The sequence below is a fragment of the Nelumbo nucifera genome, chromosome 1 (assembly GCF_055504915.1).
Source record: "Nelumbo nucifera cultivar China Antique chromosome 1, China Antique-T2T, whole genome shotgun sequence".
Lineage (NCBI taxonomy): Eukaryota > Viridiplantae > Streptophyta > Magnoliopsida > Proteales > Nelumbonaceae > Nelumbo > Nelumbo nucifera.
Window position 1 is genome coordinate 213,580,830 of NC_142649.1, and position 144,179 is coordinate 213,725,008.

General features: G+C 39.5%; 6 protein-coding genes and 2 long non-coding RNA genes across 10 annotated transcripts; 3 read left to right on the forward strand and 5 right to left on the reverse strand.

Moving 5' to 3' along the window:
- Positions 1–28,865: 28,865 nt before the first annotated feature.
- LOC104604745 (protein KINESIN LIGHT CHAIN-RELATED 1-like) lies at positions 28,866–36,914 on the reverse strand. The gene is made up of 3 exons (XM_010269238.3): positions 36,066–36,914; positions 32,406–33,314; positions 28,866–29,326 (listed from the first exon to the last, which is right to left on the reverse strand). The coding sequence occupies exons 1-3, from the start codon at positions 36,725–36,727 to the stop codon at positions 29,092–29,094; spliced, it is 1,806 nt and encodes a 601-aa protein (XP_010267540.1). The 5' UTR covers positions 36,728–36,914; the 3' UTR covers positions 28,866–29,091.
- Positions 36,915–39,724: 2,810 nt separating this feature from the next.
- Positions 39,725–41,311, forward strand: LOC104604744 (uncharacterized). Its single transcript, XR_736451.3, has 5 exons — positions 39,725–40,362; positions 40,515–40,701; positions 40,833–40,898; positions 41,011–41,077; positions 41,172–41,311. It is a non-coding gene; the product is annotated as an uncharacterized LOC104604744 (long non-coding RNA).
- A 91-nt stretch (positions 41,312–41,402) lies between these two features.
- On the forward strand, positions 41,403–44,267 carry LOC148804485 (uncharacterized). Its single transcript, XR_016081040.1, has 3 exons — positions 41,403–41,564; positions 42,238–42,388; positions 43,979–44,267. It is a non-coding gene; the product is annotated as an uncharacterized LOC148804485 (long non-coding RNA).
- A 5,151-nt stretch (positions 44,268–49,418) lies between these two features.
- TAP38 (thylakoid-associated phosphatase 38) lies at positions 49,419–55,834 on the forward strand. The gene is made up of 11 exons (XM_010269236.3): positions 49,419–50,020; positions 50,346–50,474; positions 50,585–50,687; positions 50,831–50,941; positions 53,209–53,288; positions 53,431–53,484; positions 54,216–54,332; positions 54,455–54,509; positions 54,612–54,644; positions 54,794–54,840; positions 55,565–55,834. Exons 1-11 carry the CDS (start codon positions 49,722–49,724, stop codon positions 55,686–55,688), a joined length of 1,152 nt encoding a protein of 383 aa, XP_010267538.1. The 5' UTR covers positions 49,419–49,721; the 3' UTR covers positions 55,689–55,834.
- A 21,585-nt stretch (positions 55,835–77,419) lies between these two features.
- On the reverse strand, positions 77,420–79,996 carry LOC148804486 (uncharacterized). The gene has a single exon (XM_088901515.1). The coding sequence runs from the start codon at positions 79,994–79,996 to the stop codon at positions 77,420–77,422; it is 2,577 nt and encodes an 858-aa protein (XP_088757641.1).
- A 2,280-nt stretch (positions 79,997–82,276) lies between these two features.
- Positions 82,277–84,577, reverse strand: LOC104604742 (uncharacterized). The gene is made up of 3 exons (XM_010269235.3): positions 84,380–84,577; positions 84,241–84,296; positions 82,277–82,588 (listed from the first exon to the last, which is right to left on the reverse strand). Exons 1-3 carry the CDS (start codon positions 84,462–84,464, stop codon positions 82,448–82,450), a joined length of 282 nt encoding a protein of 93 aa, XP_010267537.1. The 5' UTR covers positions 84,465–84,577; the 3' UTR covers positions 82,277–82,447.
- A 32,010-nt stretch (positions 84,578–116,587) lies between these two features.
- On the reverse strand, positions 116,588–121,419 carry LOC104604740 (importin subunit beta-1-like). 3 transcript variants are annotated; one of them, XM_010269233.3, is made up of 4 exons: positions 121,286–121,416; positions 120,547–120,619; positions 117,934–120,360; positions 116,588–117,843 (listed from the first exon to the last, which is right to left on the reverse strand). In XM_010269233.3, the coding sequence occupies exons 3-4, from the start codon at positions 120,351–120,353 to the stop codon at positions 117,645–117,647; spliced, it is 2,619 nt and encodes an 872-aa protein (XP_010267535.1). In that variant the 5' UTR covers positions 120,354–120,360; positions 120,547–120,619; positions 121,286–121,416; the 3' UTR covers positions 116,588–117,644. The 3 variants fall into 3 exon arrangements, with proteins under 3 accessions (XP_010267535.1, XP_010267533.1, XP_010267534.1); XM_010269231.3 differs by having other exon boundaries at positions 120,527–120,619; XM_010269232.3 differs by lacking the exon at positions 120,547–120,619 and having other exon boundaries at positions 121,286–121,419.
- A 9,203-nt stretch (positions 121,420–130,622) lies between these two features.
- On the reverse strand, positions 130,623–132,687 carry LOC104604739 (Calcium-binding EF hand family protein). The gene is made up of 6 exons (XM_010269230.3): positions 132,059–132,687; positions 131,803–131,905; positions 131,646–131,711; positions 131,405–131,557; positions 131,168–131,264; positions 130,623–131,030 (listed from the first exon to the last, which is right to left on the reverse strand). The coding sequence occupies exons 1-6, from the start codon at positions 132,546–132,548 to the stop codon at positions 130,884–130,886; spliced, it is 1,056 nt and encodes a 351-aa protein (XP_010267532.1). The 5' UTR covers positions 132,549–132,687; the 3' UTR covers positions 130,623–130,883.
- Between the last annotated feature and the right edge of the window lie 11,492 nt (positions 132,688–144,179).

A 144,179-nucleotide genomic window follows, 5' to 3' on the forward strand; every position in this document is an offset into this window, starting at 1 on the left:
GTTTCTCAAAGTCATGGTTTTTGAATCGCCGTTGATCCAGACGGTCGGACCATTTGAACCGGAAATAATTTAGGCAACTGGTTCCGTTTTATCTCAAACTCGGTCTTTGACCAAAAACTGATGAAAAAGTCAACAACCTATTGACCCGAATGGTCGAACCATTGACCTGTTCAATGGTTTTTGGCCATTTATTTATTTATTTTTATTTTTTAAATTTTTTTGTCGGCAACATATATATGATAATCCACTTTATTATTATTGTTTTCTTATCCTTATTTTCTAATAAAGAAAGATTTTTTTACGAATACCAGAAGGATTCGTTGGAATCTGATGTAACCGTTTTTAGTCACGTACCATTTTTTGTGATGTATAAAATTTTTGGCTAAGTACCTCGTTGTTTGACTCGGTGGTGACGAGCTACTTGGTGGCGAACTCCCTGGGGGAGAACTACTTGGTGACGAACTGCTTGGTGGCGAACTACCCAGTGGCGAGCTCCCTGGTGGAGAGCTACTTGGTGACGAACTGCCGGGTGGCGAACTGCCTGGTGGTGCTCCCTGGTGGCGAACTGCCTAGTGGTGAACTCCCTGGTGGCGAACTGCCTGGTGGCGAACTGCCTGGTAGTGCTCCCTGGTGGCGAACTGCCTGGTGGCGAGCTACCTGATGGCGAACTGCCTGGTAGTGCTCCCTGGTGGCGAACTGCCTGGTGGCAAGCTACCTGGTGGTGAACTGCCTGGGGGCGAACTGCCTGGGGGCGAACTGCCTGATGGCGAACTGCCTGGTGGCGAACTGCCTGGTGGTGAACTCCCTGGTGGCGAACTGCCTGATGGCGAACTGCCTGATGGCGAACTCGTCACTTGACTTGCTCCTAGGCGGTCTGCAACTCAGGGGATGGTGGAGCTCCCTAGTGCAGCGCAACCCGACTACCCTCCGCGTGAGGTGATTTTCTCTCCTTTGTAGACGGCGGGAGCTGAGGGACCTGCGAGAACTGAATCAGAGGACCCAGGGGTATTTTCCCGGCGGGGACTCTCCGATGCCTAAGTTAGCATTCTGATTACAGAGGGCTTGGAGAGAAATGAGAGAGCTAGAGAGCGGGGGTTACCATCCTTTTTTCTCCCCTCTGGATTTGGGGGTCGGAGTCCTTATATAGTGGTGCCCTCGCGGGTTAGGTGGGTGAAAAGCCTTCAAATGGTAAGACGTCATATCCCGTCAGTACCGGGGTACGGTGACGAACTCCTCTAGGTTGTCAGGCTGGCGCTTGTGCCAGGTGGCCAGGTCGGCGCTTGTGCCAGGCGCCAGGTTGTCAGGTCGGTGCCTATGTCAGTCGGGGGGTCGGTGTCCGGGCCAGGTTGCCAGGCCGGCGCCTGTGTCTGTCGGCGGGTCGGTGTCCGGGCCAGGTTGCCAGGTCGGCGCCTGTGTCCGGGCCAGGTTGTCAGGTCGGCGCCTGTGTCAGTCGGCGGGTCAGTGTCCGGGCCAGGTTGCCAGGTTGGCGCCTGCGTCTGGGACAGGTTGTTAGGTCGGCGCCTGTGTCAGTCGGCAGGTCGGTGTCTGGGCCAGGTTGCCAGGTCGGCGCCTGTGTCCGGGCCAGGTGGTCAGGTCGGCGCCTGTGTCAGTCGGCGGGTCGGTGTCCGGGCCAAGTTGCCAGGCCGGCGCCTGTGTCCGGGTCAGGTTGTCAGGTCAGCGCCTGTGTCCGGGTCAGGTTGTCAGGTCGGCACCTGTGTCCGGGCCAGATTGCCAGGTCGGCGCCTATGTCCGGGCCAGGTTGCCAAGTCGGCGCTTGTGGCAGGCTGATCCGGCCAGGTCGCGCCAGGCCAGCCAGACCAGTGCCCGGGGGGGACACCAACTTGGTAAGTTGTTGCCTGGGTGCTTGCCTAGTTGTCACGAGGTGCCACGTGTCGCAATTTCACTGGAGGGCCAAATCTGCCCTCATCAATTGCCCCCCACTCTTGAGTTGAGAGTAACTCAGCAAAGGGAGTAGATTTCTTTTGGCCCGTAAGTTGACGAGCTAGTAAGTTTTGATCCAATTCCTTAGGCTTTGGGAGCTGCCTGTATGTGGCGAGCTGCCAGTAAGACGAGGGGGTCTCCGCCAGTTCAGTAGTGTAGCCCTTAGGCTCTGGTGTAACTTATAGTTCACTTTTGCTGATTTTGTTTCTGCTGAGAAAGCGACTGGATATTTAGCAATAGTGTGGCCCGCAGGGTTTGGGAGTGACTCGTAGTCTACTCTTTTTTGACTTTTGCTCATGCCGGAGAGGCGACCGGGCCTTAAGCAGTAATGTGGCCCGTAGGCTTTAGGAGTGACTCGTAGTCTACTCTTTTTTTACTTTCCCGTGCCGGAGAGGCGACCGGGTCTTAAGCAGTAATGTGGCCCGTAGGCTTTTTGGGAGTGACTTGTAGTCTACTCTTTTTTTACTTTTGCCCGTGTCGAAGAGGCGACCGGGTCTTAAGCAATAATGTGGCCCGTAGGCTTTTGGGAGTGACTCGTAGTCTACTCTTTTTTGACTTTTGCCCGTGTCGGAGAGGCGACCGGGTCTTAAGCAGTAATGTGGCCCGTAGGCTTTTGGGAGTGACTCGTAGTCTACTCTTTTTTGACTTTTGCCCGTGCCGGAGAGGCGACCAGGTCTTAAGCAGTAATGTGGCCCGTAGGCTTTTGGGAGTGACTCGTAGTCTACTCTTTTTTGACTTTTGCCCGTGTCGGAGAGGCGACCGGGTCTTAAGCAGTAATGTGGCCCATAGGCTTTTTGGGAGTGACTCGTAGTCTACTCTTTTTTGACTTTTGCCCGTGTCGGAGAGGCGACCGGGTCTTAAGTAGTAATGTGGCCCGTAGGCTTTTGGGAGTGACTCGTAGTCTACTCTTTTTTTACTTTTGCCCGTGTCGGAGAGGCGACCGGGTCTTAAGCAGTAATGTGGCCCGTAGGCTTTTGGGGGTGACTCGTAGTCTACTCTTTTTTGACTTTTGCCCGTGCCGGAGAGGCGACCGAGTCTTAAGCAGTAATGTGGCCCGTAGGCTTTTGGGAGTGACTCGTAGTCTACTCTTTTTTGACTTTTGCCTATGTCAGAGAGGCGACCGGGTCTTAAGCAGTAATGTGGCCCGTAGGCTTTTGGGAGTGACTCGTAGTCTACTCTTTTTTTGACTTTGCCTGTGCCGGAGAGGCGACCGGGTCTTAAGCAGTAATGTGGCCAGTAGGCTTTGCCTGTGAGGTGTCGAGCTATGATTGTGCTGCAACAGCTTCGTAATGCCGGTCACCCACTCCTACAAGAAGCTACTAGGAGCTCGACCTTTGGGGGCAGCACTACTAACTTTAGGTTGCCAGCTCACACGGGAGCCTTGGAAGGCTCGACCGGTAAGGGCGCCTATATAGTCTGTTGGCCGTCAACTCCCGCGGAAGCCACGAAGAGCTTATCTTTGTAGGGGGACCTTGCAGAGAGGACTGATGAGGCATTATCTGAATTGAAAGTAAGGTTGGTAGAGCTACTTGGTCTGTTAGCCCCCTGCATAGTTTTTGAGTTCATAAAAAATGTAAACTATAAAGTGATAGCTTCAAAAAAGTGAGGACTTAGCTTTGGTAAGATGAGAACTTAGCTTTTGTAGGATGAGAACTTAGCTTTTCGTAGCGTTTCCCACAGACGGCGCCAATTGATGTAACCGTTTTTGGTCACATACCATTTTTTGTGATGTATAATTTTTTTGGCTAAGTACCTCGCTGTTTGACTCGATGGTGACGTGCCTTGGTGACGAGCTACTTGGTGGCGAACTCCCTGGGGGAGAACTACTTGGTGACGAACTGCTTGGTGGCGAACTACCCAGTGGCGAGCTCCCTGGTGGAGAGCTACTTGGTGACGAACTGCCGAGTGGCGAACTGCCTGGTGGTGCTCCCTGGTGGCGAACTGCCAGGGGGCGAACTGCCTGGTGGCGAACTGCCTAGTGGTGAACTCCCCGGTGGCGAACTGCTTGGTAGTGCTCCCTGGTGGCGAACTGCCTGATGGCGAACTGCCTGGTGGCGAACTGCCTGATGGTGAACTGCCTGGTAGTGCTCCCTGGTGGCGAATTGCCTAGTGGCGAACTGCCTGGTGGCGAACTGCCTGGTGGCGAGCTACCTGATGGCGAACTGCCTGGTAGTGCTCCCTGGTGGAGAACTGCCTAGTGGCGAACTGCCTAGTGGCGAGCTACCTGGTGGCGAACTGCCTGGGGGCGAACTGCCTGATGGCGAACTACCTGATGGCGAACTGCCTGATGGCGAACTGCCTGGTGGCGAACTGCCTGGTGGTGAACTCCCTGGTGGCGAACTGCCTGATGGCGAACTCGTCACTTGACTTGCTCCTAGGCGGTCTGCAACTCAGAGGATGGTGGAGCTCTCTGGTGCAGCGCAACCCGACTATCCTCCGTGTGAGGTGATTTTCTCTCTTTTGTAGACGGTAGGAGCTGAGGGACCTGTGAGAACTGAATTAGAGGACCCGGGGGTATTTTCCCGGCGGGGACTCTCCGATGCCTAAGTTAGCATTCTGATTACAGAGGGCTTGGAGAGAAATGAGAAAGCTAGAGAACGGGGGTTACCATCCTTTTTTCTTCCCTCTGGATTTGGGGGTCGGAGTCCTTATATAGTGGTGCCCTCACGGGTTATGTGGGTGAAAAGCCTTCAAATGGTAAGACGTCATATCCCGTCAGAACCGGGGTACGGTGATGAACTCCTCGAGGTTGTCAGGCTGGCGCTTGTGCTAGGCGGCCAGGTTGTCAAGTCGGCGCCTATGTCAATCGGCGGGTCGATGTCCGGGCCAAGTTGCCAGGCCGGCTTCTATGTCTGTCGGCGGGTCGGTGTCCGGGCCAGGTTGCCAAGTCGGCGCCTGTGTCCGGGCCAGGTTGTCAGGTCGGCACCTGTGTCAGTCGGCGGGTCGGTGTCCAGGCCAGGTTGCCAGGTCGGCGCCTGTGTCCGGGCCAGGTTGTCAGGTCGGCGCCTGTGTCAGTCGGCGGGTCGGTGTCCGGGCCAGGTTGCCAGGTCGGCGCCTGTGTCCGGGCCAGGTTGTCAAGTTGGCGCCTGTGTCAGTCGGCGGGCCGGTGTCCGGGCCAAGTTGCCAGGCCGGCGCCTGTGTCCGGGTCAGGTTGTCAGGTCGGCGCCTGTGTCCGGGTCAGGTTGTCAGGTCGGCACCTGTGTCCGGGCCAGATTGCCAGGTCGACGCCTGTGTCCGGGCCGGGTTGCCAGGTCGACGCTTGTGGCAAGCTGATCCGGCCAGGTCGCGCAGGCCGCGCGCAGGTCGCGCCAGGTCGCGCGCAGGCCGCGCGGGCCACGCCAGGCCACATGCAGACCGCCCGTGGGCCGCGTGCAGGTCGCGCAAGACCAACCAGACCGGTGCCCGGGGGAGACACCAACTTGGTAAGTTGTTGCCTGGGTGCTTGCCTAGTTGTCACGAGGTGCCACGTGTCGCAATTTCACTAGAGGACCAAATCTGCCCTCATCAGAATCCAATCCGATAGGGATTCTTAGTAAAAATGAGGATTTTCAGCAGATATAAAAATATACAAGACTTCTATTGGATTATTCTATATCTATATTTGAATTAGAATTATAAGAATTATATATACAGATAAAGTACGTAAGATAAGATAAGAAGGGAGCATGAATTTTTTTTTATTTTCCTAATTTCATGGAACAATGGATCAGGAGAAAAAAAGTAATTCTTCGAAACTTTTGATTCTACCTACAATTGCATCTTACGTCACCAAAGAAAGCCCTTTTCTTTCTTCTTTTCTTATTTTTGTTTGGATTCCGATAAACTAAATACTTGTTCGCCACAAAAAAATAATTGAACTTAATGCTCTACTTGATTGAATTTTGATTCAAGGGGAAAAAATCGTGGAGATGAAATAACTCACTCATAACGTCTTTTAAGAGATTACGAGGTACGATTGGATCGAATAAGCCCTTATGGAATGAATACTCAGCCGCTTGTGAATTATTAGGTATTGTATTCTTTAGTGTTTGTTCAACTACTCTTTTACCCGAAAATGCAATGTAGGCATTGGGTTCGACAATAACGATATTTCTCAACATACCAAAACTAGCTGTCACGCCACCGGTTGTAGGAGATGTAAGGATTGATACATACAACAACTTTTTATTTGATTGATAATTATATGATATTTCTCAAACTTCCTTATTGCATGCACGCTCCTCCGGAAGCACACACTTATTTAGGTCATGTCAGCACTTAATTTTTGTTCGGTCCATTGCCTAAGCCTTCAATTCATCTCAAACATTCGATCAGATTCTTTCGACTTCTCTGAAACACCCAAAAACCCAAAAAATCCAAGTTCCACCCCAAGAGCCCTCAGATCCATCGTTAAACCTATCTAATGGCCTTGATCGGCCCTCACTTACACCTTAACCATTAGATCAAACACAACCAACAGATCTGGAACATCCCAGAACATCTACCCATGAAATTTGAACTCAAGATTCCTTCGTTCACCCATCTATCAAACAAAGATTCCATTTTGATAATTATTGTACCCACAACCCATACCCACTTGATCCAAATACATCTAAACCAATCAAACTTTTCCAATCACCCCAGAATACCAAAAAACCCCTATGTATGAAATTCCAGACCAAAACACCTCCATTTACCCTTAATCATATCAAGATTCCATTTCAAGGTTATAGATTGACTGGATTACAAATCTGTCAAATTCGGGCCCAATTAGCTCAATCTGATTTTACCAATCATCTCAGACTACCCAAAAACCATACCCTGAGAAATTTCACCCAAAATTTTCTTTATATTCCCCTTCATCACACAACGATTCCATTTCGAGCCCCTAGATTAACCAAATCGAACCATTTCCAGATCTGCCCATTCCGGGCCTAGTCGAGCCAATCTGACCCAATAAATCAATCCAGAGTGTCCAAAAGCCCTACCCCATGAAATTTCATTCAAAACTACTCCCATTTGCCTCTTCATAAAAAACGATTCCGTTTCGGCCAATCTCACTAGCCCTCACGCATCAAAACCCATCTCAACCATCAGAACCCTCAATTTTTGACCCAAAAATCCCCACCACTGAACCAAAAACCCAACCTAACCCTTTAGACCCGGTTTGATCTAGCTTTTCCAAAATTACAAAAATACCCTCAAATTACCATAATTACGAAAATACCCCTACCCCATATAAATTCAATTTGAACTTTCATTTGCCTGAATCGACTGTAGCTCATCCCCTTCATTCGAACCCAACCCAGAAGTGGCAGAATCCACTATTCACCGTCTCTCCCATTCGAATGCTGGACCAGAGCGGCGGAGCGGCAGCAACCCCCATCTCTGGCCTTCCTCTCTCTTCTTCTTCTTCTTCTTCTTCTTCTTCGTTTTTTTTTCTTCCCTGGATCGAAAGCTTCCCGCCACTGTTCATCGTCATCTCTATTGAACAGCGGCGACACTCTTTCCCTCTCCCAGAGACCCTCCTCCATTTTAATCTCCTCATCCTTTTCGTTTCATTTTTTTTCTATTATTTTCTTCATTCAGCGAAATTGCCCCTCCTTGCTCCGGCCGTCGTAGTCCACTCCTGGACTTTGCCCATAACGAAGAGGCGAATGGGTCTTAAGCAGTAGTGTGGCCCTTAGGCTTCGGGGAGCGACTCGTAGTCCACTCCTGGACTTTGCCCATGCCATAGAGGCGAATGGGTCTTAAGCAGTAGTGTGGCCCTTAGGCTTCGGGGAGCAACTCATAGTCCACTCCTGAACTTTGCCCATGCCGAAGAGGCGAACGGGTCTTAAGCAACAGTGTGGCCCTTAGGCTTCGGGGAGCGACTCGTAGTCCACTCCTAGACTTTGCCCATGCCGAAGAGACGAATGGGTCTTAAGCAGCAGTGTGGCCCTTAGGCTTTGGGAGTGACTCGTAGTCCACTCCTGGACTTTGCCCATGCCGAAGAGGCGAATGGGTCTTAAGCAGCAGTGTGACCCTTAGGCTTCGAGGAGCGACTCATAGTCCACTCCTGAACTTTGCCCATGCCAAAGAGGCGAATGGGTCTTAAGCAACAGTGTGGCCCTTAGGCTTCGGGGAACGATTCGTAGTTCACTCCTGGACTTTGTCCATGCCAAAGAGGCGAATGGATCTTATGCAGGTGTTGAGGTCAATTGTTAGCTTGGCCTTTGGTCTTCTGGGGGTGAGGAAGTCTTTTATCAGTTCATTAGTTCGCGCTTGGGCCAGACCGTTAGGTCGGCGCCCGCGCCAGGTCGCGCCAGGTCAGTGCATGTGCCAGGTTGCCAGGTCGCGCACAGGCCACCAGGCTGCCTGGACTTAGATATTGAAGGATGAGAAATTAGCTTTTTGTAGTGTGTTCCCACAGATGGCGCCAATTCATGTAATCGTTTCCGGTCACGTATCAATTTTTTGGCTAAGTACCTCGTCAGCTCGTCGGCTCCCAAGTGGCCTGTGACGCAGGGGTTGAAGTGGAGCTCCCTGGCATAGCGCAACCCAGCTGCTCCATGCAGAAGATGATCTGACTACCAGTAACGACGGGAGCTGAACTGGCTACTCTCTGCTGGTGATGATCTGTTCGTCTTTGTAGGCAGCGGGAGCTGAGGGACCTGCGAGAGCTGAGTTAGAGAACCCGGGGGTGTTTACCTGGCAAGGTCACTCCGATGGCTAAGTTAGCACTTAGTAGCGAGCTGAAAATGATATAAGAGAATGAGAGAGCTAGAGAGCAGGGGTTACCACCTCTTTTTGTTCGCACTTCTTTCTCCCTGGGGGGTGAGGTCTTTATATACTGGAGTCCTCGTGGGTTTGGTGGAGCAGTTCCTGGATTCCCGCTATGGTGGGACCTGCTTTTGTGTTAGGTGGGGATAAAGCCACCAACCGGTAAGGTTGCCCATTTCCGCCTGACTCGGGGAGTAGGTGAGCTAATATAGCCGTTACAAGTCACAATCCCGTAAAATGCGGGGTATGGTGGTGAGCTCCTCGGGGTTGTCAGGTTGGTGCGTGGGTCAGGCCGCCAGCTCACGCTAGGGCTAGGCTGCTAGCTCGTGCCAAGGCCAGGTCGCGTCAAGGCCAGCCACCAGGTCAGCACGTGTGCTAGGCTACTTCTAGTGGGACACCATCAACTTAGCAAAGGCAAGTTGTTGCCAAAGTGGTCCCGGGTGTCACCTAGTTGTTCTGAGGTGCCAGACTACATGAGGGTGAGCTGCTTGTGGCGAGCTGCCTAATGGTGAGCTGCTTGTGTAGTGCCGAGTTGTCTAAGTTGCCAGGCTGTAAGAGGGCGAACTGCCTATGGCGAGCTGCCTGAGGCGAGCTCGAGCTGTCTAGCTATCAAGAGGCTGCACTTAGTTGGCATGAGGTGCCAGGTGTCATAATGTCATTGGAGGGCCAAATCCGCCCTCATCACAACCCAATCCGATCTAAAATCTATTGCTTGCTCCATGTTTAATTAGATTCCATAATTGCTTCAGTGGAGTTTAACTGTTCTTTCTTCATAGTTCCTTATCCCTGAGAATAGATCTTTCTTATGCATGGTGATGTTCTAGTTATTCGTTTAGCTCAACGTTTCTCTTATTTTTATTTCATTTCCACCCATTAATATGTTAGGTTGTTCGATAATGATAATTCTGTCTTTAGAGATCAAGATATGATAAAAAGGGAATGCTGAAATTCATATCCTCTTTTGAAATTGTGATGATCACTGGTTTTATTCTGAGTAAATTCTCTTACTTTCGTAGTTAATGTATGGACTATAATGTTTGAATGGAAGCTTCGGCCATATAGGATGGATGCACTCAGGGCTAGAAACATGCTGGGCCTACTCTCACCAAGCCTGGGATGGGAGATAAAAACTAAAAAATTAAAAAAATAATAAGTAAAAATTTATAGAGTTTACTTTCGTATTGGTTTAACCTTGTTATCTATTTTCTCATTATCATGTTGAGTGACTAAGTGTATATTGTGTTTATGCTTTTTTGGACCCTATGTGGGCCCAATCTATTAGACCCGGGAGAGGGGTGCTTAATCCCTTTCCTCTCCCTAACTAAGATCACTTCCCAACCTCCTCCGGCGGAGCCACCCCCTCCAAAAATCACTTCCCATGCTCTTTCCCTCTTCCTGCCATCTTTGTAACCATCTCTACAACCGCTCCCGCCTCTGTGTCGATCTCGTTACCATCTCGTTACATATCTATCGCCAATCCTTCTAGCTCCGCCACTGTCTTCACCACCTCTACAACTGCTCCCGCCTCTACCGTCGATCCTTCTAGCTCTGCCACTGTCTCCACCACCTCTATAACCGCTCTTGCCTCTGCCGCCGATCCTTCTAGCTCCACCATTGTCTCCACCACCTCTACAACTACTCCCGCCTCTGATGCCGATCTTGTTACCTTCTTCGTTACCATCTCTGCCGCCAATCCTTCTAGCTCCGCCACTGTCTCCACCACCTCTAAACCGCTCCCGCCTCCACGACCACGTTGCCATTGCATTCTACCAGGCATAATTCTAGCAGAACTTTTGTTTTAGGCTTGGCACCTGCCGGATCTTTCAAAAATCCTACCACCCCACTCATTATCGACAGTAGGTAGGTGGGGTCTCGGCTTCCATCAACCGGCGGATTCGACACAAGAGAACGTTTAGGTGAAGAGCTGAAAGCCAAGCATTGTTAGAGCCGACACAAGAGAACGTTCAAGTAGAGAACCAAGGACTGTAGATCCGTCGAAGCTCTTCATCATCTCCATCTTTGAAAAACAAAACAAAGAAAGAAGAGATAAAGAGAAACCCAAGGAGGGAGGAAACTCTGGTTTGACGAGAAGGGTTTGCAAAGGTTTTAAAGAGGAAGGGATTACCTTATCTGCTACTTTTCCGTGAGAACCTACAGATTTCTTGAGTGGATTATGGAGTGCACCGCTATTCTGCCGCTAGGTGTCTTAAGGAAGAAGATGAATAGTGTTTAAGCTACGACAGTGCTATTTTAGTAAAAACAGATGCACATTAATCTGTAAAAGGGTAAAATAGGTATTTTCAAAAAAATGATCACCTCTTTAACATTTTTCATCTTGGTCATTGACAGAAGGGAGGTATTTGTTGATTTTTTCAAAAATAAAGGGGTGGTTTTTGCTAAAATGAGATTATAGGGGAGGTTTTTATGATTATCAGAAAATTCAGGGGAAGTTTTTGTATTTTACCTTAATAGTAAATAAAATTATTAAATCTTTCAAATTTTCCCATGCATCGCACGACTTTCCACTAGTATATATCTATATCAAGACAGTCCCCTCAGCATGCCTCTCCTTGCTCCATTACCCCACCCTACATTCTCCTTGATTCTCTCTCCTCTGCCCTTCCCACCACTCCCATTTAGCCAAGTCACCATTCCCAACTCAACTACCTAAAAATATTTCTAGAATCTCTCTCCTAAGGTATCTGCCCTAAAACATTAGAAACATATCATGTTATCACACTCTCCAATCAATTCCTAAAATCTCCCCCCCCCCAATCTATATCCACTCTCTCTCATTTAAAATATCCATATTAATCAATAAATAGATAAATATGGTTAATATTTAATCTAGCCCATATTCAATGAGTATTAAATAGCTATATTATCAAAAGTTAATAAATACAGTTAGTAAACTACAAAAAAGTAATAGATATTGTTTTTAATTACCTCATCATGACTTTTTAAAGTATTTTGGGTAAATACTGTTATATTCATGTTAATTAACAACATTTTATAGAAATTGAAAACTCTTTAACTAATATCTATAAAATTGAGATTTATATTTAAAAATTACCAAAATATATAAAATTTTAATTATTGATACTACTATAGTTAATAACCGAAGGAAGATAGGGTAATAAAATATTATAATGTTAGAAAATGAAATTATGAATTAATTTATATTGAAAAATAAAAGATAAATTAGTATAATTTTGTTAGTAAACTACCTAATAAAAATAAATATTTAATAACAATTTAAAATAATTTTCAATAAATCTCTATAATCACACATATATTTTTTTAATTTTTTCGTAAAATCACATTTGGGAATTAAAAGATATAAATTTTTGAAAGTTTATTTAAAATTATTGAAACATTTTCAAAATTTTGGAAATTTTAGAAATTTGTTACATTTGATACATTTCAGAAAATTATTGAAAAAATGTGTAATTTTTATTATAAATTATTGAAATTATTAAAGATAAATGAATGTGGGAAAGATAAAACTATAATTTGAACCAATAATTACTCAAATTATTAAGATAAATTAGTATAATATTGGAAAAAATAAGTTATTGATAAGTTTATATTAGAAAATATAAGCTAAATTAGTGTAGTTTTGTATGTAAACTATTTTAAAAGAAAATAAATCATTTAATAACAATTTAAAAATAAATTTGAATGTATCCTTTTGATCATTTTTGTCATCAAATTGAATATTGGGTTGATGGGAAGTGGGTGCCTTGTCTTGAACCCCCTGACACTGGGGATGGGGCGGGAAAAATTCGAGGATTCTCTATCATTGATGAGGAGTGGGTGCCTTGCCATAAACTCTCCCGACATTAAGGACGAGGTGGGGAAATTCGAGGATACCCTATCCCTAACGAGGAATGGGTGCCTTGCCCTAAAGCCACCTAACACTGGGGATGTCGTAGAGTGTCTTGACTATAGGGACAGGGATGGGGTGCCCCGCCTCGAACCCACCCCATTGCCATTTCTGTGTAATTATTAATTATTAGTGAAATTAATAAAAATGTTAGCTTTTGTAATTATTTAAAGCCAATCAAAATTTCATTTAAAGATAATGGAAATAATAACAGTTGTTAAAATTACTACAAATGATTAATAAAATTAAATTTGTTGAAAAATATTTGTTCATTTTAAATTAACTATAATTGTTTTTCATAAATCAACAATAAATGAAAATACAATTATTAAAATTTTAAATATTAACAATAACTTTAAAAACTTTTAGTTAATTAACAACAAATTTTGATTATTTATTTATCAATTAATTAATACTAAATAAAATTATTCAATCTTTTAGATTTTCCCATCGAATCCCTGTTAGTATATGTATAATTTTAGAATGGGTTCATTGACCAACTTGAGCCTAGCCCAGGCCTAAGTGCATCATATTACAGTGCAGCAGTCCAGGCTCGGGTTGGGAAAGTTGAGCTTGACCTCGGGCATTAAGCCCAAATTTTAGGGTTGAGCCCGGGTTGACCATAAACCTGGCCCAACTCACACGACTTGCACTCCTAATTAGCACCAAGGTTTTAAAAACTGACCTAGAACCAAAACCTCTAGCCACTACTGGTTTCTAGGTCAAGAGTTTGTTCGTCTGGTTTAAATGAATGACCTGTTTCAATTAAAAAATAAATAATTAAAATAAAAATGGCAAAAAACTATTGAACGGGTCGGCGGTTTGACTGCTCAAGTCAGCGGGTCATTGATCAATTCAATGGTTTTTTTTTTCCAAGGACTGGATTTAGTGTAAAATGGAACCCTTAGGCAATTCTTGAGCAGAACAGTCCGACCCTCTCGGTCAACGATAATTCAAAAACATTGATCAGCACAAATGCACAACTCCAACCGCATCATAAAAAATATAACTCTTATTTGATTGGAGGAAATGCATCCTCATTTTACAAAATTCAATACACACAAATGCAATTAATGAGACATTTGTTGAGAGAGTACCTATATGTTACCGTCAATAAACATTTACGCAACAAACATAAACGGAACCAGACATATACTTCATTAATTTATTCTGTTTTTTTTTATAAACACGTACTTTTTTTATAAACACGTCTAGCAAGATGCACGAGTGAAACTTGAATGGACAGAAAGTCTAAGACACTAAATGCCAAATAAAAATAAAAAATAGCATAATGATAAGAAATCATAGTAGACTTGAAGCATCTGGTTCATTTTGTCCAAAAATTTAATTAATTATAAGGGGGCAACAAGAATCGAACACGATCAAAATTATTAATTAAGCCTTAAAAATGATGATATCATATCCCTAAATGTGTTTTTATTCTATGACACAATTCGCCTTTGAATTAAAGATTATTCGAAATGTCTTAACTTCATTACTTTACCAGAAAGAAAAAAAATAATAAAAGGTATGTTCATCATGGGAACCTATTTCATCCTACACGATTATACTTTTTAGAAAGCAATTTTCTGAAAAGATAGAGACGATTATTCTTCTCTTATCAGTTTTAATTAATAGGACAAGTGTCAGAGGTATGTCAACATTCACCATCAACCTGCTGCTAATTTGAAATACCTTAACAACCTGTGGCCTTTTGCTTAGTGGAGAATCGACATCCTTGGTCTTTTCCCGCTAGCAACAGGGCAGAGGAGGTTCTTGGTCATACCAGTAGATTATTTTACGAAATGGGTGGAAGCCGAACCCTTGGTAACGATCACAACCCGCAACATACAGAATTTCTTCTGGAAAAACATAATATGTCACTTTGGACTACCTCGAGTGTTGATATCTGACAATGGGAAGCAGTTCGAAGATGTTAAGTTTCAAAACTGGTGTGCCGAAATGGGGATTCAACAAAATTTTACCTCGGTGGCACACCCCTAAGCGAACGAGCAAGCAGAAGTAACTAATAGAGCGATACTTCGCGGATTGAAAACTCGCTTAGCTCGAGCCAAGGGATTGTGGGTGGACGAACTGCCTAGTGTCCTTTGGGCCTACCGAACTACTATTAAGACCACGATAGGAGAGACCCCTTTCAACCTCACATATGGTACAGAAGCGGTGATCCCGACGGAAATAGAGATGCCCACATTACGATTGGAGGCTTATGATGAGGAAACGAACAATGACGAGCTCCGTACCAACCTAGACCTGGTAGAAGAGGTACAAGACTTGGCTTACATTCGGACCACAACTTACCAACAAAGAGTACCTTGGTACTATAACGCCTAGGTAAGAAAATGACACTTCCGCGTCAGCGACCTGGTTCTTCGGAAGGTTATGGTACCTGAGCCCGGCGTTGGTAAGCTCGGACCGAATTGGGAAGGTCCATACCGAGTAAAGCGGGTATTCGGGGAAGACACATATGAGTTCAAGACTTTGGAAGGGAAGCAGATACCTCAAGCATGGAATATCGATAACCTAAGGAGGTATTATTTATGAATCCATGATTTCAGGGCAAATTTTCTCTAAGTCTATGTGAATACCGAACTGGTCGAAAAAGATGACCGACTGGAGAGAGGACTGCGAGTCACTCCCAGGAGCCTAAGGGCTATGGCGCTGAACTAACAAAAGACATCGGCATTAGGATAAGTCCTAGTCGCTTCTTCGGCATGGGTAGACAAGTCCTGGTCGCCTCTTTGGCATAGGCAGACAAGTCCTAGTCGCCTCTTCGGCATAAGCAGACAAGTCCTAGTCGCCTATGAGGCATGGACAGCCCGGTGCAAACCCTATGGTGTCTAATTCATCTCGGCGTACAACAACGTAAGGTTAATCCCACTTGGAGTCAAAATCATTAGCTCGACACTTAGGGATAACCGACACTTAGTTCACCATCTCGGGAGTAACCTATACTTAGAAAAAAGTTCACTCTATTTGGTTTAGTTTGCCAGATCGGGAGTAATCTACACTTAGGAAAAATTTGCACACAAAGATTGCAAAACACTTGTATTTCATTGATATAGAACTTCAAGTACAAAAAAAAAAATTACAATTGACCAAGCTCGGAGGATTGCAACATTGAGCATTACAAAAGAGGGGGGTCCAAGAAAAGAGGCTTCAATCACTTCGGGGCTCTTCATCCTTACTGGAGACTTCGGCAAGAGGATTTGTCTCCATACGGTCCTCACCAGCACCGGTCTCTTCTCCCTCATCAAGCAAGTCGTCATCACACTCCGCTTCGGAGTCCGGATCTTTGGCAGCTTCAATGGCCATCTCCTTGGTGATCTTCGATGTGGTTATGGCGCTAAGGTCGAGGTGGGGAAATTCATGTCTGGTCAACCAACTACTGAGTTTGAATTCCTTGTGGTAACCCGCTGTCCCTGCCTCGACCAACCTTTCCCGAAGCTCCACTGAGGACTTGTACTCCTCAACAGCCTTAACCTTGGCCTCCTCCATCGCCTGAAGTAGTAGCTCGGTTTGTTCCTTCATGTGGGCCTCGAGGTTCTCGACCTCCATCTTCAATGCCATTTCACGCTCCTCGAGCTCCTTCTTCTCTGACATCAGCAAAGCAGCTCCTTCTTAGCTCGTGCGCAGTTCTTCAGTTGGTTGATTTCGTTGTGAGCTATGTTTAGTTCGGTGTGGGCATTTTGGGAAGACTCCTCAGCTTTGAAAGCCCGGTTTAGGTTCACCTCGGACTAATAAACCAAGGCATGGAAGGAGGATTTCACCTGCCAAGAGAAGAAAACGAGTATCAGTATACAAAAAATCTAAGTACGAGACAATTTGAAAGACAAGTTCAAGAATGTACCACCATACAGTGCATAGCCGCACGGGCCCCGAGCTGAGCAACTGGAAAGTCGGCCCAACGAGTGACCTCCTCAGTGAACACCACATCCTTGCTCTTGAGAAGGCCGGAATTTGGAGTCAAAATGCTCCGAACTGGAGCTTCGCTGCCCAAAGAAGTGGTGGCCATTGGGATTCGGGTATGCAGGGTGGGGTGGGCTTGCCCGAGTCCTCCTCGACCAGATCGATCACGGGAGGCTGCTCGGGCTCAGGAACGGCATCCTCAATTCTTCTTCTTCCCCTTCTTCATGCTCCCGAAGAGCTCATCGACAGGGATGTCATCCATGGCAGTTGCGATGAAAACGATCTAAGTCAGATATAGTACTAAAGTAAAACAAATAGAAAAAGTACAGCAAACAGTGACCTACCAGGAGGACTCAGGCCGGCCTGCACGAGCTTCTCCTCGGTCACGAAGTCTTCAAACTTCAGGCCGAGCTCCGCCCAAGATTGGACCTCCTCCCTTGTTTTCAGGTCCAGTTTAACATCGGGGTCTTGAATGGCTGCCCTCTAATGAGTCGGGAAGGGCCACCCCTCGGTGTTGCAGACCACGAAGTAACGCCTCTTCCAGGCTGGGACCTTATTAGGGAGCTCGTGCAACAGTTTGTATCCAGGACGAGGTGACAAGTAATAAGTTCGCCTGTGCTCGGGCAGAACACAGGACGGATTTTTCTTAATGGAAAGAATTGAAGAAAAGACGTCGAGGTCAAGGGGGCGGTTGTAATCGTGGAAAAGAGAAATGGTCCCTACCATGTTATGGATAGAGTTCGGGTGTAGCTAATCTATGGTAATGTTAACAAATCTAACGATCTCGATTATAAGGGGGTGAAGTGGAAGACGCAGACCAGCTACGAGCTGCTCCTCGAAGATCACGATCTTGTTGTGATCATGATCCCATGGAAAGTTGCCTAAGGGGATGTTGTATACGAGGTCGTTAGGGAGTCTGCATCGGGCTAATAAGGCTAGGAGCCTGTCCGCCGTCATTATTGACGGGCCGAAGTTGTTTGGCAGCTGACCTCGATGTGAGGTGGAAGCCGAGTTACCAGAGGCCTCTCGCTCTCGCCGAGGTGAGTCAACCTTGAGCGGACTGAGGACCGCATCCTGTCCCGAAGTGACCACCTCGGTAGGACAGGGATCCACGGTTTGAGCTGAGGTACCCACATCGGCCCCAACGAACTCACCGCGCTCCCATCTAAAAGACTATCTGAGCTAAGGCTAGACATACTCAAGGAAAAGACAACGGAATCAAAATGAAAAAGCAAAGGAAGGGGGACTTACCAAAAGGAAGACCGAAGAAAAGAAGGCGACCTCGGACCCAAAAAAGGCTGATACCAAACTGGAAGACTTGAGTGTGACCTCAAAGATTGCGGACTTGTGGCGAGGAAAATGAGCCCTTTGGCCCCTATTTATAGCCAGTTTATCCAAGAATCAACGGTCAAGATCAACACGATCCGACGGCTCCTAAGAAAACCGGTTGCACACCCCCCGAGGTTGAAATCGATTTAGCGCGTGTTTTGACGTCCGCGGAGTCTATAAATAGTGTGACGTCCGCACGTGGCTGAGACGCGACCTGGGTCATTTCGTGGTTGAGCCAAGTGGTTGAATAGGCCCAACCAACGGTTCACCCTTCAAGTCGTCTAGACTTTGTGCCAAATCCACCTGGACTCGTCTTGAACTCCCCGCACCAGGTTGAGACCCCTGGCACGAGGAGTGGGGGGCAATTGATGAAGGTGATTTGGCACGACCTAGCAAGAAGGGGACACGTGGGTGCGATCTGATCGAGGGGAGACAACTCAACCAAGCGAACCCAGTTCGCAACATTCGGAACTCGGGTATTCAGCCACCTCGGCCCAAAACCCACCTCGATGTAAAGGCACCTCGACACCCAATCCAGTGTGGGACTAAAGAATCGAAGTTCCAGCTCAGAGCTAATGAGCCGAAACGCTACATAACCGACTCCAAAGGCCCTCCCAATAGATCCCGAATTTCTTGAGATCACGATGGGCCAACAGATCCCAAATTTCCCGAGATCACGATGAGAAATCGTCCCAGCTCTGCCTGAATCAGAGGTAAACGATGAGAAATGGAACAAACCTTATCTCCACAACCCGGAGATCCCGGAGCTCTTTCGTAAGGCCCACAACTACTCTGGTATATAAAGACATGAAACCTCAAGGCAAAAGTACATGTGCTTATTCTACTCACTAGCATTCAAACTCTCAAGCATACAGCTCGCATTTGCAGCATAAGTACTAACTTAAGCATCGGAGCGACCTTGCTGGGTTAGCTACCCCGGGTTCTCTGATTCACTATTTTGCAGACCGGTCTATCTCACTGCCCAGTTGGAGTTCGGATCGCCTTCTAGCTAGGAATAGCCAGATCGCGCACCATCAACTATACCTTTTAGAAAGCAATTCTCTGAAAAGACTGAGACGATTATCCTTCTCTTGTCAGCTTTAATTAATAGGACAATTAACGTCTTTTATAAATAAGGTTTTTAAAATTGAATCGGACAACGAATGGGTCAAGATTCCAGTTCTTGGGTTGAACGGTCTGATTCGAATTGAATAGATTATCTATTTTGATAAAAAAATAAAAAACGGTTAAAATTGTTAAGACGGTTCGAATGATTCAAACGATTTGATTGCTCGAATCAACGGTTTATTGACCAAACCAATGATTTTTAACAAAATAACGATTTTTAGGTAAATGAACTGGTTCCCAATTTTTTCGGGGAGAATGACCAATTAGCCCATATCAGAATTTTATAGCCCCTTAGTACAGGGGGAATTCATCCTGACCGTGAATTGATGCCAAATTCACGGGCAGGATGTGGTTTATAGGGGGGAGATGGCTAGTAGTAGGGGGGCTGGAATTCAGAATTCTGAATCGTGTGTATCCGTACTTCTCCGATTTTTTCGATCCGACCATCTGGTACAATTTTGAAAACCATATTTATAAGTTATAATTAACAAGTTCTGGTCCAATCTCTCGCGTTGAACACCAAAGGAGTAATCAAGACCATACCATTAAACAATATACATGGATCTATTCTAATTTTATGCCTTACCTTCGATTTGACACAACTAATTACGAGTGGGAATCAGAAATCAATGTGCATCTGTAAGATTTCTCAGACGTGCTTAGAAGAGATGGAAGTTGCTACATGGACCTTTATGTAATGTATGAACTTTAGAAAACGTTTATGTGGCAGCACCGATTTCAAATAAACAATAAGCACCATTTTTTCATATGTCCAGCACTGTTTTTGTGAGAAAACGGTGCACAGCACCAATGTTAAATACCTACAAAATTTGTAGTGCTGCAGATGGGTCTTCTATTCAAGTGACCAAGTCATTTTAGTGGGTGTTTGGCATCGATGCCATTTTCTGAGAAAATTATGCTACATCAGAAAAAGCGGTGCTTCAGAAAATAGCCCGTTGTTGCCAGCGGTGCAATGATGTCGCATAATCATCTTGGTTGTTTGGAAATGATTCTACAGCACTAGTACCAAGTGAAACCAGTGTTATTTTCTGAGAAAACAACCTATGTGGCAGCATAGCTTCCAAACAAAAAATACACACCGTTTTCTATGAAAGCGATGCTTACAACTCACAGATGCCCATCACTATTTTTATGAGAAAACGTTATGGTGTTCCCAGCACCGATGCCAAACACCTATAATTAACCTATTGTCTCTCATAAATTTTCCTATTACCTATTGAAACTATTGCTAGGTTCCTCTGGATGATTTTATTAATTTCTAACTGTCTGTATTTTTTTCTACTTATTCCTCATCCACCAGGGAATACACATTTCTATTGCACTTGTTTTTTCTTCTTGGTTGCCTACTCTATAGAGCATTTACTAACTATGCAACTGTTTCGTAGAATTTTCTTTTTAATTCAAGTGATATTTGCCTTGTATCATAATTTGTAGTGAATACATACATATATACCATGAAAAATAACTTGACAAGCTGAACCCAGGTTACTAAATGGTGAAATTCTAACAAAAAAATCCAGTTATTTTAGATTCGGATAATCTATTTATATAATAAGATTGGATGTGGAACAAACACTATCCAAGTCTAATTAAATTTTATATGACATATATTTATTCAATATGTACATAAACCGCTTTGTACTATGGATCAATGACAAATACCCCTGGGCTTTTATTTGTGACAAAGACTCCTACCCGTCAAGTCTGATTATGAAAGGTACTAAATTACCAAAATTACATGGGGTGTGAAACAAAATTTTAAAATAACAAAAATGGACAAAGTCATTCTCATTCCCCCTTTTGCTTGTTTCTCGCCTATTTTCTAATTTTCTCTTAAACCATAACGTACACATACCGTCGGAAAACCATTTGATGAGAACTCTACGTTGCTCGTCACAAGTTGTTGAATGGTTGTCCAGTACGTCGTTGCCAGATATAGAAGAAAAATGCATTTTTATTGCCATCATGGGAGAAGAAAAACCTATATTTAACCATACGAAAAATCAATATGTTCAGAAATTATTGGATTAAAGTATAAGTGAAAGGTAAAATCGTTTGAGCAAATAATAAAAAGGCAATTCAGTAAGATATAGAAGAATCTTACTGAATGTTAAGGAGGGGTTCTTTATTGCAAGATAAAATTTTAGGGGTCAATGAAAGGGGGGTATTTGGCACTAAGCCCATAGTATAGAGGATTTTTGTAATTTACCCTTAAAAATTGCTCTATACAAGTCTAATTAAACTTTATATAACATATGTTTATTCAATATGTATAAATAAAAAATGATTTTTTTTGTGTGTTTAGTTTTTTTTTTTCTTAACTAAAATACAACGAAACGAACGTAGATTCAATCCAAATGCAATTATAGACCACTATATCTAATTGAATTTGGATTTGGATAATTGGACTAGATTGGGATGAAACTGGATCTAATATGAATTGAGCCCGATTACAGACATAGTTGAGCCTAATCAGCAATACGAGTGCAATTTGGGCGGGCCCAACCTGAGTCTAAACTGGTCCATCTCAAAATTTTACACAGGATGGGTTTGGATTTATGGTCCTCGAGCAGGGCTCGAGTTCAAGAAGTCAAGCTTTTTTATTTTTTGGGTCAGGCCTAGGCCTATACCTTAGGTAGCCCGAGTCCGGCCCAGTTATACACATTTATACAAACATATATATAAATATGTAAATTTTGCATATATAGATAGATAAATATGTAAATTTTGCATACAAACATATATGTATGAACACTATATTATAAAGCGATTAGGTCAGCCATCTCCTTCTCTCTTCTCCCCTTAAACCTCTCTCCTTTCTCCCTTACCCCTTTCTAGCTCTCTCATTCACTCTCTCTCTCTCTTTCCTCTTCATCCCTACCTAGCCCACTCATTAAGCCATGTCGCAAGTGGCAACACTATCCCCCACCTTTCCCTGAATTATCTCTAAATCCTATTTATCCTCTCCCATTTATATCTATCTAAAGAAAGTTTGAATTAAAAAAATTTAAGAATTATTTAAATATTATAATAAAATTATATAATAATTTTAAAATATTTATTATAAATACAAAAATAATATTTTTATGGATTATTCAATTTAATAAATAAATAATATTTTTAAATTTTAAATGACAAAATTATTTAAATTTTATTCACATAATAACAAATTTAAACTAAAAAAATATTTAAATATATCAATAACTAAATATTTTAATATTTAAATGATCAAATTATTTAAATGTTATTCACATAATGAAAATTCAAAACTAAAAAATAATATTTAAAAATTTTAAATATTTACATATTATTTAAATATTTAAATAACTAAATGTTTTAAATAACAAAATACTTAACATCACTAAATTTTAAATAGTTAAAATAACGAAATTATGTAACAAATTTAAAAAATTTTTAACAAGTAGAAAAGTAATTATAATAGATTTCATAATATTTGAATTAATAATATTACGAAGTTATATAATAATAGTATAAATTATAATTTTATAAATTATTTATTGCTTTTGTGATAAATATATTTTTAACAATTATGTATAAATCTATTTTTGTTTTGTTATTTAACAGAAAATTTTCAATAATTATTGGAGATTAAAATATTATTATTTAACTTTTAAATTTAATTTTTTGTATTTATTAGACTTATTGTATTTTTGTTATAACTTATTGATTAATATTTATTAGAGATTAAACTATTATTGTATATTTCACTATTTATTAACTAATTTAATATATATAATATTTATTGTATTTTCACTATAAATTTATTTTCAATAGTTGTGTATTTTCGCTATAAATTCTTGATAATTATTGGAGATTAAACTATTATTATTTATTTAGAGATTATACTATTAATTTATCTAAAATTAGGAGTATTTATGAGTAATTTCAGTTTGGTTGAAGGCTATTTGGTGAACTAAACCAATTTAGTTGGATTGGGGAGTTGGTCACCCGAAACTAGATGTTCATGGGTTGGGTAGACCAACGGGTTGGCTTGGCTTGGCCCATTCAAAATTGAGCTTGGACAACCTTTTATGCCCATGGGCTTAGGCTCGGGCTTTAAACATTGGGCCAGGCTCGAGCTTTCCCAAATAAGCTTGTCCCTAGCCTGACCCAATAATATTATATATAGTAAAAAATATAATATAAATTAATAATACATAAAATATATATTATATAATAATAAAATTAGTAATGAAAAAGGTATTACACATTATAATATATAGATAGAATATTATAAAATATAATGTATAATGAATATGATATAAAATATTTGTCTAGATCAGTCTTCAAGCTTGGGCTCAAGATCTAGGCCTAATGGTCGGGCCAGGCTTGGTTTCAGACTTGGTCATTTTTTGTTTATAAAGAGGAGAAGCTCGGCTTGGGCCTACCTGTGTACAAGTCTACCAAAAACCAACTGACCATTAGTAAAATTGACTTAATTCAAGTGAAGTTAGGTCGGGTTGGTCAGTATCACCGGTTTGATTAGTTTGATGAACCATCCTAGATAAATTAATTATTGTTATTTTTTGTATTTCCAAAAAATTATTAAAAGTATTATAAAAAATATAAATAATTATTAACTATTTAAAAATTAAAATATAAAACAATTGTATACTCTTATGTATTTGTATTGTTTAGCTTTCGCTTAACAAAGCCCGTGCATCACACGGGTCCCCGCTAGTGTGTGTGTGTGTACTAGTAGACACCTGAACTTGCTCCTCTGTTTGCAGGGTGAGAAACGGTTTGCTATTGTCTGTAGGCCTTCGATTCCACCAAGGTCTTATAGTCTCTAAGAAAGGGCCTAACTAAAGAAGAATGTTGCTCTTTCTAAGAGTAGGCGTGAAGAGCTTTTTGCAAGGAAACTTGCAAGTTTCCCCGGCCCGTTTGCAGTTTGGGTCGACGCCCACCTCCCCCAAACTTAGAAAGAGCACTATTATTCTTTAGTTAGGCCCTTTCTAAGAGATTGAAAGACCCTAGTGGAATCAAAGGCCTACAAACAACATGGGACCGTTTCTCACCTTGCAAATGGAGGAGCAATCTAGCGGGCACCTGAACTTGCTCCTCCATTTGCAGGGTGAGGAACAGCCCCCTATTGTTTGTATGCCTTAAATTCCATCAGGGTCTTATGGTCTTTGAGAAAGGGCGTAACTAAAGAAGAATAGTGTGGGGAAACTTGCAAGCATAGTTAGGGCGGGGGGCGAGTGTCGAACCAACCTTATGAGTATACAGTTCCAATGAACAATCACTCACTTTTGACATTGGTCTATCCATGTCAGCATGTCACTCCTTTGAGAGAAGTTATTTATTTATTTTCTCCATTTTTTGCATTTGTTCTTATTTTCTTTTGTTTTAAAAATATAAAACAGTAATCATTGCTTATCTTGATTAGATTAATAAAGTTGCACACTATTAGAGAGACCTTTGGTTTTTTCAAAGCCTCTTATTTTAATGCATGTTATTATTACATTTAAAAAAGACATTTAAGAGGGAGAGAGAGAGAGAGAGTAATAATAAAAATAGGTTGAGGTTAAATAATAAAAAAAATATTAATTTAAAAATCCACTAAAAATAAATATTAACAAAACTTAGTAAATATTAAAAATGTGTTTCAATTCCATTTAAAAATAAAACTTAATAAACACTAATAAAAATAAAAAAACTTAAATATAAAAATATTAATTGATAGTTTTAATAATATTATCAGATAATTTATGAGTTAAGACCTTTATTGTGCATAATGAACTCATTAAAAATGATAATAATTAATCAAAATTTAAAATACAGAACCCATTTTATTAGCAGTATTTTATTGCAAAAATTACTGAATATAAATGAAAAAATACTAACAATTAATTAAAAATAAGAAATTTAAATATAAAATATTAATTGATAGTTTTAATAATATTATTAGATAACTTTGTGTTAATAAATTTTTAATTAATTAATAATATTTATTAGTTGAGACCTTTATTGTGCATAATGAACTCATTAAAAATAATAAAAATCAATGAAATTTTAAAATGCAGAGCCTATTTTATTAACAGTATTTTATTACAAAAATTACTGAATAATAATGAAAAAATACCAATAATTAATTAAAATTTGAGAAATTTTTGAAAAACCAAAACATAATTAAAATACTAAAATTAATTAACAAATATTGAAAATTAACTATCTTTTATATTAATAAGGGTGTTTCTTGAAAATAATTAAAAAGTACAATTAATAGTATTTTATTATTAAAAAATACCCAAGCCAGAAATTATTGAAAATTACCTATATTTTTTTTATTAACTATGATATTTATTTAATTTATTTTTATTGAAAGCAAATGCAAATTAATTTTGTAATGACTAATATGCAAAAATAAATGCTGAAAATACTGAAAAATACTCATATACAAAAATTATTGAATTAAATTTTGGGAATTAAAAGATATAAAATTTTTGAAAGTTTATTTCAAATTGTTGAAATATTTTCGAAATTTTGGAATATTTTGGAAATTTTAGGAAAATTTGTTACATTTGATAGACTTCAAAAAAATTATTGAAAAAAGATGTAATTTTTATTGTAAATTATTGAAAATTATTAAATATAAATGAGTGTGGGAAAGAGAAAACTATAATTTGAATATATAATTACTCAAATTATTAAGATAAATTAGTATAATATTGGAAAATGGAAATTATTGATTAGTTTATATTAGAAAATATAAGCTAAATTAGTGTAATTTTGTAAGTTAACTATTCAAAACGAAAACAAATCATTTAATAACAATTTAAAAATAAATTTGAATATATCTGTTTGATCATTTTTGTCATCAAATTGAATATTGGGTTGATGGGAAGTGGGTGCCTTGTCTTGAACCCCTTGACACTGGGGACGGGGTGGGGAAAATTCGAGGATTCCGCATCCTTGATGAGGAGTGGGTGCCTTGCCCTGAACTCTCCCGACATTGAGGACGAGGTGGGGAAATTCAAGGATTCCTTGTCCCTAACGTGGAGTGGGTGCCTTGGCCTGAACCCACCTAACACTAGGGATGGGGTAGGGTATCTTGACTATGGGGCGGGAGCCGCGGGACAGGGATAGGGTGCCCTGCCTCGAATTCGCCCCATTGCTATTTCTATATAATTATTAATTATTAGTAAAATTAATAAAAATGTTAGCTTTTGTAATTATTTAAAGCCAATGAAAATTTCATTTAAAAATAATGGAAATAATAACAGTTATTAAAATTACTACAAATGATTAATAAAACTAAATTTATTAAAAAATATATGTTCATATTAAATTAACAATAATTTTTTTTTGTAAATCGACATTAAATGAAAATACAATTATTAAAATTTTAAATATTAACAATAACTTTAAAGACTTTTAGTTAATTAATAACAATTTTTGATTATTAATTTATCAATTAATTAATACTAAATAAAATTATTCAATCTTTCAGATTTTCCCATCAGATCCCCACTAGTATATGTATAATTTGAGTGGGTTCATTGACCAACCTGAGCCTAGCCTAGGCCTAAGTGCATCATATTACAGTTCGGTACAGGCTCGGGTTGGGAAAATCGAGCTTGACTTCGGGCCTTAAGCCCAAATTTTAGGGTTGAGCCCGGGTTGACCATAAACCCGGCTCAACCCACCCGACTTGCACCCCTAATCAGCACCAAGGTTTTAAAAACTGACCCGAAACCAAAACCTCTTGCCACTGGTTTCTAGGTCAATAATTCGATCGTCTGGTTTAAACGAATGACCCATTTCAACTTAAAAAATAAATAATTAAAATAAAAAGGCCAAAACTATTGAACGGATCGACGGTTTGACTGCCCGGTTCAGCAGGTCACTGACCAATTCAACGGTTTTTTGCCATTGACCAGATTTAGGATAAAATGAAACCCTTAGGTGATTCCTGAACAAAACAGTCTGACCCTCCGGATCAACGACAATTCAAAAACACCGATCAGCACAAGTGCACAACCCCTGCCGCATCATAGAAAATATTTGACTCCTATTTGATTGGAGGAAATGCATCGTAATAAATACATTTTACATGTAGAATTTAGGGATTTAGTGTAGTGTTTAGTGTTAGGGTTTAGGATGTAGGCTTTAGGGTTTAAATGTGAAAATCGAGTAGTCGTCCAACACTTTCGACTGTGGGGAAAACGCCAGCTTAGCATGTCCTGGCAAAAGAAGCAATAGTAGCCCAAGTTTTTTTGGAAACTTACAAAGAGCCCGTGACTATGGGTCAATGACAAATACCCCCTGTACTTTGATTTGCAACAAAAAAAGCCCCTGAAATTTTATATTGCAACAAAAACATCCTACCTTAGCATTCCGTCAATTAACATAAAAAATATTCTCATTTAACTGTTTAAGGCTTTTTAAATCTAAAAATTTCCCTTGTATTATTGTTCAAACAATTTTACTCCCTTATAAGGCTGTTCATAACAAGACCCAAATCGATCAAACCGACCAACCCGGTCCGATCCAACCCGAGTTGGCCAGCTTTTCTTCAACATTGGTCGGTTTCGGGTTATAAAAAAACATAATCCAATGGTTCGGTTTTCATGTGTGAAAACCGAAACCGAACCGACCCGAACCAACTTAGATATATATAATATATTTCAGATATTATATATATATATATGATATATTTCAGTTTTAATATATATATATTTCAGCTTTATTTCAGAAATATACATATTATATATAAAATTTCTGATATATAAAATATCAGTTTTAATCCATCAAATCATTTTTAATTTCCAGGCATCCAGCCTTTGATTTCTTAGACTTGAATCCTTTACCGTTCACACTGAGAGAATCATTCACAAAACCGACCCAAATTGATTCAAACCGAGCAGGTCGGTTTTACTTAGTACTGAATCGGTTTCGGTTTCATTTCTAGGTAAACCGACCAGGTCGGGTTGGTTGAAAAAATGCCAATAAACTAACCCAACCCGACCTGTAAACAGCCCTACTCCCTCACTTGCACTTTAATAGCCCAAAATTCCTGGTCCTCTTGGCTGGTGTAGCATACGTGTAGATAGGTTATTCTCCCATGATGGCAATAAAAATACCTTTTTGACAATGACATAAAAGATGAGATTGATTCTTTTTGGTATTACCAGACCTTTCTATATTCAATGACAACAATACCAGATAGCTCTTCATCGGTGAGATGGTCACAAGAACTTTCAACGAAGAACAATGTAGGGTACTCATCAAATGGTTCTCCGGTGGTACATTTGTGTAAGTTTGGGTTTAGACGAAAATTAGAAAATGGACAAAGAATAGACAAAAGAGGAAATTTCTTTGCCCATTCTCATTATTTTTGAAAATTTAATTTCATGCCCCTTGAATTATGAAGAAGGTATTTTGGTAATTTAGCACCTTCTGTTAACTGACTTAACAATCGGCCAGGGGGACTTTATTATTCAGGGAACTTCTATTGCAAATTGAAGTACAGGGGGTATTTGTCACTAAGCCCACATAGTATAAGGGTATTTTTAATAACAGGAATGAACCATGGCGAAAGTATTAATCCTCTTTCCTCTGCATTGTTTTGAAAAATAAAAGAAAGAAAAATACTAGTACTAATTGAAGAGAACTCGCCCCACAAATTCTAGCCTTCGCCTAATAAACATGGATACCATCCCCTTTATTTACAATTCAAAACACAGGATGATTTGAAATATATAGAATACAGTTTTGGAAGGAGTATCTGACTCGCTTGTACAAAATGAACAGAGAAAAGTCTGACCCTCTTTCGATCTGAAATTACAGGGGTAAGTGCATCGTGATTCATGAGAGTACCGGAAATCAGCCAATTGCAATTCAACTTTCTATAGAAGATTCCAAACTCTATCAAAAATCAATCGTAAATATTTTATTCATTCCACAGCTTAGCTTCTTTCTAGAAAACATCTTAAAGACTAAACAAATATCGAGGAACCAAGGAAGAAAAATAAACAAATGTGGATTAGAATCTCAAGAAAAACCCGCTGATTGGAAACCGGACTCTTTTCAAATTGATCTTCTATGTTACAGAGAGTGAGTACGTATAAGGAGAATGAATGACAAATTCTTTGTCAAGTTCTGAAACCCAAGCTGGGCCACCTCTTTGTTACCTCCTTCTTCATCCTCTGAGAGTTAGAATCAAGGAGGTTTTCAAGTGATTTTGCCTTTCTATTTCGGGCCCTGCCTGCTTCTTTCAAGAGCTCAGCTAGCCTTTTCTTCTCATCATCAACATCGGGGTTTGCTGTCCCAAGCTTCTCTTCCCTCGCCTTAAGAATATATTCCAAGATCTCAATTGCGTCTTCTACCCTGTAATACGCAACCATGAAACGTTTAACAAAGTAGATCAAATAGGTGCACTGTAAGCTTTTGGTTTCAGAAATATTGAGTTCCCAGACCTCCTTTTGTGTGTGTGTGTGTAAGAAATTGGGTTTTCAAACACTAAAATATAAGAACATGTTCCATTGACAAGCCCTGATCATCACAAGTACCAACAACCAAAGTGATAATCTGAAAGGAATGTATGCCCAACTATGATGTCCACATGATTAGGTCAAAAGTAATTTGTAAATTGTTAGCTAGCATTCTATAAGGTGTTTCAAGGTGTGACTTAATAATAAGGTTGGATTTAATCAAAATACTTTGACATGAAAAAATGTGGCATCTGGTTACAATTGAAGATCACAATCCATTTTGAAAGAATTACAGATTTGAAGTGTGAGGTCCAACATGATTAAAGTCAAATAAAAGTAATGCGTACATTGTTAGCCAACTCTCCATTAGGTTTTCCAAGGCATGATTTGAACAAGGATGGTTTTAACATAAATACTCAACATGCAAAAAATGTGGCATCTGCTTACAATTGAAATCTTTATGAACAGGTCTAACCAGCTATAAGGTTCTTGTTTACCAATCATAGTTGTTTATGCATTGCAGTTGATGGAATCTTGTCTCAAGTTACTTATTTTTTATTTTTTGCTTTTTGATTGATAACTTGGGATGTTGTAAATATGTCAAAAAGAATGATTTACAGTAGAATAAAAATACAGAGAAGTACGGACAGGCCCAATGCAGATTTCTGAATTCCACTGCAGATCTATAAACATTCAAAATGTCAAAAACCTCCACTCTATACACCAACGCCCGCCCATGAATTGGCATCAATTCCGAGCTGGCACCTACCTCAACTGTACTTTGGGCCTAAAAATTCTGACCTTGGGCTGAACTGTCATTCTCCCATAAAAATATGCTTCACACCACTTTAAATGATAGGGCAGTCCTAGTCACATCTTGAACCATGGGGAATGATTCAATTTATACATTCATGAACCATGGGGAATGATTCTCCAATACAGATTTCTTCTAGTCACATCTTGCTTAGCAAAGGCAACAACTAGGTTGTTGGATGTTGCTTTTAGTTCCCTTTCCAGCCATAATGCTTCTCTTACGGTGTACCTATACATCCAAGACTCCAATTAGTTGTCTTGAAACCAACCTACAACTGTCCTGGAGTCCCCTTGGAAATCTCTAAACTCAAGCATTTTGGCTGGTCTTAACCCTTCTAAAATAGCCAATAGTTCAGCCCTTGTAGAGTTCCATTAGCTTATGGGACCAAAAAAGATCGCCATGTTGTTTGTTAAATCATCCTCTTCTGTCCATCCATATGGTGCCAATAGTTCAGCCCTTGTAGAGTTCCATTAGCTTATGGAACCAAAAAAGATCGCCATGTTGTTTGTTAAATCATCCTCTTCCATCCATCCATATGGTTCTCATTTTCTGTCTGTACTTGTTTACAAGTTATACACAACACTGAAACCTTTTTTTAACCTTATCATTCTCTTTCTTTCTTATTTTTCTTTTAAGCTTGTAAGCTTAACAAAGGAACAGAATATATAAACTGCAGTGAATGAAATACAGAGATCAAACAATGCCATAATCTAAATTTCGCAAATCATTCAATATCAAGAGATGGCAGGGATATTCAATGGGAGTGGAAGCCAAAGATGACACTAGCAGCAACAAGAAAAAGGCTCAGTTACACTGTATGGTTTCACCGGATGACCAATCAAAGCAGCAGGATACTATAAAAAAGTCTTGGACTTGGGAAAAAGGAACCTGCTTCTAAACCAGCAAAATTTGAAGCAATAATTTTTCTTTGAAATTTGTCCATTTTACTAGTGTGGTAAAACAGGATTCATGTAGATATGGCATTAAACAGAACGAAATGGCAAAACAGGATTCATGTAGTCAACCCTGTATGCCTATAGTTGGGATAAGGCTTACATGATGATGACTAAATGTGGTAAAAGAATGAAAATGTAATGCCATGTATCCAAAAAAGATTTTAGGCTAGTATTTGCTACCTAACCCCAAAACAGAAAGATTAAACGTGAATACAGCCAAGTTTCCTGATTTATAATCCACCAAAACAGTATTTTAGGCTAGTATGTTTATATCCATACTGTCCACTTAGTTGGTCACCTAGAACCTATGTTGCTTGGACAAAGCAAGGACAAGGATTAGGCAAGATGTCCAAATCCCACACAAAATTTAGACAAAAAGTTGGGAGTGTCTAACACAGATTTAGCGCACCCATCTTGAAGTGTCCATGCAACAAAGTCCAGAACGCCTAGGGAACACTTTGGCTACATAGCGCTTGAATCACAGATAGGGGTGCAACTTGGGCAGGCCCAGCCCGAGCCCGAACCGGCCCAACCCGGAATTTTACACGGGCTGGGCTTGGATTTTCGGTCATCAGGCTGGGCTCAGGCCCAAGAAGTCGGGTTTTTTTATTTTTCGGGCCGTGCTTGGGCCTAGCCCTTAGGTAGCCCAAACCCGGCCCGAGCCCGGCCCAATTATATACTCATATATATGTGTATATATGTAAATGTTGCATACATATTTACATATATATACATACATATTTGTATATATAACATTTGTATAGATATTTTGCATGCATATTTACATACATACATAAATATATGTATATATATTTGCATAAATACATTTATATATGTATAATTTTAGAGTGGGTTCATTGACCAACACGAGCCCAGCCCAACCCAAGTGCATCAAATTACAGGGCGGACTGGGCTCGGGTTGGAAAAATTGGGCTAGACCTTGGGCTCGGGCCTTAAGCCCAAATTTTAGGGCCGGGCCTGGGTTGACCATAAACCTGGCCCAGCCCGCCCGACTTGCACCCCTAATCACAGATGACAAAAAGCAATGTCATGGCAATTGTCCTCATATAATGCAATTTGGAACAAATAAAGATTCCCTCATCTTTTCACTTCCTTCTCTTTTTCTTCTTTCTCTCTTTAACAAATAAACTAAATAACTTTGAGGAAAACATAGTGCAGAAAAGCTTGGAATGAAATACACTTACCTTCCCATGGCATCATATGTTGCTGCAAGATTGCTATATACACCAAGAGTATCTGGATGATATGGACCACACTCCTGCTCTAGTATCCTCCTTGCCTCTTGAAATAATTCGGCAGCCTCATCTATCTTGTATAGTTGTACACAAGCCAGTCCCATCTGGTTCAACACAATCCCCAAAACTGCTGATTTTCTCTCTCCACTGGCTCTAAGCTTGGCAATAGCACTCTCAAAGGAGTGCCGAGCCTCTCCATATCTTCTAACCATGTAAAACATCACACCCATCTGTGCTTCTATCCCAGCAATTGTGCTTCGCTGCCCTGGTGTATCCTCTAACAATTTCATTGCCTTCTGCAAGAGCTTCAGTGCCTCATCAGGTTCATTAACAGCTTCATAGATTGCAGAAATTTCTGTCAGCCCACTAGAAATTTCCTCTGCTGTGGTTCCAGGCACCGGTTTTGTGTATATCCTAAGTGCACTCTCACAGTATGATTTAGACTCCCGGAACTTGCCTGTCTTATAGTAGAGGTCAGCAAGGCGGATAAAAACAGATGCAACTGAAGGGTGGTTATCACCCTTAGTGGATTTGAATACTGTAAGTGCCTTCTGGTAGGAAAAGACAGCTTCATCAAAGCGGCTTAAGGACAGGTAAACATCACCAATGCTAACATCAATAGAAGCAACCACATTGTCTTGCCCATTGGCAATCATGGCCATGCTGGCAAGAACAAGGTGCTCAAGTGCAGATTCATAATCTCCCTTTGCCTCACAGATGAGGGCCATCAACCTGCGGTCAGCTGCTTCTTCAAGTGATGCTGGGGCACTATGCTCATGGTGGATCTCTAGTGTTTTCTTGCACAGACTTTCCGCCTCATCAAATTGCATTGCTTGAACATGAGCTTCAGCTAAGTACCTGCAAGTTTCAAAATTAATTCCCTGGTAATGAATTTATGGAACAAAATTATCAGCACCACACTTCAAAAATAATGGCCTTCTCATCAGAAATGCATCAAATAGGATAACACTTTTGTAAAGCCAAAGGACAAATTCAATTTGATAAGCCTTAATTATGGATTTAAATTGCATTATTTTTTTATGCCAAATTGCCTTGTCTTCAAGTGTAGTGTTTACATTCTACATGCTGATGCTGTTAACAATTACTTTTCTACTGATGGTCAGTTGGTACAGCATATCAATAGAAAAGTAACTCATTTGTAGCAAATTGTCACTAGTCAGTAGATTTATGTTAAGTTACTTACAAATAAGAAACTTTATATCATCAATTATAAGTTAATTAATTTTACATAGCATGACTTCCGTCAGCTAAATTGTCGAAGCTATTTAATATATGGGAAACCTAACCTTATTACTTTTGTACCTATGGTCATTAGGTATCAGTAGAAAAATTGTATGTAGAGAATCAAATTCCCCGTTATAAGACAAATTATGATTGCCATTGTTGCTGTTGTTCTTAATGAGCGATGGTATTGTTCTTGTTATTGCAATTCCTATTGCTGTAAAACCAAGTCCAGTCTTTTTTTTTTTTTTTTGATGAATAACCAAGTCCAATCTTTCGTCTGCTCACAACGGTCATAATGAAATATACCAAACGACCAGTACTACTTAAATCTTTTATCCCGTCTATGTGAACAAAAGATTTCAAACGTATGCTCTTGGCAAGAGGTCCACAAGTATAATATAGGCTAGGCCAGTCATTGGCTTGTTGGCTCCCGTGAACAAAATAGTTGCTTTTCTGTTCCAGGAACACAAAAAACGTTCCATTAAATAAAGCCATTTAATCACCTGTAGTCTGACGTGGCTAACTTTTTGGCCACGTGATATATCAAAACTGCTTACATTGAAGCTTGTTCTCTAAACAGTTCAAAAGATACAGCAATTGTTGTGATCGGTGTTTCTTTTTTAGTTTTTTTTCAAACCTGTTCAGGGGGTCGGTTTAAGGCCTGTCTCCCCCAAACCCTGAAACGTATCCAAAAGGAGTTCCGCTTCAGTCAGGGCAAAGCCCACTCAGGCAGCTTTTACTGCCTTGCATTGAGAATATCTCTGCACTTGTGTGCTTTATTTCACGGGGAGATATTCCCAATACAAGGTTGCAAAAGGCTGTTAGAATGGTGTAGGCACAGATTTGCCCTGATAGAAGCCAATAGACCTATTTTCAGTCGGAGAATGCCAACATCCGGATTGGATGGTTTTTGACCATGTCAACGTTTTTTTACCAAACAATGGGTTTCATGCAAACAGGACCCAGAATTTTGACCGATGACGGTTTGAATGGTTCAATTGACTGGATCAATATCGGGTTGAAAACACCAAAGATCGAAATTTTGCCCGTATGAGTGGCCCATCAATATGGAGTTCGGCTTCAGTCAGGGCAAAGCCCATTCGGGCAGCTTTTACTTAGGGGTGGCAACGAGCCGAGCTTTTCACGAGTTGCTCGAGCTTGGCTCGGTTTCAGCCGAGCTCGAGCCCAATTGTTAAACGAGCCGAGCTCAAGCCTAGTAGAGCTCGGCTCATGAGGCTCGCAAGCCGGCTATATATATAATTATAGAAAATAATATATATGTATAATAAAAATATTATAATTATTAATTATTATAATTCTTAAAATTTTAAATATAAAATAAAAAAATTATATATAATTTTTATTTTTATAAACTATTTTTTCTAAATATTTTTATTTTAAAATATTTATAAAATATAAAACAAGCCGAGCCAAGCTCGAACTTATGAACTCTTGACTCGAGCCGAGCTCGAGCTCAAGGTTCTGGCTCGAACCGAGCTTGAGCCTTATAGAATAGTCTCGAACCGAGCTCGAATCCACCCCTACTTTTACTGCCTTGCATTGAGAATATTTCCGCATTTGTTTGCTTTATTTCATGGGAGATATTCCCAATGCAAGGTTGGGAAAGGCGGTTAGAATGTTGTGGGCACAGATTTACCCTGATAGAAGCCGATCACTTAGTGCGGAGATATTCTCAATGCAAGGCAGTAAAAGCTGCCCCAATGGGCTTTGCCCTGTGTGAAGCCGAACTCCTGAAAATATATGAGCGAGATTCTAAATCACGAGGCAAAGAATCTGCCAACATGACATGAACAAACCGCGCCAGTGGGCCAGTGCTCACATCCAGCCAAAAATGCAATGCATCGCATCACGTTGTTCGGAAGGGGCGCACGTTAAATTTCAAGAGGGATCTTTACTAACATGCGCCCTAGCGTCGGCAGTGGCATCTCTAGCCGGTGAATGGGTAGATACTGCCACTGGGCACTGGAGAAGGCTACTCACCTCAAGTCGCAGGCCATCCCCCGCCGACGTTCGTCGTTTCCTCTTCCTCTAACATAACAAATACATACAATGCAACCAGAGCTCGAATTTATTCAAGGGCCAAGCTAATCTGCGCGATGTGTAGGCACTAGGAATAGAATACGAAAAAGGGTAAAGGTAGAACGGACTGCCTTGAAAATGGAAGGCTAATTCTTTTTCCCGCTAAACGATGAACAGCGTTGCTGATTGTTTTCTGTAAACATGGTACATGGATTATGCTATTCCTTACCCAAAAAAAAACATGGATTATGCTAAGCTAACGTGCACTATGCTAAGCTAACGTGCACCAAAAGCAAAAGAGGCATGGAGTGAACGGCACCTTACCTGCACGTCTCTGCAACTCTTGGATCTGTCTCTCCTAAAGCCTCCACCTGGATCTTCAACCCTGCAGAATAGCAGGTTATAGATCCGTCGAGTTGTCCGAGCATAGAATGTGTGTCACCAAGCTGCATATAACCCGAAAACGCCGCAAGCGCGTGATCTGGTCCTCTCGCGACATCCGGGACCCCAATCGCCCGCTCAAGCACTGGGATCGCATCATTGAACCTTCCTAAACTGCAGTAAATCGCCGCAACGACGTGCAAACTCATTGCTAGCTCCAAGCTCGATTCGCCCTCCCCTGCGCAGCGCTCGAAGGATTTCGAAGCTCGGACCGCAAAATCCAACGCCTTGTTTGGGCTGTCTCCGGATGCAATCGTATCTCGGGCGAGTTTCAGAAGGAAGGGCCCGAGATCGGAATTGTCGAGGGATGACTCGTCAATTTTCGGCTTCTCCGGTGTCTTCTTCTTGCCGGAGCTCCGGCCCGGCGAGGGTGTAGCTCGAGATGTGGATGGAGATGGGGTTCTCTTCGGAATTGGTGATCTAGTCTTAGGGTTTAGGTTTTCCAACTCCACTTCATGGCTTTGGAACTGATGATCGCCGTCGGGAACAAGAACTCGAAGCGGCGTAGCTTCTGGTGGCGTCTTTAGCGAAACAAGGCCAGGCATCCTTCGAAGTTGGCTATCAAAATCCTGTTGTTTTGCTGAAGACAAGGGAAGGGAAGGGAGGGAGAAAGTTGCAGAAACGCCCTTGATGTTGAAGGTGGAGGGAATGAAGAGTAAAAAGAGAGAAATTAGGGATTATTGTTTGCTACCGCTCTCAAAGACTCGAAGGTTGCTTGCAATAGACTTCTCATCACCGGACACAGACAGCCTGAATATTTAATTATTATTAATTAAGTTAAAAAACAAAAGAAAAGAAAATTAATAAATAATCATCATCTACTCTGGTTTATTAATTGTTTGCTTATTGTTTTTCACGAAAAAATAAAAGTTTACGTGAAATTTTACGGTTTAACCGTTTGCTCTTTGCCCTGGACCAAGGATAGAAGGGACCCGCACAGGGACCATGAGATAGGACCCACACGTGAGTTGAGGCCTAGGGACCCACAACGAGACCAATCAGGAAACAGTTAAGACTTAAGACCCACAGCCACATGTGATGTGAATCATCAATAAACGAACGAGGTCCACATATGGCCCAATTGATGGGCCAATTTCGGCTTTGGTGCCAATTACTGAAGAACAAAGGTGCAAATGTGCTTGTGTCAATAATCATAGTGCAAACTGATTAGTTACGTCCCAAAGATGAATCCGGATTTCTTAACCACAACACTGGCCACATTCACCGAATTAGGATTATAATTTATTATTGTTTTAAATATACGTATTATTACAGCAGAAATACTATCCAAATTAAATAAACAAAACGTCACTGTAACATTTATTTCTGTGTAAAACTCGACAGAAGATGAGAGACCCGAGAGAATTTGGACTCATTGGTTTGTATACATTCTATTTCTGTTTGTTACTGCTAGTTTTTATTTTTCATCTCATCTGTAAAAACAAAGAAAAGAGAATTTGAGTGGAGTCGCATGCCCTGCGGGTCATTCAAGACATTGTGACATTCCCCGGTTCCCGACCCGAGCAATATTCGAATGCGAAGCAAGTGCGGGTGCTCATGGATCGGTTGAACGGCAATCCGAATGAATGTTTAATTAGGCCCAACGGCAATCCGAATGAATGTTTAACTAGGCTGCGTTTGGAATTGGTGTAAAAGCATATGGACGATGTTTTACACTCAACTATGAAGAGTGATTATAGCATTTTTTAAAAACATGATATGATTGGTGTAAAGTTTTATATCCATTTTCTTATTATAGTACCGATCATCATTACACATTCCTTTTAAAATACCAATAAAATCGAATTGATATAAACTTTTACATCATTTTTTATTTACATCGATTCTAAACACAGTATTAGGCTCAATTTAGAAGGAGTACAAATACATACAAAATAATACAAAAATGTAAGGTTTTATATTCTACATCATGCTTTTTAAAACCGAACCGGTCAGGGGTTCGGTTACCGGTTCGAACAGTCAGCCCGTTCTGACAAAAAAATAAAAAAACTGAAAAACAGTCAAAACTGTTTGAACGGTTAACCAGTCAATTCAGCGGTTTGCTGACCAAAATAACAGTTTTGAGGAAAAAAGCGGTTTTGGGGATAAATGAATCCGGCCCCGATTTTTCTGGTCCGATCATCTAGTCCAGTCCAGTTTTAAAAATCATGCTCTACATATTTGTATTTATACTCCTTCCAAACTGAAATGAGATTCTTTTCAAAGCAAACCAAATAAATTTAATCTCTCTATCAATATACGTTTAAAAGAAAATTTGAGGAGCAGACTGGCTAAACCATTGATTTGTTTGACTCGGTCATTTGGTTAGGAGTTAGAGGATAATATTCTTTTTTTTTTAATTTTTAACCATCTTCATTATTTTTTACAGCCATCTCCATCATTAATAACAATAATTTTTATTTATTATACATTTTTTGTTTGATATATGATAAATATATAATATTAGAGATGCCTATTTTCTATTTTACTTGATTGTTTGAATTATTGATTTATCACTTCTGAAAGGAAATTTGATTCCAATTTTTTTATGTTATTTTTTATCATTGTTTTCAATTTGTGCTTGAATTAATCAGTTGACACCTCACCTAATCAGGATTTTGGGCCCATTTCGTCACCAAAATGCTTGCTCGCTATAAGCCATGGATTCGTTCAATCAATGATGGCCCAATTGATTGAACTATTTGATCGGTTGTGTTGAGCTCTCCAACCCCACAAGAATCAATGTTTACGATGTGCAGCTATGGTGCCCTTTGGGTAAGAGGTCTGGATTGGATTGCGATTGATTAGTAAGGTCACTTGTTAGATGTTGTTAGAGACATACACTTTTTTCTACAAAATTTATGTTATCTTATATTTTTATTTATTTTATTTTTATTTTAAATATGATAGCATATTTTAATTATGAGAAGAAAATTTTTTAAATATTAAAATTAATAAGAGAAAATGAGAACTAATACTTTAAACATAAGAATTAAGAGGTTGTTTGGCATTGAGGCATTGTATAAGCAATTCGTTTCTTGTAAAATCGGGAATGCTTTGAGAAATGCAAACAACTGATTCTACTAAAAACACAAAAAAAAAAAATGGAATGTAGGCTTACAAGGCGTTATAAGGGGTGTTATATAGCATAAATGAGAAGTCAGGAGTTATGTTTTCATCCCCACCACACCCCAGCAGTCTACACCGTGAACAAAGATGTATAAACTAAACCACACTACACCTTCATAAATGTTCTATAAGGTGTGGTGCATTTCAATCGAGAGTCTGCATTTTGATTTTTTACATCTTACCTATAACATTTGAGATGATCTATGTTGTTAATAACTAATAGAAAGATATTAATAAATTGCTAAGAATATTAATAACTAATAAAATTAATATTTTATAAATTATTATTAATAATAATTACTAATATTTATATCTATATATTAAATGGGTGGTTTCTCCTTTCTACAAAAACGGACGAGTAGATTAGGGGTTTCACATGCAAATATTTCATGCGTGTATCCATTGCATGATACACGCGTGTGCATGCTTCTCCCATTTCTTCGATATGCTTCTTCCCAAGTTCGAAGGGAGAGCCCCTCTTCGAGAGAGCTCCTTCGCGTTTCGATTTTCCCTGCCGTTCGAGATGCTTCTTCCCAAGTTCGAAGGGAGAGCTCCTTTGTGCCTTTCTCCTCTTTGCGTAGATCTGATCGATGGCTGTCCGAAGGAGAGCCTGTCAATGAAAATGCTAGCTGTTTCACCGGCACGCTTCAACATTACCGGCGAGACCAAGTGTTGTAGTAGCATCATCGGCTCTGATCTCTCCATCATCTTTCTTTTTTTTGTTTTTTTGCTCTCCCCACATCACCCCTCTCGCACTTTCTCTCTCTCCCCCTCTCTCCCTATTTCGGTTTTTTAGGTTTCCCCTTCTCTTGCTTCCGGCAGTAGCAGTAACAGTGGCAAACCTTGCCTTCTCTCTCACGATTTTCTCTCTCTCCCTCTCTCTCCCCCCCTCTCTCTCAATGGCGGTGATCGAAAGAGCTTTCCGCCTGCAAATGTGGTATATTTTTTAACATGCAAGAACGGCGAAACATCAGTGAGACCAAGTGTTGTAGTAGCATCACCGGCTCCGATCTCTCCGTCATCTTCCAATGCTTCTGCTCGGAAGATGATGGTTAGTTTCTAATTTTTTACTATTTATTTTGTTCGTATCTTTTGCTTTTTTTTTTTTTCAATCTCTCCTCTTTATTTTGTTCATATCTTTTGCTTTTTTTTTTTTCAATCTCTCTGGAGATTGTCCACTAAATGTTTCAGGTTTTGTGGCAGAAACCTATTGGAAATAAGGAGAGGGTTCTTGATCTGTAGCTTGATTTAGAGAAGGTTGATAGGGAAAGTTGTAGTATTGGTGGCACCAAACAGCAACAACCGCAGCAAGTTCAACAGCAGCAGCCACCTCCTCCGCCGCCAACTCTACCAAAATCTAGAAGAAATGATTTGAAGGCGGAGAAACCTGGTAAACTTACTTGAAGTTCCAATTTTTGCAATGCAGGGTGTCTGTTTTATTGACCCCACGTTATCGCATTGAGTGGCTTCCTTTTTTCTCCTTATCTTTGCTTTTTCTCATAACTTTCTTCTCTATTTTAGCTCAATTCACCTCTTTTCCGTTGCCGATGACTATAGCTGGCTGGCCAGGCGGGCTTACTTCTCTGGGTTCAAATCCGATTACCTCGTTATATTTCCCAACATGTTTTGGTTATTTATCATTGTAACCGTAACAATAAATATTTCATAGCTAAGAAATTACCCCCATCTTCATAAGCAGATACATGCCACCACTTCAAGCTGTTGTGTCCATGGATGGGAGTTCTGGATCTTCGACGCCTGGCCAGGTATGTGTCATTTTTTTTATGTAGTGTCCACTTGGGCGATGTACCAAAAGTTCTCTAATGATCTTGTGGTGATCTGGTGTTAAAAAAAATTTAGGTACCACATTTGTTTCTCTCTCAACAGCGACCAAAGAGGTGCGCAACTCATTACCACATTGCTCGGAGCATCTACTGTCATCAGTAGTTTACAAGGACGAATCCTTTCTGGCATGCAGTTGCTGGTTCTGCATCTTTTTATGGGGCCAAGCCATACAATCTCAATGTTGTGCCCCTGACAGAAATCACTATTCTTGGAAACCCATTGCAGGGAAGCTTACCAAGTAGGAATTTGAACTCGGTTTCAGACAAGGGCCAAGTTGCTAGCACATTTTCTGGTCATACTACGAAGGATAAGAACTCTGCAGCGGCTACACCCAACTTTGTGGATGCCTAGAGAAAGCAGCATGTGCTCCAGCAAGCTCCACAGTCTGCTTCTTCTGGAAATCTGCTGGTATGGCCCTCTCCTCTTCACTGAATAATTTACTGGTGATGGTTTAAGAAATTTATTAATTTTATTTGACCTATATGTTAGCATGGTCCTACTTTCATCTTCCCATTTACAGGTGTAAATGGGGCTGAGCTACCCGTCGCCCAGCATGATGGTCTGTGGGCCGTGCCAGGCCTGGGGTTTTAGGTCCACGGGCCGGGCCGCATGGCACGAGCGAGCAGGTCATGCTGCCTGCGGCCCGGCCCGATACGGTCCATATGTTATTTATATTATATATAATATATAATATATTATATAATTATATAATAATATATAGTATAATTGTTGTATATAAGCAATTGTATACATCAAAATTCATATAAAATTAAAATTTTAAGTTTTTTTTTCAATTTTTTTTTAAATAAATAGCTTTGGCCCGGTCCACAGCCTGACCTGGCCCAAGGCTTGGCCCACGGACCAGCCTAGCCCGTGGCACGACACTCCCTTTCTTCTTTTACTGAATGCTATTCAGTTTTCTTTTGGAACCCTATGCACAAATGCAATTACTTGTATAGATTTTTAATTCTTTGGTCATTATTCAGTTGAATGTAAAGTTTATTGCACATGAAGTATCTTGGTTAAGTTAATTACAGTTGCAACCAATTTATTTAAAATTTTCAATTTCTCTCTGTTGCAGCTTGTTTATTCTAAACTCAGTTGTCATCCCAACGCTACAATGGATTTCGCCTGATGAATGCCAAAACTTTGGTTCAAAAGATCTTTGCCCCCTTGGTGGGATTGTAAAACTATATTCTTTTTTACGTAATGGACTTATCCAACTATTCTATGTAAGTATGCATTGTTTTTCAAAAAGCTACTTGAGTCATTTTATGATTTATCTCATATTTCTTTTCACTATACATGGTATGTGCACATGGCAATGTGTGTTTGTAGGGCCTATTGGTTACAATCAGAACTTGTTTCAGAATTGCATTTCAACTAATCAGTCTACAGTTTAGTCAGATTTTTATAGCTCCTCAACTTTAACCAGCCAGTAGAAATTCTTGGCTGGTTCTGGATCATAAGATATCTGAATAGTCCATTTGTTGCCTCAATTTCTTATTATTTTAATATATGAATTTCTTGTGATTATACAATTCTATGATATAGATGAGATAGTGAACATTTCTATGTTAGAGAAAGAATACCATGTAATTGGTCCTAATAGCTCAAAATTAGCATTGCAGCTAATCAATGAAAAAAAAAAAACAAAACAGTTTCAAAAGTTTGCATCTGCATTAAAAGAAAATGGATATCAAAGATTTACCTAGCTTCATTACAGGGAGGCTAACCATCACAAGTCAAGGGTGTATTGCTTCATAGTTGTTAGATAAGCTTAAGAAAAGGAAGAATTGTCACATACATTGTATTAATTTAGAAAAAAAAATATAATAGTGTGTAGAGATTAATTTTATGGGTATTGGTTAAAAAGTTAGCTCTTTAGAAGATACATATCAATCTGCTAGGTATAAACAATGATAAGACTTAAGAGTAGGACCCAAGTAGAAATCCTCGAGTTAGTTAAGCTGAAAGCTGCACATTGGGTGAAAACTTTGGATGATTTCAAAGTCTTTTCACTAAATGATAATTTGAGAACCTGGAAAGAGGTGGCACTATCGGCTATAGACAAGGCAAGGGAAGTGATGGAATGGCGGGGGGTAGGGGTGGTGTCTTCAGAGATAAAGAAGGCAGAGTGGTGGCTCAATCTTCAAGACCCTTGGAGCATAGCGATGCATTGACAGTTGAAGTGGTTAGTCTACTGCAGGGGTTAATACCCAGATTCCTTGGGTATTTAGGTATAAATTCAGGGAGATTGTAAGCCTAACAAGAGAACTAAATAAGTGGGTAAGAAGAACAGCAAATGGAATGACAGATTCTCTGGCCAAACAACGGGCTGTGAGACGGCATATGTTTTTGGAAAATCTGTAATCTTTGCTGATTTGGAATGGAACTTACACCCCAGATCTTGTAATTCCTAATCTTTCATTAATAAAATTCCTTTTATTCTGATAAAAAAAAGGGATTGCATTTGCATCTACATCTCTCTATATATAGTATGGTGGGACTCATCATCATCATCATCTAAGCCCAACTATATGAGGTTGGCTGCATGAGTCCTGCTTCACCATTCCATAGTATATTGGGGTCAAATAAGATTATTTGTTTTTTACCACTAACTAATTCTTTTCACTACATTTAAATTGTTGTAGTGATGAATTTTCCATGTAAGGTAGGTAGTGATTTTTGTGGTATTTCTAAGGTGTCCTTTTTCTTTCTTTATTGTATTTGTTTAGTTATATTTTTGTATTTTTATTCTCTTCCAATCTATTTTGATTTTTTAGCATTCTGATTCTGTATGATTGGCCTTTCCCTTACAGATCTTTTGGTTTTACCCACTATACGTTTTCAGCTATGTGTTGAGCAGCATCTGGTATTGGTTGTTTCTTTTATCCACTGTTTCATGCCACGTAGCAATTTTTTTGCAATTAATGTTTCTGTAATATTATCATATCACTATTTTGGTATCAATCCTCACTTGTAAATATAATGCCTTTGTTCTTGATGTATTGTTTAATTGGAATATTGCTATGTTGTTGCAAGTTGTAACTCAGCTGATACATGAACCTCTTTCCAACTTGTAACCAAACTTTTAGCTACTCTTTCCAATTGGTTATGTGCATTGGCTTATTCTTAGTCAGTTTTTTTTTTTTTGGGCAATTAAATTCTCATAAAAAAGAAAAGTATATGCCCATCCATTTTTCTAATAGTCCAAGGTAAGTTGCATGCAATTATCAGAAACGAAGATGATATAGGTATGGAAGCAAGGAGAGAAACCATGGAAGAAGCAGGGTGATTAAAATTTTGGACTATTGGGATTTAACGAGCAGGGGCTTTATTGGGATTTAAGTAAGAACGCCTTGTCTGCTTTAGCCTGTGAGAACGCCATCAAGGGTATATTGACTAGTAATTAATACTAGGTATCTTTTTGTTATTACATTTTTTTTTCTTTTGTACATTTCTCTATTCTTTCTCTTTCTGTCTTGTTTCTATTTTTTTAAATGTATAATTAATTTTGGTTGCTTTTATTCAAATACTTTATTGGTAAATAAAAATTATTTAAAATAATTTTAACTACAAAAATAGTGATAAAAATGAGACTAGCTTCTAGTTAGTGCAAGAGTATTTGTTTTTATCATTTTATTAAATTACTTCCACAATTCCACTAGCCCCTGCAATGCAGGGGCCCCTCCGCTAGTATTAACTAATTTCTAGCATGGTTTTTGAAGATACCACCAGTCCCCAAAGCTCTGGGAATTGTTGCCACTATTCATTATATTCACAAAGCTTTGTAATTCTGTTAGATCATTTCGGATAGAAAACATTGATTCCTATGCTCATGTAGTGAAGAAGCTCATTGAAACTTCCCCAAAGTCCAAACTTCATTGGCCCCAAAGCATTCCTTCAACTTCAACACAACCACTCGCTTCCACATAGGTGATGGATTCGTTGGCGAATCTGTTTGTTTACTCCCTTGTCGTTGTTATTCTTTCCATATACTATAGTGAACCATTCAATGCTTCATTCTCATCATGATTTGTCTTGCTTAAGAAGTTAAGATGAAAGTGGCATTACAAATTCAATTTTCAACCTTAATTCATCGTTGAATAGAAAACAAAAATAGTCAAACATAGTCTGGTCACTGTTGATGATTAATTTTTGGGCAATAGTTTCTTGGCGGAAACAAGGCATTCTGGCATAGTGCCCAGAACTATGGTGGCAGAATTCTGGGATTATGGCCGGGGGTCAGAAATCAAAAAGTTTGGTTTCATGGATTGAGATTTGAAATTATAATCTTAGCAACAAACGAAATCCCACACCAACATTCGTTTCAATAAAAATCTATTGCAAAACAAGTTGGTATTTCAGAATACCTAAACATGTAGAACGAATATGAAACAGGGGTAGAACGAATATGAAACAGGGGTTTGAGTTTCACTTGAATAAACTTTTTCACAAGCACACCTGTATAACGAAAATGAAACATGGGTTCACCAGTTCGAATAACAGTAATGAAATAGAAAAAAAAGAATAAAATAAAAACAAATGTCTGAAACCCGTATCTGGCAATAATGGTTGTATCATTGGCGGTAGGACGTGAGCTTCCCATCAAAGACAGAATAGCAGCTACAAGTATCGATTGAAATAGAGATGTGGTATAAGTAAGATCAAACGGAGAAGGAATATTGATCGCTGACAATCCGATGCAGTGCTGGTCAGAGGAGTAGCTACGAGCAGCAAGTGGTGTGATATTACTAATAGCGGGAGAAGAAGAATAACAACGGTGACTAGTGAGACCTGGATGTTGCAACAGTAACGGTAGAACATCTCTTGCGAAGCATGAGATCACTCTTGAAACCATAAAATGGTGTAGCGCTAATCAGTCCACGATAAAACCCATGGACGATATATAGGCCTGTGGTGTGGAACAACCCATGACATAGTATGGATCAATCCACACCACAAACCAATCGAACGGCCAGTGCAAGTGTGGTGTTTTCAACTGCAATATATTGTGGTCAATCCACGGTTAATTAATTAAAATCAATAATTAATCCAAGTATTTTACCCATGTTAATTAAAACCAATTGAAGTTAACTATAATTAATAATACATTAATTATCATTGTGATTTAATAATCTATTTAGATAAGAATATAATTAATTATTTAAATTATTTTAATTGGGAGATACATAATTATGGTATAATGGGTATAACATAATTAGGGTCTTTATATAGCAATTGCAATAAAATAAGTAATTAATTAATTTATGTAATTTACTTAATAATCTAATTTTATTAAAGTAAAGTCGGACTTGGATCCTCTGTCCATCGATTATGTACCAATTCTGTCCTCACATTCCAGGAAGGACACTTGTCCATAGATCCTATTGTTTTTTCCGTCTAATGTAAAGTTATTGGAGTTGTTGCCTTTAAGGGTGCATTCCTTTTTTGAGATTTTGAGAGAGGGGAAGTTGGTCAATGGATTGTGAATCTCATTGACCAAGAAACCCATGTTCTTTGTTTTTTTTTTTTTTGATTTGTGTGGGGACCGTTGATACCCATCTTCTAGGTGGGTAAAGTAGCTTTCCCATCTTGGGAAAGTTTCCAACACTTGGATGAGACAAAAAGGCCCCTTTTGATCATAAAATTTTTATGGCTAGAATGGTCATTATTTTATTTACTTGAAAATAAAAGAACATAGATAAATGAACTTACCCGGGGTAAGTCCCAGATAAATAACTTACCAAAAAAGTAAACACGGCCTAAATAACTAAAACCAAAATAAGAAAAAGAAAAAAAACTCAAATAAATGACTCTTTAATTTTTTTCCTTAAATATCTATTTTGTTTTCTCCAAACAAAATCGGTTAAAATAACAAGTATCATTTCACTGACATAGAAAAACAAGTTTCTTAAATTCTTGTTTATGAATGCCTCTCTTCATCTTAAAATACAAAGATTATCCACACTATTTTTCAATAAAATCAAGAAAAACCATATGAAACCTTAAATTAATATCTATCAAAAAGAAACCTCTACCATTTTCATTTGAATATTAAATCCAGCCAGAAATCTACAAGGGTTTATTGGAGCAGCCGAGAGGATTTCAATATTATATTTAGAAATCTAACTGAATCACTGGTCATTTAAATAAATAAGAAAAGGGTAGTTTGGGGATTTAAAAAATTAAACTACTAAATGAGAATCTTTTTGAAATTAATTAACAAAACTCTTATAGAGGAAAGTATTTGTTGCAAAGTGAAAGTTTAGGGGGTCTTTATCACAAATGAAAGTTCATGGGGTAACCAACCCCATAGAAAAGGGGGTCTTTAACTTTTACCATAAGAAAGATCACCCCAGTTAGACATCAAACATAAAAGTTATGGCCCTGATAAATTTGCATACACATTTAATATGCAACCCGTGACTCGGCCACTGCATTGAATGGATCAATGGTCCAACCACTCAGGATGGATGATTTTTGACCAAACCAATTGTTTTTGAATTTTGACCAAAATCTAGGTTTTAGGAAAGCTATACCCATAAATTCCATAATCATTTGAGACCAGATCTGCTCCTCACACCGATCTCACATGCACATCCTACCATGTATTGGGAACATCTCTCGTATTTATTAGTTATTATTCATGGGAGATGTTCCCAATGCACGGTGGATGTGCCTATGAGGCACCCATTTGTGAGGAGCAGATCCCGTTCCTAATCATGTAGCCAACAACGGAACACGGTTCAAATGGCCGAAATGACAAACACCAATGGTTTAGATTGGGTTTAGATTGAGGTTGCTCCCATGCCAAACTCCAACCCATCATCAGAGCATTCGTAAAAATAATAGGGATGCAAATGGATCGGATCGAATTCGAATTAGGGTACATTCGAATCCGACCCAACAAACAAAATCCGAGATTTGATCCGATTCGAAGATCTGATCAAATCTCACAAATAGTAATTCAAATTTGAATCTATTAAGGGTGTCAGATATCCGAATCTTATCTAATCTAATTTGAATTATGAAAAAATTAATAAATTATTAAAATATACGTATATATTAATATATACATGTCTTTTTATAAGTATATATATGTCGGATTGGATAAAGGGTGATCTGAATCCGACACAAAAATCCTACAAAGATCCAATCCATTTGCACCCCCTAAAATAGGCTTGAGTATAGGTCAATCATTAGATGGGTTGGGGTTGAATTTGACATTCCAGTCTCATAGTCAGGGTTGGGTTTACGGGTCAGGTTGTGGTTAAAACAACTCCGACTCGTTGGCATTGCTTCCCACAAAACGAAAAGGATCCGAGCTCCTTGTTGTAGAAATGTAGGAGTGAGCATGAGCCTGTTTGGTTCGGTTCTAGGGTTTTGGAACCGAAACCTACCCCATGAAGGTTGGTTCTAGGGTCAACCCATGGAACTTGTACTTTCTTTACTCTCCCGATCTATCATTTCACAAAAAAAAAGATTTTTAATAAATATAATATATAATTTAAAACTTATACTATCGTTATTGATTAAATTGAATAACTTAATATGTAGATTATCACTATATGGTTAAAAATATAAATTAAATTTAAATTTTGTAAATATTACCTTTTACACTACTTATTGTACATATTCAAATATTAAAATGAAAACAAATGATTAAATCACTTAAGTAACTCAATGGTCAAGTGAGACTATGGCGTTTGTAAGCATGAATTCTTAGAGTTCAAATGTTCACATCCCATATATTCTGGGGTTTATTTTAAGAAAAATTCAGTTTCAAGGCAAGTTCCAAACTTCCAACAAGGTCGATTTCACCAAGGCCAGTTCATCGGATTGGTTCGTGTAGAATAAATCCGTAGACCCTGAAACCAACATGGGTGAGGGTCAAGGTACGAAATTTTGATATATATCAAACGGGTATGACTATGATATGAAAAAGATATGATATCTAAAAAACTTTCGATCAGTCAATTGAAATCATAAACATGATAGCCAATCATGTGTTATTTATCAAAATTCATGAGTGGATTTTGATTGATCAAAACTCTTCCTATACCATATCTTTTCCGCATCATAGTTTTTCCCATAACCAGACTGTCTCTACGGATACGTATCATATGAGGAGCCTCTCGATACGCTCCTACAAAGAGGTGTTTCGACTTTCGAGGCTTAACTCGATTCAGGGGTAAAAGGGCTTTAGACTTAACCAAGTTTACAAAGAAAAAAAAAAAAAGAATAATAAGGCAACTACGCTATAACAGATCGGATAGGATTGGTTCATGGGCCGATTTAAAGTCGGTTCCATTTGATTACGAGCATAACCTTCCCATTTGCTCACCCCTATTTACTACAGACAGTACAACTACAATACCACATAATTTCGGGGAAAAAGTGAAATTGGGACTTTCATGGCGGCGAATGAGGGAATCTGAAATCTATTAATCTAATCCGTTAAATATGTTAGAGGTCTAACTTCGTTCTCTTATCCTCTCAGCACTCCGCAGCCGGACACGTTTGGTTAGTGTGCACGATAGTAGATACCCGATTAACTCCATGGCTTTGCTGAGCCAGCAGTTGCAGAGGTTCCTACTGAACGGAATCATCTGCAGCTCCGGCTTGAAGGCTAGGAAGAAGAGCTTCAGGGAGAGAATCCGATCCTGTTCTGCGATTGCCATTGATGCCCCGTCATCACTGGCAGGAGCTGCGGGGATCAGATGGGGATGTAGTCGGTTACAGGGTCCTCGTGAAGAGATGGAAGACGACATCGTCATTCGATCAGATAACCTTGACGGATTTTCTTTTGCTGCAGTGTTCGATGGTCATGCAGGTTTTTCATCCGTCAAGTTCCTTAGGTGAGGACGCCTAGCTACCTGATAGGAGAGCCGATTATTTTCGATTTCTTGTACACAGGATGTTATCATTTTTTTATATAAATAACTGAATCGCAATTCTTGCTTCCTTGTCCTTGCTTATGTTTATATTACATTCTAGCGAAATCACTTTTTTTTTTCTTTTTTGCTTCGATCAAGCTGTACCTAGCGAAAAATCATTTTATCAGGATATAATTTCTGAACATTATTGAAAATTCGGAACCTGAACGTGAAATTTCTTGTTTGGACTGGACTCTTGTGTTCATATTTTTGGTTTGTACGAGCTGATTCGGCATGTGAAATTCAGGGAAGAGTTGTACAAAGAGTGTGTTGAGGCTTTACAAGGTGGTTTGCTGTTGACTGGGAAGGATTTCAATGCCATTAAAGAAGCACTGCAGAAGGCCTTCCTAAATGCTGATGCAAAATTGTTGAATTGGTAACCCACAAGTTTTCCAAACTAACGTTACTCATAATATTGTAAACTCAACTCAAACTCGTAAATTTTATGTGATTTTGAATTTGTGCTGCCTGTTTCAATTTTCGAAGGCTTGAAGTGACTGGGGAGGAAGTAGACTCTGGTTCAACAGCTACAGTCATGTTCGTTGGAAATGATGCACTTATCATTTCACATGTCGGGGACTCTTGTGCGGTATGTATCCATTTTTTTTATTTGTGGTTGACGGTGATTTCAATTTTTTGTATCCTAGAGAGTTTCACTTCTTTAATTACTTGGAATATGAGTTTTTGGGCTCAACAATTTTCCATTATGGCTTAACTAAACTGCTAATGCAGGTTCTATCACGTTCTGGAAAAGCAGAGGTATTGACCAGCTCTCATCGACCTTATGGGAGCAATAAGGTTTCTCTGCAAGAAATCAGGCGGATCAGAGAAGCAGGTGGATGGGTGTGTTTTTCTATTCTTGCTTCAATTGTATTTTCCACGCATTATTTGCATAAATTTATTACCATGTTGGTCAACATTTCCTTCCTTTAACTTCTGAGATATGCATCCACATCTCATGAGATTGATTACTTTCTGAGATCAGAATGCCGTCCAGCCCCCCCACCCACCCACAAAAAAAAAGAAAAATGTAGAATATTGATAAAAAAAGAAAAAGGTAGGATGAAACTGAAATTGTGTTCTCTAGTACCAACATAAAATGGAAATGGTGTACCAAAAATTTTGGTTTGTCTTCATTCCTGCATGAATTCTACCATTCTATTACATCTCTGTTATTGTGCTAGCATTGCATTATTAGTAAGAAGCCTGGAAGGAGGGAAGTCTAGATCAGGTTGGCAGCCCATGTACACCTTTTACCATGTCTTGTATGAATCCTGATAGAGATTATGCTACATCATTATTACCTGAAGAGAAGACGCTGTTTTTGAGGTATTAAATCTTGTAAAAAATTTTGGACCAAAAAAAAAAAAAACAAATTGGAGTGCATTGAAAAAGGGGTTGGGGGGCAAAGCCCCCCAGCCAAGTGTGTACGAGGGCAGAGCCTACAGCCCAATCTTCTTTCCCCTTCTCTTCCCTTCCTTTTTCCTTTCTCTTTTTTTCTTTTCCTTTCCTTTCCTTTCCTTTCTTATCTTTTTTTTTTTTTTTTTTTTGTATTAGGCATGTGTGAGGTGCATGAGGTGTATGCCTCTAGCACGCCTCATGCAAAAGGCGTACACCTCTTGCACTCAAGGCATATGCTCAGAAGTATCAACACCTCTGGCATACACCTCAGGGCATTTTGGGGGCACCCCACCTGGAGGCGTGTACACTTTCCACTGGGTTGAATGCCTAGGTGTTATTACTATGTTCCCAAATGATGCAGTATAATTAGACAACTATGACTTATGTTACATTTCATATGTTTTTACCTTGACATGGTCATCCACAAAGTGAAGAAGCTATTTTGTTTCGAGGGGTTTGAAGTTTCATCTAAAATTCACAAATATTGTGAAAATTAAAATCTGTATATGCCTTCCCCATTCTGCAAAGGGACATCTATTGGCTAGAATCATCGGCTTAAGTTCCTTTAAGGATTTTATAATTACAAATTTAGACACTGGCCCCTGACTAGATAATTTGAGTTGTTGGACACTCCACGACCCATCACCTCTTCAATGCTTTGAGATGTGTTAACTGTAAATATCTGGACTTTTTTCCTTGTTTTGCACATTCAAATGATTAACATGTAACTTTCCACTTTTGTTTTGGGGAAAACTACATTAAAGTTTCTTAGTTTTAATTTATTAATTCTTTAGCTTTCTATTAAAATTGTCTGTCCATAACAGGCATTAGCTTTTTAGGCCATTGAAAGGTCATCAATAATTTGTCGACATTGGAAAAAACTCTGCTATTGGTTTCAAACCTTTTTGTGTGCTTTGGGAGATCAATCATAGCCAGCTTCCTTTACTTTTGCAACGCTGGAGCAATCAATATAAAATTCTTCCCTTTTGTATTACAAAATCCATACATTTTATCCTTTAGTATGTTCACCTAATCTTCTTTGCTAAACTAACATTAGTATGTTCTAATTTTTTCTTGTAATGTTCTTAGAACTTGTGTGATCTCGGATCAACTGTTTTGATACCAAGTAATATAAGACTGTTATAATCTAAGGGTGGACGGGTAACTATTTATAAGGTTGTGTGGTTTGATTTTAAAGCTATTTTTGGGGCTGGCATTCCTGGAATGTGCAGAAGTTTTTGAAGAGAAAAAAAAATCTTGAGATTGGAATGGTATTTCTTCAAACTATTTTGGAGGATTTTAGTGTTGTGCACTAAAGAGGGGCATTGAGAAAATGGAGGGGGTTCTCAAATGTTCTTTGCATAAACGGCAAGAATTCCAAAAAGAGGAAAACTTTTAGGAAACTCAAGGTCCTTGTGGCTTTTCTCATGTGCTTGATGGCTGTTAGAGGCTGAGCTTTGAAATCACTCTAGGTCTTTCGAATTAGTCACAAAAAGTCATACATAACAGAGTAGGCTGTCTTAATGCATTGCATCTTACTAGCATATTTGATATTTGATTTGGCAAATTTCAGTGGACAAGATTGATGGTTTAAGTTAACATGCTTTATTGTTTCTATGTTGGTCTGTAACACTAGCTTGGGTACTGGAATTTAATTCTAAATTGGTAAAGTTCTCTGAGGAACTTCTGTAGAGTTTTAATGCGTGCAGATTATAAATGGAAGGATTTGTGGAGACATCTCTGTATCCCGTGCTTTTGGTGATCTGCGGTTCAAGACAAGGAAGAATGAGTTCGTCCCTTGTACTTTCCTTTTTCCTGTGCATCCTTAGGGCTTGTTATTCATCTTTATTGGTGAACTTTTAATCTTGCATGGTTATGGTATTAATTTTATTCATTTCCTGACATCCTCTGCCTGTTATCTATCTGAAAAGGATGCTGGAGAAAGGAGTTGAAGAGGGCAGATGGTCCAAAAAATTTGTCTCTCGGTATAGTCTTCTATTTATTCTTGTTTTTCTTTGTTAAAATTATGGTTATATCCAATGCATGTTGAAGTGGTATAATGTGCATCTTTTTTATCCTATCAATTCAATAAATCATACATTTATCAGCTATGTAGTTTCCTGGTTAGCCGATTCTGCGTTAGGGAGAGTCAAACTTGTATTATAGTTTTCGTGTAAAGTATGAATGGAGATGCAGTTTCATGATCAATTACATTTTCAATATTGCCTCTTTATCACCTGATTGTATGCAAAGCTGCATCAAAACTCATTAGTTCTATCAAACTTAAATGAATAGATAAATACCTAGCATGGCAATGGCAAGCGATAACATAAACTTGTGATAATACTATCGTTCCACTTGCACTTGGTATGCCAATGCTGATGTCATAAACCTTGTTATGGAGTTACTATTTCCTAACTTCAACCGGCTGGCGTAAGGTGCTATGGCATTACCACATCAGAGGAGCAATTTTTCTCCACCATTTCCATCAGTCAAATTTTTAACAATTAAGAAGAGGTCATATCCTTTGATTATATAATATGCATAGTAAAATGTCATGTCTCCTGGAGATGTAGCTTTAGATTTTGTAGTTAAGTGTAAAAAGTGTTGACTGTGTAGTGCAAACTAGAGAATCTTCCATTGCAATGCAACTCCTAACTGCACCTGCCTACAACTTCAAGATGGCTTTGATTTAATGCATTTATTCTTGTCTCAGAGTGCAATTCAATGGAGACTTGGTTATTTCTTGTCCAGATATTTATCAAGTAGCTCTTGGACAAGACACAGAATTTATATTATTAGCATCTGATGGTTTATGGGATTACATGAACAGGTTTGTTGGGCTATCTATTTAATATTGGTCTATTATATTTTGATTTAGAAGAAATTATTTATTTATGTCTGTTGATTGTTACCAAGAAAAGGATCACCAATTGCTTATGGCTATATTTTCAGCTCAGATGCAATAACATTTGTTAGGAATCAACTTCGGAAACATGGTGATGTTCAGGTCCAAATTATATCCAGAGACTAGTCTCAGCTTTTCCTGTTTTCTTCCAGATCCTTTTATTATCCATAACAAGGTCTAACTTTTTGTTCCTTTTATTTTCAGCTAGCTTGCGAGGCACTTGTGCAAGCAGCTCTGGTAATGGTTTCTCTTTTCAATGTTTCTTGATTCTATATTTGGTCTCCTTTTGATGATTTTATCCTTCCGTTTTCAGCTTGCTTGAGGGTGGTTCAATGGAAATTTAACTTAGATAGATAGACTGACCTACAATTTTATGCATTCTGCAGGATCGGCGCTCTCAAGATAATATTAGCATCGCCATAGCAGATTTGGGGTATGTACCTGCTTTATGATCACATTATGTGGAAATTTGTAATCTTGTTTCCAAAACCAAGAATTTGTCTCTGTATGTGTGCACATGCTCACATGTGCATGTATATAGAAGGCCCACTTCCAAGTAACAGAAGATTTTTCTTGCTAATCCTCTGGATTGGTCAATATTAGTGTTAGCATCATATTCCAATGGTGAAATGGCTCTTTTTCTTCTTAAGGCAGGGGCTTTTTAGAATGAAACTTGGCCCATGGGAATAGGGTAATGCGAAGATCATATTTGCATATTTTATCTCCAATGAGCTAATATCATGTAAAAGCAGGATTTATTCTATGCACTGATCTTTGCCTTTTGGGGTCTGGGGATTCCCATTTGTGACTAAACATCTCGGTGAGGGAGTCAGGTGGCAGTTGTGTAGGCAAGCCCCTAAATGCAGCTATGCGGTTATGCTAGTGACTAATTGATGGTTTCTGTTATTTCTCCAAGTCCATGCCAAGCAGGAGAGTATTGCTAATGGTTTCTTTTTGATGATAATGTTTTCCTTGTTAAAATAGATATACTTTATTTAATTCACTCTAGATCTCTATGCTCTTCTCTCGTCAAACATTATTTCATTGTCATTGTGCCCTTAAGTTGATTTCTTATTCATTTTGGTGACCAAAACTTTCAATGGTTTTGACTCGTATTTGTTCTTTCTGGAACCATGTGTGCTTCAACTTGTTGTTAGGCGGACGGATTGGCAAAGCGTACCTCTTCAGCAACAAAATTTTGTATATGAAATAGGCCAAGCTTTTGCAACTATTGGTATAGTGTCTCTGGCAATTTGGATGTCGTCATTTCTTTCTTTGTGAATTTGAATCCTTCCTGGCAATATACATAAAAGTGACATAGATTTCCATACATGTCTATATCTTGTAAATGTATACGTTTTACACCTCAGCACTGCTGCATAAAATAAACTTCATATATAAATTATTATGCACATTGTTCTCCATCATTTATTGGTTTTCCTGTGCAGATGATACTCTCATTTGTTAATTATTTCAATTAGTGTGCAGAGCTTAACTATTTTGTTTTCAGTAGATTTATTTGGATACTTATTCAGTTCGTCCTATGTTATAAAGTATCACCTGTTTTATGTTATTGCTATTTTTTTTTTCTTTGGCAAGATAAATAATACACCCATGACAATCCGGATCAGGTAGGCAGAGAATGTAAGCACGTTCAATGAGTTGAAATTTTTTGATACCTTTCCGTTAACATACCCCAAGATTAAAAACGATTTTTGAGTTTTGACAGATGCTTACTATGTTGTGCCTACCATATCCGGTCCCTGAATCAACACACTTGGTTCGTAAAGCTCTAGAAAATTGAAACGCAAACATACTGGGGATGAGAGGCTTGCATACATGGTGTTGTGATATAATCTACCAATTTTCAGTAATCCAATTAGCAATGTGTACTTGGATTAACTTGGAGGACTAGTTCTGGTAGACAGTCTACTTAATGTTCTGGTGGATCTGTGGCATGTCAATTTTGTATTTTCCGGGGGAGGAAATGCCCATCACTGGTAATAGAAGAGACGATTTCAATATGTTGGATCTTATCATTTCACAGATATGAAATCCTGCCATTCTGGTCTTTATTTAATCGTTTCAGGGTCCTTTAGTTCACAGTCAGAATTGGAATGATCTATTCCTCTATCAAAATCAACTGGAATGGATTCTCATTGCCAAAGGAGGGGGAGGGGATGGCCATTCCCTCAAATAGGGGAATGCCATTCTGCCATTAATGGGAATGAGGTTCTGATTCCCTCCAACCAAAAGGTTTTCCAGATTCTTATTCTTGCAAATCAAATGGGCCCTCATGGCCTGTTCGTTTCCTCTAAACTCTTATATCCTAAGTGGAATCTTTTAAGTTTAAGAGAAAAATTGTTGTTTATATTCTCTTATCTCTTATCTCTTAAGTGCAATTATACAATTTTTTGTTTTTCAATGATATTTCCAAATAGATAAACAAAAACTCTCATATATGGGGTCAAAATGGGCATTTGATAATTTTTAGAATTCAGAATTCAGAACAACATTTTCTACATTTAGAATTCAGAGGAAAGAAAAGTTTACCAATACTAATATACCTCTTAATGTAATTATTGTACTTTCAAATATCAGACTTTAGATCAAACAAACAAACCCTCTGAACATTAGGTTCTCCTGTCAACATATTTAACACACTCAAAAGTTGTAGCAGTGGAAACTGGAATGGTGGAACAGTTGTCTTATTAATTCGATATGTTTGGAATGAGATTTAGTCGAATTAAATGTTCCTATTTGATAAACAAGCATCCACCACCATAAGGACCCTTATACTTTTCACCAGCAAACATTCGGGAAACAGTAAAAAATAAGCCGAACTGTTGTTTGGAGACCTCTTATACTTTCAATTAAACCAATTTTATAATTTTTAAGTCAGAAATCATGAATTGTACAAATGTATTGAACTCAAGCACCTCGACCTCGGTACTGTATTATGATGTAAAACCTCTGATGTGTAAGCTTTAGGATCTGAATATGAAATGCGGGAATCTCTCGTTTTAGGCTTCACTTCTATGGAACTGGCTTAAGTGACTGAATGTAATGATTTATTGCTGTCTTTAGTGGGTAAAATAATTGAACAAATAAAATATTCGAGTGTAAACTTAAGTTTCAGCAATTAAGAAACTTACCACCTTCATAATCATTAATAACTTACAAGCTAGGCAGAAATAAACCATTGTGTTCAGCCACTTCAGCTATTATCCAAATATTCTTAAGCAGAAATAAGCCATTGTGTTCAGCCACTTTAGCTATTATCCAAATATTCTTATGCATTGCCCCCGAAAAAAAAGCATAGCGCCCGCGTGTGGCAGGGCTGATGCAGGAGAGGCGCTCCCTAATCAAGGTATTAATAACTAATAAAACAATAGGATTAAAAGGTCCAGCCTCAGAAGCCTCTTTGTTTGAATGCAGCAGTGCTTGAAAGCGGAATGGAGTCTGGAGATGAATAATCCAATTGAAAAAGGAAAAGTTGTTGTGGTCCAATCTGAATCACAATAAGTCTTGAGTGTGAAGTCATTGTTGCAACGCAATAGAATTCCATGAGATGGAGTGAAACGTAAGAAACGAAGAATTCAAAGTGTAACATCCATGTGTTCTAGGTGTGGAGCTTGAAGAAATTGACTGAGGTGGCGTTTGATAAATTTGAAATATGAAATCTAAAAAATTAAAATGATATTAAAAGTGTCTAAAATCTAAAAAGAGTCATAATTGTTTTTTGATTTTTTAACTTTTTAGGGGCTTTGAATAAAGAAAGTTGTTTGTGTTGGATCAAACTTTCAGCATATGAAATTATAAAAAATTGAAAAAAATAAAAAAATAATTTATTAAAATGAGAATAAAATTGAAAAATACATAGCAACTTGTAAATTAAAAATAAATTATTAAGAGTTAAAACAATAATGAAAATATTAACGAAGACCATGAAGCAATAAAAAATTAATAATTATTAATTAATATCTTTTAGTAAATTCAAGCTTCCAAAACCAAATAAACAACCAAAATAAGAGAAGAGAAGATATATATTCCCATACTTGTGAATGATTTCCTTGCATTTCTCCTTTTTGAGGAACTGAAGTGTCAGAAACACAAGTTCTCTGCTAAGAAAAGACATCTCAGTGTCCTCCGAGATCAACCGACACCGCTAGAAAGATGGAAACTCTCACAGATCGATCCAATTCGAGTAAACACAAACTTGGACAACAATCCCTACCAAACCAGAAACAATCAAAATAGGGCTTCCACTTTGAAAAATTCAGTCCTCCGAGACCAATCAATTGACCATCTTTGCAACAGGCAGACCAAAGGCGAAAAGAAAACTAAATTAAATAAATAAAACAAAAAAGTTGATGAGAGAAGAGATCATGATTTATATACTTCTCTTCAATTGAGAGAGAGAGAGAGAGAGAGAGATACTACAAAGCAAACAAACAAAACTAATGTAGGTTCTATCAAAGTCTTCGATGGAGGTGAACTTGTCAAAGTCAGATTTTGTCTAATTTTAATCTGTGTTTTATTGAGATGAATTTTTAGTCTCTGATAACTCTTTCAATAATCTTCAATGGCTGCAAATCTTTATATACAAGGGGAGTATAGGGAGGGGATGGTCTTGTGTTTCAATGAGTTGAATTTTTGGGCCTCTGAAGTACAAAAATTCAGGGATTCCTTGTTTCGATCTGCCTATTCACATGTTAGTCGATTTGCCTTCCTTTTCCCATCAGTTTGCAAAACCAATCTTGTCAAAATTTGACTTTGCCGAACTAGAAAACTGTGAGGGAAAATATAATAAACGAACCTGCTTAAAGGATTATAAGTCCTCGGCCTTCAACATAATTGAAAGTCAGCTTGGTCATGGCTGGAACGCCGCTTTCTTCTCCTCTGGTGGTGAGAAGGTCAGATCAAAGTAGCCAAGGCATGTTTAACCCACTTGCCCTCAAAAGTGCTGATCCACCCTCAACAGATTCACCTCTCATTAAAACCTACAGAGCCCCCCACTCTCAATAGCGGCGGTGGCGGGAAAGACGAAGGAGACGAAGAACTTCCCAGCGACGAATTTCCTTTCTCAAATGAGGGGAGGAGTCGAATGACCTACTTTTGGCTTATATGAAGGCCATTACGAGTCACTTTAAATTTTTTATGGGGGCTCTTTTGTCTTTTGCCCACATCTGAAATACCTCTTAGTGCATTAAGCACGTAAAGAGGCTCTTTTCTATTTAGATCTGAAATTGGGTTTTCAGATATGAAAAACAAACCCAACCCAAATGAAACAAGCATCTGAAAAGCAATGTTTACCAAGCGGCCCATGAATCTACGATATTGTGTTGGATCTGAAAGTAATGGGCTGGAATTGGTGTTGTTATTCCATGGTAGTGGAATTAGGCCGAGAATCCATCATACCAATGTCTTGTAATTAGGGGTGTTCACGGGTCGGGTTGGGTCGGTTTATTGGGGTTTTCCCAACCGACCCGACCTGGTCAGGTTACCTAAGGTGGAAACTGAAACTGACCCACTGATAGGCCAAACCGACCTAGTCGGTTTGAGTCGGGTTGGGTCAGTTGTTTTGCTCCTGTACAAAAGGACACCTAATTGAATTCTAATTGTAATTGCCTAATGGGTTGCCCATTTGGTGTAAAAGACTATAGAAAGTTAGAAACTAGGATATATTGCCTATTCTAATTGTAATTGCCTAATGGGCCTTCTAGTTCTAGTAGAAGACTAGTTATAGTTAATTAGGAAACTACTCAAACTAGGAACTACCGAAGTAGTAGAAGACTAGTTCGGTTCGGGTCGGGTGAAAACCGAAACTGACCCGATATATCAGTTTATATATTTGCCCAACCCGAAACCGACCGGTACTGATGAGAACCTGGCCGACTCGTGTTGGGTCGGTCCGGGTTGGTCGATTTGGTCAGGTTGGGCATTCTTATGAACAACCCTACTTGTAATATGTCAAACACATATTTGTGTTGGTTGAGGAATATACCCAAAGAGGAACAAGTAACTTCTATATATGCCCAGAAAATAGGTGAGTGGCCCCAGATCCTTGAGACGAAAACAAGAATGAAAACAATTTGGGTACACTGAAAAAACCCCCCGATACTATGGGGTCTATCACAAGGACCCCCTGTACTTTGTTTTGCGACAAAGACCCCCCTTCTACTATGACCATGAGACAAAGACCCCCTTCCATTAGCTTTCTTGCAATATTTTTTAATCCCCATACTATCCTTGTATTAACTATTTGGACAATTGAGAAAAAAACACTGTTCATCTTCCCTGACCTGGAATACACGAACATCAGTGGTGGTAATCCCTTCTACCTCGGATTCCTTCAAATTTTTCTCTCTCTCTCTCCCTCTCTCTCTCTCTCTCTCCCTCTATCTCTCTCTCCCCCAGTCTCTGTTCTTTCCCTTCCCCTTGCTTCTTCCCGCTTTCCTCTATTTTCCATTCCTTTCGGCCATAGAAGAAATTGAAATTCTTCCCCTTTTCTCTTTTTTTCCTTTTTAAATTATTTAGTTTTTTAGAGAGAGAGAGACTTGCAGAGCTGAAATCACCGAGAGCCGAGATGAATGGATTTTTTTGGGTCTGACGGAGATTGTTCCCTATCTTTTTCAGGGAAGCCTTCTGACCGGCAGGATCACACAGATCACAACGCGGGTAATGCCGCTGCGTGGTGACCCGTAGTGATCACACAGATCACCACTTATTAAATCCAGTCTATCACACAGATCAGAGGGGTACGTGGAAACGACAAAATCGCGCTCCTTTCTTTTTTTTTTTTTCACCGTATACGGCTCGGCTCAGGCTTATTCGTTGGTCTCTAGTTACACCTACACAGAGACAGAGAGCCTCGGAAACTGAAGGTAGAAGTAGAAGGAAAAGGAAGAACGAAGAAGAAGATAAGGAGTAGCAGCGACGCAACGTTTGCGTGGAACCCTCGCAGGTCCCCCTGGTTTCATCCAAAAACCAACGTTTCCAGTGCGTTTGGACCGAGACTTTGGTAGCTCAGGACAAGCTGACGAGCTTCTGGTATAGATATGCTTGCTGGTAAGAACAAATGCAGATGTTAGTATGTTACTCTGCTTCATCTTTGTTCGTTCTTGGAACTCATTTTTCTATAGGTGTGCTTTCCCCATTTACTAGTTTTAATGCGAGCGAAAGTGGTAAATCTATACCACTTTCATTGTTCGTTTAAGCTCTGCTATTTTTTTGTGCTCTTCAATTCTGCTTTTTGGTCTTCTTTTCTGGAGAAACCTGATTTCTTGGAAAAGCTATGGCGTGGAAAGATAATGCCGGCTTGTATTCGAGTTTGGGAGCTTGAAGGTCTCATGCTTTTCGAAGTTTTTTCTCCTTTAGACAGAATAACTGGTGATCTGTGTGATCTATTCTCAGCTTGGTAGGAGTTTATCAGTTTAGACTAGGCACTGGCGCATGGCAATCGCCATCCATCCATGCCGGGTCTGATAAGGATGCCCTGACCTCTCTATCTACTTTCCATGGATGGGAGCCTCATCTACTTAGCGTTTGACAGCATTTGAGTTTCTTACAAGTCAAAAATAAATATTTGTCTCTCATCGTAAGGTTTGTTAAGGTGTGTACAACTGATGAAAATCTGGGCTTTGGGGGCAAGACCTTGGCTTTGGGGCAAGACGAGCCATGAGAGCAGTAGCAGCATTACCCGCGTTGTTTTCTTCATGAAAAAGATAGGGAACAATCTCCGTTAGACCCGAAGAAGTAGAGTAACGATTTTGGTGAAGTTGGTGAAGTAAGGTTCGTCGTAGGATGAGACATTGAGCTCATACGTATCGGGGTTGACCTCTGCAAATCCACACGAGATGGGTGAAGAGAGATGAGTTTATTGCAGAGATGAATTTACTCTCTCTCTCTCTGGAACGAAAAACAGAGGAAATCAGGAAGAAGAAAAAGGGGAAGGGGAAGAAGAGAGAGGGAGGACTTCAGAAATCTGCCGCCGCAGCCGCTGCTGTTCATCCATCGTAGATTGGGAAGATGAACAGTATTTTTCTTTCAATTGTCCAAATAGATATTATGAGGGAAATACGGGGATTAAAAAATATTACAAAGGCCGACTTCAACGGTAGACTAAGGGGTCTTTGTCTCAGGGTCATAGTACATCCGGGTCTGTGACCCCATAGTACATGGAGGTTTTTGTAATTTACCCAAATAATTTTTCAATGTGAGTCAATATCACATGTGATTACGATATCATCTACATATACAAGAACAATTGTGAATGACGTTGAGAGATAAATAATGAATAGTCAGCAGCTGTAGATTGGCTGAAAGATTTGTGTAGAAGGCAAACCTTGGTTGTTGCCACACAGACTTGCTTGAGGCTATTATGAATTTTTCAAATCACATGTGAGATCCATTATGAATTTTTAAAATCATATGTGAGAGGCTTACTTGAGGCCATACAAAGATTTGTATAGACGACAAACCTTGGTTGGATTGTCCTTATCAAAGCCTTGAGGTATACACATATAAAATTGTAATTCTCCATTAAGAAACACATTATTTACGTTCAATTGATGTAAAGGCCATCCTTTGATAGCTGCTGCAGTGAGTAAGCAATACACCGATACTAGTTTGGCCACAGGAGCATAGGTATCATGATAGTCAAGGCCCTCAATTTGAGTTTAGCTCTTGGCTACAAAATGAGCCTTAAAACGCACCATTGAGCCTTTAGCCTTTGATTTTGATACCCATCTGGATTCAATATGACGCTCACTGGGTGAAAGATTAACAGTTGACCAGGTCTTGTTTCTTTGAAGTGCCTCAATTTCTTCTGCCATAGTTCGTTGCCACCGAGGATCACGAGAAGTTTCAGCATAAGTTATGGGTTCCATTGGTGGGTTAGCAGAGATGGGCCCACACACTTGGGAGGAATTAGGGACTAAAGATGGAGGTAATGATTTATAGGTGTCAATTGGACGGATTTGGTCCAATCCGATCCAGTCCAATGTGAGTCCACTTATAAATGGACTGATCCAATCTAGTCCAAATCTAATACAAGCCAAATCTAATCAATCCAATCAATTGGGTCCAATCCAAACTGAATGAAATATAAAAAATTATATAAAAGCACTTTTAGCATTGAAAAAACACTTTTGTAAAAGTACTTTGATAAAAATATTTTTATAAAAGTGCTTTTACAAAAGCACTTTATTGAAAGTACTTCAGAAAAGTGATTTTGTAAAAGTACTTTTATAAAAGCACTTTTGTAAAAGCACTTCTCGAAAAGTACTTCCATGGACTTTTATATAAGTACTTTTTTAGAAGTTATAAAAGTACTTTCATAAAAGTGTTCGTAAAAGTACTTTTGTAGAAGTGTTTTTATAAAAGTACTTTCGAAAAGTACTTCAGAAAAGTACTTTTGTAAAACCATAGTACTTTTATAGAAGTGCTTTTGTGAAAGTACTTTTCTTTTATAAAAGTACTTTCATAAAAGTGCTTTCGTAAAAGTACTTTCATAGAGGTGTTTTTATAAAAGTACTTTTGTAAAAGTGCTTTTATAAAACTTCTATAAAAGTGCTTTCATAAAAGTACTTTTGTAAAAGTATTTTTATAAAAGTGCTTTCGTAAAAATACTTTTCATAAAAGTACTTTTATAAAAGTGCTTTTATAAAATTGTTTTAATAAAAGTTCTTTTGTAAAAGTACTTTCATAAAAGTGATTTTATACTGTTTTCAGTTTTGATTGATTTCAAATTGGACAAGGGTTTGGCCATGTGATCGAATTATTGGAAATTTGGTTTAGGTCTAATTCAAACCAATAAGAATATAGACCAATTTATTTTGGATTTGCTCAATCCAATAATTATAATGGACCGTCCAAATCCGATTTGATAAGGTTTGGATCGGATTGGATCCAAACCGAAACCAGTCGATTGACACCCCTAATAACGAACATTGATAGTCATCAAAATGAGATGGTGGATGGCACACTCTAGTGATCCTGTTTATGACATTCTGGGTTGTAGGCTAGAGGATGAAATTGTGGGTTCGATGGGTTCATTGGGTACAACAATATCCATAGTTGATGAGGTGTTGTTGACGCCCATTGCAAGAAGGGGAATGACAGTGTTGTGGGGTGTCATCATGGGCTTATGCCTTGAAAGGAAATTGAGTTTAATAGAAAACGACTTTCTGAGATGTAAATATGGTTTTGGTGTCCATGTTACATATGCGATAGTCCTTCTAGGCATGAGAATACCCAACAAATATACATTGTCATTCTCAGGTAGCAAACTTTCTTTGGATTATGGAGCAACACGAGCATAGCACAAGCTAAGGCTGTTCATGGGTTGGGTTGGGTCGGTTTACTAATTTTTTTTTTCAATCGATCCGACCTGGTCGGATTACCTAAAGAGTAAATCGAAACCAACCCTCTATTAAGTAAAACCGACCTGGTCGGTTTGGGTCGGTTCTAGAAATATATTTAAAACCAAAATATACATTTCAGAAATATATATTTAAAACCAATATTTATTTAAAACTAAAATATACATATTATATATAATATTTCAGAATATATTTTCTGGAAATATATTTAAAACCGAAATATATATTTTAGAAATATATATGTTTAAAACCAAAATATATATACAAATATATCAGAGTATATATTTTTTGGAAATATATATTTCAGAAATGTATATCTAATATATTTCAGAATATATATTTATTATTTAAAATTGAAATATCTATATTTAATAGATATTTTTAGAATGTATATATTTTTAGATATTTTGGTTTTTATGCAAAATTGAAATATCTATATTTAATAGTTTTAAATATAAAATACATATATTTAAATTAAAACCGAAATATATATTTAAATAGATTAGGTTTTTCATACAAAATTGAAGTTTTTTGTGCAAATATATTATAAATAACCAGATTTTTTTCACAGCTTAAATAAAACACAAATAAAATATATCAACTTTTAACACGCATTAAATTTTAAAAATATTAAATACAAAAATACTAACTTGTGAATGTGATGCTTGAGTCTTGAGAAGTTGAAACTTGAGAGTTGAGATTTGAGAAGATGGGAGAGCCAAGTGAATGAGTGTGTTGAAATTTAAAAATCTTGAGAGTACTTGAGCCTTGAGAAGGTGGACCAGGAAAGAAAGAGTCAAAGAAGAATGAAATTTGGAAGAAGACTATGACTTGCAATGCTTAGAGAGTAGAGAACCTCTAGTCTAGGAAAGAAATGACTCCTATTTGCTTATTTGGTGTAAAGGATAAAAAGAATCAAAGAAGAATGAAATTTGGAAGAAGACTAGGACTTGCAATGCTTAGAGAGTAGAGAACCTCTAGTCTAGGAAAGAAAGGACCCCTATTTGCCTATTTGGTGTAAATGATAGTATGATACTTTAGAGAGTAGAGAACCTCTCTTTTAATCTTTCCAAAAATGCAAGAAGCCACTCTTTCTAAAGGTGTAGGGACTAAGGATTTTGCTTGCCTTGCAATGTTTGCCATTAATGCCAATCCTAAAGACTAGAAAGAATAGATAACTAAGTTAATAAGTAACTAAAAAATTAAAGCTAAAAATAAGTAACTAAGTTAGTAAGTAACAAGAAAGAAGTAGGATAGAGATAACCTAGTTAGATAACTCGGTTCATGAAAATCGAAACAGAACCAAATTATTGGTTTACCCATCTTTACAACCCAAAACCGACCAATGGTGAAGAAAAACCGGCCAAATCAGGTTGGGTCGGACCGGGTTGGTTGGTTTTGAATTGTTTGTGAACAGCCCTAGCACAAGCAATCAGAAACTTCACTATATGTTTGGCATCGATACTGCAGATACAACACCGTTTTCTTTGCTGATGTGTGGGTTGGTGTCTTTTTTTTTTTGTTTGGAAACGTTGCTGCCAGGTAGGACATTTCTTGGAGCAACAGCAACACCTTCTGTTTGGTATCAGTGCTCCATATCTATTTTCAGCATTAGTACCAGTGCTCCATATCTATTCTCTTTGTTCACAAATCTTTGATTGGGCAAGTTTATCGGTGACACCCGACCGTCCAACCGCCGACGAACGAAGGTGAATTCGCCCAAACTCCTCTCCCTCCATTTCTTGTTTCTTTGCGTGAATATTTGTCTAGATTCGTTTTCTTAGATTCTTTAAATGAGAAATTTGAAATATTTACTTGTTTTTTTTGCATTGTCTATGTGATGGTTCCTATGCATGAGTAGAATTTTTTTGTGTTTTTTGTTAAAAATGATGCAAAACATATGCTGAAATACATGCGTTACAGATTTTTTCTTGATTTTTTGTATGAATAATTAGTTAAATGTTTATATTTTTCTTGATTTGTGATTATCATTATTTATCAATAATATTTATTATTATTATTATTAATTGGGTCCACATGGAACTCCGCTTGTGGGTCCACGTGGGCTCTCAAGTGTCATGATGTAGCGATTTTTCATTGAAATGTATAGTATAATATGTGAAAAGCATTGTTTATATGTATGAGTGAAGTGAAGGCTAAAATTGTCATTTGTGTCAATATAAACTTGTGGGGAAAGTAGCTCACCAAACATCCTACCCCAATAGGTGTTTAAAAAACATAATAAGTGATTTGACAAGTGGATTACCAAACAACCTTAAGTGGTTATTAAAATAAGCACTTTTAAAAAATAATTGTACAACAATTACTTCTTTTAACAACCACTTAATCACCAAACATATCCTTAGTCATCTCTAAAATAAAATGGTACTTTCTTCCCCAAGAAGTGTTAAGTTCTTCAATGTCCCTAAGTTAGCAATGCTTATGGCCATTGCATAATTTATAGGAAGAATCAACACTTTTAAGATTTTTTATAACTAGTTAATACATTTGGACAATCAACTGAGACGATTAAGATCATTTAAAAAGTAGAATTAAATAATTCAAATTTGCTTATTGATAAGTGAGCTATTGATGTGATATCTTTCATTATGAATAAAAGAGAACTTGTTGCAAATTTGGCACAATGGTCCCTTTTTGTTATGGGTATGTTATAAGGCTGCAATCGAACCATGGTGCCTTATGAAAGTCTAGTTCCTTTTTTTATACAAGAAAATATCCATAGGGAACCCTAGTTTCTTATTCTAGGTATCCATAGGAACCATGGAGCCTTACATTGTGGTGACAATCCGATTCAGTGTCAAAGCACAACATTCACATCATCAATTAATGCAACATCACTGTTTTTCAATTTAATTTGACTCAAAACATGGTAAAATGCTAACTTGTTGCAATTTCTAAGTGATGGTTCATCTATATAATTTTAATTACTAAAATCAATGCAAGATTCCAAAGTTTATATATAGGTATAACACACCACTTGGCAAGTAACAAATACTGAAAAAGTAAATAGGCCAATCTATATTTGAAATTAAATAGTATAAATTTGAAAAAGGTTTATTTTATTTTTTCTAAAATTTCTCCTTGATTATCTTGGCATTTCTTTTCTTTCTTTAAATCTTCAAAACTGTTACTAGGCAATTGTGCCTGACTTGTTTGAGAGCTAGTATGATTGATTTCTTTAAACCCATTACTAGCTATTTGTGCCTGTATAAAAGAATTTAAGTAAGCAATCAAAATATATGGATTCAAAAAATTAAATAGTCTTATATAAATATATGTCCAACACTTACCTATAATAATTGAGACATACTAGACTACTAACAAATGAATCGCGTTGCTTATACATGAAATAGTCTGAAGCCTGTAACAAAAGTATATTAAAATAATAAATACATTTACTATAAATACTATTATACAAAAAATATAAATGATTTGAAAACAATTACCTAAACTAATGGAGGTGTGGGATGAGTGTTTTTGTAAATTATTGTTGAATGCAAATGTATTTGGTTCAAATGCTTGAATTGAATGTGAAAATTGTTGTTCCCGAGAAGACTTTTTGTTAATTATTGGATATTTTTAGAATGATCATATTAAATACAATAAAATAGCAAATACATAAAAACTTATGTTGACTTCAAACTTGAATATTATCTGTAATAGTATTATTGTAAATTAGTTCCACTTGTACCATTCTCCAATTGAGGCTCCTATTGGATAATATTTCCATGATTACAAAATATTAAATAGTAAATAATATAATATAATTATTTAAAGCAATACCTGTATGGATAAGGATTGATCATCATGCTGTCTTACCATTTTTCCCTTGGTATTTTTCTTAAAGGTATCATTTTGAGCTCCTCCATTTCCATATTCCTAATTCAGTCATTAAGTTATCAAGGACCAAAAAAAAAAAAATTAAAAAAACAATTATTGCATAAATATAAAATAATACTTGTTCTTTCTTTTTTTTTTCGTGTTGTCTTCTTTAATTTCACCTTTGTAAGGCATTTCTTAGCCTTTTGCCATGGCTGTATCATCCTTCAAATATGTTTGAAATTTTGCAAAACACTACTAAGGTGTTTTGTTGTATTTTGAAACATATGTCAAATACATAGCCGACGATGTGATTTTGATAGAACTAAACTAATTGGCTTTGCCATGACTGAATTATCATTAGTTAGAATTGTTTTTGATTTTTTTCCATTCATTGTTTTCACAAAAGTATCAAACAAAAATGATTGTATGTTTATAATTATTTACCCCATAAATAGTGCAAATGGCCTATTTTTATTGTTTGTTCTATATGTTGTATCAAAGCATACAACGTCACCAAAATGGCCATGGTCTACTATCATTTGTGCATCTGCCCAAAATAAATTTGTAACTAGATCAGCTTGGTCCAATTGCACAGCATACGCAAAAAATGGATCTTTTAACTGCATATTTTGAAAATAGTGAAGGGCACCACCTGCTTCTCCTTTTTCCATATTACTAGTCCAATATGTATGCAAGTAATTCTTTAAATCAACTAAAGTGAACCCAACATTTTCATGCCCACCAACTTCTGAAGTTCTAATTTGAGCACCTTGAACATCAAAAATCCCTCTGAGAGATCTTAATGTGTGTGCTTTATTTGGAGTAGTAATAAGATGATTATGAGTCTCAATAAAACCAGTCACATGATAGAAGCCATATGCTCGAAGACTTATCTTCATCTCTGCCGTGCAATTACATCTTATCTTTGGCCGAGGATGCTTAACATTGGGTATACGTTTGTCTTGGACACGCTTCCCCTCTTTAGAATAGGTAAATCTTCTAAATTTCACTTCACTAGTGTTTGGGGATATCTTTCTATTAGCCTTTTGAATGCTAAATCCTAATTTTCCGGCATATCTAGTATAAATTAAAATCATATGCCTCTTCATCAATTTTAAACATCATGCTAAATCCTATTTTTGTGAATTGGTAATTTTATCATATAATAAATTGTTTGGTGGTGTAATTTAATAGTTTTTGTTTAGTTCAATATATTATTAAATAAAAGTTTGGTTGCTATGAAAATTAATGTTAGGGGGAAACCTCATTCGATTATGGAAGACTTAGCAAATTTTGATTGCAGTTCTTTCTAAAATTCAATCGTACTTTCTTGTCTTCAATATTCTTTTTTGAGACATTATTAAATAAAAAATCACAATACATAAATAGCTACATCAAATAATTTTTTAAAAAATAAAGTAGAGATTATTTCAAAAGTTGATTGTATTATTATTGAAGATGAAGAAAATACCTGTTCCAAGAGTATTTGTTTTAATCTTGAAGAAGTTTGTTTCTAGTCCACCGAAAAGAAGAGTTGTATTTTCTTTGACATTGAAGAGAGCAAGCTTGTCTGCAAGTGCTCTCAATAGTATGAATACTCATATAGGGGACAGAGGGGAAAGGTGTATTCAAACTTGCAGAGTATTTCTAAGTTCTATTCAGTTTAGGTTTCCAATGGCAATAGACAGAAAAAGGGAAAGATGTGTGTGTGTCGTGGGTAACTGAAAAGTAGGGATTTATTTTCCAAAAAGATTAATGCATAAAAAAATAGTTTAGTTTTGAAAAATTAAAAGTTAATGGAGGATTTACCTTTGTTAGGAGATTAGATAGGTTAAATGTATTGACAGATGGATAGGGACAAGTGGCCTCATTTAAGTGGTTAGTAGAGAGGAGATGAGGAAGAGGTGAGCAAGAAATCCAAACTGTCTAGATAAATACAACTTATATGTCTAATACCCATTATACTACAGATCATAAATCTCCTTCCATTTCCATTAATCTTTCTTTTTTTCTCTATTAAGACATAACAAGCCATTACTTAGAATTAAAATAAGAATTTTTTAGGCAATCAGAATTAGAATAAGAAAATGCTTATCCAACAGATTAAGAAAAAATGGACTAAACATAGATATGGATTGAGTTGAGTTAAGGGAAAAAATCGATAAGAAAGATGGTGAGTGCAATTGTGGAGAGATGCCACTGAAAGGATGAAATTCTCAACGTAAAAGGTAGTCGAAAACAGAATTTTAGTGGAATTGGAGGAAGAGTTATCAGAACGAGAAAATGTTATAAAAATAATAGTAAAAAGGGGAGAATGGAACTTGTCATTTTTGTGCCTTCGTAGAAAGGTGTGAAATTCTGAAAAGCTTGAGATCTGATGTGCGTATAAATTAAAGTGTGATAGTGGTGTAAACTTTCTTCTGAAGTTGCAAAACGATAATTTGATGTATGATAGTGGTAGAAAATTGTTTCTGAAATTGACTACAAATTATTTTGTATGAAATTAATGACAAATCAAACTATGTAAAGAATATGGAATAGGCTAAATCGTGCTACTTGATCACCCTCTTTAAAACTGCATTTATCCCTTACAATGCAATCAGGTCTTTGCAAACCATTTTACAAGATAAAATAGCCCACAAAGTTCTGATAGATCTGCACTTGCTTATCGATTCTCAGCAAATCATTAATGTTCAGAACCCATTTAAATAGAAAACAGTTAAAATGGTTAAATAGATTTTGAACAAAAACTATTAAAACATAATCATTTAAAAAATATATGGTGCGGCACACATATACACCCACACCCGGCTAAACATATGTTTGTATGTGAAAAAGCACTCCCAATCATGGTTTTCAAAATTGGACCGGACCGGAAAAACCAGTAACCGGTCAGGCCTCCGGGTCCAGTTATACTAAAAATTGGAAATCTCTAAAAAATGTTAAAAAAGTAAAAAAACCACTAATCCGGGCGGTCGGACCACTAAACCATTCGACCCGGGTAGTGGTTTACGGGTTCTCTTTTTTATTTTTACTGTTTTAAATAAAATAAAAAAAAAACAAAAAATAAAATTACTTTAATATCCCCATCCAAAATCAATTAATTAAATGTAGGGTTAGAACCCCATTTTCGTTCTAACCCTTCGTTCTTCCCTCCTCTCAGCCCTCACATCCAATTGACCACTCGCGGCGGCCAGCACCTCCGACGTTCAACGGCGACATACACTAGTCAACGGCAACTGGCGACCGATGAGTTTGCAGCATTGGCCAGAGTTTTTGCAATTTGCAGCACTTCCAGGCTTTGCGGCAGGCGAATTTGCAGCGGTGGCCATTCCTCACACCCAATTGACCACTTGCGGCAGCTAGCACCTCCGGCGTTCGGCGGTGACACATACTGAATGATCGCGATTAACGACGATCGGCGACTGACAACGACGAGTTTGCAGCGGCGACCAACATTTTTTGTAATTTGCAGCACTTCTAGGCTTTGCGGCAGGCGAGTTTGCAACGACGGATGACTTGCAGCAGCGAGTAATTCTAAAGATTTGGAGATTGATTGTGAGTGTTTTTGACACCTATGAGCAGTTTTAACGAAATTCTTAGAAATTGAAGAAAAAACAGGGTTTTGAAGTTTTTGCTTGGTTGGAGCTTAGAGAGCAGCATTTGGCATGGTGCTTATGTACAAATTAATATAATTTTTTTCATCAATTAGGTAAAATTAATGTATATTGAAGTCTTTTAGAGATCAATCTTAGTTGCATAGCAATCTAACATTTTAGAGTGAATGCTCCTATTTCTCCCCTTTTATTTTGGTGCCAGGGGAATCTATCATTGTGAATCTTGATTTTAGGTCAAGGGTTTTTTCATTTTAGGATTTAACATTCTAGAGTTCTTTTTTTCTGTATTTTTTGCAATTTTCTATTTTATTTTTCTGTTTTTTCTATATTTTTTATTTTTTTTTGTGTTTTTCTATATTTTTTAGAAATTTTCTGTATTTTATTTTTATATTTTCTATGTATTTTATACTGTATTATTTTTTATTTAGGTGGTTTTATTTTCTGTATTTTTTCTATTTTTTATTTAATTTTATGCTATTTTTTATTATTTATAAATATTTTTTTTTATTTTCATTTATTTATGACATCATGGGTTAAACCGTTTGACCCGAACGGTTGAACCATGTAACCAAAAACTGGTCCCCTGACTGGTTCTGTTTCCAGTTTGTTTTTTAAAACCATGCTCCCAACCCCCCTACAAACATGTGAGCACAAGACTGTTTGGTTGCAGTGCAAAATTATTTATACTAGTACAAATGCATGGGAGTGCAAATTCTTGTTTAATTCTATTTTGAATTTTACTTTATTTTGTTTCATGTCTTAATTTACTTTATTTTTATTACAATAAAACAAAATAGGCTAAAAATTGAAACAAAAATAGGTCAGAATTTACACTCAAATCATTTACACTACCATGATTTTACATTAGTACAAATTTATTTATATAGCAACCAAACACAGCTAGCCTAATGTACAGTGTATTATCCTTCAATGAATTTTTATCATAATTTTAAAAATTGACCTAAAAATAAAACCATTTTGACCATCAGTTCTTGAGTCTAACCATTTGACTATTCGATTTGAACCCCAGTCACACAATTTTGAGTCCAAAACCAAACCTAGGATCATGACCAATCCTCTAGTCAACTGGCCTGACCGTCCAATCCAATCCAGTTTTCCATGATCTTTACCCATACAGATAGTAGATTATCTTATAAACTGAATTCCACCCCTGTCCCAAGCATGTAAGACAAGAAAAAATACAAATTTTCCAAAAAAAAAAGAAAAAAATAAAATTTCATATATTTTAAATCTCCCCTCCAAAACATAAATGTAACCTAAAATATACAACATGATCTTGAAATACTACAAAAACTCAATCTCAATAGTAGATTTGTCCTTGTTTTCAAGCCCACCGCACATCTTGACGAGCACCCGTGTTTTCTATTTTTCTTGGGTAGAACTAAAATGTTATTTATTCTAAATCATAAGCCCTTGAATGAATGGTAAAATGGACGGCTGATATTCTTTTTAACATTTTTTATACATATTAACTAAGTAAGCATTTGGCACCGGTGCGTTTCACAAACTTGCCACATCAGAAAAAAGATGAAAATGCTAAATAATCGTGTTTGGTAATCCTTTCTTAAAAAATATTATTGCAATGATTAATTCTAGGATTCTAGAAAGGAGGTGATATTTCTTGAATCATTAAAAATTGCCTTAGTTATATTGAATGACGTGGCACATTAAAATTTGAAAAAACTGAGATGTCAAAACACTTTTTTGATGTTTATATTATAATCATGTTGCCAAACCGATGATGGCTCAGTTGATAGGTTATCTGATGGTAACTCAATTGTTAGGTTATCTGATTCGTGGGAGTAGAAACTTAGGATCAAATCCCGCTGCCCAGGGGTTAGTGGTTGGGGGTTAAAAAAAAGGGATGGTCTACCCGTGTTCTATACTAATGGCATATCCTATACTTTAGACCGAATGCCAAGTACCCGAACTAGCTTTCATTTCACCGTCAGTAATAACTATCACGTGATATCAGGTGCCGTTTAAACATTTTCGTAATACCAAACCTAACCTTTTCCTACTCTCTCATTCCCTTTCTTTTCAATCTGGGTTGAAGGAGAGAGAGAAGAGGATACTTCTTAACTCATCTCCGATCATTTTACCCGACGTTAACTCCCGCTCTTCATTCCGAGCACACTTCACTCAACTCCAGCGTCGCATTTTGAGTGTTGGCTCCACCCAACGCAGTACAGGACACGGTTGTGCAAGTGGGAGAAGACAGATCAATCCATGTTTAACGTGAAGAGCCTCCTCTGGCATGGCGGCTCCATTTATGACGCCTGGTTCAGTTGCGCTTCGAATCAAGTAAAACCAACGAAGACCCAGATAATAAAAACGAATTCCATTAGCTCCTTTGCACAATCTTGTCTGAGGATTTTCAATATTGTCTTTCATTACAGGTAGCTCAGGTGCTGTTAACGCTGCCATACTCGTTCTCTCAGCTGGGAATGCTCTCAGGCATATTATTCCAGATATTCTACGGCCTCGTCGGTAACTGGACTGCTTATGTCATCAGCGTCCTATACATTGAGTACCGAAGTAGAAAGGAGAAGGTGAACGTGAGCTTTAAGAACCATGTGATACATGTAACCTTCCAAAATAACATATCAAAGAAAGCGAAAAAAAGAAAATCAGGAGTTGCAGAAAATTCATACTTCGCCTTCTTAATTAATTCCACTAGAGCATACCTACTGACTACCGTTTGTCATTTCAGTGGTTCGAAGTGCTTGACAGATTACTGGGTCCTTACTGGAAAGCTGTGGGACTGGCCTTCAACTGTACATTTCTCCTCTTTGGGTCCGTTATACTGCTAATAGCTTGCGCAAGGTGAGCTTTTTCTGTTTTCATTTCTTTTGCATAGTTACAAAAGCCCAACAAAGAACAAGAGAGCTGATTTGATTAGCTGATTTATGGTGGGTTCGATGATGAGAGTGATACGCTCAAGTTACAAGAGGGAGAATGATCTAGAATAAGGAGAAGAGAGAGAGAGAGTTTGTTTGTAGAAAAGCCAATGCCAACTCCATTCATTCAGGCTATATTTATAACCTTATGGTGCTACAAACTGGGAGTAGAAATAGGAACTACTGCCCCTTAATCTTAGGAGCTTATCAACAAAAAAAACAGAATGCACTTATCTAGGAACAGAATTGAAGACTTATCTAATGCACTTATCTAGGAAACAAAATGCATTTATCTAGGAACAGAATTGAAGACTTATCTATTCTAACAGAATTAAAACTGAATGGATAAGGCTTATCCCAACTAAGAGCTAATATGACCGGGTCTTCTGCTGCTATCCACTTTGACCGGGTCTTCGGTTGCTGCATGCATGCACGTATCATTTTCCTCCCCCCCTGAAGGACCCTTGTCCGCAAGGAAGTCGGGATAAGATTTTCTGAAGCGCCATTCATTCTCCCAGGTTGCATCCTCAGCTGGCGCCCCAATCCATTTGACCAAGACTTCGGATTTTGGGCGGTATTTGCCCTTGTGAATAATACGACGATCTAGGATTGCTTCCGGTTGGGGTAGGATGGTCGAAGTATCCGAGATTGGAGGAAGCTGAGTGGAAGTAGGGGTGATGGGTCCTAAGTTCTTCCGCAGCAAACTGACATGAAACACATTGTGGATTTGAGAGCCGGGGGGCAAGGCTAAGTGGTAGGCTACTAGACCAATCTTCTCAATGATTGGGTACGACCCAAAATAACGTGGGGCGAGCTTCATGGAACGCCGAAACGCCACCGAGGTCTGCCGGTAAGGCTGTAGCTTCACATACACGAAGTCACCTGCTACGAATGAGACTTCTCGTCGGTGCTGGTCCGCTTGACATTTCATCCGGTTCCGGGCTACCTGGAGGTTATGTTGTAGCTCGCGTAGGATGATGTCCCGGTCATGCACGTATTCATCAACTGCCCCTACTCGAGCTGTACCCGGTACATAGGTCAGGAGACTAGGGGGTGGGATTCCGTAGACTGCTTCGAAGGGTGTCATTTTGGTGGAAGAGTGAGTGGAGGTGTTGTAGCTGTATTCTGCCCAAGGAACCCACTCTAACCATTTTCGCGGCTGGTCACCTGCAAAGCACTGTAGATATTGCTCCAATGTCCGGTTAACAACTTCGGTTTGCCCATCGGTTTGGGGGTGGTAACTTGAGCTCATACACAATTTCGTCCCATGCATCTGAAAAAGTGTCTGCCAGAATGAGCTGATGAATACCTTGTCACGGTCGCTAACAATGGATGTTGGTACTCCGTGTAGGCGGACAACGTTGGCAACAAATGCCTTCGCGACTGTGGTGGCAGTGAATGGGTGTTTTAAGGGAATGAAGTGGGCATATTTTGTCAACCGATCCACAATTACCATGATAACCGTGTACCCATTGGAGGGAGGCATTCCTTCGATGAAGTCCATGGAGATGTCTGTCCACATTTGAGTAGGAATTGGTAATGGCTGAAGCAATCCCGTTGGTCTCATGCAATCTGTTTTGAAGCGCTGACATACGTCACATTGTTGCAAGAACTCCTTCACCGTCCGACGCATGTGGGGCCAAAGGAAGCTGTGCTTGATGTGAGAGAGGGTCTTATGAAACCCAAAGTGTCCCCCTACAGGGGATGAGTGGCAGTCCGCCACCACCTTTGAAATCAAGGTGGAGGCGGGGCTCAAATAAATCCTGTCCCCCTTGAACCATACCCCATCCCGTTGAAGCAACTTGTGGGAGGGTCGCCTTTTCATCAATTCCCCATAAAAGGTGTCTTGTTTGACCTCTTCTTGTAGCGTCGGCCACCAGTCTGCGTGTGGTATAGAGATGGAAAGAAACTGAAATTCAGCCATACGTGACAAGGAATCCGCACCTTGGTTCTCAGCCCCTTTTTTATACTCGATCTCATAGTCGTAGCCTAGTATCTTTGGCAGCCACCGCGTTTGTGCCGGTGTGGTTATCCTCTGCTCGAGTAAATATTTAAGACTTTTTTGGTCGGTGCGGACTGTGAATGGTTTCCCAAGCAGATATGGGCGCCATTTCTTAACGGCTTTGACAATAGCTAACATCTCCTTCTCATAGGTGGATAATGCCAAGGCTGAACCTTTCAATGCTTCACTGAAGTAGGCCACCGGTCGGTTTTGCTGGATGAGGATGGCGCCAATCCTGGTTCCACTATGCATCGCATTCAATCACAAACCGTTGGGAGAAATCTGGTAGACGTAGGATTGGCGGTGAAGTGAGTGCCTTCTTCAATTGCTGAAAGGCCAGCTCTGCTGCCTCGTTCCATTGAAATCCCCCTTTGGTCAACAATTGGGTTAAGGGAGCTGCAATGCTTTCGAAGTCGCGGATGAACTTCCGGTAATATCCTGCTAACCTGAGGAAGCCACGAACCCCCTTTGCTGATGTTGGTGTAGGCCATGCGAGAACAGCTTGTATTTTGGCTGGATCAACGGACACGCCTTGTTCTGAAATCACATGACCCAAGTACTCGACCTGCGAAACCCCAAATTGACATTTTGACATTTTTGCAAATAATTTGTTAGAGGATAATACAGTTAGAACAACTCTCAAATGAGATAGGTGATCTTCCCATGATTTAGAATAAACCAGAATGTCGTCGAAGAAGACCAAAATAAATTTCCGGAGGTATGGGCGGAAGAGGTCGTTCATGAGGCTTTGAAAAGTTGCAGGTGCATTCGTCAAGCCGAACGGCATCACTAAGAACTCGTAATGCCCTTCATGTGTTCGGAAAGCCGTTTTAGGAACGTCTTCTTCTTGCACTCGAATCTGATGGTATCCCGACCGTAGATCTAGTTTGGAGTAAAATTTGGTGCCGTAGAGCTCATCTAATAATTCATCAATCACGGGAATGGGATACTTGTTTTTAATAGTGATTTCGTTCAGTGCTCGGTAATCCACGCAAAACCGCCAAGCTCCATCAGCCTTCTTCACTAGCAAAACCGACGATGAGAATGGGCTATTGCTTGGTCTTATCAGCCCTGTCTGCAAAAGCTCCTTCACCATCTTCTCTATTTCGGTCTTCTGGTAATACGGGTATCGATATGGCCTCACACTCACTGGTCCTTTGTCGGGAAGCAGTGCAATCCGGTGGTCATGTGGTCGTTTAGGAGGCAGGCTTGTGGGCGGCTCAAACACATGGGAAAATTCGGTGAGAAGGTGGTCCATCTCGGGTGGAAGAAAACCTGGTTGGCCGCTGCTATGTGAAGGAACTATTTGAAAAAAAAATCCCGTACCTTGTAACCCATTGCATTCCTTGTTGGTTAAGGCTTCGATGCTGGCTCGTCCCAATCCTTGGAAGGTGCAAGAGAGTCCCTCCTTTTTGAACGTCAAGGTTAGTTGTCTGTAATCCATCTCGACGGGTCCAAGCGTCTCTAGCCACTGTACTCCCAACACCAACTGGCATGCTGCGACGGGAAGAACATAATAGTCAGCGGTAACGGGGTGTCCTTGAATGGCGAGGGTGAGAGATCGGCACTGCCCCATGCACTCGATCTTTTCACGGTTGGTCACCATAACTTGAAATTTCTTGTCTCGGTTCACTAGCAACCCGAGCTTGAAGACGATGGCTTGGTCAATGAAGTTGTGGGTGCTGCCGCCGTCAATTAATACGGTCACGTTCTTGTTTTTCAGTTTCCCAAGAACACGTATGGTTTGCGGGTGCTCAGCTCCTGCAATAGCGTGGAAGGAGATTTCAGGGATGGCTTCTTGGTTTTCCTCCTCTGATTCGACAGTCTCCACGTCCGCCGGTTCCGGATCCTCAATCATGAACAGTTGTGGACGTGCACAACGGTGGCCGGAGGTGAACTTCTCATCACAGTAGTAACACAGCCCCTTCTCACGACGTTCTCGCGCCTCCTGGTTGGTGAGTCGCCGGAATGTTGGGGAAGGAGCACTGGAAACCTGGTTCACGCGCGAGCTTGGTGGAGGCCCAAGTACATCGACCATGGGGTTGGGCGACGCCTTCTGGGTTGTCATGGCTGATGGGGATCGAATCGGTTGGCTAGCTCTCCGCTGTAAGTGATTTCGTTCCTCAATTAACCGGGCCACTCCAATCGCCTCTATCAAAGTTCGAGGCTGCTTGATCTTCACATCTAAACGAATGTCATCACGAAGTCCTGCAATGAAACAGCCAATGAGAAAGCTCTCGGGCAGGCCGTCAACTTGGTGAGAGAGCCTCTCGAAGGCTTCTTGATAAGCCGTCACAGTGGTGGTTTGCTTTAGGCGGGTTAATGCCTCTGATGGGTCCTCGTAGTCGGTGGGGCCGAACCGTTGTAACACCGCTTTGGAGAGTTCTTCCCATGTGAGCGGTCCGCGATGCTTGATCAACCACCTGTGCCACTGTAAGGCGATGCCTTCCAAATGGAAGGAAGCTAGCTGCACCTGTTGGTCCGGAATAATATTTTGAAATTCAAAATACTGCTCCGCCTTGTAAATCCAACCGCTCGGATCATCCCCATTAAATTTTGGGAATGACAGCTTGACGTGTTGATGAGGGTGGTCATGGGTGGAGCTTGAACGGGAAGTATGGGGGTGTGAGGATTCTTTATGGGCGAAAGGGTTGGTCTCGGGAGTGGTATTGGGAGTGGTTCGTGAGGCTCGAAGGGCTTGGAGTTCAGTTAACACTGCTTGTAAGACAGTGTTCATTTGGTCGAAGCTCGACTCATGTCGTGCTAAGGTTTCATTGACCTCATTGCGGAACTCTGCGTTAGTCTTTCCACGGGTGTCCATGGTCGAACCGGCTCTGATACCAATGATACGCTCAAGTTATCTAACAAGAGGGAGAAGGATCTAGAATAAGGAGAAGAGAGAGAGAGAGAGTTTGTTTGTAGAAAAGCCAATGCCAACTCCATTCATTCAGGCTATATTTGTAGGAGTAGAAATAGGAACTACTGCCCCTTAATCCCTTAATCTTAGGAGCTTATCAACAAAAAAAAGAATGCACTTATTTAGGAACAGAATTGAAGACTTATCTAATCCACTTATCTAGGAAACAGAATGCACTTATCTAGGAACAGAATTGAAGATTTATCTATTCTAACAGAATTAAAACTGAATGGATAAAGCTTATCTCAACTAAGAGCTAACATGACTGGGTCTTCTACTGCTATCCACTTTGACCGGGTCTTCGGCTGCTGCATGCATGCACGTATCAAGAGCAACAACATATATTACATAAACGACCGACTGGATAGGAGGACATGGACGTACATCTTCGAGCTTGTTGTGCGACGACGGTGTTCATACCTTCCTTCCACAACTAATGGATTTGGTCTTTTCTAGGGCTTGGGAAGACCACTTACACCGCCTAGTATTTGGCCAAGCCCAGCAACAGCTACTCTTGAATGATTTGTCATGCTTCTCTCAGCCACGTCTTAGTTCATCCACTGTTAACAGATCTGTTCGTTCCAAGACCCTGACCCCTTCAAACCTTGAGGATCACTTTACTGCTGAAATCTCCTCGTCGCCCCGGTATTCAGATCAGGCAACGTCAGCGGTCTTTTCCCCATCTCACAAATCAGCGGTTCTCAACCAGTTCCAGCAACAACAGAGCATGCTATTGCCGATCAACACGAACGTTTTCTCCCCCAAAAAATGTTGATCATTCACTCTTACGGGCATCCTTTGGTGTTCCATTCCCGGGTAGGATGTCACCTGTGTTCTGGAAAGAGAAGAATCATTTATACAGTAATAGCTACTTTCTTTTCTGCAAATTTAATTATGGATCGTTCTTGAATCTTCATTAGGCCAACTTCAGTAGCACGTTTGCCATCTGTTGCAATTATAGCTACAGTGAATGAGGCATACGTGTTTCGTTCTTGAATCTTCATTAGGCCGACTTCAATAGCACGTTTGACATCTGTTGCAACTATAGCCACAGTGAATGAGGCATACGTGTTTCTCTGTGCTCTGCCTGCTTCAACGAACCTCTGTACATTATTGATATTTAAAGCATATGCTATGGCTTGGATTTAACTATTTGAGACCTCAAAATTAAAGAGTTAACCAGTGTCCCGACCACTGGTTAGAATAGATTTGGCCGGCGTTTTGAAATCCAGATCAGAATAGATTATGTCTGCCAAATGGTCTAGGTGACTGAACCTTTTCTCAGTTATTTTGTTTGGTATTGAACCTTTTCTCAGTTAAATCCCTTTTAATGAACCTTTTTCTCAGGCAGATGAGTTTCACGATGTTTGGTATTGAACTTTTGGCTTTGTGCGATGTCTCTTTTGTGTTTCTGATATATTGGTCCGTGTTTGTTTTTTGTTCTGGTTTTTAATGAAGCATTTGGGTTTCTGGTGTGTTTGTTTTTTGTTCTGGTTTTTAATGAAGCATTTGGGTTTCTGGTGTGTTTGTTTTTGGTTCTGATTTTTAATGAAGCATTTGGGTTATGTCCAAACTTGAATTCAGATGGCAAGAGACGATTCTATTAGCTAGCTCTATTTCGATTTTTTGTCTTAGGATAATAGTGGGGAACAGTGGTGGTGTTCAACGAAGGAATCGATGAACAGTAAAAAAAATTGATAAAATTTAAGAGGTATTAGTGTCTTTTTCATGATATTTAACGGTAAATTAACGTGAGGTATTAGGTGGTTGTAAAAATAAAAATTTAGGTCATTTTAAAATTCGGGTATTAAATTAACACACGTCTAAAGTACAGATATCTATCGCAAATTTTCGCTAAAAATAAGTCCAAACACTTTAAATGCCGAATCAGCCTTCATATCTTCCAAAATGATTTTTTTTTTTTTTTGTGTTTTTACTTTTTGTTTTTCAAAAAAGAAAACACGTGTAAAACAAACGCTCTGGCGCCTTTACTGAGATGATAAAAATAATTGCACTTGAACTCAATGCATCACATACAGCAGGCTACAGGGACGACCATTTTCTGAAGCATCTAGCGATCTACGTGAGCAGCTTATAGAGTCTAATAATTTGATCTAGATAATGTTGTTGCGCTTTTTGTAGACATCAATAACTCATTTTGCATTATTGGAATGAACATGGATATGCTGCGCGCACAAGAACGCCAAATTTATTCCATTACACATTATATTCCTGTCATCAATCTCCTCATATTGCAACAGGGAGAGGGAGAGAGAGATTATTTATTAATTAATAACAAGAGTGGAAGAAACAGCTCAAAATAGTGATGATTGATGAGAGGAAGATGATAAGTGGTCAAGGAGTGTTGGGGCCACCACTTCCAGGCTTCCCTTTTCTTGGATCGTGCTTAGGGTTGGGTTCTGCATAATCATAATCTTGCACCGCAGTAACAACTGTCATAAGCTTCCTTGTCTTCACCACTTGCACAGAACCACCCTTCACCACAAAATTGTTAGCGTGTGTTAGCAGAAAGCAATACAAAAGGAAATCCGGCCCGAACATGCATGTATTAACCATTTTCCACACTCCACACCCCACAACCACTGGCTGTTGAAACTTGAACCCCTAGACTTTTCTTACTTTTCCTTTCCTCACTTTTTCCCTCAAACCAATATAACCTTACGGTATCTTCTTCTAAATATACTTGTTTGTTAGTTTTGCATACGAGGAGAAATCAGCTGCTCCCGTTTGGAGCAACGCTGGGTTAAATCATGGCCTTGAGTGTGTTGCTGGGCCCATTTTATGTCACTTCATCTAATTCAAGGGGGAGGGCCGTGATCCATGTTCCATGGTTAATTTTAACCCTAATATATGCTCACCGATCACTGTGGATAGAAAAGAGAAGGACTAATTAATACCGGCAAAAAATCTTTTCTCCATTTATATTAAAAAAGGAAATTAAATGGTACGGTTCACCATGAATTGGACCATTTCTTCTTTTGTAGTTAGAGAGAAATCATCTCAGTACTTGGAACTAAAGCATTTGAGAGATGCACGCATTGCTCCGTTCCTTTTTATTGTATGGGTAATTAGGTTTATCCAGGAAAATGTTTTTCAGGTAAAAATTGGTCAGTGTTTTTATACGTTTATATGTTTTTGGTAATCTGAATAAAGAGAGCGGTGGGAGGGAGAGAGCATTGTCGGCATGTGAATATAAATTGTTTACCCACCTAAGCTATGCCTATGTTTGCTTTGAAAGAAAAGGTAGGAAAATATAGGGAAGTTTATACAATAAGGTTTATAAAGGTTTTTCCTACATTTTCCTGCCCTACCTGGCAAAACCGCAAAAGAACAGTGCCATAGAGAGACATTTTCCCCATATCACGAGCCCTCAGTAAATTGGTGATCATCACTATTACGTTACGATATCAAGAAACTGCTAAAAGACATCATTACGTATATGGGCGAACTAGATTATTGTGGTGGAAAGTATCCCTCCGTTTCGCTTCTATATATAGCAAAACCTCTAAAATATATTAATTACGGTGAAAAAGTATTTCCTTAATTATTAAAAAGTTTTGTTTTCGTAAGGTACTGATATTAATTGGTTTCAACTTCAAGGTGAAAATATAACTAAAGGCATGAAAAAAAAAAATATATATATATATATATATATATATATATATATATATATATATATAGGAGAGAAAAAACCCTGGCTTAAGTTATAAATTAAATGCAGCACCAGACCGACTTAATTAAGAAACAATGGGTAAGGATGGAAGTGCCAGTTGCAGTTCAATTGATGGAAAGATTATAAGGAATAGTGGGTATTATGGGTTATCCCTTTGGCCTATTTGGAATATCAATTTTCAACAAAAAACATGACTAAAGTGGCATCTTATATAAAGAATAGCTAGCATGATATTTGTTAAAGAACTTCATTGTTTCTATACCCCATTTCAGTAATCAAAATTGAGTTAATATTGCTGATGGTTTGGGTATTGCATATTGAACTTACAGAAATAAACAAACTATGGATATAATTGTTAAGCAAGAAATTGATTGAGCAACATATACAAATAAAAGCAATACTTATGCATATGGTAACCACATCCGGCCTGCATGCATGTTTAATAGAGAATTACCTCTTGAACTGATGGAAGTGTAGACTTCCTACCGTCCTCTAAGGCATGGAGGTTGTCTGCAATAAAATAAGGCAAAATTAATTTATATATGTGATCACATAATTAGTTAACCTCTGATTAGATGAAAAACTTTGCTCACTTGAAGAAGAAGAAGAAGAAGAAGAGGGCATGAAGAGTATGATGGTGAAGAGGAGAAGAAGAAAGGTCTTGATCTGAGATGGCATGGATGCTTTGCGTGCATTAGAGTTTTTGAGAGGGGGGAGGGAGGATAAGGGGTACTCCCTGTGGTTTTATTGTTATTCAGCGTGAAGATATTAAATGGGGCCAAGAAAGCTACTGTTATAGTGCAATCCACTCAAGACTCAAGAGCTTTATAGATATGTAGTGATGATGAAATGCAATAAGCATTAGCCACCTCAAAGAAACACGTCTGTCCTGTGTCCTTCCCCCTTTTTTCCTCCACTAAAAGCAGAGACGGATTTGAATTGTATGTCGGCGAAGCAATCTATACAATAATTCCTCTGCATTTCTTGCATGCCTCCAACTCTACCATTAATTTTCACCTTCTACCTACTATATATATCTTCACTTCTCAACCAATAAAATAACATACTCCCTTCTTCATTAATGACATTCCCAATAATGTTTTTATTCTTAGATATTGTAGTTGCACCCTGCTGGAGCACTGGGGGTAGGTGCTTTCTGATTTAAATTATTTTTCTTTTTGTCAATTATATTTCAAAATCAAAATATAATAGCTCCTTAAAATAAAAACATAGAAGACATGTTCTTGATTATATATCGTTTTTACACTATAAATTTTGTTTTTGTTTTGAAAACCATTCCATATTTTGATGATTTGAAAAAACATGCAACCATATTTAGAAATAAAATCATTTTTTTTATTGCTTTGTTTTAAAACAAAAAATACAGTACAAGAATATGTTTTCTTTTTGTGTTTTTTTTTTATGTGATGATTTTAAAATTAAAAATAGATATAGAAAACATTTATGTTGTACAACGCCCCCTAAGTAATGGGAAGGATTAAGAAAGAAACCTAATAAAGGGTGGTCAAGCAACCAAATTTTAATTAATTAATCCATGCATGTGAAATCATTTTTAGGGTAGTTTTTAGTGAATTCAGATTTCCTACCCACTTGACACTACAGCTGTATATTTGGAACATCTCCCCAAAAATGATAACATGCAAATAGGGAAGATGTTCCCAATGAACAGCTGCAATAATCAAGTGTAAGTGTGGGTATGGTTCTTATGGGCAAGAGATCCAAACTCTTTTTTAGTTTGGCGAGGCGGATGATGGGTAAGAGAGCACTTAGCAAAAACGAACCTTTTGACTCCCAACATGGATTATCATAGCTAGAGTCTAGCTAGAGAGATCAAATAAAACTTAACAATCACACCGCTGAGGACAAACTAATCACAATGATAATAACTATGGTTCCTTACTTTAGGCCTGTTTGATGCGTCTTTCCATGCAGTCTTTTAATTATTTACAATTTGGGTAGATCGATTTTCGGTCTATTCCCGTTTAGTTCATGAAAGATTTAAGTCCATTTCGGACTGATTTCAAAAAACCATAAATGAAGCTTTTTGCGTTTTTCACATTTTATTATCGTACGAAAAGGCACGGAAAGACGTATGTATGCCAAACTAACTTCAGACTGACAGAATACATTTTTTAACTGTCAAAACTAAGTAGCTAGTTGTGGAATTGGGGACAAGGGATTGTTGCCTGTCGGGGATTGGATTTAGAAAAGAAGATGAGGTGTCCACTTGATTCCGAGCTTATCAACATCCTACTTGCTTACCATTAAAAGACTATATGACCCTCTTTCATTCTGGCATCCAATTCAATGGCAGCCTTTTCTTTTTCTACTGGCCTATTGCAGCTTGAGTTTTTTTGTTTTCTTTTTCCGAAATCATTTCTTTGGATAAGGACGGAAAATGAGAGGAAGAGTTTAGCAAGAAAAGAAATTTATTTCTTTTGGGAAATCTATGATACCGGATGAGTTTTGACCAATCAAATCACCCCATTAATTTTGATGAATATCACTTGATTGGTCACCCCCATAGCAATTCATGGCTTAAAATGCTGATTTCTAAATTCCATTATAGAGTTATAAATATTCAAAATGTCAAAATCCCCATTTTATACATCAATGCCCGTCTATAAATTGACATCAATTTCGAGCTGGCATCTACCTCAATTATACTTTGGACCTAAAAATTCTAACCTTGGGCTGAACCATCATTCTCCCTAAATTTTTCCAATATTACTCTTTTTGGTATCATAATTGTACCCATTTATCTTTTGTCAAACTTCTTTCTTAAGTAGCATAGCTTCTTCTTCATTTTAGTGAAAAGAACGGATTAGCTGAACTAATAGCTTTATTTGGGGCTGTAGGACCAATCATAACGCTTCACACCAGTCATAGTTATGGGCCATATATATACATTTTATGGGCTTATGGCTGGTGTGGGGCATTAAAAATTTAAAATGATATATCACAAAAACCACACACCCATCACTGTGCATTAAGAACATCTGGCCATAATAAAAACATGTAAATATGGAGATATTCCTTAATCTGCAGCTGCAAAGGTTGTAAAATGGGTCTAGAGACTTGAAAGGCTTACTGGGTCACTGCTTAGGCTGTCTGATCCAATCTCATGAGTCTGACAATGTTGAGAATGACCATGCACATAGGTCTAATCTGAGTCATCTAACTCATTTAGCAAGACGAAAAAAGCTAAACTTCAAAACCCCTCCAAACTATGGGGTTGCGTCACTTTACTACCTCAACTATGGAGAAGTTGAAACACCCCTCGAAAAATTTTGGATCATATTCAGACTCAAAATGAAAAGGCAAACAGTTTTAATTTCAACATCCAATTAAATGTAATGAAACAAAATGGCCATAATATTCTTTAAATTCTGAATTTTTTTGGTCCAGCTGAGCTGATAGGTGAGGACCACAGCCACAGGGGCGAGTTATTTGGAGCCAAGGCGACTAAAGCCAGACTCGAGTTCCAGGGTGTGGGCCGTTTGGCAAAAAACCTAAAAGGGCAGCCCAGTGCACAAGTTCTCAACAATGTGGGGTTTGAGAAAGTACAGATGTACACAACCTTAGCTCTTTACATATATTTGAACTCTGGTCACCATTTCACAATAAAACAACCTAACCATTGCACCTGGTCCCACCCCCGCAAAAGAAGTAATTTGCATGTTACTGACATTGATTGCTGTTTACTGCCATGCAGTGCTTGGGAAATCACGTCACCATGCCCAGCTTTGTATAGAGATCAGAGAAGCATCGGCATTGCGCCACGCAAAAAGAACTAACATTGTTTATCTAGTTTGCGATACTATAATGCCCAACTTAGGTGCAATTTTATTTGCACTACTGAGAGTGCAAATATAAAATATGCACATTCTCATTTAATTTTGTTTTGCATTTTATTTTATTCTACTTCATGTCTTAATTTAATTCATTTGTATTCCAATCAAACAAAATAAGATAAAATTTAAAACAAAATTAAGTCAAAATTTACACTCAAATCATTTACACTATCATGATTTTGCAACAATGTAAATTTATTTGCATTACAACCAAATACATCATTAGCGTAAATAGATGTGACCACAACTGACAAGGAGCAAGCCAGTTGTGGGTGCTATGACACTATCGCACTGCAAGGATAAAACAAAAAATACCCATGAGGCTTTTATTTTGTTGTTTCATCACAGGGCTATGCCACTATTGTAGCAAATGTGGGTTGTATTCTCTCTCTCTCTGAGAAATAGGGATTCATTGATCAGCCCAAGGGGTGATGTGAACATCATCTATGATGCAATTCACAATCATAATCTTAGAAATATAGAATCCTATGACTAATTGTTAGTGAATTTCTTATAACCAATATTTCATTTAATATTCTAAAAGTTAGTTTTTATTCTCTATATAAATCCTTATAATTAATTTCAAGTTAGAGGCATCAAGTTATTCCCTTTGTTTTGAGAAGCTTAGAACCTTCTTTGAGAGTTGAGAAAGTCCTCCCATGGGTGAATGAGTCCCCAACCTTATTGTCTCATATTGTAAGGCATCTCATATTAATAAAGTTTCATCCAATTTTCTTTTTCTTTTTTCTTTTTTTTTTCAAGCAAATTTCTTCCATTATCTATCTTCATATTTGAGCTACATCACTATATTATCCATCAGATCAGATTGGGACCACCTGGATGTGGCTATATGCATCTCTCCCCCACCCCTATTGGTTTCTCACTCCTTGCATTGTCTTCTCCAATTTGATTCAGTTCAGTTCATCCATCCAAATTAAGTTCTAAAATTAGGTAGTTGCATTGCAGGCAGAGCCTACACTCTAGACTCTAGACTAGACCACCTACCTGTCAATCCTTTTCAATTTTATAAATGGACTGTGGATCAATCCACCAAACTCCAAACCAACCAGCCATCAAAGAAAAACATTTCTGTAAGAAAAAGGAAGAACCAAGCTAGTTATGAACATTGGGTTAATAGTTTGTAACAGCGTACCTTCATTACACTTCCCTCTTGAAGTTGAACCAAAATTATCTTTACATACCACACAAAGGCCAAAGGGGATCGATTCCACCTGGTGGACCAAATCCATGTGTGTTTGTTGCGTGTATGATTCTTGATGATGCGCAATTTGACACTCCCTGCTAGTGGACAGCTTGGGTGTTGGACTGAGTAGGTTGCATGACTGAACTACAAGAAGACAAATATCAGAGTGTTCGGGTTGCTTCACCCGGGTTGGGCATTCCGATGCTTAAGTTAGCGAATTAGTATTTGATTGCAAGAATGCAAGAAAGCTAGAGTGCCTAGAGAGCTAAATCATGCGTACCTTGTGAGGTTGAAGGAGAGGCCTTTATATAGGCAAGCTGTAGTGAGCCTCATGAAGCGTGTCCAAGATCTTTGGCTCGTCTAGTTTGGAGGTGGTTTCACGCCTAGAGGCAGACTCTGCATAAGCGAGTAGTGTTTATCCAATCGCGCCCAAAGCGAGCAAGGTGATAATTGGCTCTTCCGAAATTGTGATGTGATCCTGGGGAAGTCGTAGACGATAGTTTGCTTAAGGAGGAGGTCGCCCAACAAGTTAGGCAGGTCACTAACCGAAGTCAGGTCGGATCGGAGGAAGTAGGTCGCCTCTTAAGGAAGTATCAAATTGTGCACCATCAATTGGTGTCATCTGTGGGAAACGCTACACAAAAGCCTTATTCTCACACTTTCACTCTAATTACAAGCTCAATGGCATCTTCCAGCAACAACCCCATCAACAATGCCAACAACAACACACGCGTTGACAGAATCGGGCAATTCACTATGCCCCATCACGTAGAATCCCAACCTTCCTTTACCCATTATGAGTGTGTCTCTTATAGTGGTGAAGCCCTTTGTGGTTCCCATTGGGGTTGATGGTTGTCAGTTTCACGAGTTGGTGTAGTTTATTTGCAGGATAGATCTGCAGATGAGAACATGGGAGGGCCATTTTGTAGCAATGGTTGGGATGCAACAACATCAAGTCGTCAGGTAGAATGTGAACCAGAATTAGCAGCCCGACAACCAGAACCAAGTACAGAATCTACCTCGTCATCACAACGAGCCAAGCCAGGTCCATGTTGAGGAGTTGAGCCGAGTTGTAGCGTGGCTGGGATCGAAACAACCAGCTCGACTAAGGATTCCAGGAGAAGACGTCGCAGATGTACATGCCATAATGTAGGAAAGAGTCGTCTCACCCCGAACAACAACGAGGAGGAAAAGAAAGAAGAAAATAAGGAGGTGAGACAGATTGCCACCTCATCAGTGCAGCCAATGACCTGCACCTCACCACTAGCAACTGAGATCCTCATGGCCCCATGACCCAAGGATTTCAAAGCACCTAGCCTGGAATCTTATGACGGAACAACCAACCCGGTCGACCACCTCAAGAGTTTCCAAGCCTTGATGCAGTTACACAAGGCCAACAATGCAAGCCTTTGCATGGCCTTTTCGAGGCAGGAACATGTTAGAGCTGAGTGGAAAACAAAAAAGATTAGAAGATGAGTCAGGAACAACAAGTAGAAATGGAAAAGCAAGTTGCCAAGGCATAGTAGGCCCCCTGTAACCTTAGTAGCAAGTCGTCGCGGATAAGAAGCATGTCCCCCCACAGGAGTAGCAGATCCTCAGGCTGGCGTTCTCGCACCCTCTCATTCAGAACCATAACTACCCTGCACTAAATGCGAAGAGGGGAGAAATCCTGATGCAGATAAAGACAGCCGAGTACATCAGATGGCCACCTCGGATGAGAGGGAACCCCGCCAACAGAAACCCAAGCATATACTGCCACTTCCACTGAGACATCGGTTATGACACAAAGATCTGTCGTAACCTCAAGGACGAGATCAAGAAGTTGATCTGTCGAGGTTACTTGAAGCAGTTTATTAAGTATGAAGACTGACACTGACCTACCGACCAACAAAGACAAGTGCCACAATCGAGTAGAGATCAAAATAGGGACAAGCCTCCACGAAACCCACCACTAGCAAAGCGGCCCATGCGTGGAGCAATCAACATTATCACAGACGGGTCCATTGTAACTGGCTACAACACGTCAACTAGGAAGAACTCAATTTGGGAGCTCGTGCATGAGGACAAGAGCTCGCCGAAGTGCCCCCGTGTGGAGGAAGAAGTCAACCTCACCGAGGATGATGCTAGCGGAATCCAATATCCGCAAGATGACATCCTTATAGTCAAATTAGTGATAAATGATTTTGAGGTAAAACGGATTTTGGTTGGCTCTGACAATTCGAAAGACATCATCTTCCTAGAGGCATTCAAGCGGATGGAGCTAAAGAGGAAGCACATGCTCCCATTTGACAACCCCCTGGTCGGCTTCAGCAGAGAAGTAGTGCAGCCTCTAGGCCGGATAAGCGTATTAGTGAAAGTGGGCTCAACACCAAACCAAGTACACTTTGACCATGACTTCTTAGTGATTGCATCTCCCTTGCCCTACAATGCAATCTTGGGCAAACCAATCCTGCACGCCCTCAGAGTAGTGGTGTCAACCTACCATCTGTCAAAGAAACTTCCGACAAATTATGGAGTTGGCGTGGTTTAAGGTGATAAGCTCGAGTCTCGCAAGTGTTATGAGACAGCGTTGAAAGGGAAAGGTAAATAGGCCGCCCTAGGAGAATGGCAAGAAGAGAGCTCGTCCAATAGAGGATACAGTCCTGGTGCAGGTATTAGGTTCCGACCACGCAAAGACGATACAAGTCGGTGCTCACCTCAAGGAACCGTTGCGCTTTGAACTGGTAAGTTTTTTAATTAATAGTTTAGATGTTTTCGCTTGGTCAGTAGCAGAAATGTCCAACATAGACCCCTCTCTTTGGCTGAATGCTGACCTTTTAGTCAAACTAGTCCAATAGAGGGAAAGGAACCTCGCGGTGGAGTGTAGTGGATGAGGAGGTAGGGAAGCTCCTTGGATAGATCGACTGGTAGATGCAACCTTAGGGTTCAAGCTGTTGAGCTTCATGGATACTTACTCCGGTTACAACCAGATACAAATGGATCCCGTCAACCAATAAAAAATAACTTTTGTAACCAAAACGGGCTTATACTATTACAAAGTTATGCCCTTTGGTTTAAAAAAAACACTGGGGTGACCTACCAACATCTTGTAAACAAATTATTTCTTGATTTGATTGGAAATAAAGTAAAAGCTTATGTTGATGATATGGTTGTTAAAACCCAGTTTTTGTGCTCTTTAATTTCTGACCTAAACTATGTTTTTGATATTTTAAGGAAATATAACGTGAAGCTTAATCCAAACAAGTGCGTCTTTGGAGTCACGTCAGGCAAGTTCTATCAGTACATAGTGAACCAATGTGGCATCGAAGCCAACCCGAATAAAATCTAGGTTGTCCTAGATATGAGACCCCTTAGGTCGATTAAAGAAGTTCAAAGGCTAACAAATCGGATAGCCGCCTAGAACCAGTTTATGTCCAAATCGGTTAGGAGGTGCCTTCTGTTCTTGAGTTCACTGCCCTTGTTAACTAGGCCTGGACTCGAAAACGAGCTAAAACTCTACATTTCCGTGAGTGACGAGGTTGTTAGTTCACTCCTAATCCATAAAGTGGACAAAGTGCAATGACTTGTCTATTATGTCAGTAAGGTCCTAAATGCCACCGACACCAGGTACCCTAACATTGAGAAATTAGCCTTCTCACTAGTGCTAGCAGCCCGCAAACCAAACATAGGGTATAGAAACACTTGAGGCAAGTTTTACAAAAGCCCAAGGTGTAAAGGAGAAAATTTTGTAAAACTTGGGCTTTTGTCCTATTTTCTCCTTCTCTATGTGCCCATACTTCCAGGTGCACACTATTGTCGTCCTCACCAATAGACCCTTGAGGAAAGTTTTAAAAAATCCCAAGGTGTCGGGGAGGCTGACGAAGTGGGCATTCAAGCTTAGAGAATATGACATTCATCACGAGTTGTGTCCTATAATAAAGGCCCAAGTTCTAGCTAACTTCGTCTTCGAGTGCATGTTTAGCACATCGACCCCTAGGGACAAACCTATCAACACCTTGGAGGATTCAACCAGTGCAACACTTGTCCCGACCTGGGACGAAGAGCCTTGATTCTCTATGGACCTAGCAAGGTCAAATTAGAGTATGCCCTCCGATTCAAATTCTGAGCATCGAATAATGAAGCCGAGTTGTCGCTGGCAAAGGAGGTCGGCGCAAAACATCTTTTTCTTTGTAGCAACTCACAACTAGTGGTGAACTAAGTGAACAGGAAGTATGAGGCTTGGGAGCCTGCCCTGTTACCTATCTGGCCAAAACTGAACCAGGTGTTACGTGAGATCCATGAAGGTCTCTGCAGAGGACACTTGGGGGTAGGGTGTTGGCCCAAAAAACCCTTCGACAAGGCTACTACTGGCCTATAATGAAGACAGACACAGTGGAGTTAGTTTGACAAAGTGACAAAGGCCAGCAGCACACTAACATACCATAGTAGTCCATCGCCAACCTAAGGTACCTTACCAGCCCATGGAGATTCGCACAATGGGGGATAGATATCCTTTGTCCCTTCCCGCTTGCAACCGGGCAGAGGAGGTTCTTGGTAGTCGTGATGGACTACTTTACGAAGTGGGTGTAAGTCAAGCCACTGGTATCAATCACAATTCGAAACATGCAAAATTATTTTGGAGGAACATCATCTGTAGATGGACTCCCCAAGGTGCTGATATCAAACAACAGGAAACAGTTTGAAGACATCAAGTTTCAAAACTGGTGTGTCAAAATGGAAATTCAGCAGAACTTCACCTCGGTGGCCCACCCTCATGTGAACGGTCAGGCCAAGGTGACTAACAGGGCAATCTTCTATAGGCTGAAAGCTTATCTTTCCTGAGTAAGGGTTTGTGGGTTCACCTCGGTGGCCCACCCTCATGTGAACGGTCATGCCAAGGTGACTAACAGGGCAATCTTCTACAGGCTGAAAGCTTATCTTTCCTGAGTAAGGGTTTTTGGGTTGATGAGCTGCCTAGTGTTGTTTGGGCCTACCGAACTATCATCAAGATGGCGATCGGTGAGACTCCATTCAACCTAATGTATGGGACGGAGGTTATCATCCCAACTGAGATCAAAGTGCCGACCTTGTGGTTTGAGACGTACGACGAGGAGGCTAACGAGGATGAGCTACAGACTAACCTTGACCTAATGGAGGAAGTTCATGAATTAGCCTACATATGGACCACATCATACCTGTAGAAAGTAGCTCAGTACTATAATGCTTGAGTTAAGAGACACCAATTATGACTTGGCAACTTGGTACTCAAGAAAATTATGGTACTTGATTTCAGCATGGGAAAGCTAGGCCCTAACTGAGAAGGTTCCTACGGAGTTCTCAAAGTGATCAATGAAGGGACATACGAGCTCGAAACCTTGGAAGGGAGGCAAGTACCCCATGTGTGGAATGTTGACAACTTAAAGAAGTATTACTTGTGAGGAGTTCAAAATTCCGAGCTGCGTCTGCAAAAATTATGAATGATACAAAGTGCAATAGTATAGACTGGCCACTTCAGCGACCTGGTCAAACAAATGGACGAATAAGGGGAAGCCAAACTGCTTTCAGCTCTAAGGCCCCTTAAGCTGACCTCGAAAGAAGTTAGAGGCTCGAAAACTCAGTTGCTCTTCGATCTTAGCCGAGGAGATACCTAGCTTGGTAGCATTTTTGACTTAGCCGAAAACACAAGACTTAGCCAAGGAAGCATACAGTTCTTTAGTTCGACAAGCATTTTACACTTAGCCTATTTTTTTAGAAACAAAAAATAAAAGTTGCAAAAGAAGGCACAATGTGTACAAGAAAAACTGATCTCTTCATTCAAAAAAAAAAAGTAGTGTGAAGTACATGGCCATTGGAAAAAAAGAAAAGGGAAACAGTAGAGAAGGCAAAGAAAGAAAAAATATTCAGAGTATAGTGATTCTCAAAAGACATGAATAAGGATTCCCCACCAACAGCTACTCTTCTTCATCACCCTCCTCTCTGTCGCCGACCTCATATGTACCCTCGTCCTGCGCCTCGTCCTTGACCTCGCTAGCCTCCTCATCCAAAGTTATAGGTTCTTGGTCAACCTACATGGCCAGCTCATTCGGTACCAATCTAATCGATATAGTATCGAAATCAAAGTTGGGATGCAAGGACTTGAGGAAGTGGCAACATACCTTGAATCCCCTCTTCATAGAGAAAATGGAAAATGTCTTCAGTATACTTAGCTCATCGCTCTTCCAACTGGAGATCTCGAGTTCACACTTTGTCAATCATAGTAGCAATGGTCCCTTTGTCCTCCTCCAGCTCGCACTGCATGCCATCACTAAGCTTGTAGTAACGTTTATGGTCCTCTCTACACTGTGATGGGCCGCCTCAATGCTCTAGTGAGCTCCCTCCAATTGGGCCTGCAGAGCCTCTATGTTTGTCTGCATCTCCCGCCTTCAGCGCTTCGACACGATGACCTAATTACGCAAGACCTAGCCCATTGAGTTCGCCTGCAAAGAAGAAATGATAGTAGTGAGGCTTGGAAGGAAAGGAAGGCAAACACCAAAAATGAAGATCACATACTTGCATGATGCACCAAGTCATCCTTGGGCCGATGTCAGCAAGATCAAGCCCGCTGTATTACTTGTGGTCCTCACGAAGGAAAGGAAGGCAAACACCAAAAATGCTCTGGTGTGCTCCCTCCAATTGGGCCTACAGGGCCTCTATGTTTGTCTGCATCTCCCGCCTTCTGCGCTTTGACACGACGACCTAATTCCGCAAGACCTAGCCCATTGAGTTCGCCTGCAAAAAAGAAATGATAGTAGTGAGGCTTGGAAGGAAAGGAAGGCAAACACCAAAAATGAAGATCACATACTTGCATGATGCACCAAGTCATCCTTGGACCAACGTCAGCAAGATCAAGCCCGTTGTATTACTTGTGGTCCTCACGAAGAAGGATCCCCTCCCCACTTACAGAGCAGCTAGAGGATCAGTTAGACGATTAGTAATCAAAATGTCAATATTGGGCATGAATCGAGGTATATCAGAGTGTGAGGGGTCAGCGGTGTGCTATTTTAGAGAAACCCATGGCGGTGAGGCGGTCGGACATATGGCGACCTAAGCGGGCTCTATGGACATAGGGTCACTACCCCCTTCGAGGTCGACTACCTCAGGCATACGCACTGTAGGCCTCTCCTCAACATCAGCTGATGAACCCTCCATTAACAAATGAACTAAGGAATTAGCCACCCTTCTCTTCTTTTTTGAGGGCCTTGGCTACCGCCAAGATGGAAGCATCACTTGCCATTTCTGAGGAAACATACCAAAAGAAAAGTGAGTTAGTCGAGCTAAAAGATATCCTTCAATACAAAAACAAGTGATGATCAGGCCGACCTACCTACAGGATTTAGGACAGCCCAAACAAGCATAGGCTCAGCCAAGAATTAATCTATACTAACTGTTGGCGTACGAGGTGTTGGACCTCAAGACACAACTCTTCATCAAACTCAACCTTGGAAACTTTCTTGCCTTACGTCACCAAACGGTGTCCATAGGCTAGCTGACCTCCCGAGAAAGGAAGAAGTACCTACCCCGATGGTACTTATTCCCTCACCTTTGTTGGGAAGCCTCCCAGAAGCTTATAACCCCGATGGTAGCTCAAGTATAAACAATAGGGCTCATCAGCAACTCTCTTTATATTGCACAACCTCGAGAAAATATCTATATCCAGAGGGAAGTCAAGATGATAGCTGAGAGAGATTGTTCGCACAATGGTCCAGATGGACTTTGGGTGGAGTTACCCCAAAGAAATACCATAATGGGAAAGCACCTTGACAGTGAAAGGATGCATAGGAAACTAGAGGCTAGCAATCAACACCTCCTCAAAAACGCAGACTTCGCCCTGACCATGGGAATTGGTTCGGGCTAGGTAGAATGTAGAAATCATTCGGGATGTGGAAAGAAGACACCAGGCTGACGACCTCTTCCCCGCTCAACTCGCTGTGAAGTTGAGGTCCCTGTATGGGAAACTTGTCGATCTCGCGCCGAAGGCCCTTCCTCAGCCTGAGCAGAATAGGATGTCCCCCCTTCAGACTCACTTGAAGACATGACTAAAAGAAGAGGGAAAAAGACTCACTAGCTTTTTGGGAAAGAGAGACCGACTTTGCCTAACCAAATTTATCCCACCGAATTGACATCAACCTCCTAGTAGAATTCGCTTCCAATCTCTCGTCACACTCTCTCGTAAGAAAAGTCAAAGTAGTACGAATGGGCTCCCCTATTTATAGTCATGGGCATGAAAAATCAATAGATGAGGTGTCACAACGGAAGATCGATGGTCGAGATGATCACGCCACTCGTGGGCAAATTTGAATTTTAAAAAATTGGGTACCCAATTTGGATGCCCAATTTTAAATTTGAACTTGTTGTGCACTAGTTTGCCCTTGAGCCAAGTCGGGAAGATAGGTTGGGAGAATTGTGAGCCAACTGGATGAGTCACCATGGGTCAGAGATTGGCAGGAAGCTACTCCCTTCGTTGAACTAGCATCAACTCGGGAGTGGGGGCAATTGATGATGGGCGATTTGGCCCTCCAATGATGTGATGACATGTGGCATATCATGACAGTCGTGCAACATCTCAGCACCATGTAAGCAGACCTTGGGAGCGCTTCAAACACTTCGCGCCCACTTTGCTGACCTTGGGTCCTCGGCAGGCGAAACTACAAACAGCTTAGCAAGACATCAGGTCAACCTAAGAGGTGACCTGCTCCCGCTGATCTAACCCAACTTCAGTTAGCGACCTGCCTGGCATGTCGGGTGACCTCTTCCTTAAACAGACTATCATCTCTATCTTCCTCGGGATCACGATGCCACGTCGGAAGAGTCGGTTATCACCCTACCCGCTTTGGGTGCAATTGGATAAACACTACCTGCTTATGTGGATTCCTCCTCCAAACGTGAAACTACCTCTGAACCGGACCAGCCAAAGATCTCGGATGTGCCTTGTGAGCCTCACTGCAGCTTGCCTATATAAAGGCCTCTCCTTCAACCTCACAAGGTACGTGTGATTCAACTCTCTAACCACTCTAACTTTCTTGCATTTTTGCAATCAAATGACAATTCGCTAAATTAAGCATCAAAGTGCCCACCTCGGGTCAAGCAACCCGAACACTCTAATATTTGTCTTCTTGCATTTCGGTCACATGACCTACTCAATTAGACATTCGAGCTATCCGCCAACATGAAGTGTCAGATCGTGCACCATCAATTCTCATCTCAGAAGGCAACAATGAAGCTAGTACAAATGTCGTCGAAAGAAAAAGAATGTATTAAATCTCCTTATCATCATGCATGAGTCATGAGTCATGTGTCATGACAAGAGAGCGAGATATACATCATCATTATCATCTAATCTAAACCTTTCCCTAAATATGTAAAAGTTGCTTCAATCTGCCTATGGCTGTTGATCATGGAAAATGTAATCCATGACCTTCATAACCAAATCTAGCATGAAACTAATGGCTACTTGTCAGACATATCTTGAACAAATCTATACTACTTTAAAAACATGAATGGCCTCAAGAATATTTCTGAATTTTTCTAAGGACAAAATTTACCCCTCTATATTTAAATTTATTGATAAAAAATGAGGGCAAGTAGGGTAATTGGTTCTTGATATTAAATGAGTTGAAAAGAGGCAATTTAAAGATATTCAATTCATTCAATTATCTTTCATTAAATCCAACATTTAAGTTATTGACTTGCATTCATGTTCATTGAATCATATTTTTAAGTTATTTTTGTTTATTCTCATCATTAAGATCCATACTTGATAAATTAATAATTTCAATAACATAAAAGCTTATACTTTTAAAATCCACCTAGCAAAAATAGTGTTTTCGTCTAGGTGGTGGTAAGAAATTAAATCATTTTGGGTCAAATGGGTTAATCCATGTTTCCACGACTAAATAATAAAATTAAAAAATAGATAGAATGAAAAAAATAGAAAATTAAAAAAATTGGGAACATTTTTAACACACATATTAAACAAAAATAAGTATGATAAATAAGAAATGTTTTTATTAATGATGGAAATGGAATGTAAAATTTAAAACCAATTGGAAATAAAAATATTTTCCTTTTCTCTCTCATTAAGTCCTATATTTAAGATATATTTTTCTCATCATTAAATTCTTGTAATTGAATCTACAATATTAATTTTAATAGTATAAAAATAAATATTTTGAAAGTAATTTGAAAATAAAACCATTTTCTTCACTCCCGATGGTAGGCAAGCAATTTGACCATTTGGGGTCAAATGGATTAATAAATAACGCCATAATTAAATAAAAAAAATTAAAATAAATAACTATGAAATGTAAGAAGTATTTTTATTAATGATGAAAATGGAATGCCAAATTCAAAATATACCTAGAAATTAAATGATGTCAAAGTCAAATAATAAAATTTTTAATAATAGAAAATATAAAGAATCACAAAAATAAAAAAAAAGATAGAGAAAATTTTGGGCACATATCTAATGTTATATATTTATAAAAAATAAAATATTGGGTACATCTTTAATATTGTGCATTCATTATATTAAATAAAAATAAGTTTTATACATAAGAAATAATTTTATCAATGATTGAAATGTAATACAAAATTTAATGTCAACATAGAAATCAAACGATTTTTATTTTTAGATGGTGGGTTAGTGGTTTGAGTCAAATGATACCATAGACAAACAAAAATTAAGTGTGAAAAGTAATAAATATTTTATATAACGTAAATGAAATATATAATTTAAAGGGAAAATTATAGTCAAATTCGGTTGTACATTTAAAATTAGGTTGGAGGTTGGTCTAAAAACCAACAAAACTCTAACAACCAACTCTACATTTCAAATTATAAAAACCCTGCCATGTCATCGGAGGCTTATGTGGCTGTTGCCAACATGGGACTTTCAATCCATGTTGGACACAACAAAAAACCTATATCAAAAATAGCTTTTTATTTTCTCTCCAACTCCCTTTGTCTCTCAATCTCCCTCCCTTCTCTCTCACGCTCATAGTCATCTCTCGATCTCCCACTCCCTCTGTCTCTCCCATTCTTAGCTTTAGTCTGTAGTCAAATCAAAACCTCTTTCTCTCTCTCTATTGTTCTCTCTCAATCTTGCTCATTCTTCTCCCTCACTTTCTCTCTCGATCAAAATCTTCTTCTCCCTCAATCTCTATCATTCTCCAGTTGGTGTAAATTTTATAGCCAAGATTTTCTTGTGAATTTTTATCAAATTAGTGTAATAATTTTTGAACCATACCAAGTTGGTCTCATGTTCTTTTATACGATCTGATTAATACCATATAAGTGTGTAAGAAAATAAAACAAAAGAGAGAGGGAGTGGGAGAGAAACTGAAGGAGAATGATAGAAATTAAGGGAGAAGGAGAGATCGACGAAGAAAGAGAATGAGAGAGATTGATGGAGAACTATAGGTAGAGAGAGAGAGAATGAGAGAAATTGATATAGAGAACGTAAATACAGAAACCAAAAACCATTTTTATTTATTTTCAAATCACATAGTCATTGAACATATAAAGATGACTATGAGTGAGATGGTGTGAGGGAGATTGAGAGAGAGAGAGAGAGAGACTAAAAACCTTTTTTTTTCCAATCACCCAACATTAAAGGGCAATTTCAGTATAAGCTTTTTGTTGTGTCCAACCTGGATTAAGAGTCCCATATTGGCAATAGCCACATAAGCCTCCAATGACATGGTAGGCATTTTTATTTTTGAAATGTAGAGCCGATTGACAGAGTTACGTTGATTTATGGACCAACTTGTACCCTAATTTTAAATTTACAGCCGACTTTGACTATAATTTTTCCTAATTTAAAACTCAAAAGCAATGCTATTTTTTATCTAGATGGTGGGTCAATAATCCAACTTTTCCAAGAAACCCATGATGTCATAATTGAATAACAAATATTTAAGTTTATTTTTAATCATATTGTTACTTTTGTTAATTTTCAATTTTTATCTTAACTATGATATATCTAAAATTCAAGTAATTAATATGAAGAAATTTTTTTCACGTGCAATGCATGTGCTTAATTACTAGCCCAATAAAGTGAGAACAAATCAGTTATAGTAATATAGGAATTCATTCTCACAAAATTGATGAGAAGGATGGATCAGTAAGACCATCAGAATAAAACTTGAACATCCGTAGCACATGCATGCTCTAGTGATTATTGATTTTGCATCCCGCCTAATTATGTTTGAGTTGGTTTTCACCTTCTAGAGGCATATTAAATTCCTTGGCAGATGACTTCCGTTGTTTGAGAAGTCCTTCTGGGCTGCTAGATGGCTACATCTGCTTTTCCTCTGACTCTTGCAACCTGAAACATGTACAATACAAGGTAATGCCACGTCTACTGAACACGCAGGTAATGGGAAGGTATCCATCTCTGGTTGATGTATTCTTTATCATTAATATCCAGCATTAACACAATGGTGTATGTGATTGGGTATAATAATTTCAATCAAAATCTAAAATTCCTAAAGAATTTCGTTTCTTTTTTATTGTGTGTCAATAGTCCAACACCAAAGGGGCCTGAAGGGATTAGAGATCCATCATATAGATGGCCGAACCCTACAAGAAGGTTGGGCGAAATTTCAAAAATTTTCTCTCCCCACATCTGGGAATCACATTCCCTGTTTTAGAAAATTTGCATTTTCAATGATCAATCTTGAACCATAAATCGAACCAGATCTGAAAATAGAAGCAGGAGAGGGATATTATGGTTTCAAAATGTTTGCAAAAAGTTTTAATTCCCGGGATCCATGTGAGTAGAGAGTGCAACACTATTCCTTGCGGCCGAGGGAGAGGTCATCTCTTGTCGAGCAATGTTTGATCATTATGGGCTGAGAAGTTAAGTGTAAGACTATTGAGGGTAATACCTGATGGGCTAATCTTGCATCTGCACACAATCCTTGGGTTTTCATAAGATGACTGGACCCAAGGACCATTTAGTGTAAATGTTTGGTTCATTTAGAATCCATAGTGATGGACTCAGGGGTTTACTGTCTCCTACAGTGAATTCGGCCAGGCCATGTAACAAAGACTGGGCTGAACCCATGTGGCTGATATGTAGATCAATGTTTGGGTCCCACACCATACAAAGAGAGCCAACTGAGCAGCAGGTTAAGAGGTTAAGTGAGCACATAAACTTAATGGGCCTAAAGCCCAATTTCGAACTGGGTTAATTAGATTAATTAAATAGGGGTGGATCTGGGTTTGGATTAGTAGATAAGGATAAGAGAATAAGTCTTATCCACTTAAAGAGTTCAAATCCAAATAAAGATTTGGATTCGGAAACTCCTAATTTGATTTGGATTAAGTTGATATTTAACTGCAGATAAGATAAGGAATTATCCTTATCACTTAAAGAGTCTAGATCCAAATAAAGATTTGGATCAGGAAACTCCTAATCAGATTAGGAGGTTGTCTCTTTAAGGCTATAAATAAGAGAGTAGCGCGGACATGAAAAAAAACACACCAGATACAAGACAACAATCTGTAGAGTTCTTCCCTGTTCTTGCCGCCCCTAACCAGTTCGATCTCCACTTGTGGGAGTGATCAAGAATTTTTCTTGATATTGCTTCTTGGGAGAAGAAGCAATCTGAAGTCCTACTCACTACCCCTCTACTCTATTCTTGCTGAAGAATTTGGTTCTTGCTGAAGAATCGTCTTGTTGATCCTGCTACGCTACACACTGTGTCATCTTCAATGGAAGCAGGTTTTGATTATTTCCTTAGGCGTGAACACCTTCATTGGGAGTTACTGCTACTTCGTATCAAGTATATCCCTCTCCTCCCTTTTGGTTTCAGATCTGGTTCGGTTTGGTTCAAGATTGATCCTTGAAAATGCAATTTTCTAAAATAGGGAATGTGATTCCCAAATGGGAGAGAGAGAAACTTTTGAAATTTCACCCAGCCTTCCGCAAGGTTCATCCATCCATATGTTGGATCTCTCATCCCTTCAGTTGAACCACTAGTTTAGGAAACCCTAGGTCATCCCCTAGGTCGTGTGGTTGAATTGCTTGCATTTTTTTTTAATTTTAAAAATTCAAATTTGAGGAATTTAAATTTTGAAATATGAATTTGAATTTAAATTTCAAATCTTAAAAAAAAGAAAAATTAAAAAAGTAATTAAAAATCAAGTTTGAATTGTTAGTATTATGCTGAAATTAGGAATCTGTTCCGTGTATATCTTCTTATCTCCTTTCCTCCTTTCTTGGCATGTATATCCTATATAGTTCTGATAGGAAAGATATGTTTGAGTCCCCATAAACTTAGGAGATTGATGGTTGTAACCATGTATATATAGTTGAGTTTTCTCAATGAATGAGATACAGAAAAGAATCAACCAGCCAAGCTCTGGTTTTACATGGTATCAGAGCCACGTCGTCGTCTCCTCTTGGCGGCCTATCTCCTCCAATCCATGCAACCCTAGAAACCTGCTAGACCCAAGAACCCTCCGACTGGATCAGGACGGTCTCGGGAGGAATCGCGCGTTGAGGCTGTCAGAAGATTGGTCTCAAATTCCACGACTTCGAAACCGGTTCCTCTACTTCTTTTCCTTCAACAGCAGCAGCAGCATCAGTTTTGTTCTTCGACGCGGATTCTTCCTTTCCTCCAGGCCGAAGACGAATTAAGAGTTTACTCCTACTGTCTTCAGTTTCGGAATTCCTTCTTGCAGAGGCGGTGGGGCTCTTCGGCGGCTTTTCCATCGACGGAGTGTTGGAACAAGAGGTGAACAGGAAATGATTCTTAACACTTCGAGATCCGATCGGTAACTTCCAAAGCCTCCGAATCACATTCCTTCTTGCGGAGGGAGGCACCGTCGGGTTCGGACTCGGAAGCTGAGGAACGGTGATCGTGCGGTAGGGATTCTCGGGTGGTATCGGCTAGTTTCTGGCAGCGGTGATTGTTAACCTGGTTTTTCCCCCTCTTCAAGAACGAAAGGGAGAAACTGTGAAGAGGTTGCGATTTGACGGGCGCAGTGGCTATGGATTTTCTCTACGATGTCATAAGGTAAATTGCCAACATAGAGTTTTGCTTCTTCAGGGAGTTCCGGATAAGACTCACGAACGTTCGGATCTTTAACGGGTTTCCGGCAAGTCGAAGTTCTGTGGCAGGTTTTAGGCAAATCCGATTCTCTGTTTTTTGTGGCGATTCTGCCGCCGATTGAGGGTTTTCAGACACAGTGGTCGGTATGGTTGAAAACAAAGAAAAGGGAGCAGGGGTAGGAGAAAAAGGTCGTGACGGCCAAGTCAAGGCCAATACAGCCAAAGTCTCTACGCTAAGCAATGCATCTCAAGGAGAATCAATTGATGCAGCCAAGAATGGGTTAAATGGACTAAGTAGTGAGCAATGGAACATGTTACTCAACCTTTTGAACACATAGAAAGAAGGGAGTCAACAACTAAGTGGTAAGCAAAAATTGTCAGAGTGGATAATAGACACAAGGGCCTCTCATTATATGACAGGAAACCTCGAGTCGATAAGAGACATAAAAAATGGCATTCCATGCTCTATCGGGCTACCAGATGGGAAAGCAACAATAGCAAAGAAAGAAGGCACAGTTGCACTAGATGATCATCTGAAACTGACTAATGTTTTATATGTGCCTAGTTTGAATTGCAATTTAATTTATGTATCGCAATTGATTGAGGAATCGAATTGTATTGTCCAGTTCACTAATAAATTCTGTGTGATTCAGGACCGCACTACGAGGATGCTGATTGGAGTGGGTGAGTAGCGAGAGGGACTCTATTATTTTCGGAGCACTGCATCAGCAAGAGCAATGAAGACTACAGAGAGCAAGACGTGTGAAATTTGGCATCAAAGGTTGGGGCATCCTTCTTATAGAATTGTTAAGTTGTTGCCTTTTATTAGTACTAAGAATAATTATAATGACAGTATTAAGGGTTGTGATGTATGCTTCCAAGCTAAACAATGTCGAGAAGAGTTTGTTTCTAGTGATAATAAAGCATCCGATATTTTTGAGTTAATTCATTGTGATTTGTGGGGTCCTTATAGAACTGCGGCTTCTTGTGGTGCTCATTATTTGTTGACCATAGTAGATGACTTTTCTAGAGGCGTTTGGATTTATTTTCTGGTTGATATGACGGAAGTGGGACGAGTCCTTCGAAATTTTTTTGCTATGGTTCAAAGGCAATTTAACAAACCTGTAAAGGTGATTCGTACTGATAATGGGACTGAGTTTGTCTGCTTGGCTAGTTATTTTGTTGAACATGGTATTATCCATCAAACCACTTGTATCAGGACCTCTCAACAAAATGGGAGGGTTGAACGCAAGCACCGCCACATACTCAATGTTGCCCGAGCCTTGCGCTTTCGAGCTAGCTTGCCTATTATTTTTGGGGGGAATGTGTCTTGGCTGCATGTTATTTGATTAATCAAACACTGTCCATTCTGTTGAAGGGAAAGACTCCATATGAAGTTTTATTTGGGCGACCTCCTTCTTATGATAATGTGTGAATTTTTGGTTGCTTAGCAAATGCGCACAATCATGGACATGGAGGGGATAAATTTGTCAGTTGAAGCAGACGGTGTGTTTTTGTTGGGTATCCTTTTGGAAAGAAATGATGGAGCTTGTATGATTTAAAGATCGGCATGTTCTTTGCATCAAGAAATGTTACTTTTTTAGAGCATGAATTCCCGTATGCACGCAAGGAGGATGCACAGCTAAACAAAGCACAAGGCTAATTTAATTGTGGAATATGTGGGACAAATGAGGTGTTGGTGCCATCCACTTATTTACCTGGACAAGCAAATGGCGAGATGGAGATTGACCAGCGAGCTGAATTTGCTGAAGAAGAAATTCGTGTAGAAGAAGGAACCCGCGTAGACCCGAATGCAAATGCTGGTGAACCCATGCATCCTCGTGATGCCACCACAGAAAATGCAAGCGAAGACAGTCCTGACGTAAGGGGGGTGGCGATATTGAGCAACAACAACAATCTGAATTTCATTTAGGGTGTGGGCATCGACAGAAACAACAGTCCACAAGGTTGAGAGATTATGTGCTTCACATCACACAGCCATTGAGTCCCTCTCAGCGTATCTTTGCAAGTTCATTTGGCCAATCACATTCTACAGGTAGTCCTTATCCCATAGATAACTATGTGAACTGTAACAATTTTTCTTGTTGACATCGTGCTTTCTTGGCAGCTATTACTGCAGGAGTTGAACCTACTTCTTTTACTGAGGCCATAAAAGATGAAAAATTGAGAGATGCAATGCAGAAAGAAATACAGGCACTTGAAAATAATCAGACATGGATTGTGGAGCCTTTGCCATCCGAATAATGAGCCATATGATGAAAATGGGTGTATTGAATCAAGTATAATGCTGATGGGACAGTGGAAAGATACAAAGCCCGTCTCGTGATTTTTGGGAACAAGTAGGTTGAGGGAATTGATTATAATGAAACTTTTGCCCCGGTTGCAAAAATTGTCACTACCCGCACCTTTCTTGCAGTCACAGCAGCTAGAAATTGGGAGATTCATCAAATGGACGTGCATAACGCATTCTTGCATGGTGATCTTCATGAGGAAGTCTACATGCGAATGCCTCCTGGTTTTCAGTCAGATAAACCAAGTATGGGGTGTCGGTTGCAAAAATCTCTGTATGGTTTGAAACAAGCGCCGAGATGTTGGTTTGCTAAATTAGTCACAGCCTTAAAGACATATGGATTTCAGCAATCATGTTCAGATTACTCCCTCTTCACCTTTCGTCGAGATAGGGTGCATGTTTTTGTTCTCGTATATGTGGACGACATTATCGTGTCAGGTAATGATCGTATGGAAATTCAAGTCTTCAAAAAATATTTGAGTGACTGTTTTCATATGAAAGACTTGGGACCATTGAAATATTTTTTGGGCATTGAAGTTGCCCGAAACTCAACAGGAATTTTACTGTCTCAACATAAGTATGCTTTGGATATTATCTCTGAAGTTGGATTGCTTGGTGCAAAACCTGTTCCTTTTCCTCTTGAGCAGAATCACAATCTTGCCTTGACAGATGGGCCTCTCTTATCTGATCCTGAGCGATACAGGCGCTTGGTGGGCAGGCTTATTTATCTCTTAGCAACTCGTCTAGAGTTGTCTTATTGTGTGCATGTTCTGTCACAATTTATGCAGCAACCACAGGAAAGACATTGGGAGGCCGCATTGCGGGTGGTGCACTACTTGAAAGGAAAGCCTGGTCAAGGAATTCTCTTGCGTTCAGACTGCGACTTACGGTTATATGCATGGTGTGATTCCGACTGGGCGAGCTGTCCTTTGTCCCGACGTTCTCCGTCTGGATGGTTTATTTTGCTTGGGAACTCACCTATTTCTTGGAAAACTAAGAAACAACACACTGTGCCTCATTCTTCAACGGAAGCAGAGTATCGTTCTATGGCCACTGCCATGTGTGAATTAAAATGGCTAAAAGGATTGTTTTTGGCTCTTGGAGTTACGCATTCAAACCCAATGCAATTATATTGTGATAGTTAGGTAGCCTTATATATTGCAGCAAACCCAGTGTTTCATGAGCATACGAAACATATTGAAGTTGATTGCCATTTTGTACGTGATGAGATTCAAAATGGTTGCATTCGTCCTGCTTATGTGTCAACCACCGTTCAGCTGGCTAACATTTTTACAAAGGCATTGGGTTGTAGAGAATTTGAGTACTTTCTCCGCAAGTTGGGCATTCACAATCTGCATGCTCCAACTTGAGGGGGGTGTTAGGATTATGCTGAAATTAGGAATCCGTTCCATGTATATCTAAATTTGAATTTAAATTTTAAATAAAAAATAAAAAAATAATAATAACAAAAAAAGAGAAAATTAAAAAAATAAAAAAAATTAAATTTGAGATTAAATTGCAGAATTTAAATTTCAAAATCAAAATTTGATATTAAAATTAAAATTTTAAATTTCAAATTTCAAAAAAAAGAAGAAAAAAATGGGGGGTTAAAACAAAATAAGAGAAATTGAATTCAATGGCCGGAGTGTGTGGAATGAGAAACTACTTCCAACCTGAGCCACAAATAGATTGGAACCATGTGTCTCGACAAGTAGACAAGATTAATGGGATGGCCCACCGAATTGACCAAGTCCTTGCATATCATCAACAAAGTGACCCATACCCAACCTTGTCATCCTATCCAACATGTTCCGTCTGTGCAAGCCTGGCCCATCATGTTAGTCAGTACCCTGCGGCGGGCCTATGTCAACCAGTCATTCCAGACCAAGTACATGCGGCCAATAGATTTCCTAACCCAATGCTAACTCATTCTGTCACCCATATAACCCTGGGTGGGAAAATTAGCCCAACTTCAATTATAGGACCCAAGTCCTTGAAAACCCCCTGCCAGATGTGCACTCTCGATGGTCTGAAGCCCAGACTCATTAGGAGTACAATGATTACCCTGGGACTCAACTGGTTCAACCATGTCAAACCTACACAAAGTCCCAACAGTATCAACATGTATTTAACTCCATGGTCCAGCTATTTCAGAGGCCACAAGTACAAAACCAATTCCAGCAGATGTACCCTAAGAATCAACCAGCTCAAGGTTTTCAGGCTTACCCACAACCTCCTCAAGCCCGTATAGTATATGATCAATTCATGCAGCTTTAGCAGCTGATCCTAAATCAGCAGTAGTCCATTGCTAGTTAGAAATCCAATTAAGACAGCTAGCCAAAGCTAATACAAGGAGAGAAGTGGGGCAATTACCGAGTCAACCGGTTGTAAACCCTAGGAATCAACCACCGGGTTTTCATCAACAAATTCAACCACCTCCTAAGAATCCCCAATTCGAAAATGCTAAAATTGCTACAACTTTAAGGAGTGGGAGAATTTTGGATGACCCGTATGAGAAGAAGAAAAGTGAATAAGGAAAGGAACCGGAAAAACCCTAAGTTTGTGGGGGAGAAGAAGAAAGGGAAAACCTAGAAGAAGAGCCTAAACTGAACCAACCTGTGGTCTCCTTTCCAACTACACTCATAGTTGGGTCGTTGCGAAAAATGAAAGAGATTCACAACGAGGAGATCAAGGAACTCTTCAAACAAGTACATATTAACATCCCTCTCCTCGATGCAATCCAACATGCCCCGGTTTATGCCAAGTTTCTAAAAGAGCTATGCACCCAAAAGAGGGGGCCACGATCGACCCCACAAAAAATGATGATCTCGGCAGATGTTAGTGCAGCTCTCATAAACCGCCTTCCCCGAAAAATGAAAGACCCTAGTGCTCCTCTCATAAGTTGTGTCATCCCTGGAATCACCTTCGATCAAGCCCTATTGGATCTTGGGGCCAGTATAAATTTGCTTTCATCCATTATTCATAACAGGTTTAGGATCGGCGAGTTAAATCCTACCCCAATAATTCTGCAACTCATTGATTGGTCTATCAAGACCCCTCGAGGTGTTATTAAGCATGTCATTGTCAGGGTAGAGGGCTGTCACTTCCCATTAGATTTCATCGTCCTAGACATGACCCCAACCGAGGAACTGAACCACATCCCGATAATCTTAAGATGTCAATTTCTAGCAACGACCAATGCAAACATTAATTGTAAATTGAGAGAAATGGACATAGAATGTGTCCAGCTGAAGACGTTAAACTTAGCACTGGTTGGGAGGCAACCCAACGTAGTTTTTAGTGTTTCTACTGTTTGGATTAGAGTTTTTCTTTTCTTGATTCGAAACCAGTTGGTAGACCTTGAACCCCTCAGAAAAACCTATTAATGGTTTCCTTTGGCCTAAGTCCTTTTTGCATCAGTCTAGTCATGCCATTGGGGACAATGGCATTTAAGTTGGGGGGTGTGGAAAGAGAGAAAAAAAAAATTTGAAAAGCTAAGCCTTTAATGTGTAGAATTAAAATTTTACTGAGAAATTTTTAAAATTTTCCATTAAAAGAGATTCCCAAATAGTAAAAGTTGTGGAAACAGATAAAAGAATATTGAATTTTGTAGAAATTGGTAACAAGTGATAGGAGTCAAAATTGGTCTTATTTGAATATTGTCGAAGCCGTTAGAAATTGAAAAATACTCCCTATTTTGCCCCTGCCAAGATAAGAAGAGAAAGATGGAGAAATTAAACAAAAATTCTTTAAATTGTTAGAAATAGTGGACTATCCTGAACAGTGTTAAAAAAAAAGCAAGAGAGAGAGAGAGGGAGAGAGAGAGAGAAAATAAAAGGTCAATGGATAACCTAGACTTAGTAACCGGGTCCCTTCACTTAAGTCAAGTGTCAAGATTCGCGTCAAATGGAAAAGGGAATGCCAAACACACTTACCTACACTTAGTGACCGGGTCTCTTCACCTAAGGCAAGAGTCGAAATTCGCATCAAACGATGGAAGGTAACAATAAAAATAAGTGTGCATATCAAGACAGTTTACAAATGGAAGGCTATATAAGATTTTTAAGCCAAGTTTCTGTAATATTCAAAGTAAGACAGTTTTACCCCTAAAGCACAATACCAATTTATTCAAAGTTTGAGAATGCTAGAATCAGGATGCTTGACTAATTCTGTCAGGGTTGATCTTGAGATGGGAAGGATCTCTATGCTCAGTGTAATTTTAAGGCTACATTGCTAAGGGACTAGCAATGGTTAAGTTGAAGGGTGTGATAACTTTGCATTTTGATGCCTTAAGGGCATCATTTCAGGGGTATTTTTATCCTTAGAATAGTCAAAGTATGCTCTTTTCCCAGTTGAATTCAATGTTGTGACCTTTGAGAGTCTCTATGCAAATTCTATGAAAAACTTGGGAAGTTACATGGCTGAAATGTAGTCTTTGCGAAGTTGGTGTGCAGTCCAATTTGGCGCCCTATCTGCTAAACCCAATTTGGCGCCCCTCCTAAAGTATTAGCATGCTCCTCTTTCCTTAACAAACCCTAGGACGCCTTTTAACCCATTCTTTCCACTCTTAGAAAACCCTAGCCGCCCCTAGTTGTTTAATCTCCACACTCCACTTCTTCTAATCTCCACCACTCATTCTAGGGCACTCTTATTGTAGTTTTTAAACCCTAGGGTGCTACCAAACTGCTAATTCTCACCATTCAGCCCCTAACCACTAGATCTCAGCCCTCCATTTCATCTTCTATCTCTGCCATCCACTCTAGGGCACCACCTACCTCTTTTAATCTCCACCTTTCAACTCTATATGCCTCAATCTCCTCCATTCTTTTCTTATCAGCCCTAGGATCTCAGCCCAGTTGTCGCCCGCCTCTTTCTCTCTATTCCCAATTGTATCCACCTTTCTCTATAAAAAGGACTCCAGTGGCCCTGGAGAAGGGGTTGGTCAATTCACCCAATTCACAAGACTAAGGTTTCTTGAGGAGTTCAAGAGTTGTAGAAGGGGATGATGCCTAGTTCTTGTCAGGAGGGGTCCTGCAAGCTGTCCAACCACTCTGCAACTACCGCCACTAGATCTTATCAACCATTCTTTTCTTTTCTTCATTTTCTTTTCCGTTATTTTTATTTTAGCACTCTTTGATATTTAATTCAAGTTCGTTTCTCTCTTTTGCATGTCTAAATTCATACGGTGCGAGGCTAAGGTGTCTCGAGGGGTTCGAGGGCTGAAGAGGGGAAGGACGCTCAGTTCTTGTCAGGAGGGGTTCCTGCAAACTGTCCGGCCAATCTGCAACTACCGCCACTAGATCCAAATTTTGGATCACTTTTATTTATTTCTTTTGTTAACTTCAGTACTCTGTTAATTTCTGAATTTTAGTTATTGTCTTGTTTAATTTCAAACCTTTAATTTTAGCATTAATAAATTTTATTTTCTTATTTTCTACAATTCTCAATTGTATTCTTTTTCCCGGATCTAAGTACGTAACAGTTTTTCCCTTGTTTCTCTGTGGATATGACCCGTTCTCACCCATTTACTGCATTTGTATTTGTTTGAGAATTGGAAAAATTTTATAAATGTTTAAACTGGTGCTCCTAAGTGGTTAATGACACGCTTCCGGACACACCAGGTGGGCCCCTTGGCACGCCAAGGCAAACGAGGCCGTACACGCCTCGTCACCTCTACAGAGTATGGTGACCCCCTCGGCTACCTATACTTAGCGCAATAAAAATAGTGACCCCGACTACCTCGGTGGTTCGCTCCGACTCGAACCCCCGGCTTCGCTGGTGGTAAGCCTCGACCTCCCCTAAGGAAACCCTTGGTGAGAAACAAGCCAGGTGAACTGCACCCCGATAGTGCTGCCCCACCTCGGCTCCTCGTCCTCCCAAGTACCTCGGCGATATACCTCGGCAAACGACCTTGGCTAAGGCGCAGCCTTGCCTAAGTTGACACTTAAGGAATTCTGGAGGTTCTCGGCAACATACCTCGGCCAACGACCTCGACTATGGTGCCAAGTCACCTTGGCCTTGCTTAAGTTGACATTGAGGAACTCTGGAGTCGGGCGAGCCTCACTTCGGACATGTGGCACCGCCTCGGTTCCCAATGCCCTAACTACTTAAAGCGAGCGTGCAAACAAACTACGTGTACTATGAGCAAACTGCACGTGTTTTGTGTGTTGTGGTCCCGTTGTTCGGAGGGTCAAAAACCTCTCAAAGAAGAAGAAAATGAAGAAAGAAAAGAAAATAGAAAGACACAACATACACAAGGCACAACATTTACAAAAAATGGCTTCATTCATCATTAATTCTTTGTGTTGCCTCTACAAAAAGTTTTTGAAGGCCTCGTACCAAATACATGTACATTCAAAAAAAAAAAAAAAGAGAACAACAAAAACAACAGCTAAACAAAAAGAAAAGGGGAGGGGAGGGGGAGATCCACGCCTAGGCCTCGCCACCGGTAGGAGGAACGGAGTCATCAGCAGGCTAGGCTTCGTTGGGAGCATCAAGGATCACTTGCAGCCCCTCGATGCCAAAATCCAGCATCACTAGTAGGAATGCCTTCTTCATGTCCTCAATCGCGTTGAGGTAGGATGACGGAGCATACTCTGCAAGCGCATCCTGATAGTCGAAGAACTTCTTGTATGCCTCCACCGCTTCAACCGTTGCCTTCTTTGACTGCTCCACTGATGCCATGGCTTCAGTAGCCTTCTTCTCTGCCTCTGCAGCCCTTCCTTCAGCCTCGGTTGCCCGCCTATCCGCCTCGGAGACAATGCTCTCCAACCGGACTTTTCCACCTGTTCCTTCGAAAGACCTTGTCACGCCTCCTTCAGCTGTATTTCAAGGTGCTCTCGAATAGACTACTCGTCCAAGAATGTCTTCCTAAACTTTTGGTATTTTTCCTCGGCGGTGGCAACTGTCTTCTAGAACCTGTACTGATGGCGGAGTTGAAGAAGGCCCAAATGGGTGCTCCCCGGGCGTGAACCTCCTTTGCCTGGCGCACCGCATTGGCCAACTTCCGCGACGTCTCCTCCCTCGGCATATCTACGGCGAGCCTCTTCCGACCCGCCTCGGCCCCCTCCGTGGGCCTCTTCGGCACCTCAGCCCCCTCGACCGGCTTCTTCGGCACCTCTAATGTCTTCTTGGCCCCCTTCAAGCGCCTCTTCACCCCACCGGCAAGCTCTTCGGGTGCCACCATTGGTTGCTTCCCCTTGGCGGGGACTTGCTGATTTCTCCCCTTCGTCGAGACAGGGGGGGGCAACCTCTTCGCTAGGCCGCTTTAGCGTCTGTCCCCCGACATTCTTCCCGACTTGGTTCGTCTGGGCCTTCTCGAGAAGTCATTGCTTGCCATCCATTGGCACTTTTGCGAACAGCAAAAGAAAATTGTTAGTACAACAAGGCAAAGACGTGGAAGGTGTGCTAAGTAACTACAAAACCTCTCCTACCGAAGGTGGCAGGGCTAATCCCAGCGAACAATAGTGTGACCTCCTCCTCCACCAACGGCTTCGCCCAGAATGTCCCCATCACAAGCAGATGAGCTATGGTAGCAGCCTCTTCATCTCGAAGCAGAAGGGGACATCTCTCGACGACTACGTAGGCCTCCCCCAGTCAGAGCCGAACCTCTAGCCTTCGAGGCATGAGACGTAAAAGAACTTGTTCTTCCACCCATGGACGGACGAAGGGTTGTGCACCGGCTTCCCTCTCCGGGGGTGGAAGTAATACATGTTGGCCTCGGAAGCATGCATCCTTGGTGCGAACATGGCGTAGAACATTCTCAACGTCAGCTCCACACCTTGAAGCCGAGCCCACACTAGCATTGCTATGATGGTCCTAAGGGCATTAGGGACAAGTTGACTGATGGTGATACCGTACCACTCCAGTAACTTAGAGATTAAGGAAGGGAGGGGAAACCTAAGGCCAAACTCTAAAAAATGATGGTAGACGCAGATTTCCCCCTCCTCAGGGGTCCACGGCTGATCACCTACATCGGGGACCCTAAGATCATAAAACCGGGGTATCCCTGACGAGGAGGTTCTGCTAGGCTCACCCGTCGCAACCCATAGGGCAAACCGCGGGGCCTACCCATCGTGACCCACTAGGTGGACTACTCAGCCCAGCAAGCACGTGCCTATCTGCGTGACCATCCTCCACACGGTGGACCCCTAACATGGCCTGACCGTACGTGATACAGACCAACCCCGCTAACCCGAGGCATCCACGCCACACGCATCTCTGACCCGATGAGGAGGGTAGACACGCACGAAGTGAAAGTGACACCATTGTAGGATACCCCTCAGTTGACGAATCCGAAGGGATAACGATCGCTATTCCCAAAAACCGACGTCGAGGCCTTACCCCGGCTATCATCTCCAATACTAGCTGAAGCCCAGGCTTCATCTCGGCATCGGTAGTGGGAGGCAAGTGATGTGGGCTATCCAAGCCCAGTCCATTACGGGTTGGGAGGCCCAGCCCACTAACGCCTGACAACGCCAACCATAGCAAGGGGGGAAGCCCTATTGCCTTCGTATGGAGCCAACCGCAGAGCGGTTAGGTGTACTCGCAAGGACCTGTCACCTGACTTCGTATGGCCCTCATCTGGTGCGTTCATCTCCACCTACCTCTAGCTCGCTCAAATATAAATATTAGGTAACTCTCCCTTTATAAGGGGCCAAATCCCAGAATTTTGATACGGCTCTTTCATTTACTTCCAACACCTACCTCGCTTCCTTAGCATTTATTCTTGGGGACCCAATGCATCCGAGGACTACCACTGAGACCTCGTCTACACCTCCTCCTGCCTTAGACCTCGTACTAACTTGAGCATTGGAGCTTCCGCCTTGGGTCTCCACCCGAGGCCACTAACACCTCTTGTTTTGCAGTACCTCGGATCTCCAAGAACCTTGTTACCGAGATGACGAACTATAGTCCTCGGCTTCTACCATACTCAGAAGGGAGCATCTCACCTCGGCTTACCCTCTTCAGAGCCCTCAATGCCTTCGGCCTGCCTTCGGAACTTGGGAGTGAATTTACCTTATTGCCCTCAGCTAATTTGAGCTGCAACAAATATGTTATATGTATTAGTTTATATTTGATTTATGTTTTTAATTCAATTTTTAATTTATAAAAATATTAAAAATAGAAATTTAAGGCCAAAAAAAAGAGTTTTTTTCATGAAAATAACAAGGCAAGGCGCCTATGGCACTTTGAGATGCATTGATCTCGAAAAGTTGCCCAAAATAAAAATAAATCATCCCAATCAGACATCGGAGTGCAAAGTTATGGCTTTCGAAAGTTTTGCATGCATTGAAGGTGCACCCAGCGACCCAGTCACTAGGTCGAACAAGTCAACGATCAAATCGGTTGGGTCAAACAATTCTTGACCAAATCAATAGTTTGACCATCTGATGGATCTTTGACTAAATTGGACCTAGAATCCTGGCCAAGTGCCGATTTGAACAGTTCAACCAATAGGGTCAACAATGGGTTGAAATCATTGGCCCATACAATCAAACAATGCCTGACACAACCCACAGTCCATCGTGCTAAGCCATTCCAAGCCACAAGCAACACGACCCGATTTAGACATACTTACCATTCGAGTTCGCATTAGCAAATTAGAGAGGTGCCCGATTTAGACATACTTACCGTTAATTGGGAACATCTCCCAATGAGTTGGCCCCACATGCAAGCTTAGATGTACATATGTATATATGAACACATACATCTATGTATTAATACTTCTAAAAATACGATTAGATATGTTTGCATCTTTTCTAATAAGATTGTAAATTTTAATTATTTTATTTATATTTTTTAAATAAATTAAAAAGTAAAAATAAAATAGTTAACATTATAAAAAATAACAAGGAATGGAGATCCCTGACGGAGATGAGGAAAGAATCCCAACCCCCACCCCGTTGCCATTCCTACCCCACCCTGACAACTAGGGGTGTCAATTGGATTGAATTTAGTCTAATCTGATCCAATCCAATATGAGTCCATATAAATAGACCGGGTGCAATCCAATCCAAATAATATTTTGAATCAGTCCAATTCAATGTCTAAACCATACCATCCAATCTGTTCAAACTCGTTTTGATTTAGATTGATTTCAACCCAAACCTGGTCCATTGACACCAATATCTTGTATCAATGGACCAAATATTTTGGCTTAATCCAACCTAATCCAATATAAATTTATTAAGGACAAACCAGGTCCAATCCAATCTAATAAATATTTTGGACTGGATTTGTCCAATCCAATGTCTTGTCCGTCCATCCAGTCCGTCTAAATTGATTTTGGACTGGATGGGGTCCAATCCTAAAAACAAAAAAAAGGGAGTATAATAAACAGGCCCTTGTTCCATAAAAACAAATTTTCATACATAATTTTGAACCTGAAGACAAGGCAAAGTTACAACCCATGCACACCAAGACTTTTTCACAGGTTTTCTATGTCGCACAATTCCTGATGTATGTTTTCCACTCTTATCCAAATGGTAGTAATCAAAACGATTACACAAGAAAAATAGATAAAACAAACAGAGCTAAGCCAAAAATAATAAAAAACAATAGCAAAGGAAAATGAAGCATGCATGATATGATGAATGCATTGTGTATGTGATATCAACAAAAAATAGACACCTATGGAAAAAATGAAGATGACGATCAAATATTGCTAATGCAGGATATATAAACACCTAAGCATTATGTGGGAGATTACAAGTCCCACATAATGAGAGTATAGGAAAGAGCGAGAGGAGATGATACCAGACCGACTCTGACAGACAACAAGAATAATGCAGGTCTGAATACAAAATTCGTATTGAAAGAGAAGAAAGAAGCGAAAGTGAATAAAATAAAATGGGATGAAAAAGAGCAGAAATACTCTTGGAGAGTGTTTCAAGTGCTGCAATATTTGAAGCAACTCTCAAACAGCACTTTGATTGCTCGCCTGTTGGGAGAAAGCACCAGCTTGGTGGGATGGGGTCTTTGATAAGATGCAACTCTCAAACAGAACCAGCATTATACTGTGGCAATGGTAAAAACAGCCAAAGCTGTGTCTGCTCAACCGATCGCAGCCACATTTCAGTCCCTTCTTCACTCCTCCCACGCCACTTTTTTTTCTTTTTTATTATTTCTTCTCCAAGGGGAGGTTCTCACCCATTTGTGTGCAAAGTTAGCAGAGGCAAGTAGGTCCCACCACCCACTTCCTCAAATGTCAAATGAAAAAGACCCGCCTCCATCGTGCTGACATGAGTTAGTAACAACCCAACAAACCCTAACTCCTGTGGTGCAAAAACGGTGACAACCTGACACATGGTATGCAATCCCAGACCCCAACTCGACACACCCAAATGCATGCAGGGACTTCTACATAAGAATACACCAAGAGACGGCAGCTTCAAACAGAAATTGCTCGACTGATAGCCAACTTGGCCCATTCGGCAGATTCCTTGATCAAATGGTCATCTAATGACAAGCATTCATTTAGAAAGTCTCGGCTTGACACAGATTGTTGAATCAAAGGACCTGCATTACCACCCAGAGTATCAGCAAGATCTCCCAAGACTCCTATTGCAGTCTTCATCACCAAATCGTCCCTGAAAGGAAGGTAAAAAAAAAAGTTGTCAATAACAAAAGATAGAAGAACGAGCAACAAACCAAAATGAAAGGACTCCATTAGAACTTACATATCTTTCTCAATGTACAAGCTATCCAAGAATTGGAGAATGTGAGGGGCATACGGCATCAATAGCTGTGTCTTGGGAGAGTTCTTGAAGCCTTGGAAAATCCCCGAGTATGCTTCCAAAATCCCATTTCTTAGAACATTGGTGTACTCTATTATTTCTTCATCAGCCCCCGAGGCACGGGCAAACAGTTCTGCAGCACTCTGAAGCATGGGCATGGAATACATCAAGTACTTCTCAAAATTTTCTCCTATCGCCAGGGCAATGTCACCAAAACATGAGAATATTGGAGGCTTGACAGTACGATGCAATTGATTGCTTGACAAGTTTTTGAGAAGTTGTGTCATGATTCCATCACAATATGGAAGTATTTTATCCTCCAATGCCCTGCATATATCCCCAACCACACCAACTGTGATGGCACATACCTGATACTCCTCAAAATTCTGGAGGCCCATTTCCAAATACTTGTAAAATTCGGGCATGTACTTTGCAAATTCAGATCCTGTTGCATAGGCCAAGGCTCCAATAGCAAGCATGGCCTCTTCGTGCACTGTTGCACTTCTACAAGCAAAGACCCTTAGAAAGAGAGACATCATCTGATCTGCATATTGCATGAACACAAACCTTGTTGGCTCAGAGGCCCCCAACTTTTGTGTGATGACCTGCAAGCATCCACATAGAAGGCCTTGCAATTCATTTTGTTTTTCCCTCTCATCAGATGAAAGCTTTTGTGCTTCTAGTGTCTGATGGAGCTCCATCATTATGAGAGGAACTAACTGCATTACCATGGGAGTCGTCTCATCTGTTGAACACCTAACAACTTCATTCAATGTCTCATAAGCAGCAGTGCGGAGGCGGGATTCGCCTGCATCTTCTCTATGTGTCACAGTAAGAAGGGCTTGAACAATTTCCTGGAAAAAAGGTGTTAGGGGGGAGGAAGATGAGCCCACATCCTCATAACCTTGTGCAAGAAAATAGAGTGCACCACAAGCCTTCTCAGCAACATTGGGAGCATCTTTCATGACCTGGAGCAAAACTTTTATGATCTCTTGGCAGTTTGCCTGGGTGATTATGGGTGTTTCCACTGTTGAGCCATGAAGGAATTCAAAAATTCTTCCAAGAGTCCATGCAGTAGTGTCCTTCACGTGGTTGTTAGGGTCCTTCATCAATGCAGTAAGCATAAAGATCAACGCAACATTAACAATAGAGATGAGTTTTTCAGGAGATGGACCCTCCAAGATAGATCCAAAGGCATAAGTTGCCGCCTCCCTTTGCCGCCAATCTGGTTTTGTTATGTTCTCTTCAATAAAAGGCATAACCAGTGGAACAACATCATCCCCAACAGTCTTTGCAACTAAACCCAAGCATGTCCCCCCTGCCATTGCAAGGTTCCATGCTCCTTCATCTTGATCCTGATCCTCTTCCTGCTTAAGGAGTGTCTCCAATAGCATAGGGACAAGAGCAGGAAGAGCCTGCTTAATAAAATAGAAGCAAATGATTTCAGAGTCACCACTAAAATCACCCCCATATTCTTCTAAGATATCTATCTCCTCATCACAGATTGAACTCCAGAACTCAATAGCCTGGAGAGCAACTGGCTCCTCATCTTCCCTCACTGCTTTTGATGTTATGTTAAAAATGTCCTGGATGTATGGAGATAGCTTATCGTAATAGGTTGAAGAAATGGAGACCAAACACTCAAAAGCTGCTTGCCTTATCTTCAACTCAGATGATAAAGTTGCTTCACATACAACTCTCATGATGTAGTCTCGCTCCATATCATTGGTGAAATTCACTTGGGCAAAGCCCAAAGCATTATACAATGCACGTGTGGCAGCAAGCCTGATATCATTGTTCCCTTCAGTGGCATTCATACCCTGAACCACAGCGGTAAGTATATTGTTCACTTGATCTTGGTCTACAACATCTGGAGAAACTTCCTCACACAAATATCCAAGTGTTTCAAGTGTTGCCTGCTTGACATGACCAGGAAGCTGATGAATGTTTGATAAGAGTGCACCTATCAGCTCTGGCCATTGGTTATGTGGCAACTCAATGCCCGCAATCTTTGCAATAACTTGGGATGCAGTTGACCGAGCATCAGGTACAGGAGAAGAAAGGGTTTGCAACAAGCATGATTTAATCTGGGCTTTCACAGTTGTGTCTAATGACAACCATCTCTGTACAAGCTCAAGTTTTCTATGCTGTTCTTTTGCATCCAAGGCATTTTTGAGGATTAAACCAGCTAATTTACGGCTATCGACAGGCTTATCATCATTCGACAATTCACCAGAGAGTGATAACAAGAAACTGGGAAGGTTTTGCTCCTGAAACTGTTTGAGGCTTTCTTCTGCATGTTTCCGTACTGTACCATCAACAGCTTGTGCGTTCAAGAGTATCTGTGTGACTTCCATTGCCATATTGTATCTGAGTACAAACAGATCCAATAAATCAAGGAATTTGCAGTCAGTAAAACCATTATAAGACACAACACTCGAGTTGAGATTCTCCATGAAAAAGAAAACCAATCAATAATGTAAACTGATGTTAAAAAAAAATAGAAAGGTAAAAGCAACAAGAAAACGGAAATTACATTAATGTATCAGCAATAACCTTTTCTACAGCACAGATTGTTATGTTTGATCACACAAATGGAAGCATGGCAGAGCTGCAAAAGATCATGGGTCTGTATAACAGAAAAGTGAAACATGAAAAGGAAGGAAACAAAGTACATGTAAGAGAAAAAGTACAGAAATGGGAAGAAGGTTCTCAAATTAATCATGGTAGTAAACTCTGGCTATGAAGTTTTGAAAGGAAAGTAAGGAAACCGAAAATCCACTCAACCAACAAGTATTTCCTACAAACGAAAAGCCAAAAATTAACCGTTGCACCTAGTAAGTACCCAAAGTAACAGCGGATCACAGCACATCAAGCGAATCAACACGATTACTGGTATACAGGATCGAAATAAATAAAAAATCCAACTCCTACTCGGGATAGAAAATAAATTAAACGTGAACTACTTTTAAATACATCTACGATCGGTTCTTATCTCTAACCTAAAAGGACTAAAAATGATTTCTGCAATAAAAGTGTGAACTTTCCTTCTCTAATGCATCACGATCAAAACCCTAAAAGGAAAATCTCAAAACTTAGAAAACCGTTGCAGAATAAGAAAATACATATATACACATAAATCGATATCGTAAATTAAATTCTAATTCAATACCATAGAACCGAAGTCACAATAAAAGAGCAACAAACAGAACCATCGCCAACCACTAAAATGAAGAATTTAAACCAGCAATCGTTATTCGGATTGGAAACAAATCAATTTCTGATAAAAACTTACATAAACTTGATTTGTCGCGTCTCCTATACCACGATCAAGGGTCTGCCGGGGGGGGGAATACCTGAAACCCTAGGACAAAGAAGTGGTAGATGAAAGAGAAGAAGCGGACGCGAATATAGAGCTGGAAATACAGTCTATTTCTATTTTTTCTCTATATATATAAAGTTATAAACATTATTTATTGAATTTTTTATTATTTTAAGGCAACTATTACTAAATTGCCCCTATGTTTCAAATTCAAACCAAAAAAGAAAAGGGGAAATCGTTCTTTCCCGCTTTCCGCACTATTCTCTCGTCAGTCGTCAGTCGTCAGTTTTAGGGTTTCGTTTCTCTAGCATCCACCATCCCGCAGAAGCCACGTCTGTTTATGTACGGACTCGCTCCCAATTTATCGCGACATTTTGCCATTTTGGTAAGTTTAGGACCGTTGGATTGAAATACGAGAAAATCACGGACCGGCTGTGTACGGTGTACCATGTGGATTCAGTTTTCAGCGGCATCCCTTCTGGGTTCTGACGATTCACATCTTCGTTCTTTTGTGATAAGAAACAAGAAGGTAAATATATCAGTTCAGGCCCCAGGCCTGATTTGGCCCGGCCCGATATTAGTCAAGCTCAAAGCCTCAAAGCCTCAAAGCCAATTAGCCAAAGGTTCAAGTCAACACATGTGACCCTGCTGATGCTGTTACGGTCCCTTTTGGTATATTGCTCTAGTTTTACATCAAAACGTGTAATTCCCACTTGTAAATCTACAAAATATTTTAAATAATTTAATTTAACCAACATTACCATCCATTTATATAGTGCTGAAGCATGGAGTATTATTACCAAAAAAAAGCATGGAATACAATATATCAAGGAAAAATCTACGATGCAGAAAAGATATAGTATAGAATGAGTTTCGATCAATCAAAATTCATCCACGAATTTTGATAAATAATACCATGTTCCTTATTACTTCTATGATTCTGATTTATTAGTCAGTTGGTTTTTGGATATCGTATCTTTTCTATATTATAGTCGACAATTCAGAACTTAAAATCCAGTGATCCAGTGAGCTTCCTACGTCCGGGAACGGGTTATTAGACGGTTCCTATGAGTTGAGTTATGAATGATCTTTAATTTATGATGGTTAAACCAATTTACTGTAACCCTAATAAGATTTCTTTGTGTCTGAATTTTCATCCTGTTTGAATCTGACCACTTGACTCTCTCTCTCTCTCTCTTGACGTACAAATCCAAACGGTGGGGACAGGAGGGTCCTTTTTGGGTTTATGACTTTATTCATGGTAATGACTAATGAACAGGGTTCTTGATTGTTTTAGTTTAGACAGTATTTTCAAAACTGGACCAGATCGGACAGTCAGACAAGAAAAATTAGGAATTTGTTTTCAAAACTTGACCGATTTCATTTTACTCCAAAATAATTTTTTAATCAAAAACTATTTATTTGGTCAATAAATTATTGACTCAGGTGATCAAACCGTCAAACGATCAACCTACACAATAGTTTTTGAACATTTTTTTATTTTTTACTTTGGTTTTAGGCATCGCCCACAGCCCTGTATGCCACGGAGAAACCCAGTATTCAGTCCAATCACTTAGGTTGCCTTTGGTTTGATTTTGATAAATAAAAAGTTGAGAAAAAGTTATGTATTAAAAAAAAAAAGTTGAGAGGAAGTTGTTAAGGAGTTTTGCCAATTACTAGAAGAGTCCATGAATTCACAAGCATATCTATCATCATCTCCCCATGCCCATTATGCCCCCCCCCCAATCATTCACTGTATGAGCTGGATGTTTGCAAAAGTCCTCGATACTCATATAGAGGAATCCATCTTCTCACATGGCAAATGGTAGGCCTAACCATGTTTACAAAGATTAGTATCCAATAAAATAAAGTTGATGACCAACATAAGGGTAAGGGAGAACCAATTGATAGAAAAAAAGTAAACAAAAAAGGCAAGTTCAACCTCAACATCTCTTTGTTTTTATTATGGTGTTGGCATTAATAGATGACAAATCAATCAGATAGACACCAGCTAACTCACTGTCATATTTTATTTGCAAATTCTTCCACCATAACCAATCCTATCCACCTTGCAAAATTAGCACATCACTTGGTCCTAGTTTGAGGACAAAGTCTAAACTGATCTGGCTCTATTTTATAGTATCTTGCATAGTATTTTGAGTCCTGTCCTAATTTAACACCCAAATTGATTAGGAATGTAAACAAATTATATGAGATTTGAATCAGAGTATATCCGAATCTAATTTGATAGGATTTAAATTCTAAAAATTTTAATGAATTATTAAGAAAAAAATATAACAATTTATATAAAAAAAAAAACAAAAAATATAACTACTTTCATCATATATATTAATATATACATGTCTTTTTATAAAAAAGAAATACAAAAAGTACAATATAAACATATTTAAGGGGATGATTTTAATTTTATCCGATTTTCAATCGGGTCCCATTATCTGATCCAAAAATGCTAGAGAGGTCAGGTTAGCTCGAGTACCTCAGGCACCTCGGCCAAGACCAAGGTCCGAGCAGCTTGTGATGGCCCGACCTGTCGAGGTGACACGTAGCCAACTTCTAAGAGCTAGCCAACTGTCTCTGACCTCTCCGAGATCATGCCACATGTCCGCAAGCCTTATCCTTATCCCACCCGAATCGAATGGACTCGATAAGCCTTATCAGCTCACATGAAGTCCATCTCCAGGCATAGAACGAACTCATGGTAATGCTAGCTGGGGATCTTGGAGGTGTTTTGTAAGACCCACGACAGGTTGCCTATATAAGGGCTCCAATCCCATCACTACAAGGTACATGCGATTATTGATTACTAGCTCTTTTGCTTACTAAATCCTTCAGCTCGCAAACTCCACTCACTAACTTAAACATCAGAGTGCCCACACCGGGTAAGCCACCCTGGGTTCTCTGATTGTACTTTCCTGCAATTCAACCAATTGTTTAAGCAGACCAATGCCCAAGCTGCCATCCAGCTAGGAGCAATCAAATTGTGCACCATCAATAATAATTTTGAATGAGATGTCTGAAATATCATTTTATAGGACAAATAGAGGACGGTTTGAGAAGAGAAAATCAGAAAATAAGAATTACCAAAGCCATGCTTGTTTGTAATTAGTTAAAATCAAGTCGTATCAGGTCATATTCAATTAGCCCCACCTGTAACATCAAACTTGAACATGACCTATCAACTTGTTACAGATTTACAATTCAAACTTGAACGCGACCTCTCAACTTGCTACAGATTTACAATTCGAAACTAGAACCAAATGAAAACCCAAGGCCATTTTTTGTTAGATAGAAAATAGTAGAGAAATAAACTGTGGTATGGAATTAGAAATGGAATGAGGTCATTCCAATTTCAACTGTTTGACTGGATGGAATTGGAATCCCATTCCCCTTCTTACTGAAATGGCATTCCCCAATTGAGAAAATGGCTATTCCCCCTCCTTTGGGAATGAAATCTAATTTCAATTTCCATTATTATCTGAACCAAACAGAATATGGTAATAGACCATTCTGATTTCAATGGAATTATCCATTGAGAAAATGGGCCCTTACTTTCTTGTTGTATCCAATAACTTGTATAAAAGGGAGATTCCACTTAACCTTTTCTGAATTGACTCAAGCAGTGCAAACCAATTATACCCTTGGGATGTTTGATTTATTTTTTAGGGTTAATTACTTATATAATCTATATATTTAGTAAAGTACTTAAATTAAATGTACCCTAAACTTTCAAAACCTACTTATATATACCTTACAGGATGGCTCTACATAACACAAATAGGCCATATGTTAAAAAAAGAGTCAAAATTGTTATATATGCCATTAATTCTTTTATAATTCCACATTGACCCTTATTCTTCCTTCTCCCCTCTCCTAACTGAGTGAATGGAAGCAATTGTTCTCTCAAAACTGAGGTGACAACCACCATGATCAATTAGATGCAATGATGCAGATGTGGAAAGACCGATATATATATAAGAAGAAAATGTTAGATTGTCAAAGATAACTAGATCTGAAAAGAAAAAAAATCAAAGGACATAATCGTAGATCTAGATGGAATGTTGAAAATATTGTTCTTTCGTGAAATGTTATCTTAAGAAAAAAGAAGAAAAACAACTAAAGAAGGTATTTGAAAAGACAGAGGAATTGAACCAAATTAATCTCTAATACCTTTGATTCTGCTCTGACCCAGAATGACGATTACATTATCAAATTCCATATAGCTTCATTCTTTTCTTAGACACCTCCTAGGAAGACTATGCTAATATTTGTACCAGTTAGTAGACTCCTTTTCCCTTCAACATACGCCTTCTCCAACCCAAACTTGTTTCAATGAATAAAAATAATAAAGAACGAACTTTATTGGTTACTTCAAAGGTGAAGTGAAGTGATAGAGTTGAAGTTGTACCATTTTGTTCCCTCGTAAAGATTATGACTATAATCTCTTGGGTGAGTTCCTTATTATATTTCTCTCATTTGAAGTTTTTGCACATTTTGTACCCTATATAGGGGTGTAAACGGATTGAATTTGAATCGAATCAGACAATATTCAAATGCAAATCCAATTAGAAAATTTGATATCCAACGAATATTGAAAATTAATAATCAAATTCGAATTCAATTAAATATTTGAAATTTTTATTCGACTTGAATTCGACTAATTAATTATTTAGGTAATTAATAAATATATAAGTTTAATATTTTATTTATATAAAGTATATAAATATATAAATTATTTATATAATTTAATTATTATATATAAATTACATAAACCATTTAAATATTTCATATATTATATACAAGAATTAAACAATTAGTCAAATTCGGATATTTATCCAATAGAATAAGGTCATATCCGAATTCAAATGATTAGATATTCAAGTTATCCGAATTTAATTCGATTATGTCAAATCTCGAATTCGAAATCGGATTTTCATATACCACGGACACCCTTAACCCTATAGTGGAATCTTAGATGAATGAGAGCTTTTCCTAATGATCAATAAAATACATTGGTGGTATGGGTGTAATTTTGGTGGGCCTGAATAGACCCAGCCCAAAATTTTATATGGTACTAACAGGGACCCATGCAATGCATGGGAAAATATAAATAAAATTAGTGATTTTATATGGACTAGTAAATGACCCTAATATAAACACATAAGAGTATACAATTGTTTTATATTTTCAACTTTTTAAATAATTAATAATTATTCATATTTTATATACTACTTTTAATAATTTTTTATAATATAAAAATAACAATAATTAATTATAGTTAGGTTTATTCATCAAACTTATGAAACCGACCAACTTGATCAACTCAACCCTAGTTGGTCGGTTTTCTAGTATTTTATGTCAGCTTTGGTTCAAAAAATTCCCAATTTGACCAAGTTGGATCAGTTTCACTTTAGCCATTTGTAAACCGACCAAAATCAAATGACCTAACCATGGATATATATATATATATATATATATTAAATGTAATTTTTAATATGAAAAAGTGAAAATTTTCCCATATTTCTTAATCTAAAATGTTTCATTTCATAAATCTAATTTTTAAATTTATTTTATAATAATTGTTGTGAGTGAGGTGGTTAGGCTACGTATGGGAGTCTCCTTGAAGGGCAAAAGAAAGCTGAGTGCAAGAGGTAGGCTAAAGGCTAGGGCAAATGAGGTGATAGAACTATTATCTCGTTATGAATTGGACCTCTATTTATAGGGAGAGATCCCAAGGTCCCGAAAGAAAGGAGCCAAAAGTGTTTAGTTCCCATTAGGAAAGGGAATCTTGGATTTGGTGTTAATTGTTAGGGAACACTGTTAGGGTTTCGCCATGTGTCTTATAAGATATCTTAAGGATGAACTTTCCTTTAGTCTGAGGATTAATACACGTGTGCTACTTCCTTTCATGACCCTTTTAAAAAGACATGGCATGAGTGATGTCATTATTTAGCTTGTTATTTAACGACATACGTGTTTCTATTATTTGTTTCTAAGATGCGATGAGTCTGTGCTCATTGCGATTATGTGACGACTTCAAACTTATCGCAAGTCCACGTGGGTCCAAAGCCCATTGTGGTTCTGTGATGGATTTAAACTCATCACAAGTCTGCATGGGTCCAAAGTTTATCGCAACCTGTTTCGGCTATGAGTTCATTATAGATGTGTGATGAGTTATGGACTCATTATAGGCATTCGATAGTATTAGTTTGACACCTCCTCTGTTTTGATGGTTTAAGTGACCACCATGTACCTATAATTGCACTGTAATTTTTAAAATTGAATTTAATTTTTAAGTTTAAATCTTTTGAACCGATTGACCTTTTGTGAAAACTGATACAACTTGAGTGGGTCAGTTTCTACAAAAGGCCAGTCAGCTTCAGCTGACCAACTCCCCAACCTGACCATGTCAATTTGTTAGCCAAATAACTTACAGTCAGTCTGAACCAACTCATGAACACTCATAATTTTAACTAAATTAATAGTTTTATCTCCGATAAATAACAATAGTTTAATATTTAATAATTATTTAAAATTTATAGCGAAAGCACACAATTATTGAAAATATATTGATAATGAAAAAATACAATAATTACAATAATTACAAAAAAAACAATAAGTACTAAAAATATATTAACTTAGTCAATAAATAGTATGATCTCAAATAATAGATTAATTTCTAATAAATATTAATTAATCAATAAGTTATAATAAAAATATAATAAATACAATAAGTACAATAAATTAAATTTAAAAAAATCAATAATAGTAGTTTAATCTCCAATAATTATTTAAAGTTTTTTGTCAAATAACAAAACACAATAAATTTATACATAATCATTGGAAATACATTTATCACAAAAAACAATAAATAATTACTGAAATACAATAAATATTAATTTTAGTATATTTAATTATATAATAAATACAGATTAAGAGTTTAAAATTTTTATTAATAAATATTAATGTTTTTAAAAGTTATTTTCTCGAATTATTACTTGATATAAGTGAAATTAGTTATTTACAATATTATGTAAAAATATTAAATAATTATTAGTTTCAATATTATGTTATAATTACTTTTCTACTTTTGTTATTTTTTTTAAATTTATTACATAATTTATTTATTTTAACTATTTAAAATCTAGTTATGTTAAATATTTTGTTATTTAAAATATTTAGTTATTTAAATACTTAAATAATATGTAAAATATTTAAATTTTAAAATATTAATTATTTTTTGAATTTAATCATCCATAAATTCATAATTTATACTATTATTACATAATTTCATATTAATTTTGTAATATATTAAATTATTAGTAATTTCAATATTATTTTATAATTATTTTTCTACTTAGAAGATTTTTTTTAACTTTATTACATAATTCTGTTATTTTAACTATTTAAAATCTAGTTATGATAAATATTTAAATAATCTATAAAATATTTAAAATTTTTTGTTATTTCAATTTTATTTATTTAAGCTTTATATATTAATAAATATTTGAAAAACATTTAAATTGATAATCCAGAAAAATATAATTTAAATTGTTAGTACATAATTTCATGATATATTTTGTAAAAATATAAAATTATTTTTTGTGTTTTTAATAAATATTTTAAATTATTATATGATTTTGTTTGAATATTTAAATAATTCTTATATTTTTTAATCCAAACTTTATTTACATAGATATAGATAAAAAGTAGGGGAGAGGATAAATAGAAATTAGAGATAACTTAGGAGAGAAACTCTATACTAAATTAAAGATAATTTTGGAGATAAATAAGAACTAGTGATAATTTTGGAGAAAGTGGGGGAGGTAGTTTAGGAGAAATTTTAGGAGAAGTGATTATTTATGTTTTGGGAAAGTGCATCTCATTGGTTGTTTAATCTAATCAAGATAAGGAATGATTACTGTTTTATATTTTTAAAACAAAAGAAAATAAAAAAATACAAAAATGTATAAAATAGATAAATAGCTTCTCTTAAAAGAGAGCTATGAGAGAGAGAGAGAGAGAGAGAGAGAGAGAGAGATGGGCTTGGTTTGGCAGTCCTTGGGCCTAAGAATTTGGACTTTTTTTTAATTTTTTCGGGTATATATTTGCATTTATGCATACAAATATGTATAATTTTAAAGTGAATTCTTTGACCGATCCGAGCCTAACCCAAGTGCATCAAATTACAACGAGATATGGACTTGGGTTGGAAAGATCAGGCTTGACCTCAGATTCGGGCCTTAAGTCCAAATCTTAGGGTTGGGCCTGAGTTTACCATAAATATGGCCGAACCCACCTACTTGCACCCCTAGTTGGTGGCCCTTTTTCTAGGCTAACTCTGCATTCAACATTATCATGACAATTGGAAATTGCAGCGGTGGTTGTACAACACGTGGGAGAATCACTTATTCATCATCAAAATCCCCATAAAGAGAGAACAAGAATTTTATGGGCAATTTTTCTACTAAGATTCCACTTTTGTGTACTATTTCAGCAGTTCCAAGTTTCAAGTGACATTGGCAAGCAATAATCTGTTTTTCTTTATTTAGTAAACCTATTTCAAAGTTTTGTTGAAGTGGTTCAAGAAAAAAAAGTAACATGGAATGTTTTGAAATTTAATGAATAATTAAGGGCATTTTTGTCTTTTACAATTTAATCTGTTAGACTTAACCTTTAATATAGATTTTAAAAATTCATGGTATATTTAAGTAGTTTCCTAAATATACAAAATACATTTAAATAGTTTCAAGAATATAATTGTGATCCAGTTCCATTTTGTCCATTCTCCAAAAAAAGTAATATCAGTTGCTAGAGGCAAGAGCTACAACAGCCCCACTTACAAATAAACAATCAATAGTTGAAAAATCTGGTAAGAGTTTGGACCACTCTGCTGTTTGTTTGAGATTGGGATGTGTAGCCCTTATTATATATCTTGTTTCTAGGAGATACTGATTCCTGACTAAATAGTATTTGAACCCCTTCTGAAGATGAAGATTCCTCCTTGAATTAATACTAATAGGGACACAAGCGTCCTTCAGGGCTGCAAGTCGTGTTGTCCGATTTTGAAGAATATCAACTACATTGGACCAGACCAGGGTTTGGGTTCAGGCCCATATTTTAACAAATTCCCAACCCAACCCATGGTCTCATGCTTTGAAGGACGCTCGCATCCTCAATTTAAGGTTGACAGTAGGACCATTGAGAACCAAGATCCCTTCCAACTGCATTAGAGTTTGTTCGGATAAGAAGAAGGTGGAATAGGTTGAGATATATATGTTGGTACACACAGTTTTACACCATTTGCCACCATTAATAAAACGAAAACAATTCTAGAGATGTCTGAGTAGAAAACAATCCAAGATTCAGATGAAAAACAAAATAGTGTTAAATCAATGTCCATCCTATTTCTCTCTCTCTCTCTCTTTTTTTTTTTTTTGGGTGGGTGAAGAGGGTTGGAGAAGGAAAGTTATCCATTCATGGTGGAAGGTACTCATTATCGTCCTGAACTCAACTGAGAAAGAAAAAAATCCCTAGCAATGGCTTTACTGATTCAACGGAATTCGTCACGGGAATCGTCGTCGTCGTCGTCGTCGTCGTTTTCATTAAATTCGTCATCTTCAAACACTGTGCCGTAGAAAACAAATTCGTGACGGAGCATCTCTTCAAGCGTTAAGCTCCCATCTCTGTCGTCATCAGCCTGAGTTGTATTAAAGCAACAGTTAGAGATTCCAAGGTACGTACTAGTTTGTTGCAACTGAATCAAAGAATCGTGCAAGATGGGTCCTAATTGAGCAAAGCAAAAAAAACAGAGAAAGTGCATCTTTTGTCACTCACCTCGTGCATTAGATAGCTTGCATAGTGTTTAGCATAGGATATTTCTCCAGGTTGAAGGTGGTGCATTACGGGTACCAATTCCTCCTCTGTCAAGAATCTGTACACAAATCAAACCAGAGAATCAATATTGCTTAAGATCAATCGCTGGTGAGTCTAAACAAGGTAATAATTAGTTTGCTAGCTAGCTAGTCAGAATCGTATAATAATTAATTCCATAAATAATAGAATAATAGGTACTCGTCTGAGTTCACGTCAAGCTCCGCAAATTTTTCTCCAGCACCTGGCGCCTCATAACCTATTTCCAGTTCCATATAACTCTTGATGATACCATAAGCTCCATGAGAAAATTCCTTGAAGTTGATTCTGCCATCTTTGTCCTGGTCCATTGCCCTATACGCCATGACGACATCGTAATTCGTAAGTATACATATATAACTACAAAGTAGAAACAAATTAAAGGATGCATGGAATAATTTACTTAATCTTTTCTCTCAACAGCCAGCGCCGAACTTTATGATTGTTGCTATCTTCAGGGTGCAAAAAACTGCAGCAAAATGGTGATTCTTGTTCATCATCAAACTGGGAAAGGAAAAGGAAAAGTGTGGGGGATTAATTATTCTTGGAAAAATTCATACTCGTTGAATTCGACGGCATTGAGAGATTCATCGCCGTCTGCATCTGCGTTAGAAAATTGTTCCCTCAACCACCCAGCTTGCCCGGTGCTCATGTCATTTTTCTCTGTTTCACATTTACATAGAATGACAGAATGTATTATGAATTATATATAAAATCTACGGATGCCTCGTTAATATTAATAAATTATCAAGTAGAAACAAGGAAGCAAGCAAGAGAACAAAGGAAAGGAAAGAAAGACAGCATACTGCTGCATACCTATCTCCTCTTGGGAAAACCGATAGAGACATTCCTTGAGAGAAATTACGCCATCCCAATTGGTATCGCGTACCTCCATCTCTTTATATGTCCTATAAGATAACCTATCGGTTGCTTGTTGAACATTCCAATCAACAAGCTCCTTTAAACTAATCAATCCATCGTCAGGAGACGTGTCTAGCAGAGGAAACAGAACAAGCAACCTGTCTGTTATGTTTAGCTTCCCCTCGTCATTTAATAATTCCTCCATGTCCCCAAACTCACTGGAAAATAAGGCAGATTCCCAAGTTGTTGGGGAATCCCAGTCGCTTAATCCCTTTTCTTCGGTCTGTTTCTCCAAATGCGCAACCAGTGGGTCAAATGGTACATGCCTGTAGCCCAAGCGACGACCCAGGCGAAGGTGTTCAGGACCCTTGCGGGGAGGAAGAGAGGTGATGAGGAAGATGACGAAGACAGTGGCCCAAATGGGATAGACCACCGCCTTTGCCATCTTCCGACGAATTTATGAGCACCTGAGAAGCGTTCCAAGCTTTCGTGTGCTTAAATAATGGTTGGGGAGAAAGATACGACGGCCCGCCTAGCGACACCGTTCGTTCCAAGTCAAGGGCACAAGAGCGTTTTTCGACTTGGTGTGGTATTCGGCGTTCCCGACCAACAAGATCGTATTAGGAGAAAGAGATAAAATAGCTTCTTCAAACACATGGCAAGCCTGAGCGTCAAAATAAGGGAGGGTCTAGACTCTACATATGTTTATACTTTTAAGTGGTGTTAATTCAAAATTTGAATATCTTTAAATACTTTTAGAGTGGTGTGAATTGTGAAATGTGAATCCCTTGCTCCCATCACCTATTCCAATGGGCTATTTCACGGCCTTTTTTTTTTTAAGTTGGAAATTGCACGTGCTAACATAGCATCTAGACTTCCAAAACTTGTCAATTTAGTCCAAAATTGTTAACCCCCATTAAGTAGCATATGAAAAAGGCATAAATGCCCTATGGGTGTCATCTAATTTCATCTTCTTGACAAGAAGATAATGAACATTGTTTTATTTCAAAGGTTAACTTTGATATTTTAAAAGGTTTTAAGTTGTACATGATGTCACATGATGCACATAATTGATGGCGGTACATTTGGAAATTTAGGCATTGGATTGGCACGTTTTGAAGTTTGGGGGCCAAAGTGAGATTATGCCCAAAGTAATACAGAGTACTAATATGCAATTTTTCCAAACAACAACAATAATAATAATAAAGTTTCATGAATTTTCAAATTTGGATATGTTTTGAAATATATTAGGAAAAATTCTTGATAAGTACCCTGGACATTAGGGGTTGTTTCAAGTCAGTCCCAAACTTTAAAATGTGTCTCTACAGTACCCCCAAACTTTCAAAATGTGTCTAATAGGCCCTTGTCATTAACAATTCATCAGTTATCTAATCAGGTGATGACATGTGCACTTAAAACTCTTAAAAATGTCAAAACTACCATTCAAAAGAAGGCATTGTTCATTGTCTTCTACCTTGAAATGACAACAGTTTCTTCGGAGTCAAAGGTGTCAAGCCAAAGACAATGCTGGTTCTCATAGATTTAACCACCCCAACGGTCGTTGGACTGAGCGACTACACCTTTGTATATGGAAGATTAGATCTTTATTGTTGGGTCCATCATGAGTTGTGTTGTCTACCACAACTGTTGGAGTACTATTCTTTGTTGGCAAGACATTCCGATTAGAGCGGCTGCACTAGGTAGTGAAGAGTTCAGCTTCAGTCCAAGCACCCTATGTCAGGGCACCATTCGTGCATTCAGAGGATGCACCACGCATCCCCCAAATCATGTGAAGGGCTGAAGCATGCGAGCATTTTGCTTCACAACCATTAGTTAAGCAAAACAAGCGTTTTGCTCCTCCCTCTCCTCTCCTATCATAGACGAGACATCTCTCCTCCCCCCTCTCTCTCCCCATTCGCTCGGCGACGACTTCACAACCATCACTTGCGGCGAGATTAACCTCAAGTATTGTTTTCTTTGCATCTCTTCTTCTTCCATGAAAACTAACCCTAATGGCTACGACTTCACAACCATCACCAGCGGCAGGATCAACTTCAGGTATTGTTTTGTTTGCATCTCTTCTTCTTCCATGAAAACTAACCCTAATGGTTTTGGATGGCAGCCATTAAGCCATTAGGGTTAGTTTTCATAGAAGAAGAGATGCAAAGAAAACAATACTTAAGGTTGATCCCGCCGCTGGGCAAATGGGGAGAGAGAGAGAGGGAGGAAAGATGTCTTGTCTGCGGGAGGAGAGGAGAGGAGAGGAGCAAAACACTTATTTTGCTTAACTTAGACTAACGGCGATGCACACTAACAGGACTGAAGCATCCTTGCATGCTTCAGCCTTTCACACGATTCGGAGGATGTCCTCCGAATGCGTGAGCAGTGCCTTGACATAGGGTGCCTGAACTGAAGCCGAACTCGGTAGTGAAACAATTGTGCATCCTCTAGCTACCATTAAGTGCCTTGGAGATGAGAAGAAACATTTTAGAGTTTCAGGGACTGACTTGAGACAACCCTTAAAGTTCAAGGTACTGATCAAGAATTTTCCGAATATATTAAAAAAACGGTGAGTAAGGCTTTTTTTTTACCAAATTGTCCACTCTCATCAAATTGGGAAAGGAGGCAAAAGTTTGCTCCTCTTGAACACTGAATCAGACTATCTTTGGTTACTATTTTGAATTGGGCAAATTTTTAAAGTACATCTAAGTTTTAGGAAATTGACTTGTCCATATTGTTTAGAAATTGTCTTAAAGTGCTCCCTAAGTTTTCTGACAATTGATTAAAGCCTTGTCATTATTAACGAAAAAATAGAAAAGCTTATTTTATTCATCATTCTTTTTAAAATATTTAAAATGTAACATTTGAATAAACTTACCGTTAATGGAAATTCAAACACCAAACCGACTGCCCTACACCCTTGATGGTCATCTCTATTCCACAAATTGAATTCCATTGGCCTTCACTTCAGAACTATTGAATTCCAAGGCGCACTTATTTCTCTCCATAAATTCCTCTTTTGTTTATTTAACGTTAAAAAGAACCCTGTAATTGTTCTTTCTCTGCATTTCTTTCTTAAATCAGGCACCAAATATTCCACAGGAAATCTCAACACGTACCAACTTTCTTTCTCATATTCTTGCATTTTATTCTGTAACGTACATAAGCTATATCTTATCAATGACTGTTCCATTTTTTCAACTTCTTGCTAATATAGCATAACGATACAACATAAGAAGTATACAAGCATGAGTAAATTAAATGAGTTGTCCTATTGCTGCATGAGGAATTAACAAACATCAATTTATGGCTTTACGCTAACATATTTCCATTTGTTTCTTTTAAGTTTAAATACTTTCGACCTCAACAAGCATTAATGTTGACAACTCTGACTATAAAGGAACAAGACTCTGTATGAATAGACCTTCCCACCACCTCAGCAAAGTCATCACAGATCACTCACTGTTGGAAATAACTTCAGTAGGGTTATTGAAAGAAAAATTGGATGGGGGCCTAGCTACTCCCTGCTGACAAACAAACCTTTCCTAAAGCAAAAATTACAGTTTATCACACCATTTTCTCATCACTTTGTCCTACTCCTTGATACCTCTCCTAGAAATATTTTCATAAACTTTACTGAAAGTACTTTGGAAAAGTTCTTTTATAAAAGCATTTTTCAAAAAGTACTTTCATAGATTTTTATAAAATATAGAAGTGCTTTTGTAAAAATACTTTTATAAAAGTACTTTCGTAGAAGTGTTTTTATAAAAGTGTTTTCATAAAAGTAGTTTTATAAAAGTGCTTTCATAAAAAATCTTTCATAAAAGTGATTTTCTAAAAGTGCTTTCATAAAAGTACTTCCATAAAAGTTTTTTTTTGTAAAAGTTCAAAGTATCGGAAACACTGTGCGTATTGGAAAGGCAAATTTAAGAGACGTATCTGGATACACCTTGGATACGCATGGATATGGACAAAAAATTAAAATATGCATGTAAACACATGAAAATGCTATAAATACTCTAATAAATCATAAATAAACATCAATATCACTAAATATAAGACATAAATGAACTATTTGTGCATAAAAATAACACATTTTAGTGGGTTTTATGAAAAAACATATTATAATCAATAAACGAGAAGTTGGGAATAGAAACATACTATCTAATTATGGACATAATAGATCAAGTAATTATTTTGCATGTTTTATTCTAGTTTTCTAAAGGCTAAATAATTATTTATTTTTATTCAAATAATTATTTTGCATATTTTGTTCTAAAAATTAAATTAAAATTAAGAAAAGTAAATATGTAACAAAAAATTGAATGGATTTATGGACATAATAGATGAAATAATTATTTTGCATATTTTATTCTAAAAATTAAAAAAAATATCAATGTTTTAAAACACAGAGGCATTCCACTACCTAGAGGCGTGAAGCATAGTTCAGAATGCAAGAGGTAGCATATTGTATTTGCATTTCTGCCATAGTAAAATCGTATTGTATCAGCCGATACACAATCATATCGGTAGCGTATCGGCTGATATAGTGCCAAAACGCACTGATACTCAATGATACGGGCACGATACGACCTCGATACGACGAATAGATACGACACATTCAATTTGGTACCATGTACCATGCCGAAAACTTGCTGGAACGATACGTATTGGCCGATACGTGACAAAATTTTGAACCTTGCGTAAAAGTGCTTTTATAAAACTACTGTAAAAGTGCTTTCATAAGTACTTTTGATGCTTTCATAAAAGTATTTTTATAAAAGTTCTTTCATAAAAATACTTTTCATAAAATTATTTTTATAAAAGTGCTTTTATAAAAATGTTTTCGTAAAAGTGTTTTCATAAAAGTGCTTTCATAAAAGTGATTTTATGCTATTTTCAGTTTTGATTGATTTCAAATTGGACAAGGGTAGCCTCATGACAGGATTATTGGAAATTTGGTTTAAGTCTAATTCAAACCAATAAGAATATGGACCAATTTATTTTGGATTGCCCAATCCAATAATTATAATGGACCGTCTAAATCTGATTTGATAAGGTTTGGATCAAATTGGATCCAAACCAAAACCGGTCGATTGACACCCCTAGCTCAAATAACCACCTAAACATGCCAACTAAGCTACAAAAGTGTAAATTTTACCTCAAAGACTGAAACTCCAGGAAATTTGGAAGAGTTGAGAAGGAACTAAAGAGTCTTGAAGAAAAAATTGCAAAGTTCGAAAGAACAAAGGGTCATTCTAATAGTGGGGAGCTAAATAAGTTGAGGAATGAATTTAAGAAGTGGCTTCTTGGAGAGGAGCAAATGTGGATAATGAAATCTAGGGAATTATGGTTAAAAGAAAGGGATAGAAACACCAGGTTTTTTCATCAAACAACAAACTTAAATAGAAGGAGAAACTCCCTAGAATTCTTAGAAAAAGATGAAGTCTCATGAGCTTAGAAGAAGTGGCGGAAAGCTTTAAAAACATTCCATTGAGATAAGTGATGTTAATAATCCCCATCCGGTTAACTTACAAGACCTCATCATTGCCAAAATCATTGAAGTAGAGGTAGATGTCTTGCTAGCCTCTCCCTAGAGGAGGAAATAGAAAGTATAATGAAGTCTGATGGTGCACAATCCGGCTGGTCCTAGCTGTCAACGGCCTTGCCTCTGAACAGAGCTATAGGGAGCCTGAAACAGAGAAGATGGGGAAGCTCCGGGGGGAACCCGGTATGAATGCTCCGAAGCTCAAGTTAGAATTCTTAGGCAAGATAAAACCAGATGGTGCAAAGTTCACGTACCTTGTTTTGGGGGTAGGGAGCCTTTTATAGCCACCTTGTGCACTCACTCCCAAGCTTCTGTCAGGTCGGGTATGATTACCTCTAGTCTCCTGCCAGTTCGGGTGTCATCCCCTCTGCTGGACAGAACCGCCACTGCTCCCTTTTGTCGGAGCCGTCTCTGCGACTGACGATGACGGTGGCAGGTGGCGGTGGTAGGTGACTGTTGAAGTGCGGCTGTCAAGCGTCAGATCCCAAGTCAGTCAGGTGTGCCGCCCTTGGATACGGACCTCCTCGGTGTCAGGTATGGTACGTTTGTTCAGTTCGGCGTCCTGGAGGCGAAGTGTTGGAGTGGCGAACGAGGTGAAGTCTTGAGTTTGGATAGGGGAGTGTCCCAAACTGCCATGAGGCGGGCCAATTCGGGTGAGTACCTTGTGTGGCTCGGGGCCTAAGGGAGAGTTAGGGCTCCTCGTAGGGAGTTCGGGCTCTTAGTAGGGAGATCGGGCTCTTAGTAGGGAGGTCGGGCTCCTCGTAGGGAGTTCGAGCTCTTAGTAGGAAGGTCAGGCTCCTCATAGGGAGTTCGAGCTCTTAGTAGGGAGTTCAGACTACTGGTTTCTTCCCTTTGGTGTTTGCGCCCTGGGTGCGCTGTTGTGCCGAGCTGTTTGCCTTTGCCGTATGTTGAGTGATTACGAGGTCGGGCCAAATCTTCCTCCATTAATTGCCCCCCACTCCTCGTGCTAAGGGTCTTGCCTTGGCGCAGGGAGTTCGCAAGGTGGCAGGTGGATCTGTCTCGTACTTCGAATCTCGGTTGACTAATAGCGCGAGGTGCGTTGTCAGGGTTAGTTTCTTCGAGCGCCCAGAAGACGGAAGACGCGCCGACCTGCCTATAAATGCTGCCAGACGTCACAGCGCATGCTTTATTTTAAAATAAAAAAGCGCGCCGCTGGGAGATGTGACAGCAGGCGTCCTTTCAAATTTTGAAAACATGCTGCTGCCGCTTTTAATGTGAGGAGACGTGCGCTGTCGTTCTGTCAGTTTCAAAAAGACGTGTGCCGGCACTCTGTCAGTTTCAGAAAGACGTGCGCCAGCGCTCTGTCAGTTTCAAAAAGACGTGCGCCAATCACGTCTCGGTCTTAGGGGACGTGCGATCAGCGCGACTACGGGCCGTCGGATTGGCTTTGATCTGTGCTGTTGCTTCTTGGTCACTGTGGGTATAAATAGTGGGGGACCCCAGTCGCTTTCACTTCTGTGCTGCCTCTTGAGCTCGCGTCCAAGTTTCAGCTCGCGCCCAGTCTTTCAGTTTGCGTTTCCAGGTTTTCGCTCGTTCAAGTTCCTGTAGTCTTGTTGAAGCTTTTTCCAGGTGAGTACCTTCCTGGAATCCACCTTCTCTCCTCGATGTCTAGCTCAGAATGCTCAGACGGTTCTTCAAGTGGGTCAGATGCAGGTTCTATGAACCGAGTCGCATCCCCTGATAGTCCTAGCGAGCCGGAGGTAGAGCTTGAGGAAGAGTTCGAACCCTTAGGTCGAGTCGCCTCGGGTAGTTTGGCGTCCACCTCTCGTCGAGGTCGGACGTTAGACAAGTTTGGCCCCTCGACCATGACGCCTGAGGGACTCCAATCCCTTATTACCTATTACAATTTGCTTGGGGAGTATGCTTATTTTATACCTTCGGGTAGCTTTCCTTGGGAACACGGTCCTGATGAGATCGTGATATTCCGTGAGCAGCTCGCTGCAGGGCTGCGATTGCCTTTCCATCCCCTCTTTGTCGAGGTTTTGAATCACTTCAGCGTTACGGTCGGCCAGCTTCACCCGAACTCCATTCGTAATTTGGTGGGGACAATCTCCTATAGCGAATAGGGCTTTCCTTTAGACTTGGAGATCTTCTCTTCCATCTTAATGCTTAAGAAGCAAGCGGGTCTCCTCCCCGGGCATAGGCGGGCGTATTACCTGTCTCCTCGCTCGGGTATTAAGCTTTTACATGATCTTCCTAACAAGGTGCTGACATGGAAGTGGGACTACTTTGGGGTGCGAAGTGTGCTGGGGTGGCCGCCCCTGACTCCGGTGTTACGCTTGAAAAAGAGATGGTGAAGGGCCTCCGGCAATGGGCGCAGCTTGGGCTAAAGTGCCAACAGTATCTGACGGAGGCCAAGCTCATTGCGGCCGACCTGAGTTCGGGTAGGTTCCTTACTTGGAGGTACTATTTTGCTCTGTCTGGCTTTTTTCTGATGCCGAACTCTTTTTTGCAGGTGTGATGGACTCAGGAGGGACTCATGGTGGGCGCTTGTTTCAAGGCATGAAGAGGAGGAAGCGAGTTGCCAAGCGAACTCGCGCCGAGCTGCCCTATAATGCGGAGCCCGAGGTACCGGACTACCCATTGGGGGATCCGCCCAGGGAGCCCGAGATGGCTCCTCCAATGCAAGAAGCGGCAGGGGGCCCGTATGCTGAGACTACTTACACGGGGGCTCCCACCTACTCTAGTGCTCCTGCTTACTCTGTGTTTGCTCATACGCGAGCTGGGCCCTCGGGCTCGGGGGCCTCAAGGGAATTCAGGAGTGTGCTGTCGCCGACCTACGTTCTTCAGAAGAGTAAGGAGGCCATTTTCCCCAAGGAGGTCACAGCGTGGACTGATCTCCCTCTGCACCAGGTGGCCTGCCGTGCTGTTACTCATGCCATGGTGGTAAGTCAGACTTTTTATCGAGCTCTTTTGCTTTTATCCTTCTTGCCGTGTTGTTACTCACTTGTTCTTTTTGGTAGGTGAACTCTTCAATCCACGCCTTGGCGGCCCAGGTGGAAAGGAGCTCGAGGCAGGCGCGAGCTGCTGAAGAGGCTCTTCGTGCTACTGAGACGACTTCCTGAGCTGCTGAGGCGGTTGCTCGTGCTGCAGAGGCTAGGCAGGCGAGGTCTCAGAGAGATGCCGAGGCCATGGGAGTCGTAGTGAAGCACATGGCGAACCTGAGGCTGGATTTGCAGCATCAGGTCGAATACCTTCAGGAGGACATTAGGGAGAGGACGCAGATCTTTTCTCAAGGTATTGAAGATGCCAAGAAAAAGGTTGTCGATGAGTACATTGCCTCGCCGAGCTTTGACGACCTAATGGTGGATTCGTACCGAAGGGGTTTCAAGCTAAGCCAATGGATGATCCGGAACACGTACCCCGAGCTCGATATTAATGCCATATCCACTTCGTGCATAACTCAAGAGATGGCCAATGCTGCTGATGGTGAGCCAGACTCTGAGGGCGAGGCAGGGCCTTCGGGTATCGTTGAAGTGCCTTCTGATAATGAAGAAGTAGCTCCGGGTCTGTAATTTTTTTTTTTTGAAATGTACTACCTTACTCTGAAATGGAATGACTTTTCTTTTGGTTAAGTGTTGGTAGTTCTTTCTCCCAAACTGAACGTATTTGTCGAACTGACCATACGTCTGATCTGTTTCCTGCCCGGGTTATCGCACTCATGCAGCTTGTTTTGGTGCTCTGAGATGCCGATGTCCTTATTAGTTTGTTGTCTCCGTTTTGCCTTTGGCTTTCTTTGCTTGCCTGTGCCGAGGTTCCTTCGTTAGCTCGGCATCCTAGCCCTTAGGCTTTGGTGGCGATTTTATCCACTTCGCTTGGTGGTCTATAGGTAGTATCGTCTCAAGTTGACGATGTTCCATGCTCGGGGTACTTGCTTACCCTCTAAGGTTTCGAGCTTGTATGCCCCCCCGAGTACTTTCTTTACTCTATAGGTCCTTCCCAATTTGGTCTGAGTTTGCCCATGCTGGGTTCGGGTATCATGATCTTATGGAGAACCAGGTCGCCAATGCGGAAGCTCCTCTTCTTTACTCTGGCGTTGTAGTACCAAGCTACTTTTTGCTGGTAGGCCGCTGTTCGGATGTGCGCGAGGTCTCTTACCTCATCTAGTAGGTCGAGGTTGGTGCGTAACTCGTCTCCGTTTGTCTGATCGTCATATGCTTCTAGTCGTAGTGTAGGTATTTCGATTTCCGCCGGGATTACCGCTTCGGTGCCGTAGGTGAGGTTAAAGGGGGTCTCTCCCGTGGCGGTTTTTTCCGTAGTTCGGTGAGCCCACAGAACACTTGGTAGCTTGTCCGCCCACAACCCTTTAGCTCGGTCTAGTCGTGCTTTCAGTCCGTGGAGGATGGCTCTGTTCATCACTTCTGTTTGACCGTTTGCCTGCGGGTGTGCGATCGACGTGAAGTTCTGACGAATTCCCATATTTTGACACCATTCTTGGAACTTGATAACCTCGAACTGTTTGCCGTTGTCGGAGATCAGTACGCGAGGTAGCCCGAAGCGACATACTATGTTCTTTTAAAAGAAGTTTTGTATGTTTCGGGCTGTGACTGTTGCCAGAGGTTCAGCTTCTATCCACTTTGTGAAATAATCTACTGCCACCACTAGGAACTTTTTCCCACCTGTTGCTGGCGGGAATGACCCCAGAATGTCGATGCCCCATTGTGCAAAGGGCCATGGACTGGTGAGGTACTTGAGGTTGGCAGTAGGCTGATGGTGGATATTGGCATGCTTCTGACACTTGTCGCATTTTCTGACGAGCTCGATGGCTTCTGCCTTCATCGTTGGCCAGTAGTATCCTTGTCGAAGTGCCTTTTGGGCGAGGGCTCTACCCCCAGGTGTCCGCCGCACAGACCTTCATGAGTGTTGCGGAGTACGAGCTCGGCTTCAGCAGGTCGCAAGCAACGCAGGTAGGGGAGCGTGTAGGATCGTCGGTACAACCGTTCGTCTATTATGATGTATTTGGCTGCCTGGCGCTGCACCCTCTTGACTGCATTGCGGTCCGCAGGGAGGGTTCCATCTAGCAGGAAGCTCGCGAGTGGGTCAATCCAGCTCGTTCTGCTTCAAGGACGGGAGCAACCTCTTCTGCCCCATCGAGAATGCTGGGCCGAGGTAAGTCTTCTATTTACACGGTTCTCATGGCGTTGTGACTCGTGCTGGCTAACTGGGACAGGGCGTCGGCCTCATTGTTCTCTGACCTTAGGATTTTCCTGATGAAGTGTGACTGGAAGTTGAGCAGAGCCTCCTTTACTTTTGCCAAGTATGCAATCATAGTGAGCTCGCGTGCTTCGTACTCGCCTGTAACCTGGTTAACCACGAGCTGAGAATCATTGCAGATAACTACGTGCTTTGCTCTGACCTTGCGCGCTAGGTTCAGCCCGGCTATCAGTGCCTCGTACTCCGCCTCGTTGTTGGATGCCGCGAACTCAAAGCGTAGTGCGTATTCCAATTTCGTTCCGTTCGGGCCGCGTAGCACTATTCCATCCCCGCTGCCCTGCTGGTTCGAGGAGCCATCTACGTGAAGGATCCAGGGCTCCTCATCCCAGTTCGCATTTGGCCTAACCAGGAGAGATGCTACACTAGCTGCTACTTCACGGGGTTCAGACTCTATTGGCTTGGGAGCTCCGATCTCGCCCGAACTGGGGATCTCGGGCTCGACCGGCTCAGGGGCTTCGAGGCTAAATGTGCACTCGGTGATAAAATCTGCCAAGGCTTGGGCCTTAATAGCAGTTCTTGGCTTGTACTGGAGGTCGTACTCATTGAGTTCGATGGCCCATTTCATCAGTCAACCGGAAACCTCGGGCTTGAGTAAAACTTTCCTCAGAGGTTTGTCAGTTAGGACGATGACAGTGTGAGCCTGGAAGTACGGGCGGAGTTTCCGAGCTGCTATCACTAGTGCGTATGCTAGCTTTTCTATCTACGGGTACCTTGTCTCTGCTCCCTGCAAAATTTTACTAACATAATAGATGGGTCATTGGACCCGGTCTACTTCTTTTATTAGTACCGAACTGACCACCTCGTTGCTTGCCGAGAGGTACAGTTCTAAGACCTCGCCCTCCTTGAGCCGGGCTAAGGTTGGCACACTAGCGAGGTAGCTTTTTAGCTCGTCAAACGTGAGCTGGCAGTCTCGGGTCCACTCGAATCCTTTGCCTTTGATTGCTTTGAAGAAGGGCAGGCAGTGGTCTGCTGATTTGGACATGAAGCGGCTTAGAGCGACTATGCGGCCGTTTAGCCTCTGAACTTCTTTTACTTTCCGGGGTGGTCTCATATCTAGGATGGCCTTTATCTTATCCGGGTTGGCCTCAATACCGCGCCGGTTGACAATGTACCCTAGGAACTTGCCCGATGTGACACCGAAGACACATTTGTTAGGGTTTAGTTTCATGCTAAATTGACGCATAATTTGGAAGACAGAATCTAAGTCTTGTATTAATTCCTGTGAAAACCGCGTCTTGACGACCATGTCATCTACATAACATTCTATCTTTGTGCCAATCAAGGGCCGAAACA

Bases quoted from the DNA above. Each gene is read 5' to 3' on its own strand.
- LOC104604745 (XM_010269238.3), bottom strand. From the start codon at position 36,727: ATGCCTGGCCTTGTTTCGCTAAAGACGCCACCAGAAGCTACGCCGCTT. The intron at 33,315-36,065 runs GTAAGGTGCCGT...TGAAACTTGCAG, and splicing joins AGAGTTGCAGAGACGTGCAG to GTACTTAGCTGAAGCTCATG. The intron at 29,327-32,405 runs GTAAGTGTATTT...TGCGTATTACAG, and splicing joins ACATATGATGCCATGGGAAG to GGTAGAAGACGCAATTGAGA.
- TAP38 (XM_010269236.3), top strand. From the start codon at position 49,722: ATGGCTTTGCTGAGCCAGCAGTTGCAGAGGTTCCTACTGAACGGAATC. The intron at 50,688-50,830 runs GTATGTATCCAT...CTGCTAATGCAG, and splicing joins ATGTCGGGGACTCTTGTGCG to GTTCTATCACGTTCTGGAAA. The intron at 54,645-54,793 runs GTAATGGTTTCT...TGCATTCTGCAG, and splicing joins CACTTGTGCAAGCAGCTCTG to GATCGGCGCTCTCAAGATAA.
- LOC148804486 (XM_088901515.1), bottom strand. From the start codon at position 79,996: ATGGACACCCGTGGAAAGACTAACGCAGAGTTCCGCAATGAGGTCAAT.
- LOC104604742 (XM_010269235.3), bottom strand. From the start codon at position 84,464: ATGCCATCTCAGATCAAGACCTTTCTTCTTCTCCTCTTCACCATCATA. The intron at 84,297-84,379 runs GTGAGCAAAGTT...ATTTTATTGCAG, and splicing joins TTCTTCTTCTTCTTCTTCAA to ACAACCTCCATGCCTTAGAG. The intron at 82,589-84,240 runs GTAATTCTCTAT...TTTGTGGTGAAG, and splicing joins CACTTCCATCAGTTCAAGAG to GGTGGTTCTGTGCAAGTGGT.
- LOC104604740 (XM_010269232.3), bottom strand. From the start codon at position 120,353: ATGGCAATGGAAGTCACACAGATACTCTTGAACGCACAAGCTGTTGAT. The intron at 117,844-117,933 runs GTAAGTTCTAAT...CCTTCCTTTCAG, and splicing joins TTGTACATTGAGAAAGATAT to GGACGATTTGGTGATGAAGA.
- LOC104604739 (XM_010269230.3), bottom strand. From the start codon at position 132,548: ATGGCAAAGGCGGTGGTCTATCCCATTTGGGCCACTGTCTTCGTCATC. The intron at 131,712-131,802 runs GTATGAATTTTT...ATTTTGCTGCAG, and splicing joins AATGCCGTCGAATTCAACGA to TTTTTTGCACCCTGAAGATA. The intron at 131,265-131,404 runs GTACCTATTATT...ATTTGTGTACAG, and splicing joins CTTGACGTGAACTCAGACGA to ATTCTTGACAGAGGAGGAAT.